The following is a 140,441-nucleotide window of genomic DNA, read 5'->3' as shown; positions in this document are numbered from 1 at the left end:
TTAGACGGCAGAATCTCCCCACCCGGCGGTTTCCGATTCTACTTCCTGTCTTGACGGGTCTGTTCCTGCGACCCCCCCGCGCCCTCCGGCGCCGCACGGGGAAAAGAACCAGAAAAGAACCAGAACCCCGAGGTGGAGCGACTGGTTCTGGAGCGTCCTGGCGCTTCTGTATGCCGGTCTCATCTGATGCTGCTTTCATCTGTCAACGCTTCACCTCCACCCTCATCATCCTCCCTTCCCTGATTCACCCAGCACTTCTTCGCCGCCGTGTCCTCGCCGCCATCACACACACACACACACACACACACACACACACACACACTCCTTTTAATGATGATAAAACAAGGTAAGCACGGGTCCCGGCTCTGCGCGAAACAATCATTAACGGGAGGATGAGGAGCTGCGTGGTGAAGTGTTTGTGACAGCGGCGGCGACGCGTGATCGAGCACACATTAGGCGGCGGCGGCGTGTTTGGGCGGGCGCCACTGAGACTTGGCTCACGTCGGCGCCGGGGTCAAATGAGATCTTCGCCGTGAGAGACGGGTTCGGAAGGCCTCGGCGGGAGCTTTTGTATTTCTTGAAGCAACTTCAATCCGATCGGAGCGTCCGATGAAACTCCGACGGACGACCGAGACGGCAGAACTGGAACACGGGTTTCATCTTTCTCTCAAAGCAAGAAAATGTCGACACGGTTGCGTGAAACGATGGAACCGTTCATTCATTTGTTCATTATGTGCACGGCTGACCCCGCGGGCAGGGGGCGGAGCCTGTGAGCGGGAGAGAGGCGGGGTTCAGCCTGGACCAATCACAGGGCCACATATAGAGACAGCCAACCGCTCGCCCTCTCTTCCGCACGAATCCCCTCGTGTTTGGACTGCGAGAGGAACCCGGAGAACCCTGAGGAACCCCGGGCAGACACGGCGAGAACATGGAGACTCTGCAGGCGTGGAGATCCAACCAGGGACCTTCTGGGCGTGAGGTGGGCGGAGTTAAACTCTGCTCAAAGTAAATACTTGAGAAACAAAGTTCCCCTCATTTATTCCAAACAGCTCCAATCTCCATATGTATGCAGAGGGTCACACAGACAGGGTATGTACACTGCTCAAAGAAATAAAGGGAACACTTAAAAAACACATTCTAGATCTAAATCAATGAAATATTCTTATGAAATACTTTGCTCTTTACACAGTTGAATGTGCTGACAACAAAATCACACCAAAATGATCCATGGAAATCAATTGTATCAACCCATGGAGGTCTGGATGAGGAATCACACTCCAAATTAAAGTGTAAAAACAAACTCCAGGCTGATCCAACTTTGATGTAATGTCCTTAAAACAAGTCACAATGAATCTGTGTTGCTTCCTGAGTGGACACTATGATTTCACACAAGTGGGATTGACTTGGACTTCAAGTGTTCCCTTTATTTTTTGGAGCAGAATATATATATATATATATATATGTATATATGACGTATAAAGCACCTTTAAAAGCATAATATTAAATTCACTTCTATTTGAATACTGCAGACGTGGCGCTCCGATGCCCCTGAAAGTCGCGCCTCAGAAAAATTCTCCGTGGAGTGAAAAGACAGACGGCGGGTCCTCGCAAAGCCCAGAATAACTAACTAAATAAATAAGTGAAATTAAAAAAAAAACAAAAAGCTGTGTGTGAAAGCCGTCCTCCCCTCCTGGCGGGGGGACCGGGTTCCGCCGCATCGATCTATTTGCTGTTTCCAGGTCCCGATTGCGTGGGAATGTGAAGTGAACCTTCTCGCCTTTCTGGTAATTACAGATTTTTTTTTCCTCTTCTTCTGGGAAACGGCGTTTCCCCGGCAGCTCGCCGGCTCTCCGCCACACGCGTGACCATACGCCTTACGTGCCGGGGATTTTAAATAAAAAAAAAAAAAAAACAACAAAAAAACAAACTAAAGCTTAAAGCGTCTCTCCGGTGATTACACTTCCATCACAAAAAATGAAAAGCGAACTCATTCAGAAATGAGCGGCGAGCGACACACAAACTCAACAAACTGTACAAGTCGCCGAAATTAAAGTTTGTCGGCGCCACATCCAGGATATAAAAGAAAAGAATGATAAAAATAGCCGATGGAGGGGGGCGGCCATTCTATTAAGTTGAATTAGCATAATAATGTCTGGCGCCTGACGCGCGCTAGCTTCATATACGTCAAGATTAAAAGCCGTGAGCGCAGCTTGGGCTCCGCCACGACAGCGCAGGAGAAAGGTGAACTCATTTTGTGTCCGTTACGCTGTTGATGGATTCATTCTGTGCACGGCTTAGGCGGTTCGCTCTGGACCAATCACAGGGCAGCGTACGGAGACACGTGACCTTTCACCCTCTCATTCACGGAGGACCTCCGGCATGGAAGCAAGAGGAACCCGCGCAGACACGGGGAGATCATGGAGACTCCACACAGAAAGGCCCCCCGTGAGAATCCGAGCTTTCTGGCTGGCCCCCCCCCCACCACTTCATTGTTCAAGAGCTAATGTGAGCGTTAGCATGGGAGCGCAGAGCCAGTTATCCACCGAGTTTGTGCATCTGCAGGGAATACCCTCAAGCGCTCCGTGGTACTCCGGAGACCGCCATTGTTCTGGGCGACCCGCCGGCAAATGGCGACCTGAGTGGGCACGCCGCTTCCGAAGAGGTTTCCCCCCGTCTCCATGGAGACGCAGGTATTTTCAACCAGACGGCAACCGGAGCTCGAGGTGTTCCCAGAAAACGTTGTGGGGTAAAAAAACCACAGCGGTGTCCAACCACAGACCAGTTTTATGCGTGACAATGTTTCCGTGGACCAGTTAGAGGCGCGGGGGCTCAATTAAAAACTTTTTTCAGTTCACAGTATTTAGGAGTCTAATGATTTCTATCAAATAATGCATAGCGGGGGCGGAGCCTGTGTGTCGTCATGCGATGAACCCGAAATTTAGCTAGAAATCTGGATATTTTCTTTGAAATGCAGTTTTCTTTTTGCCACCGGTTTGCGATGCTTTTATGGTCTCGTGGTTTGAAAAAGCTTTCCAGCGACTTTTGTTTCCGGCTTGTTTTTGTTTCCAAGGGCTAGCCTGTGCTAGCAGGTCTGTGAGCTAAGTGCGGCGCAAAGACGCGGTGCCGTCCACTCTTCTTCTCATAAACATCTCATTTCCCTTGGATGTGGTTAAAGTAGAAGATGGATTCACAAACTCATCCTCGCCAACATTACTGGCATTGCATCTGTGTGTGAGAGCCCGACGAAACACACACACACACACACACACACACTCTTTGACCTTCAGCTAATTAGCATCCCGTGTACCTCCCCACCCCAATCATGCAAACAAAGCGGGGGCGTGTTGGGGTATCTGCCACCGAGGGCTCCCAGGGGCTCGACCGTGAGGCCATTCGTCATGCCGGTGCTTCGCGGGGACAGAAAGACCAGGTTTTTGGGGGATTATTTTCACGGCATTTCCGCTCCGAGCCGGGCTTTAGCGTGATGTCAGCGGTAAATGGCCGCTCACGAGGGGAGATTATGCAAAATGAAACAAGCGCTCCGAGTCAAAAGAGGGTAAATGTAATGCCTGCGGCGGCTGGAGGATCTCTTGTCGGGATAGAAGGTCGCAAAATTCTCCCGAGGATTAGCGGGAGCGGCGTGATTGTTAATTAAACCGCGTGGCGGTTTTAGCCGCACGTGGCGTCAGCGGGTCACCGGGGTCTTCACCCGGACCGGCTGTCTGGGGCCTCACCAACAGCCGGCCCAAGAGGCGAACAATACGTCCATCGCACTCGCTTGAAACTTCAGAAAAGAATTTCTCTATCACGTCTGCAGCAGCAGCGGCAGCAGCAGCAGCGGCGGTCACATCATCACTATTTGGTAGCGTGGTCACTTCTGACTTCCGACTACTGGTGCTTCGGATCTTCAGTGACTGAACTGCACTTTCTGTGAGTGGCTTTGGCGTCCGCCAGACTGGAATGTCATGTAATGTATCATGTCAGCGGAGAAGGTCCAATGACCAGTGTTTTCTCCAGTCCCAAGTCGAGACTCCATCGGGTCACAAGCCTAAAAGTCTTGCGGTGCAGTTGCAGCCTATCCCAGCTGTCGAGCCATCGCTCCCACAACACCTCCTCCACCCGATCGGCATTTCAACGCAGACGATTCCTTCGGGGCAACGCAGACTTTCAGTCATCTCATGTCACCACAGGGTCACGATCTGCTGCTCACGGCACATATGGGAAGCACATCCCTGCTACGTATTCTAGAGATACTCTTTCTTTACATGGTGCAAACTGGAAGGTACCTCCCGGCTGTAGCCTAGCCCAGGGGTCGGCAACCCGCGGCTCTTCCATCTTTACACTGCGGCTCCGAGCGGCTTGGGAAAATAAATGATAAATGTTTAACTGAAGTATATTTCATTGGTGTTCATTCCTTTTTTTTAACTTTTAGTTCTAAGTTGGAAGATTATTGTGATCTTAAAATATGAAATAAAATTATATTTATTATTTTTCGCCGCTCAAAATAACGTCACACTGGCGGAAGCCGGTATACCCGCCAGCCGGTAAAGTCCCGATTTGCAGATGCTGTGCGCAGAAATTCGGAAGCAGAAGTCCCGTAAACCAGGTAAAATAAATATTTATGACGCTATTTTGCAAATATTTATTTCTTATTGTTTACTGACACAGTGATTTTTTTCCCGATTTATTTTTAAAATTCAGGTCAAGGCTCCGCTAAATGCTCAGAAAGCCCAAAGCTCAAAATGACTTCATTACATAAAAAAAAATTAATTTTCTCTGTAATACTTTGTGACTTTCAGAAGCAACACACTTGTTTATACAAAGTGCAAAGGTAATAAAAAGCAATATATACAGTGGTACCTTAATTTTTTTTTAGACGTCAAAAAGTAATTGCGGCTCCCAGTGTTTTCTTTTTCGAGGAAACCGGGTCCAAATGGCTCTTTGGGTGTTACGGGTTGCCGACCCCTGATCTAGGCGGACTTCGACATCAGCCCAAGGTGGGAAAGTAAAGCAGAACTCCTTCCCTGTATGCCTGACCAGACTTGGCCAAGGAAACCGATTGTGACGTCATCAAATAGGACTTGAGCCGAAGCCCCGTCCGGCCCGCGTGACTTGAGTTCACGCTGCGAAACGGGTACCGGTAACACGCTCATACCGAGGAATACTTGACGGAAGTTTCAGGTGGGGTTCCAGACCTCATGGAATGATTTCTTGGATTGAACCAAGTGTGTTTCTTCAAGGGCAGTCTGGAAGCTGCTCCAGCATGCCGGCAGCGAACCGCCTCTGCCGGGCCTCAGAACCCAGGCTGGACTCACTTCTTGCTAGCATGTTGTGCGTGCAGGAGGCGCCAGACGTTCTAGCGTTAAAACACAAACGTGAGCTTCACCTCCCGGACAGGCTGTCGAAACCACATCGCATATTAAGTTTCATCTCTGAGAGCAAAAGGGATCATTTCGGTCATCGATACGTGGCCGAGACATCGGGGTCGGTGTCGGGTGACCAAAGATCGCTCAAATGTGGCATCACCGTGGCGACAGGTACCGTCGTCTCCGTCTGTACATCTTGGAAATCCCCCGCGAGACACGGCGCCTCGAAAAGGAATACTGCCGCGACGGCGCGGCTGCCGTCGTGTTTTGCGCCGTTCCCCCGACGTTAAGTGCACGTGTGACCGCGGGTGATTTAGGACCGCAGACGGTGCACGTGCGCGTCCTTGAGGATCCCGAGAGCTGAAGGATCCTACACATCGGGGCCTTGGCAGGTTTAATGACGCCTCACACGTGGAGGTCGCTTCGCTGCTTTGTGACCCGGTCGGGACGAACCTCAGGAAGCTCCTCAGACGGGGCGCCGGCGGCGACGGGGAGTCCAGATGACTCACGGCGTCTCGGGACGCCATTCCGGGCAGAAGACTCGGAGCGAGGGAACGAAGAATGGACGGAGCCCACGGACGAGGAAGATGAAGACGAAGAGAAGGAAGAAATTCGTCCACGTTACGTTCCGTACCAAGGCGTCACGCGGTAGGTTTCGGACCAGGGTGATCTCAGATCGGCACGCCTCGAAACCGCAGGGGGATAAAAGCGACCCCCCCCCCCAGAAATGGTTTCCTGTATGTGTTTGTTCCGGTCCGTCACGGCCAGCGGCGCCAAAAGGAGAGCCCACGAGAGCCGGGATACAAATCCGTCAAATGAAGCGTCAAATGAAGAGCGGTGAGCCCGCCCTCTCGCGCCAGAAGGTGACTGAAAAACAGAATTAAGCAGAACATGTTGCAGCAAAACGTCGGGGCCTCTGCGTTTATGGTTCATAAATTATGTAGCCTAACCTGGCGAGTGTGTCGGCGCTGCGGCAGCGACGCCGCCGTCGTCCCTCGCTCTATTATTTATGTCGGTGGAAGTAAACTAAGAGGACGTTCAAACGCCTGAAGAGGCTTCAAGAGAGGCGAGTCCATAGGGTGGGGGGGCGGGAGTGTGTCGTGTCTTCAGAGGTTCTCCTGTCACTAGAAGTTTCATCACCTCCAACTGGTTGGCAGTTAATTCCCAGTCTAATGTGTGTGTGTGTGTGTGTGTGTGTGTGTGAGTGTGCAAATAAATAATTGTCCTAATGAACCCGAGGTGTGAACGTGATGATTCACGGAGGGCGAGGAGCGAGCTAACTGCGCTGAGCTCCCCTCCGGTCCTGAAGCGCCCCCCTTTGCTCCCGGCGGTCTGGTTCTCTTGGGCGTGTGAACGGGTGAACGTGAGCCTGCGTGAAGGCCTTTGAAAGCGCCGCCGAAGAGCGGACCATTACATCTGCACGAGCGATACGCAGGTTGGTTTACGTACTCGTACGCCGGCGGGCGAGGAGAACATTTGTGCTCGGGCTGAGCGGCAGCCTGTGGACGGACGAGGCGGAGCAGCGAGCAGCTGGCCCGGCGGGGGACCAGCTGGTCCAGACCGCCACGGCGGGACCGGCCGTCTTGCCGTCAGGACACGAGCGCTCCTTCTTTTTTCTGGCCCTCGACGTCTTCGAGTTTAGAAGAAAATAATGTACAAGAGAAGGTAGCTACTGAACAGGTGGCGGGAGGAGGATGGAGCAGGAGGCGGGGCTTCACCTGGACCCGGACATGGAGACATCCGGCCCTTCACCTTCTCGTTCACACAAAATTTTGCTTTCAATGCACCTGCTGACTCTTTTTGGGTTGCAAGAGGAAGGCGGAGGTTGCTGGTTCCTGCATCTGGGCCAGATCCTCTTCTCTGGACCGGGAGGAGCAGGAAGGTTGTGGGTCCATGTGTCAGAAAACCTTTCAATTAGGGGGAAACAAAAACTCCGGATGGCACGTATGGAGGACGGAGGTCGCCGGAGGCTCGACCCGAGAGGCAAGTCACATGACTAAAGGCGGCGAGGAGACGACGGAGGATGAACGAGCCTCTGGAAATCTCTACTTCTGGAAGAATAACCAGTACGACATGACAATATAACCTCTCTTCTGCTTATCCTGCACTCAGAGCCTCGTACAGAGACATGCCAACACTCGCCCTCTCATTCCCACGTCTCCGATCGAACTCCCGCATGTGTTTGGACCGTTGGAGGAACCCGGAGAACCCTGAGGAACCCCACGGGGGAGAACATGGAGACTCCACCCAGGAAGGTCCCCCGTCAGAACCGAAGCAAGGACCTTCTTGCTGACCAACGCAGCGTCGACTTTATGACTTTAGCCACGTTCGGCGGTCTGTCTCTATTCTAACAGAGCGGCCGATAGAGTGCTGAACCCACCAAAAGTGTGTGTGTGACTTCACAAACAAATTACTCTCAAATCCAAATTGTGGTTTGGAGACGGCGAGACACAATATCAATTCATCTCCGAGGCGGGTTCATACTTTAACTGCAAATCAAACCACCTTTGTGCATTCAAATTCAATAACAGCTAGATTTCCTGAGGTGCGGCTGCAGGGACTTTAAATGGCTTCGGAACGCTCCGGAAAGCGTCGGCGCTATCAGGCCGGACGCTAAACGAAGCTCCGTCTGAAAGGACCGTAAAACGGAGAACTTTGTTGGATGTTCTGCAAGCAGAGCTTCGGCCTCACGGCCGTCAGGGGGCAACGGCGGGATCGGTCGGGGATCTGAAGCAGGTTTGGTTCGCGGCAAGAAGCGGAAGCGCTGCCATTCAAGCTTCTCCGCCGGCTGGAAGGACGACGAGCCATCGCTCGCACGCTGACGGATACTTGTGAGCACGAAAGGATGAAGATCACATCTAGTGAGGCGTCTGAAGACACGCAGATGGCCGGCCGTTCTTGGAGAGGAGCCTGACCGTCCTGCACAGAGGAGGCCGTCTGTCGCCCGAGATGCCAACACCTGCCAGACGAACTGGCAAATGGCGTTCACGCGTGGAGAAGAGCAACGGGAAGAAGTGGATCCATCCATCCTCACGCTTTGTGTCAAAGTCCTGCGATGCTCAGCGTCCAGCGCAGAATCCTGCACTCGCCTCCTTTCAGCCTTCGCTTTCATGGTTGTAGTTTGACTGGAGCCAGAAGAAGCAGGTCATGACAATCGACCGTGGTAAGCCTGCGTCCAACCTTCTGCTCTGGATCTGCTCTGGATCTGCTCTCACTCCAACTAACATCATGTCCGCTTTCCCTTCCTCCATCCATCAAGCTCCTCTCTGGTCTTCCTCCAAACCCCTCCAACCTCCGCATCCTGAGAGAACGTTTCCCCGCCCGTGCGGTCGAGGCGAGCGGAAACACCTCCACCGGGCGGCGGTGAACGGAGCACACCTTTCAAAAATCCAAATTTGATTCTGTTTCAACATTTATACCCGTTTAAAGCAAACATAAATCCGGCATTCACGGACCGAGACGGGTCAGGACGCTCCTCAAAAAGCAGCTTGGACGGCTGAAGGCACGCCTGAGAGTTGGGCCTTTGGGCGGCGCCTTCTCTTCAATCACCATTCTAATGAATCGGGACAAGGAATAAATAAGTCAAAATAAGAGGGGGTAACGCGGCCCCCCCTCCCCGCTGTATTTCTGCAACCGAATAAGCAAAACGCCACGTCTAATCAGGATGCTTTCTCCTCGCAGCCCCTCCTAAGAAGGTGATACTCAGCAACTAGTGAGGGCCTCATTACTTCTGGCTGAGTGTTCCTGGTCTCCGAGTTGAATAATGAGGCTATTATGGAGATATCCTCCAAGAGAAGCCGGAGAGGGCTTCTTTTTTTTTTTTTTTTTTTTAATTTTTTTATTTATTTCCTCCCGCTCCCAGCGCCGAGGTACAAACTGCCGGGCTGCTATCTTCAACCGTAAAATAACCCACAGCGTTTATAACATCTACATTCCTGTGTGCGCCTTGGGACTTTTCCCCTCTTACTAAAACGCTTTTATTGCCATTTGTAAGGCACTAGATATATATACGTATACACACACACACACACACACACACACACACACACACTGAGCAGCGATGTAATATAGATGATGTGAGGATTGGGGGGTTGTTTGAACAGTTTTGTTTGAAAAACAAACCCGATCCGAGGGACTCCGAGGTCCAGTTTACACAACAACATTGCACTTCCAGTCTGCGATCTCAGACAGCTCCACGTGCTGATGTTTTGAAAACCCTCTCCGTGCACGCCGGGCCGCATGGAGGCGGCAGGGGTGCTGCGGTGCGCACGCCGGGCCTGAACGCGGGGCTGTGATTCGACGATGGACTAAAATACACAAGTGCATGGAGATACTTCCTGCCGACGGCGAGCGCAAACGTCAACAACAACCGACGGAGTGGAGCCCTGGACTACGAGGAGGTGGAAGTCACGCCAGTCCAAGCACTCAGGAGCACTCTGGAGTCCCTCATGGTCCAACCATCTACACTTTCACATCGTTCCACTCCGTTTCCACATCCATATTTTTCAGGTGCCGCCATCGCTGCGATCACTGTGCGGCGAACGTCCGAAATGCGTCCGAAGCGTTCGGTTTTCCCAAGAAGGTGAACGTAGCCTAAAGCGTTCGCTTGGGCGCCGCCGCCTCGGGGTCGTTTCTGCCCCGCGTGACGCGAGGCACCGCCACAGTCGCCTCTCCGCCGCCTTCACTTTCGAGATGAAGAGTCGGCAGATCAGAAGCGGTATGCCCGGCTCCGCCCCCCACCGTCTCCCCACCCGAGGATCGCGCCTCATTATCTAAGACGCCGCTTCCACTCCACTGCTTAGCTCATTACAGATGGCGGCGCAGAGAGACGGAGAGCGAGGGAACAGAGATGTGAGGTCCGACCGGATAAAAAAAAAAAGCCCACACCGCCCGGGCGCCGGTTTACCGACCGCAAATGCAAAGCTGACGCGGCGTGTTTAATGGCGTACCCTTCTGAACCATCTGCTTTCCAACCTGGCGGCGGAGGAGGGCGACCAGCCCTTTAAGAAAACGCCACGTTTCCGAAGGACGGGGGAAAATAAAGGCTCCTATCCACCGGGGAGGGGGAGCGCAAGCCTTTGCTGTCTGGGTCGCTTGAAAGGGGGAAGAAGGAAGCTCACTTTAAACGCCCGATGCAGACGCAGAGCAGTGGGGAGACTTCAGGAAAAAACACTAAATAAACAAGGCTCACAAAATGGAAACAACAAAAAAACAAGCAAGGCGAGCGAACGCACCGACAGCCATACTAACAAGATCATTTGTAAGGAGACACTGTTATTTATTTAAAAAACAAAAAAAAGGAAATACTGCGCTTCCTCTGAATCTCCCCAACCAGGACTGAGTGAGTCACCCCTTGACACCCCCTTCCCCCCCCCCGACCCCCCCGACCCCCTCTTTAGCCCAGGATGCCCTCAGGTGTGCCGGAGCCTTCTGACATGCACTCGGCGCACTCATTAAAAACAACAACAACAACAAAAAGGCCAAGACTCTGGGGCAGCCAATTAAATTTAAATATAATACTCTCTTCAAAAAAAAAAGAGAAAATATTGAACCTGATTTATTCTAGAGTTGTGTGTTTTTTAATTTGAATTCCAATTAAAACTGATTTTTAAGTGTTGGACCGTGGGAGCCTTGGCTTTGGAACAGCTTGCTGCAGATCCAGGACCAGCAGCTTCAGAGAAGCCACCGCCGGACCGACGCTCGGACCGTCAATCAATGCCCGTTTTGTGATTCTGTGCATCCGTTTAGAAAAAGCAAGACAAAGTTACGTTAGCTTGAGGACAACTCGAATATTTGGTCTAAAATGTGCAAAAAAAAAAAAAAAAAAAATCCAATAGAATGCTTTTCCACTGAGCTGACTTTCTCCAGATAATAACCCTCAATCTTTGCCTCACATCTTCACTGCTGTGTTTGTGAAGGGTTCCAGTCATTCATCCATGCATTCGATAATCCTCTGGAAGGAGGACGCCGCTAGATGAGCAATTCGGGCATTTATAGCAAACAAAGCGGCTCGGCCGGTTTATTTTGAAGAGAACTCACTCTGGTCTTCAGATGGAGGACAAACTTCCAGATTTCATTAAGGAGCACGTTATGGATGGTTTCCACCGTGGAGACAAGAAACAGGAACCCGGCGTCAACGACGCCTCCTGTCGGCTGAAGCGCGTCGGTGCTCGGCTTTAAGAAGAAGCACGACTCCGGGGACGTTTTTAGCCCGTCTCAGTTTGGCCCCTTGATTCTCCCACGCCTGCTTCCAGGTGGAGCCACGGCCTGTCCGCCGTGGAAGCAACCAACCCCAAATACAACCCCCGCCCGCGGCCCCGAGTCACGGCGGCACCGGAGAGGGCCTCGCATACCGGCGGGGTTGGAAACCTGGAGGCGGTAGCAGCGCCCCCTTGAGGAGAAACCCTTTCACGCCCCTTGGTTAGATCTTCTCCCTCACAACAAGAAGGTCTCTGGTTGGATTCCCACTCTGATGAGGCTCCAGGAGCTCCAAGACTCGCCCAGATATGTGAATGTTGCATGTCTGAAGAGTTTGTCTGATAGGCTAACCAGTATAGCTAATGAATGAATACGCACACACACTTACACAAACACACACACAAACACAATTAACTTTAATATCCTCCATTTGATACGTGGGAGGGAATAACCATAAAAAAAAACAAAAAAAAAACAGCATTATCTGGAAACTGTTTTTTTTGACACAGTGTGTGTTGAGGAGTCACGATGAAGAAATGGATGCTTTTCTTTCATCTTCTTTTGTTTTTTCTGTAAATATGTTAAATTGAAGTTCATTACCGGGGTGATTGTTGGATTCTCTCCTGGTGCGAATGGAACCGAACCTCCCCTTTTTCCAATAAACTGTTAAAGTAGTGTCGGGTGCTTGGGCCGCCCCCCCGCCCGTGGCCCGGCTCCATTAAAACCTCACCACATAGTTTAAGAAAGCCATTTTATCTCCTCTCAAGCGTCTCCACCCAAGAATCCATCTTGGCCGGTCGGCCGATTCCAATTCCGGCGCTCGCCGTTCCCCGGCGAGCGGGGTCGACCCGTCGCCTCACACCCGAGTTGGCAACACGCTCGACCTTGAAACACCACGGCCTTAATCCACCCGAGAAGGAAAATGGAGTTCTACCAATGAATGTGCGTTGGCGTATCCTTCCGCCATCTCACATGTGACCAGGACAGGCAGAGTCCAGGTCCACAGTGGAGGTCACGGTACCAACGCCTGGAAGTAACGGTACGTCACCGCCCTCCTTGGAATTCATACGCCAGCATTGCGTGGAGAATCAACTTCTGGCACTCCCACGCTCCTTCACCTCCGATCCACAGGCAATTTCCTCAAATAAAGCCAAGCGCTGAGTGAGTTTGACCTGCGGGAGAAGGTGCTGCTCGGATGCGCAGGGCCTTTTAGAAAATAAAAAAAACGATGCGACACATTAAAAGGTTCTTTTCAGGGTGGCGTTCAAAACGGCGTCGTGTACCAGCCGTCAGTCCTGCCGCTGTGACTGGATTGTTTATGCTAAAACGGGGAGATAGATCAAAAAGCCTGCCTTGACAAGCTAATACCGCTCCAAGAGCACCTTGAAACCCGACGGTACATCCAACGCGGCCGTCGCCCGTCCCGGGGCTCCTCCCGCCGAACCCCCGGATGGGGACGTCACCATAAATCTACACTCGCCACGTCTCGCAAGATCGGTGTCGCACCGACACGGTGGGAGAAAACCGGCGCCGGCGTCCTCCGGTGAACACAACCCCTCCCACGCCTCAAGAACCAAGCCTCTCCGGCACAATCGGAGCTTGGGACGATCAACGTACCGGATTTAAACCTTCATGTCCAAGGTGGCGGTGACAAAAGACGGATGACATTATGATCCGCATCCAAAAACCGACCGCGCTCGAAGACAAAACGGATGTAGCTTAGTTAGCAGGGGCTGTGTGCGCCGCGCTAGCAGTCAGATCTGGGATTATCTGTTCACGTCAAGTGTCACTGGCGCCCCGTGGAGCAGCACAAACGGTCCGATGTTCCCAGGTTTCCTGGAGAAAGCGGTGGGCTTGACTCCAAACAGAGGCTCACAGACGCCGCCGCCCTTCGGAGCAAAACACCCGCTCTGTAGTTTCAGTCAAGCGACAAATTTTTCCGTCACATAAAAGGCAGCTGGTATGAAATAAATCTGATTAGTCTGAGCGAAAGATGAAAAAGCGAGGAACCGAGGAGGCCTGTTCTTAACTCTTCCCTCGGCGTGGGCTCCACGGAAAAGCCCGCGGGGGATCGTTTTATCGCCGCGTTTCCGCAGTCGGCCCGTCTGTCAATCCGCAGTCGGCCCGTCTGTCAAAAAACCATTAACTTCGGCGGCGAGATTAAAATATGGCGGGGGGGGTGCTGCGTGTCGCGTCGGACCCGACAGCTCTGTAGAGTCCTGACAAGCCAATACCGCCTTAAAAGCTGCACAGATTTCTGAATAAAGGGGCCATTTGTGGCCCGGCTGTCTGCACGGAGCGCAGGCGACTCGCCTGGTCGGAGGGAAATCTCCCGCTTTAAGCTCAGGATCAGTAGCCTGCCTCAAATCCTGCTGGCCACCTGTGGTGTCTGCTACTCTTTTCTGCTCAGGCTACTGCCACAAACAGGGGCGACCCCACGTGATTCCCAGCCCTCTTTTATGTTCGCTACCCGGTGCCGTTTCGGCCAATGAGCTTGGCGGCGAAGGAACAGCTGATGGTGTGCGTTGTAAGGACGAGGCGACGGTCTGCGAGGCCATTGAAATGAATTCCTCTTCCTGGTTGTACCCGCACCATGTCGTCTTCTTCGGTTCCTCTTGCCGGTCACACTCGAGCGCATCGCGCAGCGCTGCCTATATGCTATGCTCACGTACCCGCGAGCTTCCACAAACAGTACAGCGGAAGGCTCCGCCCCTTTATGCATTTCACAGTGAGCTTGGAAGAGCGCTAAGCATGAGCTGGTTCTCTCGTGCAAACCGCATTAATGAACGTTGTGCAGCGTAGCTTCGCTTGCTATTCCGGTGCAAGTTCTATGTATGCTAACGAAAGCGCGCAGATGTTTTCCCGCATTATACCTTCTCTCGCCCTTTAGCTCTGACACATAAGCCGGTGTTTCCTGTTACTTCGCCAGCGCAGAAAGTTGTTTTTCTTTCCAAAGATATTTCTTGTGGGATGAGATGACTCCTCAATTTTTCTAGAGGCTAAGACGGAATTTATGGTCTGCACCCGTGATACATTATTCTGGTTTCTCGGCAGGGCCGCTCGACCGGAGAACATTTTGTGACATTCCTGCGTTCCTTCATCATGGAGTTGAAGACGGCGGCGGATACAGAGCAGCGTTGTCGGGGTTTGGACCCTTTCTTTCTCAGAAGAAATGATCACCCCCCCCCAGCTCCTCGCCCCTTATGCCTACAAATTTCCTTGGTTTGTCTCCGTCTGATGGATGGCGGCTGCTTACCTCAGGGATTCATCCAAGTTTGGGCCATCAACCAGGCTATCAAGGAATTTCACCATATTTAATTATATTCGTCTGTGGGTCCAGAATAAAAGGGGTCCGCTTTTTTCCAGGAAAGGGTTTGTTTTTCTTTGGTCTTTGTCAGCACAAAAAGGGACAAATGCATCATTTACTCTTTCCTGGTCTCACCGGCTTCATCTCATTAATCACCAATGATGGCGGTGCGGCGGCGGCGGCGGCGCCGAGCACACGCAATCTGTGCTTCTTCCCACGGCGGAATCTGGTGAAAATGGTTGCACCCGATGCATCCACAACATGATGAACGTGACAGGGGAACCAGAAGTCTAACCTGAACTAGTTAGTAGTAAAAGGACAGTGGCTAAGCGGTGGCAGTCAAAACCTTCCTTGTTTTTTTTTACAGATGCTTAAACCTCTTCTGTTAACGTGGAGAACCATCGACTTCAGACGCTGGAGCTGCTGAAAGCCTTTGTGGTGGATTGGAGGATCTCCAAATAAAACTAACCGGCTGGTAGGATTGTGAAAGACAAACTAGACTTCAGGAGAGAAGTGTGTCAGACCCTGTGGGTCAAAGAACCGGTCTGGGGCTTGGAGTTTACCTTCCATGGACTCTTCATGTAGCAGTTATCAACCAAACCTCTGCACACTGAAGGCCGGTACTCCGGGACCGAGGAACCGCTTCCCCCTCCTCGGCCGCGAGGCTAGAAGTACATTTAGTTCTGGCAGCTTATCAGTTATCTATGTAGCTGGTGAGGAGTATGAAGACGAGCGCTCGGCCGCTGAGGAACATCCTACACAGACGAGTGTCTGTCGGCAAAGATGGCGACAACTTCGCCGCGAGTTGTTAAAGTCCGAACAGCGTGTACAGATGAAGAGGAGCGGCGGGAGGAAGTCCCAGCGCCGTCCTACTCGCTGCGGCGCCTCCACGTTCACAAGAAACACCGCAAAACTACCGCGGGAACGAGCGTCTCGCTGTAATTGTTGGCAGCTCAACTTCCAGAACTTCTGCCCCTGAGCTTCTCCAGAAGCAGGAAACGTCACGACCAGAATGAATTGTTCCCGCTCTCGCCGCCTCGAGGGTAAGAAAAACCTTCTTGCAGCAGCGGCGCAGGCTTTGGAAGGGTTTGGTGGACGGCTGGACGACCCGGAATATCCATTTGAAATGATGGTTCTGATCTGAAGTCGGAAGGAAAATCAGTCTTTCGAGTCGAACCGCTCAACTTCGGATGCATATAGAGTGAGTGGTTGCCATAGTTACAGATCCCCTGTCTAAAAAAAAAAAGGAAAAGGAAAAAAAGCAGCTGTTCAGAAGAAGGATGTAACCGTACCCTTTTACGGTTCACCGGCATTAAAAGAATTCAAACTTCTCTCTCATAGATTCGGTGAGGTGGAAAGACGTGGATCAGGAGGATGGAGATTCTCCTCACCGCGGGTGGAGGAGGAAGAACGGCTGCTCCCTCATTTCCAGGAAGGACCACAGAGGGTTCAATTTGCGGCCCCCGGCGGCGAGGAGGCACCCGGCCATCGCCAGAAGGTCTCGCAATGGTTCCTTCTGGAATTTGTATAATTGGGGCGGGCGTCGGACGCATTTACAAAAAGGATTTTTAACGCTACGTTCACGCACGTCGCCGCCGCAGCACCTTCACAGCCCTCCTGGCGAGTCCTCATCCACGCCGGACGTATCCTTCAGCAGAACGGCGCCGCCTCTTTTATGGTCACGGCCCCCCACCCTTGTATCGTCCAGGAGGAGGAGCCAACACCCCTCAGGCGGGAATCGTAAATGGCGGATGTGTCGCTCAGGCGTTAAGAGGGACGCTGGCGCCATACCTGGGGGTCAAAGGTCAAGGAACGACCCGCGGCATCTCCGAGCCCCTGGAAAGGATGGGACTTCCCCGCCGTCTCTCCCTGGAAGCCCTTTGAAATGTTGTGTTTGCAAACCCCCCCCCCCCCCGCCATCTGCATCCGCTCACACACTCCGCTGCCTCGGAGCCGGCGGGCCGACGGGGGGGCGGCGACCGCCCTGGGGAGCCCAAACAGGTCCGTCTGATGAGCTGCTTCACGCCGCATTTCAGCCCATTGATGAGGCTTATCAGCGGGATAAATATCTTCTGACGGCGCTCTCAAGCCGGTCATTACGCCCTCCTGCGATAAACACACACCCGGGAGCTGGAGGGGGGGGGCGACACTTTATCCAGAAAAGTCACTTCTCTATCCAGTATCTGGTTTCTTACAAGGACGAGCGCAGCAAACTCATTCCATCTGATCAAATGAAAAGCCTTTCTTCATCTCCTCCATCTTCTAAAGTAGATCCTGACGTGATTCTGAGGGACCGTTTAACGTCTCCTGGCATTTATGGACCAGAAACCAATAGGATGAAATATGCCGGTTAGCTAGAAGCTCTGAGACTATCTTGAAACGGGGTCTTGAAAGGGCTTCTTTCCCTTCAGAGGCCACAGCCAATCATCTGCCTCCATTTGACCAACAACCAATCACCTGCCTCTTCTCTAACCCTCTTCTCTCGCACCAGCTGCCCGCCGCAAAGCCCAGAAAGAACCTCCACATCTTCATGTCTCGTGTCTACACCTCCTGAAAAGCCCTCAATGGAGTCCAGCTGGAGAAACTGGTGGTTTAATCACGTCGATTGTATTTAGAATTGTACATATGTTTGTAGTCCATCGGCTGTAGGGCGCTACTAAAACTACAAGCGGTATTAGCATAAACCTCTCAGCTGGACTTGAGATGGTGAGGCCCTCATTCGGACCTTCATGCGGTTCAACACCAACAAATCAGGTGTGTGAGGAGGGGTGACCTCATCCCACCCCTCCTCCAGCGCCGTCTGCACATTATTCCATTAAACACCAAAACAGAAGCATTTGCAAAGTGGAAATTAGTTGCTTTTTTTTTCCTGTCTGCACCGTGGAACTAAATGAGTAAATGGGCTTCATTTGTCTAGTCACACACACACACACACACACACTTACACACACACGCGGGCGCCAGCCAGGTCACTGGGAACAATTAGGGTCTCGGTGTGCTCGAGACCCCGGCAAACTCAATTATAACTTTATATTTTATCACGCATTCATATGTTAATCATCCATTAATAACCATTTGCATATATATGGATACATTCAATTATCTTGTAAGCGCCGGCCCCTGCGGGCCGCCGCCGCGAGCCGGGGACATTATTCACACCCGTTTAGCCGCGACAGCAGCCTCGTGCGCGGAGGTCAAAGGTCGGGGAATATTCAGGAGACTCATCTGCGCACCTGAAGGCCCCACGCGACACGCGACGCTTCTTATTGGTTTAGGTTTTGCAGCTTGTTGACGACGGACGGCCCGGATCGAGACACGGTCCCAACAGACCAGGCAGCTTCTAGATAACGTGTCAAACTCAAGGCCCGCGGGCCGAATGTGGCCCGCGAGAACGTCTTAAAAGGTCTGTCTTAAAATAAAGAAGTCAAACACGTCCACTGACAACAAACTCCTTTTCCCGCAATCATTGATCATGTTACCCATCGCAGTGCATCCACATCATTGTCTTTTCATGAAGTGATCCCTTAACGTACAGGAGAGTTTAGTCAGTTAATGTCATAACTAGTGTTGGATGATATTTGTCTTTATTTACTTGGATAGTTTGATCATGGGCCGATGGTGGTTTTGTTATTCATATTGTAACAGAGCTACTAGTAAACATATTCTTATTCACATCTGTGCAAATGCATCAGTAGGATTTTGGATATGAAGGAGTTATTTAACATTAAGGAGTAGCTACATTTATTTGACATGCTGAGTTCCACGCGGCCCTTTTGAGTGCAACCATGAGGCCGACACGCCCGTTCTAGACTCGCTACGTCGCGTTAGCATCGGCGTACTCACGGTCAGGTGTCGTCTCAGCACTCCCTCTCCCGCTCGGCCGCCGGAACTCCATGACCCTGCAAAGACGACACGGACGTCAGCGTTTCCTTACCGCACGAGCTTCGTGGCTCCGACTCCCGTTGCCTTAGAAACGTCCAAATCTTTGATTTACAGATGTAATACCGAGGCAAACGGTGTTTTATAAAAAAAAAAAAAAAAAAAAAAAAAGGCACATTTGTTAACCTACTGCTCCTGTGGAGCAAATTTAAAGTTGGGCTGAAAAAAAGAGGAGCTGTCTGGAGACGGAGCGATCAATCGGGAGGCCGGAGGCGCTCAGCGAGCTAATGAGCAGGAGAGATTCAATTAGAAGGAGCCTGGATCTGACAAGGCTACCTGACACCGCCCGGACACACAGCCGGGAAAAAAACACCCCGGACCGTTTCATTATCGCGACGCCAAGCGAGCCGGGAAACGACAATCCCCGACCGCTGCTTCAGAAATACGGGCGTGCTGCGCGGCGGGCTGGCTGCTGATTGGACGCCGGGATGTGATACTCCATATGTTATAGCCAAGTAAACCATTTGTTGAGATTATATTTTCCCAACGCTCAACAATACGGCGGTACGTTGGCGCAACGGTTAGCCCACTTCCCCCCCCAGCAGGAAGTGCCTTACTGTGTGGAGTCTCCAAATCCTTCCGCGGTTCTTCGGGTTCCTCTCAAGGTCCAAAGGCATGCAGGAGGACACCCCGAATTGTCCTGCGAAGGAGAGGGTGAATGGTTGAACGTCTCGGTGAAAACTCAAAGGTTGTGCGTCTGACAGCTTGGATGGGCTGCAGCCCAGCCGGCAGATAAAAGAAAACAGAAAAATGAAAGCTGAAAAACACAGTAGTAGTCAAATACATACATGACATTATATATTAATATGACTGACTATATTCATGTATTCATCGATTTCTTTATTTATTGACTCATTTGGCAGTCGAAAACATGTGACGCGCACACACACACACGCACACACACACCATAATGATGTGAGCCAGGGATTTTGTGAGACTTTTTTTTTTTTAAACTTCCCTACATCTTCGTCTCCTGTCGGTGGAGATTAAAACCTGGGAAAGAAAAGACTCTTTCTTTGAGTTAAAAAAAAGAAGAAAAGAAAGAATGGGAGTTCAGAAGGTGAGCGCGGGCTTAATTCAGCAGGTCAATGAAGGAGTGTGTGTCCCTCTGCTCCGCGGGATCTGTCACTTCCTTGTTTGGAGATGTTGCAGCTCCAATGTAGAAGCTAATAACCTCAGACGGAGATCCGTCAGATCAGTCAGTCATCCACCTTCTCACTCGCGGCTTGGATTATCATCATTATCGTTATTATTATTATTATCATGTTCCTGCAATGTGAGTGTGCAGGATCAGTCTGCGGCTCCTCGCCACCGGCAGGAGACAACATGGAGCTCCTCCTGCTATCAGGAGAAATCCTTGGGTGTGGATTTACTCTCATGAACCGCTCAGCGACCTCGGCGGAGATCCCCGGCCGTGGGTTCAGGAGTCGGTATTCCGCCACGGCCGTGGGATTTGGTTTCCTGTGTGAAACCCCGGCGGCGCCCGTCCTCACGGCTCGCAGGAAGTTTGAAGATATCTACCGCTTATCGTCCTTATCGCCTTCACCCGGGACCATCAGATACAGAGACATTCACTCGTTCATCTATGCGTGGACATTTCACGGGGGAGAACACGGAGACTCCACCTGGAAAAGCCTCCTGCGAGAACCCGGCCAGGGAGCTTGTTGCTGTGAGGTGGAAGCGCTAATCTCAGTGCCGCTGTGATGCTAACATCTATGTGTCTATAATTATGTGACCGCGAGTTAGATACTGTGGTATCCCGGTCCCTCGGACGTTTCCGGGAGGAGGTCGAAGCCCTCCGGACGCTCGAGGGACCGCCGTCTCCGTCGGCGTCAACTAATTGCCGGGCCGGCACATTCAAATCACAGCTCTGCCGGAGGTTCATGAAGAAAGCACCTTGTGCTTGACATAGCATCCAATCCCGTTAGCCGCGCCGAGCGCGATCTATAGGCGGTGTCAGGTAGATTTTCCGTCGCCATGCCGACAAGGCAGCCGTGTGTTCAGCCTCGCCTGTCGGGAGTTTACGCTCAGAGAAGGGAAGGTGCTGCTTGTAAGCTCCTCACACCTTTGACAGAAGAAGAGCAGCATGAAAGGACTCAATATACAGATGATCTGCGACATAAAGGGGGAAAACATAAACCGACACGCCGAATCGTTATCTGGATATTTGTCGGGAATGTGGAAATAGGAGACGCGCTTCGTGGGAGACTCTCTCTCTCCCCGTCGGCGAATGTCTGGACGTGGATGGCATGGCGAGGAGAGAGAACAAAGACCCCGGGGTTAAGACAAGAAACTGTTTTGTTCCGCCTTCGTCGACTTCTTGTTTTATAGAAACTTTCATCATTTAGCCGTTTGCCCGACAAAGACGGGGGCTTCAAACTAAGCCTTTTTTTGGGGGGAACCCGGACTTTATTAAATAACAAGGTTTGCGAGCGCTTCTCAAACTTCCCATCGTTCACGTCTGTCGGCCTTCGGGAAGGCGAGGCGAGGCGGGGGTTCGACCCGGACCCGTCAATCACGGACTCCCGCGCAGAGACGTCCGACCCTTGGCTCTAACAGTCACTCCTGCGGACAACTTGCGGCCCTGAGTTTACCTACGGCATTCCGAGAACCTTTTGCAGGCGGCGGGAGAACAAGAAGTCTCCGTGCGGAACAGAAGAACCCCGTCAATCACCGGATTAGAACGGCGAACCTTCCGCTTGAGGAATAAGTGCTTTCGGCACACATGCTAATATCTGTTAAATAAACCGATTCGCAGACGGGATAGATAATCCCCTCTGGGGAACTCAGGCGTTTCTCCCAGAAACGGGAATAACAACCACCAGGGCTGAAGAAGGTCGGAATTATTCAAGGCGCGTCTGCGCCGCAGCTTCAATTAAATCCACACACGGCCATTAAATACTGAAGATCTCTTTATTGTAGCGAGCAAATCGCTGAGAGGCTTTCCCGACACTTACGGAGAGCAAACAAACAAACGTATAAACCTCGGCCTCGGGTTCGTCTGTTTCAGAGCTGCCGCGTTCACCTATGATTCTTCAAGCGAGCGCTAACATGTGGAGCGCCCCCTGGAGGACGCAATCTAGCCTTTTTTTTTTTTACATTTTCCAGAGCCATTTTAATTTCCTCTCAGAGCCACAGCGTGATAAAGATTTGCTCCTCCTCAGCGGAGCGGACTCCGGTTATTAATACTAATTCAGCGAATGTTGTTCACAAATATCAAGAGCATCTGATCAGAGTTCCGTGGCTGAACCCGGGGGAGGGGAGCGGCGACGAGACGGCCTCGCCGTCCGGGACGCCTCGTTCCAGCGTATTAGCAGAGATAGCGAGAGAAAATTGACATTTCCAAGTGCAAGTGAAAGCAGCGAGTCCCCGTAGGCCTCGTCGGTCGCCACCGACCGCTTCCTTCCCGGGAACCCCGAGTGGCCGCTCATCGTCAGTCGACACGGGACTCCCTGAAGATCACACATCCCATCTTCTCGTACCGTGTCCTCCGTTTACCCGGTAACAGATCTGTAAATAGAGACGATTCCGAGCATCTTCGAAGCGTCGACGCAAAGGAGGGCGGGGCGGCTCGGCTCGGCGGTCCAGGTCAACGCAAAATCATCTGCACGAGAGCCGATCGGTCACGCTCGGCGAGCCGGGAACGAGAGGCGGCGAGCGAGGAGAAAACAACAACGGGAGGCGTCTCCTGGTCGTCCAGATGAAACCTTTGAAACCCAGCTCCTGCACCGCGCCAGAGAGCTGCTAATGCTGTTAGCTTCGCTCTCCACGTCACGCCGGCAGGTCATCCACCTGCGTCCCAGGCACAGTCGGCCCTGGTAAATGAAGGCGCTCCGCGCTCCGCTGAATATTTCTTGGCCTTTAACCTTCCACATCCTGGAGACCCCCTCATTTAAGCCTCACGCATCGCCGGGCAGCGTTCAAATACAGGAACAAAAGCCCCGACTCCCTGCGTCTCGCTTCCGACGTCCATCGCCGAGAAAACCCGACGCTTGAGTCCGGGCAAGTGGTTTCTTTGACTTATCGTCCCGGGGTCGCTAAAAGGGTTCATATAAAACCGGACCGAGGAAAAAAATAAAAACATGATTTGCGAATGCCGGAATGGTGTTCCCAGCGCGACTCTGGCCCGGCCTAATGAGGACAGAGGAGACGTGGCGGGTGTCCACGCACTAACAGCAGCGGCTGTTTCTAAGTGGCGCTGTAATCATGCCATTACGCCGCTCATTACGGACAGACTGTGGCATAATCTCCCACAGGGCAGTCGCCACTCAATTCCATTAGACACTGTTTCCTGCCTGGGAATCATCCTCGCTCGCTGCCCCTAATGATGAACCTCCAGCCAATTGAAAACCCGGCTCCTCTGACACTGGAAGCGGGCCAGAGTCACCCTCTGAGACCATCTTTCTTTCAAGCTTACAGTGGGGTTACAAGTAGATTAGGGATGCCACACAAATGAATACACTCGCCGGGACCAACGGGGGATTTGAAGTGGCGACAGCTGACGGGGGCCGACGGCGCCGTCCCCCCCGCCCCGCCCCGCCCCCCGGCATGTTAGCTTACTGTTGAATGCGGCTGGTTTCGAGCGAAACCGGGCAAAACGCCGCAAACCAACGTCGACGGAAAACCTTGCGGCAAAAGATAGAACTCAAACAAAAAGAGAGATTGGTGTTTAACCGTCTCCGATGGAAGCGGAGCTCAAACATCATTACGACGGGCGGATTCGCCCGCTCGCGTCGGACCCAAAAATTGATATTCACCGGGAGTCCGCTCGGCGGTTTGAGCCGGAAGGGAAGTGTCAAAGAAAGTCTGAATATACCAGATACTCCACAAAGATCGGGCTGACTTTGTAGCAAAGTTACGGAGAGGAATAAGGATTGAGAGCTCCCTCCAGACCACCAATGAACCAATGACTGCGCCGGGTTCATGTGTTCAACGCCGTTTTCAGATATGAAAGGGGAAAGAAGACGCGAGCTGGAAGCAGTTCACCACCTCTTCCTTTGTGTTGGGCTCATTTAGACGTTAGCTCTGCTAGCTTAGCTGTGAGCGTCGCCCCCCCCGGCGACCTTGAAATCCGAGCGGGCGATTCTTTCACGCGATGGCGGCCGAAAGGGAGCGGAGCGCCGCCGCCACAAAGCAGCCTCCTCCGACCCCCTGTCGGAGGAGTCCCTGCTGCTGGAGGACATTTGCAGATTCAAAGCAAACAGCGGGGGATGGAGTTGTGGGAGGGCTGAGTATCTCTCCACTCTGGGATTCAGATTCTTGTCGCACAGAAATATGGCCTTTTGCTGGAGATGTATTAGCGTGGCTCATTTGACACAATTATTCTTTCACGTCCATCACTTTCAACCCAGACCGGTCAGCTGGCACCCAAAGGCTCGCATGCAGAGATGCAAAGAAACCAACTGCAAGACTCCGGTCGCAACTGTATTCGGTCGCAACCGCGGTGCCTTTGCAAGAAGGACGGCGTGTCATCTTGAGACCGCCGGCCCGGCCGCCAGGAAGATGCACTCATCTATTTGCACATCAAACATCAGCCGAGCCGCATTCGGGCCAGTAATTAAGAGATATTTCTGGCACTTGGGGTTCAGCGGAGGTGGGCGAGCAGGTCTGACCCGGGCCAGACGTAAGCTGTGTCCTACAGAGTTCTGATCTCGGCTCGGCTCCGTTCGGCCGAGCCGTCTTATTATGTTTATCTTGGTCTTTTCCTTTCAGCCGCTTCTCTCAGAAACCCAAGGTTCCCCCAGGGGAAAGTTCTTGGAGGCAGCGGCGAGGAGCCACTGTCTTTTACTGGTGCAGGAACCTCCACCGTCCAGGTGGAGAAAGAGAGGGGAGAAAGACAGTCAGATGGAAAGCAAGAGTGTGACAGGGATGCAGGGTCCCCCCAGGGGTCTCCACGGCAACGTCCGAAACATCTCCGTGTGACACGATCTCCAGAACGTGTCTCCGATGGACTCGTTCCCCCCTCCAGAAGAGAACCTCCACCTGCCTCCAGTGTCTCCAAACCAGAGCGCTTGGCTGTTCTCACCTCTGTCTTCTCCACCTTTCCTTTCCTTCTGGCTGACTACCTTCTCGCCAGCCGTTCCTCTTGTTTCTCCACCTCTTCTAAACCCTGTCGGCTCTCCATCCTCAAAGTCCTCCACCTTCTTCACCTCCAATCCCTGTAGCCTCACCGTTCCACTTGGGTTCCTCTCATTCACACCAACGTAGCCAGTCTTTGTCCAGCTAACCTTCATTCACCTGGTCTGACTCTCACCTCCACCTCTGTAGATGTTCCTCCACCTGCGTCCTGCTCTCACGACACATCACATCGTCATCTGCAAACGTCCACGTGGTCCATGGAGAGTTCAGCTTCCTCCTCCTCGTCTTCTGTCAGCCTGTGCATCAGCGTAGCAGACCTTGTTCTATCTGAAACGTGACTCCACCGCGACGAGGAGACGATTGATTTCGCTTTTATTTATCTGAAGATGTCATTCTGGTAATTAGGAGACGCAGAAGCAGAATTGATTTGTTTCCCTTTCTCTGTCATTTCTTAATAGAAACGTCTGCGCTCCCTTCCGTCGCAGATCTCCTGCAGATATTTAGGTCATTCTGTGAGAGACTTCGCAGTATCCATTTACCAAACGGCTGTTTTGCTCTTCTTTTTGCTTCATTTTCGTATCCATATATTCATGTAATCACCCGAATCAATCGTGCACGCTAACATTTTTTAAGCCTCGCACCTGCCAATTTTTTCTGTCGCCCTTCATTCAATTTACCCTTTGAATCCATGCGAAATTAGCATCTGATTAAGCGAACGCGGCGGGTAATTACGTAACGGGTGCGTCGCCCTCGCGAGCGACAGCCGAGTGGCGGGAATCAAATGAAGCGGAATCACTCCTGAACGGGGCCGTTCGTGATCCAGACGGAAGACATTTTGAAAAAAGGACGGCGGTCAACACCTCGGTCTCATCGGGAGGAGGTATCCGTCTTCATCTCGTCCTGTTTATTCCACCCACGAGGGATGTCCGCCTTCCTCTCACAGCCCCAGAACAGGGATGGGGTTCTTCGAAGACTCGCAACTGATCGTAGGAGCGAATAAGAGGAAGGAAGGAGTCCGTCGGAGGGACAGCACAGGTTATGGAGATACAAGTCGGGCCGAGATGGTCCAGAGGTCCAGAGGACGACCGCGGAGGAGGTTAGAAAGAGGACAGGAAGCGAGTGGGCGTGAGAAGGTCGGATAGAAGAAGGCGATTGGCCGTGGCGACTCCAGAGGGGAGCGTCCAAAACGAAAAGAAGTCGAAGCGGCCTCGTGATTGGCAGGTGCTCGGTCCAGGTTAGGCCCCGCCCCCGCCCCCGGGACGAGCGCCGCAGATTATCAGCACATCTGAGCGCCGGAAATGAGACCGGTTTATCGGCGCAGGTTTAGCCGACCGAAAATCCGGCGGTAATAAAGCGGCGCCGATGTGCGCCCGCTCTCAGACGGCCGCGTCCCGTCTCATCTCCGGAGGTCATCTGAGGAGACCTCCCGTAAACGAATACGCGGAGAGCGAAGAGGCGGCAGGTACCGCCGGGTCTGCGGGCGACCGGAGGGAAAAAAAATAAAAAACGGGGAAGATGAAACAGATGAAAATGTAAATGCGGCCCCGGATATGAAAGAAGCTAAAAATACGGCGGTCGTAACGTACAGGAGCGAGCGCTGTCTGGACGGAGGCCTTGATGTGCGCTCTCCGACGGCCACGCTTCCACACGACGCTGCGCTTTTGACAACTTTAGGAAAACAAAATCAGAAAACCGCGGGGAAACATCCCTTTGTCTCTGAGAGGGAGAGAAACAGCTGTCAAAACTCCGCCGCTGTTTACTGGAAACTTCACGGCAACGGCGTTTTTTTTTCTTTTTTTGTTTTCTTTTCTTCCTCTCGAGCCTCTTTTCTCCAGAAGCCTGGCGCGAACCTAGTTTTTTTTCCCTTTTCTTTCGCCGTGCAACTCCTCGACTTGAGACGGCTGCCGTTCGCTGACAACCGTGAGCATTTCATCTCCGTTCTCCGGCGCTCTCCCCCGGCGGAGAGACTGTTTCACTTGGCTTCTCGCAACCCGTCTCCCGTTCTCGGCTCGGCTCTCGCCGGCGGCCCCCGCCGCTCCTCGTCTTCCTTCCGCCAGGTTGGATTCCATCAGATTTTTGATGATAGGAGCGTCGCGGCCCTTTGAGCTCCTTTGCGCTCTTCAAAAGGACGCGCAGAAGTGGCGCGCCGTCGAGAGCTCGGGATAAACGAAGCACCTCAGGACCGACTCCATCCCGCCGCCCTCCCGAGGAGGGAGCTTGAGAACCGTGCTGAGATGAAATGCGGCAACGGGAAGGAAACATTTTTTTTATATTCTTATCAGAAATGTATTTCAGTCGTGAGGGGGCTTCTTTAGTTTTGCTTGCAAATTGGTCCTTTCAAGCCCGAGGGGGAACTTCCTCTCGTAGCACTTATTCTTCAGCCACTGCCGTGTGACGGTTGGCGTTACCGGTATTAGCGGCGGATCGTTCGTCTCGGCCTCCGTCGGACCGGTCGGCGCAGACGGTCGCCCGCATCGAGCGGATCGGTGTGGTCCCGACCTTCTCCACATGCCCAGCGTTTCCAGACAGCCGTGCTGCGATTCGGCACCGCAGAAATAAAGTCTGACTCGCCTTGAAATTCAGCGCACTCATTTCTTCCTGGTCCAAATTTGAAAACATATATGTATTTTTAGCGCAGCTTTACCGTTCTCCTGCGGCTCAGGAAAGGCTTGATGTGAGGAGTGATCCGCAGCTTTGACGTATTTCCGCGTCAGTCCGCTGTGATCCGCAGCGCCGGTGCCGCGTTCGACACGTTCCCAGTGAAAATAAGCTCGCAACCCGCGTGCAAAATGTTGCGTCTTGAATGAATCTCCCGAGAGAATATAATGAAACTTTTTCCAACCAGCAGATAAAGGCGTGCGCACCCGTGCAAACGCTGCACACGAAGCGCCGCGACATCCACAACCCCAAAAAGATGTTTGGATGTGAAGTCCACGCCAATCCTTTTCCACAATAGCTTACAAAATATATGTGTGGGCATCAGAAGCTGGAGGTCACGGCGGGCACAAAGCAGGACCGGTTCCAAGCCCAATAAAAAGAAAGGACTACAGAGCGGGATGTGGCTGAAAGGCAGCTGCGGCGTCTCGCAGCAGCATCCTGCAGGAGAGCCGCAGCCCCGGCGGCTTCCTGACACGCCGCCTGCTGCGAGACGCCGCTCGCCGTCGCTCTTCTGGGCACCGCCAACCCCGGTATCATCCGCTGCCAAGGACGAGATAGGGAGGGCGGCGGCGGCGGCGAAACACGTGCTTTTTCCCCTGCGTGCTCATCAGAGACCGGCACCTGCTGGGTCCGGCCGAAAAACACCGAAGATGCTCCGTGCAACGCCAAGGTTTGGATTCAACAGCCGGCGGAAGGCAGACGGATGATGGAAGCGGCCTTCTGGACTGCACGGGGCAAAAAAACAACCGGCGGTGACGATGCGTTGCCACGCCGATATCGTATAAAGTGACATGAAATTTATAAATGTATCTTCATCTCTTGCTTGAAATACAGGTTATAAGATGTCTCTCGAATCTATTCAGTTGATACTGAAGTTAAAAAAAAAGGAAAAGAAATCAATTCGCCATCAGGCCGAGGCAAACATTGCGAAGGAAGACGCGTAATTAAAGCGATCCTGTAAAGGTGTAGACAGGCTGCCGCTTGCTATCACTGGAATTTCAAACAAATAGCGAGAATATTCACAGTATATAGCAAACTGAGCTCAAAATAAACGCTTCCAGAAAGTTTTGAAGTGAAGCGCGCTCTTCATTGAAATGGCAGGAAATATATAAAACCATGGGGTCCCAGGAGAGCGTGGGGTCGCGCCTCTATTGTTCCCGCAGGCGGGGGGAGCGTGGAGGCTCGGCGGCCCGGGCGAGCAGGTGACAGCTTTACCCGGTAGTAACGGCGGAGGAGAAAGGAGCGTCCAAACAAACCTGCTGAGACGGATGATTAATTGTTCCGGGGCGACCCGGGATTCAGACCATCTCCGCCGACGTCGGGGAAGTTTCTCCATTCGCACTCCTTAACCGCTCCGAAGACGGATGAACCGAGGGGGATATGTACACTTTTAATCTCGCCCGAAATCCATTTCAATTAAGACAGCTGATCACCATGGCAACAGCCATCCCTTTCAGGCCGCGGGGCCCTGACGCCGTTCAGCCGCGTGAGACAATTAGACAGAAAACTTGCGTTGCGCGCACATTTTCCTCAAGATGAGCGGATCGCAATTCCACACGTTCATACCTGACGTGGGCCGGAATCCAAAGCCATCAATAGGGGCTTGATCCACTCCTGCGAGGGAGCCTGGCTTTGGAAACCCACACGTCTTAAAAGGGTATCAAACATGGGTTGAAGTTATGTTTTTACGTGGCTCTGCTGTCATGGACCTCTCAAAAGCGCTAAGAGCTGCGCTCGCACCGATGGATGTGGCGCTGCCATGCAAAGTGTCAACCAGACCACCAAGGGCTACCCGGGGGTCCCCGTCCCGGCTGCAGATAGGGGGGGCCTGGGAACTGAACCGCCAACCTCAAGACTGAAGCGCCGCCCTGAGTCAAGGCCGTCCCCAATAGAAAAACGGTGCGAGAACAAAACACACCACGACCGAAGTACAAAACCGGAGAACAAGACCAAGGACACGCGTGGAGCACCAACGTCCCTCAAGCTAGTGGTAGTAACACTGGAGTCGCCAGATGGAGGAACCCAGAAATGCTTGACAAGGAACCGGGCGGAGAACCTGGATGGGACCGGAGCCCCGAAGGATGGCGCTTGACGACTTCCTCGCCGCCACGGACAAGGCAAGCCGGTAAACAACTCCATGTCGGACGGCAAAACCAGGAAACGGCGGCAGCGGCCAATCAGGTGGGACAGACAGGGAGGCGGTCAGAAAGCGTCCGGCTGCTCTTCAGGGGAAAATGATCGGGGTTACAAGGTGGTCGGCGTCTGATCGGTTGGTGCCCAGTAATGAACGCGAGAGGGTTCTGAAGGCTCCGGCTCGCCGTGACCCACCGGCTCCTTCTTCTCCTCGGAACGGTTCCTCGCCGCGTCGCCCCGCCGTTACTGTACGCCGTCCAGGTGGAAAACAAAAACGGCGGCGGCGCCTCCATTCGAAAACTCTACCTCCGGCATCTCGCCTCTTGAAAGGAACTTTAAAAACACAACCTAAATTGCTTGTTTATCCGATTTGTCGGGGGATTTGAATGAAATGTTACGAGGACGACGCCTGCAAGTGTCATGAAAGCAATCACCGCGCTTGCCAAGTAAGATAAGCCTCCGGCGCGCAATTGCAGCCGCGGTTGGTGATTTATTTTCAGTTCCGTTTGAAGAAAGGGAATCAAGTGAAATTGATGTGGCGAGGAGGAGGAGAGAAAAAGAAACATAAATAAATAAAAAAAAAAAAAGAAGGAATTGGCTCACGTCTCACTGTGGGAGGTAACAGACAACTGGCAGCATCCTTGGATCCCAGAAACGCCGCAGTCCTGGAGAGATGATGGAGATTTGAAATGGGTCGGAGAGGGGAGAGCCAATCTTCCTCTTAAGGGACTTTGCTCGATTTAGAATTCTCCACCGGCTGAAGAATTCCTCTTGATCCAGAACCTGAAAAAATAAGTAAATAAGAAAAAAAAAAAGTCAAATACACAGGGGTGGGGGGCTTCAAGCACCACTGCAGCCATTTATCCTTCATTCCTGTCAAGTAACTGGTGAGCAAATGCAGTAGACCTCAGCGGCTTTCGCTGCCAGGGGGGAAACATCCCATCGGAGATGCCCGGTTGCCGCGGGAACACCCCACATCTCGTTATTACCAAAGACTCTCCGGCGCAGGGGCACCCGGGATGAATCGGGGAAACTTGAACTCACGGCTATCGGCGTCACTCTGTGCAAAAGAAGATTGGACAAACTTTGTCCTCCGTCAGGATCCTCAAAAGTCAGGATGAAGTCAGGATGAGGACTCGGTGTCCCGCAGCTCCTCCTCGCCAACCAATGATTGTGTTCCCTCATCATTCGTTGGTTAGGACTTGCCCAGGGTGGGGACAGGTTCTTCAACATACAACCGTCCTCTTGTTTAGAAGTCAAAATGCAGCCGGCTCCTTCAGTCACACATCATATGGGGACGTCCGACCGTTCACCGTCTCATTTACATCTCCGGACAATACAGGGTCTCCGATGAACCTCCTGCATGGTTTTGGACTGTGGGAGGAACCCGGAGAACTCCAGGCCCTTTGTGGGAATCCAACCAAGGACCTTCTGTCCGTGACCAGCTTCCCACCCGTGGCCCTTCCTGTCTTCACGCAGGCAGCATTGCTTCACCGGTCAGAGACGGCCGTCTCTTTGCTAAACGAGAAGTCCAGACTGAACACCAAACTGTCTCCAGGTGATGTTCAAAGAGCTGGAGCTAAAACATGAACATTTGTGGTTTTTCCACACCGCCGCTAACAGCGTGCTATCAAAGCGTAGCTTCCACAACACGGCTACATTGTCGGCTCCCAGACCTGGCACCGTTCACACGCGGGATGACTGATCTTTCCCGTGGACGTGATCAATGTTTGCCACCATGGTGCAGTTTGAGGTTTGAGGTGACTCTGGCTGCAAAACTACTGCGGCTGCGTGCATGTCGACGGGGCCGGTGACGCGAGAACTCTCAGGACCCCATCCGATCGCTCGCCAACAGCGGCTCTTACCATCTAATTCAGCGGGAGGTGTTTTTCTCATGGCTTCTCAGCGCTAACATTTAACACCATCTGTTTTCCAGCGCACTGTATTTACATTAATATTACCATATTTATTGTGGGAGATAAGCGGGGTGGGCCGTACCAACCGTTATCGATTCGTAAAAGGACGGCGCCCCTGCATGATACGGGGGGCGCCGAGAAAAACAAATTAAGTTTAGACCTCAAATGGAAAAACAAATTATTCTCTATTATCCAGCCCACTCACGTGCAGGGCAAGAAAATAAAACAGATGTAAATTTGATTTTTTTTTTTTTCCAAACACACATTTCATGGCTTCAGATGTTGGCATGGTCCAAACAGAAAAAAAAGAAAAAATGCAATCAAACAAACAGCAGTGCAGGGGAGAGGATTGGGGCTAATAACACCGCTGGAAATTGAAGTCCGCTCCGTCTTATCGGCTCCACCTACCACACCTTCGGGGAAACCGCCGTCCCGGGCCATAATTTGAAAATCAACACATCCTAAAGTAAACAAGAACCGTGGGGTGGAGGGAGGGAGGGGGGCGGGACCGGAAAACATCTGGCACATTTCATCTGCGGCCGCCGCACAGCGGACCGGCCCGTTCCCTCGGCTGCAGACGTACGCCGGGAACCCCCGCCGCCCAAGAAACCTAATCTCCTTTCTGGAGATAAGACCCGGCGGTGCTGAGGAGTCAGCCATGCACACAGCTGTGTCCAAAGCTATTACTGGGGAGCAGGAGCTCCTACCCACCGGCCGCCGCTGATTCCCGGACCCCCAATTGATGTTGCTTTTCACTGACTGGGGCAAGATGCTGCCATCAAACCCGTTCTGTCCGCCAAGACAAAGCGAGGAGAAAAGAGAGAGAGGAAGAAAGAGAGAGAGGGCGGTTGGTGGTAAATGAGAGAAGGCAAATGGTTTTGCTGGAATGCGACGCAGCATGCGGTCTTTTATTATTTGCTGTGAAAAATAGGCGCGTTTCCGGTCCGACGGCTTCCAAAAGCAGGCGTTTAGAAGGAAACCCGAGCGAGCGGCGGCGTACTTGCCGTCACGCAAAGACCTCTTTGCTTTAATTTTACCATGCAGGCGTTTGAAAGGAGAACGCTAACGCAAGCCTTTCCGGCGGGAATTAAAGGCCTCCGAGCTGATCGCCGCCGAGGGCCAAATATAATGGCTGTCATTTCCCCGTCAGAGGCGGCTTTTGGGAAACGGGTTTGGCCTTCGTCCGTCGGGACGCGCGGCCCGTTTCCAGCCAATGACGAGGGCGGCGACGAGGAATGGCGCTCAGCCACGCCGCCGCATTGCACTCCGTCACACGATTTGCAAATAATAGACCGCAAATCGATGATTACCTCGGAGCGTCGGCTTCATCGGCTCGTCTGAATCCTCCCGCTGCTTCCTGCTCACGGCTGTCAGTCTTCACCGGGGCTCCGGTGCGCACCGAGGCCTGTAGGGGACATCATTCACATGATAATGATGGGTTTTTTGGTCGTTTTCTTTCTTTTTAATCCGATCGAAATGCTCCTCACATGGATTAATTATGGAGGAAAAATAAAATCTAACGCACAATGACAAATTTTGAATCGATTGTCCCGCATGGAGCATGTCAGCACCAGGTTAAGAGTTCAAACGAGAGAAAAAAAGCGCAACGGGAAGTGAAGGTCTGCTCGAAAAATCATCGGCCAATCTGTCAAATCTCCTGCCTCCGTGACCATCAAGCTGTAAGGACGGCCGAAAGAATCCTGCAGATCCCATGCTAAGGAAGCTTCACAGCGAGAAGGTCCCTGACTGGGATCCCACAGGAGGTTTTTCTGCATGGAGTCTCCGTGTGGGGCTCCTCAGGGTTCCTCCCACGCTGCAAACACATGCAGGAGGTTCAGCGGAGACCCTAAGTCATGAAGACGTGTGAATGGCCTGGTCATCCAGGCCACGCTGAACTCTTCTTGAAATCCTCTCGCTGTGGGAGCTGGACTTGGTTTTCTTCGTAGAAGCCTCCGGGATGAGGGGTCAAAGGGCCTCGAGGGACGAGATTCAGGTCCCGTTGGCACAAGAAGTCTCAGTATGATGTGTGAATGAGGGAGCGAAGGGTTGTATCAGGAAAGGTGGCCCCGTCACGGACCCATGGTGACCCGGCCTCTCACGCCATGACAGCTGGGAGAAGCTCCAGCGACTCGGACGGATGATGAATGAATGGAATAACCTGAAACGCCTATTTTTTTTTTCCATTTTCGCTCCCAACTTCATTTCCTCTGTTTGAAGATGAAATTGATTCAGCATCGACGACGTAGCGAGCGTGTAACATGACTCTACCGCCTCCAGAGTGGAAGACGTTTGAATAAAACAGGTAAAACAGAGCTGACGCGTCACGTCCATTAACACCCTCACAATGAAACGTTTAGGTTAATATAACCAGACGTGTTGAAAAGCAATGCAGCGGCTAAATAAAGCCCCCCGGCCTCCGTAGCTGCGCGTCTGTCAGTATCTCATTCCTCGCCGCCATCCGGCATCCTGGCCGGCATGGCATGGGCGAGTTGCGGCTGTCTTTGTGCAGGCAGGGGAGACAGAGTCCTCAAACACAGACGCAGGGGAGAAGAGAAAGTTAGACAGCCGTGACCATGAAGACGAGAGGATATAGACGGGCGGCCGCAGGGAGAGAGGGGGGGGGACACGGCGAAAAGCCCTCGAGAGGGGAGGCTACGTTTATTTAGCGGAGGCTATTTTCAGGCCTTCTGTAATTAAACAATTACAGAGTTTCTGGCGTGCATGATGAATTCTGCACCAAAGTATTTATATGCACATTTCTTGGTTATATATTACAGCCGTGTATAAAAACAGCATGTTCCAAGGACGAAGTGGAGCGTGACTGCAGCTGCCCAGAGGAGCAACTCCCCATTGTTTTATACTATAATGTGATTTTTCTTTTTTCGCCAGCTGTTTTCAGCAGTAAACTTAGCATCCGCCACACACTACCTGCTCGGAAACAAACAGCGCACATAAAAGTAATTGACCGTTTAACAGCTAAAGAGGCAAATGTTTCCCCCAGCGGCGGTTTTGGAGAAAAAGAAAGGAGAATATTGGATTCACATTTGCCAGAAAAGGAAAAAAAGGGACTCCAAATGAATGATGGAGCTGCTGATGTGTAAATAAGCAACTATTTCCTAACAAGGCGGCGCTGGGAGGTGATTTGTCAGTGTTTTTCACAATTTGCTAGCACATTCCGGTCGCCAAAAAGTAGCCTCGCGTTTGATTTATTTTATATTTTCTTATCTGAAAATATAAGGGTAAAGGCGGTGTGTGAGCGACCTTCCGGCTGCTTCCATGTGCTCCGGCTCAAGTGCCATGTATCATCTTTATCCTCTTCTATCAAATATAAACACATTTACAGTGAACTCTCCCCGTGTTCGTCAAACCACGCGTGTCACAGCAAACTAACAGCCTTGCAGAGGTTTCATATTCAGATATCATGATATTATTGTAGCGGTGACATTATAAAAATATAATATAATGACGCAGAAGCTCGTTTAGCCTCCGGCCTTGACACTGCTTCTATTTAGCATCACTGGTACAAACTGACACCTGCGACAGATATTGGAAGGCTTAAAGATCTAAAACGAAGTTTAAAGATGTGAAACAAAATACAAACCTGTGAATAGATGTATCGATGGATGCAAAAGGGACATATCTTTTCAAATATATCCCTTTTTCCTCGGTTAGCATTCATCCGGTAGCGGTGGCCGGGACAGAAGCTAGCCAAACAGCGGGCTCACTTCCGGCTAGCCGCCGAGTTAGCATTGCGAGTTAGCTTGACGCCGGAAGTCGACGGCACTGCGGAACAAACTGCTCCGACCGTTTACGGCTCAGACGATCCTTAAAGCAGTTCGACGAGTCTGCGTTTTATCCATTGCATGTCGCGTCTGGCTTCGCGGTGGCGCGGAGAGCGACCGGCGTCGGTCCGTCCGGCCGGAGCGCCGCGGCGGCAGCGCTGCCGTGGGCTTGAACTCGGCGCCTCCCCCGCTGGGATTCGGCACAGCAGCGACACCTAGCGGCGCCAGGTGGTATTACACGACCTCCGCTAGGGTCATTCCCAAAGGAGAGTGAACGCATTGAGAGGACAGATACAGAAAATATCCATAAATATATACTAGGATATGTTTAAATAAAACAATAAAAATACAGAAGGGGGTTATTTTTACTTTCCCGACCTTCTATTTCATCGTACGTCAAAATCAAAGATGCTGCTCACGCCGACCTTTCTTCTCTCTTTACGATTATAAATATACATATGTCTGCAGGATAACCAATTGATCTAATGGAAAACTTTTTTTGAGAAAGAATTTATTAAAAACAGCGCTTCTTAGACAATTGAGACATTCATTTGTCTGGGGACGTGTTTCCCTTCACAATGATATTCTTATTTTAAAAAGAGCAAGAAGAAAGAAGAAGAAATGCTGCCCACGGTGAAGCAAGATAGGTAGTGAGAAAAAAAGAAAACCGATAAATAATAAGCATAGTAATAAGCAACCAGATGTAAACAGTGCAGAGAAGAGGAACGGTCTTATCTGGATGTGCAAGTTTAGGAAGTGCAGATTGACATCTTGAAAGTTGGGTGCAGCTTTGGCTGCAGACAGCATACATACATGTATATATTTATCCATACATGTCATATAGAGACATGTAACCATTCACACGTGTCTTCATGAATCTTCTTCTGCGTGTGTTTGGAGGAAGCCCGAAAACGCAGAGGAACCCCATACTTGGAAAACCTGGAGACCCCACGCAGAGAAGGCCCTCCGTGGGAATCCGACCTTGTCGTTGTGAGGCGGGAGCGCTAACTGCTGCGCTAACACGCCTCAACCCATTTGTTTATACGTGCTTTATTTTATTTCTTCAAAACTGTCTTCGCAAACACCGACCCCAGCCGCTAATGTGGAATATTTTCCGCGTTTAGCTCAGGAGGGCTCGTGTTCCCGGAGAAACCGAGTTCACGTCAGACCTCGCCGGGTTTCCGCGCGACTTCCGTCCTCGCGTATTAACAGTTCTTCTGCAGCTGGTGTTCGTTCCTCCGCGGCGGTCGCCTGAAAGGCGATTAGATATCTGCAATTAAAATAACTATTGTAGCTCAACATGGAAAATGGGAGAGCGAGCGAGAGAGAATGAAATGACCCACAATGTTTGAACAGCTCGCAAACAAATCTTGAAGAAAACCAATTAGAGGCGTCTTCTGTCAGGCGCTGCTGTTTCAACAAATAATGTTGCTTCATGAAAAGGAAAGCACACACACACACACACACACACACACACACACACACATGCGCGCGCGTCTTCTCCTGGATCTGAGCCAGGCTGTAATTTCCGTTGTGATTAAACAAACCTCTAAGTGACTCATCGTGGCGGTGACACCACCCGGCGGATTAAACCGGCCCGGAATCCGGGTTCCGTCTCCCGGCAGGCAGATGTTCTGCGGCGAATACAGATTTCGGGGGAACACGTGTCGGATCCCTCCCGATCTATAGGAGCGTAATTACGGCGTTATCGATCGACACGGGACCGTCCGCTCAATCGGCGCCGAAGACCAAACGTACGACGGAGCCGTCGTCCGTGGCAACTGGAGGTGGAACTCATAAGAAGCTCCAGAACCGGTGGTGTTCTCCGTTCCCCGATTAGATTTGGGGCGCCGCCGGATCACCTGGATTGATTACACTTGATCCGCGAGGACATAATGGAGGCGGCGAGGTGTCGGTGCGAGGGATGCGTGGGATTGGCCTCTCCTCGTTCCTCTGCTTTGTCCTCCTGCGGGTTGGACGGTTCACCCGGGTGAACCAGGTCCTGGTCTGACTCTGCACCGTGTCGGTCCCCCGAGTCCCTCTGTGGAGCTTTTGACCCTTGACTCGGTTTACGCAAGAAGATCCCCGAAGACGTCCTTCCACTTCCCGGCCCCCCTCTCCTCCCAGGAGTCCAGCGGCCCTGACGCTAGCGAGGTGCTCGCCCCTATCAGGCTCATGGAAACACCTCATTCTGTCTTTTTTCTTTGTTTCTTAAAGCTGTACTGCCAGAGAGGGATGACCTCGGTCTGCACGCGCTCAGTAGGACTCTGCCGTCGAGCCTGTGGATGTTACGGAAGCCTGGATTTTAATCAAATCTAAACACCGACGGGACTCGACATCCTTTCTCTGCAGAAACCAAATAAAATAAAAGAAGTTTTTGCCGGTCTGGGGTCGGCGGTCGCGCCACCTTCAATATTCAATATTGCCGCGTTTCCTCCTCCGCAGGAGCGCCGCGCCCCGATTTACATACCCTCAGAAATGGCGAGCGGCGCCGGCTGACATTTTCCCTCCTTGTCGCTCTGCCTCCGAGGCAACGACGGCGGCAGGAGAAGCCCTTACACTTGGACCCTCACGAGGCCCGGAGATCTCCTGAAGGAGGCCCCTCAGGGAGAACACAGAGGTGGCCTGGTCACCGCGGCAACAGATTCATATTTGTAATCAGATTACGTTGACGGATGATCGTCTTCGGAGCGCAATCGGTGTTTCTGCCCGCGCCGTGGATCCCGTTGCCGCGGGGACCGTGACGGGGGGGCGTCGGTATCAGTGAGTTATGGCGCCGACGCCGCGGCTCCCGCTCACTGTGCGGACCTTCATCTTTCAGCGGCGGCGGCGGCGATAAGGCCTGCGGACGCAGCAGCCGGGAGACACAATCAGGAAGGTCTGCTCCTTCCAGTATCTGCTCAACATGACCTTTAGCTGATCGGGGGAGACAGATTGTGGTCTCCTCATCATCTGGTGGAGGTTCACCCGCCTCCTCGCAGCAGGACGTCTCTGCTTGGACTCCAAAGGAGGCCTTTCTGTGTGGAGTCTCCATGTTCTCACCGTATCTGCGCAGGGTTCCTCCACGTTCCTCCACGCGTCCAAACGCATGCAGGAGGTCCAACGTTGCCCTGATGTGCGAATGAGGTTGTTCTTGCCGCTGCCTGGAGGTGAACAATATATCTTTGGACGCAAAAGAAATATGAGACAGACTTTAAATCTCTGCTTTCTCCCCCGGAGCGCTTGATGTCCTCGGACCCGGGGAAGCCTGACCGGCGGTTCTGCCCGGACCGGCTCGCCGTGACGTCATCCTTTCCGTCCCTCCCGCCTCGGGCCTCATCCAGAAGTTGACCCGCCACATCCGCCCTCCATTTCCTTCTCGCCGCTTCATGCGCTTCTGCTCGCGAACCCCATTGCGCTCAGACGTTCTGTCAGAAGGGTAAAGTCCGACCCACGATCCCGCCTGATCACGAAGGAGTCGTCTCGCCTCCTCCGGGCCGGAAGCGAAAAAAAGCCGCTTTCTTCGGCTTCTCCTCTTGATATTCCCGCCGCGTCACCTGACCGTCCGCCCCGGCGTGCGTCTCGGCGAGCTGTCGACGGGCGGACAGCGGCTGCCGATAAAGAGCCGTCCCTCACGCGGTCACCTTGCGTCTTCCCCCGAGAGCCCGGCGACCGGGCGGAGATGGATGTGACGGGTCGCCAGGCGACCGCGTCCCGCTGACGGCCTCATCAATAACGAACGCCGCTTCGGTCTCGGCGCGCCCGGGGAGAGAGGGGTCAAAGGTCGCGCTCCGGCCGTCCAAGCTTTCGAAGAGGCGAAGGTGTCGAGCGGCGCCCGGAGACCCTTGGGGTAACATGTGTGGCGCATCTGAAGCGCTTCCCCTCCTCCTGGCCTCGGAGGCAGCAGGTCAGCGGGACCCGACCCGTTCATCTCATCCATCTGATCTTCTCCGACGGGTCGAAAGAGTCCAGGCCGACTGAACTCTTGTGTTTGGAGGTCGCGGCGGCGCGATACCTGGCTCCGCCCCCTCCTCCCACCACCACAGAAATGTTCTTTTTTTAAATTATTCTTCTGTAGTTCTTGTGTTATGAATACGTCCTGGTTCTTTCCAGAGATGGAGGTGCAGAATGGAGAGGACCAGGAAGGACGTGCCAGATGTTCGGGAGATCAAGTCCCCCTCAGATGGTTCGGAGGTGGACAGAGAAGATCCGGGTAGAAGGACGCTGAGGTCGGAGGGAGACCGGAGGGACGAGGACTGGAAGGCCTCTTCCCAGAAGGTCTCATCAGAAAGCTCTGCTGGATTTTCCAGAAACAAAATCCGCCTTGACTTGTGGCCTCTATCTGCCGGGGAATCCCATTGGACGAAGGCGTGGCGTTCTGCGCCGGCGCCACGGCGGCACCCCCCCACCACCACCACCACGCTTTCTATCTTATTGACAGATGGATTTCAGCGGCTCCCGCCGAGAGCGAGGGCAGGATAACGCTTATCTGCCCTCGTCCTCGCCGGCTTGTAAAACAACGGCGAGGGGGGGTGCAATCTCTGTGTTAGCTCAGCGTTCACGCTAGCCAAGCAAGACAATGAGGCGGCGTCGGGGCGTGAAGAGAAGAACCCACTCCGACACCCTCCTCGTGGAAACCTCGGGGGGTTCTTCAGGCGCGGTGGTTTGAAGGTCAACCAAACGCCAACTCCGTCTGAACCCACGGCCAATCAGCCGCCTCCGGGTGATTGGATGAACGTATTTATGTGACGCGTGAATGAATGGGTGAATGAATGAACAAACAAAGAGTATTTTTGTAAAATGCAGCTTTCAACTTGCATCCCGTCCCACCAAACTGTTTCGGGACAGTTTGCTAATAAACACCAACTCTTGTGGACATCTTCTCGTCTTGGCAACCTGACCTAGATATCTTCACTTGAAAAGTGACCTGGATGAACCTCCGCAGACAATAAAAAGCACTTTTTTCCTTTTGCTGGTATCTTTAGCAAAGTGCTAAACAGCGTTGTGGCGTTTGTGAAGGTTCTGAGAGCACGGATGTGACGATCGATCATGTTTGTGTTTATTATTTCATCATGTTGATAGCCAGCAGCTGCTCATCAGGATGTCATTTACTGCCTTTTGCAACGGGGCAGAATTCATCTTGAGCAGGACTCACTTTGAGCTGAGGTTTCTCCCGAGGCCCCTCGTAAGAATGACTTGTAGGTCCTTGTAGGTCCTTCAGGCCCGTCCGTGGAGAGCGTGGTGGTGTGGATCCTGCTCGGGTGTCGCCACAGACGTCCCTGAATGCATCCTATTTAAACACCAGATTGGCGGTGGCCGATCTGCCGCCGCCGCCGCCGCCATTTAGGGAAAAGAACCAGCGTGGCGTCACGTTCCCCCTCGCCGCCACCCATCTGCGCGGTCTTCAGATGTTGCCTCCATGGCAACCGCCGGTGGTATGTGCGGGGTTGACGGCGGCGGCGAGTTTGATCTCATGCTCCGAAAAAAAAAAAAAAAAAGCTCATTAAGCGGCAAGAATGTTCTGGAAGGGTCTTTGAGAAGATGACAGATAGGAGTAATGGAGGCTGCGGTGAGGAAGGTCAAAGTGTCCTCTGGAAACAGGAAGCTGTGGCTCCGAGGAGGAGGACGCGTATTGCTCTGGTAATCTGGGTTAATCTGGGGTTAAATGCTAATCAGCCGCCTCCACCTTCAATTTCAGAAAATGAGAAATGGCGCGCGTCGGCGTGACTCCGCCCACTGTCGCCGCTCGTCCCCGTGTGCACGGCTGACACGGGGGTTCCCCCGCCAATCGGCATCCAGGCGACCTGAACCCGGAAGCGCGGCGTGTTAGCGACGCTAAGCTACTGCAGATGTGCTAAACACAGCAAGTCAGACTTATGCAATTCCAGTATTTCCTGGTTTGTTCTTATCACGTGACCAGTCACGTTTCCCCCCTCCCGTCATGGGCTTGTGTAAGCCTCGCCGATTGGCCCGTCTCTTTCGGAGGAGCCGATTGGCCGAGCCCATCGGACGGCGATTCGGCGTCGTTAAACGATCGGCGGCGCCTGAGAGGATCAGATAAATCCCGTGTTCAATAAAGCAAAGCGCCTTTCCTCAACGCAATCACTCCTGACGGCGGCGCCGCTAATCCGGAATATTTGCCGAGCCTGAAGCCCGGAGCTCCGAGGACGAGGACGAGGACGAGGACGAGGTGGATCATTTGAAATGTGGGAGAAGAATTCATCAGTATCACCCGGCTTCTGATCCTCCAAAGGAGCTTCTTGTCCTCCAGGCATCACCCGAGGACATCAGCCTCCACCCCTTCTTCTCCTCACCTCTTCCTGGTATCTGTTTTCCCTCCCCAGCAGGAGGAGCTCCTCGGGTTCCCCATGTTCTCCTGCCTGGGTTCTACCCAGGTTACAGAGAGTTATTTTCACTAAATCTCATTGCAGGGTGCGAAGACGACCCGTCGGAGGCCGTCACTCGTCCTGGAGAACCTGGGAAGGAATCGTCCGGTAACCTTTGAAAATCTACCAAATCATGTGAACTACAAACTACTAGTTACACTAGTAATCAGTACCCCGCCCCCCCCCCCGCCGCCTTCTGGCAAAGTGCACGTGAGCGTCGGAGGAGGACGCAGAGAAAAAAAGCCCGCTGTGTGAAAGTTGCGCTAATGGTCCCATCAATTACCCGCCACTTCCCGTCCTCCCTGGCAATTATCTCCGAGGAGTAACGCCATGGCAGAGCCGAGCAGGGGAAGGAGCTTGATGAATAAAGAGCGATCTGTTATGATGTAATTACTACACATCTCCTTCCCGGAGCATTAACCCCACACACACACACACACACACACACACACATCGCCACCCCCTCTTAGGTTTCACCCCTTTTGAGGAAACATTTCATTTCATTCTTTAAATAAACGTGAACGCGGAGCGAGTCCTTCGAGGCGGCGGCAACGACGGGAAACAAGGCCCCGAACGAACGCCGCCGCCAACGAGGACGCCACCAAACCTGAGACGATGAATGAATGAATGAACGTTACTAATTCTGAAAGGAACACCGCTGTCCTCGTACAAGAACGCAGGCCTTGAAACTCTTGTCCAATAACAGCTGGATATCTATCTATGCGGTGAGGGGCAGGCAGGGGAGGCAGGAGAGGCCGTGCCTCACTTGAAAGTCTTGGAAAGAAAAAAATGTCAAATGAAAAAAAAATGAAATGTTTATATGTATTTTCACTTTCAAGGTATTTTTCTAGTTTTAGATTGTTTTTTTATTCCAAATGGCCAGAATTTCACATTGACTGTCCAAATACTGCGAAGACACACGCGGTGAGGCAGCCGACCGCTGAGCCTCAACGGCGGCGGACCGCCGGCATGCTCTGCACTTACAGCGGATCGCTGTCGCTATTAAAGCGTCTGAAGAGGTTCGCTATATGGACTACATTTCCCATTTGTCAACAACTGAATGCGCGTTCAAAGTTCCTTGTGCCGAGCGATCGGAAAACGACGTCCAGGAGTCACGAAGTGAGGCACGCAGTTCTCCTGCCTCACCGCACCTCACGGTATATGTGTATATCTTTTTAAGTAGTTCTTCATTTCAAAAGTGCTCATGGCCAATCTCAAAGTACATGAGGAGTGAAGTATATCGTGAGTACTCGATGTACACGGGTATGTCCAACACAATATATAATATAGAATAAAATTGCCAGCAGAGGATAGCTTGCGGTACCATGTAGGGCATGTGTTCTGGAAGATCACCTCGTGTCTCCAGAAGCTCTGCAGAAGCAGCCATGACCTCCACTGCCATCCTTTTCTTTCTTCACTCTGAGACAGGAAATAAGAGAAGGAGCAGAATGAAAGATGGGGAGGATGAGGAGGATGAGGAGGATGAGGAGGATGAGGAGCGTCCCTGGAATTAAAACCCCAGATGTTAATCTTCCCTCCTCTTTCAGGCTCGGCCTTTTTTTCTCTAATCGTGTGAGGACACACTGAGCCAGCGGCGCCTCCTGTCCTGGACCAGCGGAGGGTGGCGGCGACCTCCACCTCCTGGGTGACCATCTCCTCCGTCAGCACCTCCCATCCCCTCCCCGATCCTTTATTTCTTCTTCTTCTTCTTCTTCTCTCTTCCAACCCTCACATCCCCTTTTGTTGCCGGGGAAAATTGGCGGCGGCAATAATAAGGGATAGATTAACTGAAGGAGATTAAAATACTGCCCCGTCTGTCACGGCGGGGTCGTCCATCACCTTCTCCTTTCAAGTGACTCCCCGAGTCCGATTTGATTTATCTTACAGCCCCGACATCGCTCAAACTCTAATCTGCCCCCCCGCCGCCGCCCCTCCGGAGGAAGCGTGGCGGCGCCTCCCTCGGCGGCAGATGGGGATCCATGTCATTGGAGGTTATTTTTAGGCCCCGCCGAGTCCGGCCCCTCCCCCGGCTTCTAATTTTAAAGTACCCTTGCGAGAAAACGGGGATACTTGCGCCGGTGTGTTTGCGTCAGAGGGCTCTGGAGAGGTTGCGGTGAATTTCCAATGTAGCTAATCGCTACACGGCGGGGCGGGAGCTGCCGGGAGCCGCCGGGAGCGCAGCAGCGGCGGCGGCGGGGAAGCAACCATTTATTCATTTATTCATTCCCTTGTCTACATGGCTCGCAGGGGATGGGAGGTGGCTGTCCCAGCTTCTTCACCCTGGATCTGTCACGGGGACACTTCCCCAGATGTACATCATTCCCACCTCACACAGACACGAACATTCACTCGCACATGAACAGATTTCCAACCGTTCGCCTCTTCTTGTGGACACCGGACTTGAATTTCCTCACTTGTAGACGTTTGAGCGCTCGTCCAAGAGCTCTCAGATGAGGGCCGAAACGTCTTCGGGTGAAGAAATGTAAGTCCAGTCGCCATGACGAGAAGGTTTTCACAAGAATCCGCCGAGACTCAGAGGACCGAGAACCTCCGCGGACTTGTTCACGCTTTCACTCGCACGTCACACCGAGGCATACAAGTCTGGCCCCCCTCATTCACACAATGAACGGGCTTGAATGTGTCAATGTGACGGGTGAATGAAAGGGTGAACGGTTGTTTGTCTGAACATGAGGCCCCGCCATGGATCCTCTCGTCCAATCAGAGCAGGGATAGGCTCCGCCCACTTTTGCCCCTGGCCGCAGGATAAGCGCTATAAATCAGGAATGAATCACAGAAGTAAACGACGACAGGCGTTTGAGCCGGTCGCTATTAAACGAGTAGCGTTCTGTGGACGCCGTGTCTCCATCCCATGGCCCGAGGATTCACCCGTTCAGTGGCGTGGAGGCGTGGCGGCGTGGAGGTGTGGCGGTCGCGGAGCTCCTCGCCGTCACATGATCCCGTCCGACCAAACCTCTCTTTCCCGGAACCCCCCGGATTTACGGCTCCTATGAATCAGATCCCCTCGGCTCCAATGCCGGATTTATGAAGCCACAATTGATGTCCCGTTTGGACAGCGGGGTCCGGGGGGTTGGGGGGGCTTCATCATTCTGACAGGAAGTGACATCCGGGCCGTTCGGTCCGGCCACCAGCCTCGCCGCTTCCTCCCCGGGTGAGCAATTATGTGTGAATAGCCAGCTTTGTGTCATTCCTTACGGCTCTAATACCCCTTCCTCTTCACTGCACATCTGAAGGGGAGATCCTCCACCGCCGCCGCCGCCGCCGTCCAGGCTGCCGCCAGCCTCTGCCTGCAAACCCTGTTTTAATTAACCCAGTCTCCTGGTTACAAAATTGTGGAGAGCAAAAAGAAGGATAGCAAAGATACCCCTCTGGTTTCTCCTCTCTGGACATTTTCCCCGTCCTATTGATTCTCGCTGACATTCATCATGGAGGTGACACACACGCACACACACACACACACACACACACACACACACACACACATACGCACACACACACACACACCGATGGGGCTTCTTTACCCAGATCGGGTCCGGGTGTTGCCTCCGCGAAAAGTGGTTGGTTTGTTTTTCAAGGTAACGCCATATTTCCCTTCTCGCCATGGAGTCAAAGAAACTTGCAGAAAATCCTCTGTGTGTGTGTGTGTGTGTGTGTGTGTGTGTGTGTGTGTGTGTGTGTGTGTGTGTGTGTGATAGCCATAGCATCCTGCACATCTGCTGTGGGAATAAAGTGATGCGTCGACGAGAATTAGCTTTGCACAAATAAATAGAAAAAGCACAGATCAAACGCGTTCCGACATTTCCATTTCCTCATCGGAGAACTCGGGACATCAGAAGCACGGCGGACAAGTTCAGGTTTCAAGATCAACTCAAAGGGCGTTTCTTCTTCCTCACGCGAGAAGCTGTTGGATATTAGCCAGAGGAGAAAAGGAAGCTTCCAGTTTCCTGTTTTGACAGACAGTGAACCAGAGGTTCATTTCCTGAATCGAATTTCACATCAAATGTAGGTCTTTACTAGCATTTCATCCAATTTGTTACCTGGTTTAAGACGCCTGCTGGTGGGGCGTTAGCACGTTAGCACGTTAGCACGTTAGCTTGTCGTCCCAAAGCTAGAGACAAAGCAACTTTCTGCTGCGACGTAAATCTATACGCCGATGACGCCGATCTATTATCTATTTACGTCAAAGTCGACGATGATTCATCTCCGTCTTCTTCTAGTTTGTGTCACTGCTGATGTGAGTTTGTTGCTGTGCTTTCCATCATCATCTTCGTCATTTTGAATTCTGGATTTTCTGGGGGGAAAAAATAGAAAAATAAACAAGATAAGCAGGCCTCGTGTGGGGTTACGCCTTCATTCAGGGTCCAAGTGATTATGTGAAGCATAAATAAATCCGACACTCTCAACATTCCCCGTGCTGCTCGGAGAATTCGCAATCTGCTCCTCTGAAGCTCAGCCAGGCCTGGCAGTGGGGTTTTGGAGGTAGAACGCCATGACCCGGATTATAAAACAATTATAAAACATAATTATTCTCAGGGTCGTGCTTGTAAATGTCAGGTCCCTTAAGTTATTATTTCTTTTTTTTTTTGTCTCCTTACAATACTGCCGTCGCGTTTCTACCTCTCGCAATTTCTTCCAACCCGTGCGCCTCCCGGAACAGACACCCGAGAGCCGAGGCTTTCGGCCGAATTCGGTTCATGTGTTTATTTTTCTGCTCATTTATCCATTTCAGCCCCTTTCCTTCTGCTCATTAGGTCCTAATTTACTTTTACACCCCTTAGTCATTTCCTCTCCATGCGTCACTGTCTATTTTAAATCCTATTACTTTGGCATTTTACCTGCTCCTGTACGCCCCGCCGCCTCGCGGTACAGTGATTAGCTTAGCTTAGCGCTTCTGCTCACAGCAAGAAGACGCCTTTCTGTGTGGAGACTCCATGTTCCTCCCGGTTCTCCGGGTTCGTCTTGCGGTCCAAATCCGAGCAGGACGGAGGAAGGTCTCTCTTCACTGTCACTGTGCAATATTCAGAACTGTGCAATATTTCATTTCATAACAGCTACACTACAATTTTTCCTTTTATCATACTTTTGTGCACTCCTTGCCTCACTTGTTACTAAGACACTTTATAGTTTCACTGAGACACTTTATAGTTTATAGTTTATTTTCATTTCTAATTCTGCCTTTTTCTTTTTATTATTTATTACTGTTATATTTTCTGTAACTCTGGCACAGCAATTTCCTTCGGGATTAATAAAGTTGTTCTTATCTCTTATCTTATCTTATGTTCCCGCGGACCCGACATTTCCAGAGGGCGAACGGTCGGACGTCCCTGGAGGCCGCGACCCTCCGAGAGCAACACCCTCCACCGAATGAATCCTCCATGACGCCTCTCTTTTTGCTCGTTCCATCACCCCGTTTTCACTTCCAGCCTCCCCTCACATCCGTGTCCCCCTCCCCCGTCCAATCACCCTTTTGTAAGATCTTGGTCGTGATTCGCCGCCGCCTCGCACCTCCTCCGCTGCTTCTCTTTGCTATTCAACCGCAACATTGTCCTCGGCGGGAGCCATTCTCAAAGCGTAAAGTGCCTTCAGTTACTCGGCAGCGGCGGGGAAGCGTTGCGGCGGTAACGACGGGCTTTACGTCGACGCATGAATCTTTCATCGGAAACGCCCGAGGCCGAACGCGTCCGCGAGCGGTTTGATTGAAAACGACGGTGGCAGCGATGCGTTCGTCTGCGGCGCTTCACAAACGTGCACCTCCGCTCCGGGAAGCGACTGTCACGCGTGCAGTTTTTTATCTGCTCCAATCCTATTTCATGGTGCCGGGGTTTTACCTGTTTGGTATTAAGGTTTACTTTAATCTCTGAGACAGCCATCGGTGAACCTACAGAATGCCAAGCTGTTACTTTGTACTCTGACACTAATGCTACTCAGCATTCATAGAAAAGTCTGTTTTTTCTGAAAGTCCAAAAGTCGCTAATGCGCAAACCGATATTCCGAACCCGTCGCCGCGCCGCGCAAAGACAAGGGGATCAATTTAAAGCCGCGCCCTTCAACTGGTCCGCCGCCCGATGCCGACCCGAGGGCCGGGTCGGCATCCTCGGGTCCACCTTTTTCCATCCGTCACCGGGTGAATCTCTGACGTGCCGGCGGTGTTTCGGCCGTCGGGGGGATAAATCCCCCGGCTGCTGCCGAAGATACTTTGAAAAGTACACGAACGAGCCGGTCGGAAGCTAACTTCGGAGTGTCGCTTTCCGTGCCCTCGTCGGCCTCGCACCTCGATACGTGCACGTACCCCCGGGCCGGGTGAGGAGGGCGAGAAGGTCGGGAGGAAGGTCTGTCTTCGCGATGCGGATCCCAAAAACCGAGCTCAAGCACGTCATTGTTAGCGAGATGGACCGAACATAGAATCCATGAAGGGATCATCTGCTGAACTCTAGGCTACCATTAGCCTTCCCGGAACCTATAAGAACAGGACGCCGAGCCGCTTAGCGATCACGGACGGCTAATTGCAGCCTTTCTGCTGCGAGTCCACATCGGATGGGCCTTCACCTGCTCAGGAAGACGTCCTGAGAGCGTTGACTTATTTCCTGCCTCCGCGCCGCCCCAGTCAAACAGGCGCTGAGCATTAACGGCCTGATTTTCCCTGAGCGTTGAGTGCGGCGGGAACAAAGCTCAGGCCTGGGGGAGAAAATGGGGGGGGACTTTAAAAGCCACGCTTACCAAATGTTACCGAATGTAACAACACTACTCTTGGTGCACATTTCCAGAGATGAGGATGGAACTGCCGGTCCATCTTCCACCGTTGCTAAGTGCACTCTCATCTGTTGCGCCACACAAACCTCGGTCTATTTCCAGGCCTCTTTGAAGGCTACCACTCAATTGATTGAGCTACGGGGAGCGGGGGGGGTTAGCGTGGACCAGGCTCACTTTACGCTTCGTATCTTCAGGTGGTCTTCTCAGCAGGAGTCCTTGTCACTCAATGAAAGCCTAAGTGCGGGGAAGTCTTCAGTTCTTCAGTCCCAAATACCAACCCGTCCCCCAAATTGACCATATGTGATTCTGTCATGGCGTTGAGGGGAGCAAACGCTTTGCTCCTCCTCCTTTCTGGGGTTTATTTATACATCGATGGGATTGGCGACCATATTGACATTTCGGTGCGGAGCGGTGAGGGTCATGGCCGGCGAGGCACCGTCTTCTGTCGCAAGAAGAATCCCTGGAATCAGCAGCGCCCCCTAGCTTGAGGCAGGAGAACTGCGTGCCTCACTTAGTGGCTCAACCCAGTCTTTTTCTGAAACTGAAGAAACCAGCAGCGCACATTTAGTGTTGACATATTGGAAATGTAGTTCGCTGAGGCTCGACAGTCCGCTGCCTCACCGCACGTCTCTTCTCAGTATTTGAACAGTAAATGTGAAAATCCAGCCATTTGGAATAAAGAACAATCTAAAACTGTTGAAGTTCAATGAAAAATATCTTTATGGTGCAATCACTGATAAATAGAACAATTTCCTTGTTTCATTCATTTGACATTTTTTTTCTTTCCAAGCTTGGCGAGTGAGGCACGGCCTCTCCTGCCTCCCCTGCCTCCATTTTCTCCTTGTTGGATGTGGTTCGGGGTGAGGGTAAGGTGATGTTTGCTAATCGTACTTGTCGCGCAATTCCGGCGTATTGACATTCCACCGGGTGAAACCCGGTGAACTTGGTACCGACAAACAGCGTCTGATTGGCCCTCGCAGCGCAGAGGGGGTGGAAGAGGAGGTGGAGGAGGTCCAACAAAGGATGTCGAGTTGTAAAGCTACTGATCCCAGGACGCGGCGAGGAGGACGCCTCCTGCTTTGGTCGCTGCGCCGCGCTCTTATCTGCCGATGACTGTGGAATAAGCACATTAGCGCTTAATTGCTGATATGTAGCACGTACTGGTGGCTCATTACGGCTGACAATGTTCTGCCACTAACCTGCAGAGAAGAAGAAACGTGCCTGGATACGTTTCTCCGTCGCCGCCATCGATCTCGGACCTTCTCCAGCATTAGTCGTGATCTCGCTGTGCTTTTCTTGGTTTGACTCTCAGAGATGCTACCAAGTCTTTTCCACATGCTGACAGTGTTGCAGAGGTTAGCCCCGCCCCCTCACAGCCTGAAGGTCCCAGGTTGGATTCCCATAGGAGGACTTCCTGTGTGGAGTCTCCATGTTCTGCGTGGGGTTCTTTAGGGTTCTCCGGGTTCCTCTCACGGTCCAAACGCGTGCAGGAGGTTGAGTGGAGACCCCGCATTGTCCAGACGTGTGAATGCCTGGATGGATCCAGGGTGACCCCGGGCTCTCCGGCCCTCGGGGGAAGTCTAAGGGGCAACGAGGACGTGTGAAGGTCCATCCAGGTGCAGAGATGAAGGAGAACATCTCAGCCTGCCTCTGAACGCATCGCGCCGCCGTTCCCTGTGATTAATTGTCCGAAGGGCTGCGCGCTCGAGGTGCGGCGGCTTGATTGCCGGCGCCCGACGACACGAACCGAAGTCTCGCGGTCACGTCACATTAACTCCATGTTGTTCTTGGCCCGGGAGTAATGGGAGGCCCCGTTCCAGATCCGCCGTCCCATCCGTCTCGCGGCGCGGCGGTGACAAACGCCACCGACAACAGCGATTCCTTCCTTCGGAGGCGGAAAACTAATATTGCTACAAAACTGTTTTTCTGCTTCAACAGCAGGAAGAAAAAATATGCATGTGGAAATCGAAATGAGGCGGGAAGAAGAAGAAGAAGAAGAAGAAGAAGAAGAAGAAGAGCAGACGGCAGGATGATGTACGGCGTGGCCGTGGAGAAGAGCCTTCGTTCTTGAGGGTGTTTTTCCTATTTTGCTAACAGCCGTTGGAGACCAGATCCAGATGGTCCCCTTTTCTTCTAAAAACAGAGGGGGGGGGGGGCACATCGCCGTGGTGATGGAAACACCTGCAGGTCATCCCGTAGGGGTTGCCATGGGAACCGGGATGCGTGAGAGGACGTGTCGAGCCCCGACGCTCAGGTTTGAACGCTCGACAATCGATGTGTCGGCGCCGCTCCGGGAAAGAAACCGGGGCGCCGGGAGGAAGGAGGGGCGAAGGAACGTTTCCTGATCCCAGGACGCCGGACCACCTGGCACCGGCCCTGCGTCTCCATGGCAACCCTGATTGGCGCTCGGCTTCAGGTGAGACAGAACGGACATCTTCCTTCAGGAAAAGGAAACCTATTTTCTTCACGCCAAACACGCGGCGAGTTCAAAACACTTCATCCAAAGCAGCCGACAAAGAGCCGTCGTAATCAGGAGGATTAAACCGCCGGACCTTTCGGCCGAGCCTTTGTTCACGTTGTCACGGCAACGGACCGAGTGGAAACGCTGCGACGCCGCCGAGCCCTCGGATGACAACCGGGTCGTTACAAGGTAACGCCGTCCGTGGCCTCTGACCTCTGACCTCTGACTTCCCCTCACTTAATGACAAAGTTCCCTGACGGGGATCGATAAAGCTATCTCATCTTCATCTTCATCTTCATCTTCATCTTCATCTTCATCTTCATCTTCATCTTCATCTCAGCGGCCTGAGTGTTTCTTAACTTGCCGTTTGTCGATTGGAGATCATTCACTTTGACGGAAACGCAATATAAACATGGAAATAGATAAATAGATCAATAAATTAAAATGAAGGTGACTTCGAACTCCTTCCCGCCCATCCTGAGTGCAGGAAAGGTGGTGTAGAGAATGGATGGATGAATGAATGAATGAATGAATGAATGAATGGAACACAAGTTGTCCTTGTCTGCTGATGTGTTTTTCATTGAATATTGTGAGATTTTGAAGTGTGAGCCGCAGAGAAATGGCCAGAACTCCTTCCCGAGTGCCTCCTCACACCAGGGAGCAGCTGGGTGGATGGCTTCCTGCCGCGTCATGGTTTTACTCCAAACAATGACTCAGCGGCTTTGAAACCACTCGCTCTCTGAAAGGCGCTTTCTGCACGCCGAGAGCGCCGTCCTCGTTCCCCGAGAGGCCGCTTTTCCAAAAAGCGGTCGGGGTTTTTGTGGGCGTGAACTCTCCCCGGAGGCTCCTTCGCCACCTGTCGACCGCCGCTGTTTTTCCTCGTCCGCGAGCGTCACGTGAAACCTCCCTTCATCGTACGGACGCATTAATAATCCAAGTGTTTGAGCTCACAGCAGGTGAGGACGCCACCTTCACGTCCTGAAAGCCTCCATTAATGGAGGCGTTGCATCCAGGCAGTGGCCGCCGTGGATTACGGAACGCCGCGTTCTTCTCCACTGGCGCTAAGCTAAGATTGCTAAGATAGAATTACTTTCATATCTAACATGAACTGCCGAAGGATGGATTTCCGTCTCGACCGTCGAGGACGGGAAGGCCAACGGGTCGAGACTGGAGTGGCGGGGGTTTAAAGTTCAAACTCATGCTAACCCAGCAGGCTTTTCAATGCATGCCAAGCCAGTGATCTTTTAAATTCATGCTAAACATGAGTTTTTGATGCGTGCTAACTCAGAGCAAAGGCTAACGGCTACCAACATATTCTAGCAGTTCATGAGAGCAACAAGTTAAAAGCTTGTCTTTATTTTCCTCTTTGCGGAAACTATCCCTGAGAGCGAGTAGTAGAATCGACCTTATTGTCGTCCACCAAATGCAAATTCGTGACCCTTTAGCATTAGCCATCCCTCGATTATTCTCCTACCGTGGCGGGTCACGGGGTGGCAGCCCAGCCTTCCCATACACTCTATTATTTATTTCACTTTGCACAGGATTAGTGCGACGGCGCTTTAGTGGAATCAGCTAGCTAGACCTCGAAGATGGACCTGCTCCCCCACTTTACAGACACAGAAACCTTTCTGTCTTAGTCCAGTGCCTTATGCTAATGCTAATGCTAATGCTAACAACGACTAACAACCACACACTCACAACTACAGGCTGACTGATGGCAGTTTAGAAAAATGAACAAAGTGGTCGGCCGCTTTCTCCTGGGGGTTTCCCCGCCGCCCAGGATCACCTGTCACCTCTCGTCCAATGAGATTCCAGCATCGACCCTTTTCACCTGCGTTGGCGTCCGTTCTGCCACCTTATCTTAACATCCTATGAGCTTCCTGTGATACTGACATTCAGCCTTTTCCACGCTATCTCCTCGTGCTCCGGATCAGGTCTTCTTTGGGAGATCGCCATCTTTTCGTGGCGTTGCCATGACGACGTCCGCACATCCAGCGTCGCGACAGTCACGTCCGGCCGCAAGACTCGTGGAAAACTCCATCGTAACTCCATCATAATTACGGGAACCTTCATTATCTTCACACGGAGACCCTCCAAAAAATTATTTTCCCGGCGTTGGAAGAATTCGAGAAAAAATTTCTCGGGTGATTAATTTCGGATAATTACAGCCCTCGCTGTTTCCCCGCTCTAGGTAAACTCGTCAGACGGCGGGAAATTAAACAAAAAGCCGTAAATAGGCTCTCTCTCTGAGAAATTAATCAACGGGCTTCAGTCTTTCTCTCCGGAGACGTGGGTCACTTCTGATGTCGCAACCCTCACATCTTTCGGGGGGAAATTGTTAAATTGTGCCTCTTGGATTCTCCTTGTTGCCTGGAAACAGTTGCATTATGGTGGCGGGGTTTTTTTTTTTCCTTGAAAAATGCAGCAATCTTCCGACGACAGTTTGTGGAAATGGGTCCCCGGGTGTTAGCATGTGGGCGCCAATTCCACAACATCTATTCAAGACTTATCAAGTATTTCCAGAGCTCGCGGCGTTTGGCGCCCGCGCCGCACGCCAAGAAGGTTGCCGGTTGAATTCCCGCAGAGGGCCTTTCTGTGAGGAGTCTCCGTGTTCTCTCCGGGTTCTGGAGGGTCCCCCCCAGGTTCGGGGTTCCTCCCGGAGCCCAAACACATGCAGGAGGTTCCCCGAGATCCTACGTTGTCCGGACGTGTGAATGCGTGGATGTCTCTAGATCAGTGGTTCTTAACCTGGGTTCGATGGAACCCCAGGGGTTCGGCGGGTCGGTCTCAGGGGTTCGGCGGAGGTCAAGACACACATTGGTGATGACATCACCGGCCGCAGGTGATCACGCTACATAGCTCGGCCTATCCGTGCCGCGGGGATTTTGGCGCGCTCAGTTGTAGTAACTTGTGACTGTCGTGATGGTACGTCATGTGATTTCTTTCTTAATATTTGAATCCCTTCATACTAATTATGTCGGGCAAAAAAAGAAAGCGGTCGGAAGAACACGTACAATACGGATTCACGTGTATGACGGAACGTGATTGGAATCGATGTCCTGACTGCATGATTTGGAAAGACAAGATAGGCAATTCTAGTCCAGCACCGGCAAAACGAAGGGAAGGCTTCCTTCAGCTGCATGGAGATGGGAACTACAAGAACGTAGCGCTTGCTGGATTCAAGGTGAAGGGAGCCAGATTCCATGAAAAGGCTCCTCTGCCTGTTCTTTGTACCCATCGACGAACCGATCCTCCATCCAATAAAGAAGGGTTCGGTGAATGCGCATGTAAAACAGGTGGGGTTCAGAACCTCCGACAAGGTTAAGAACCACTGCTGTAAATGCAGCCCTGTGATTGGTCCAGAGGGAACCTCGAAGACTTGTGGGTTGTGAATGAGTGAATGAACAAGGTCTTTCCAACATAATGACTGTTTTGGTTTCTCCCCTGAAGGTGCCGCTCAGCTTGAGTTCTCTCAGTTTGTCCTCACGCTTCATCTCCTCGAGGGCAAACAGCAACAGAATCCAGTCCGTTCATTGGTTGGTCCGTTTGCCGCTCATGCTGCTCCGCTGGGTGAGAGGCGGGGCTTAACGGGAGGCGTCACCTGTCGATCAATGTTGGCTTCCATCTTGTTTTTCCCCGTAGGTCCTCGACCAATCGGCTCCTCGCCCCTCCCCCCTGCCGTCAGCAGTTTGAGGACTCCCGCTCCTCCTCCTCCTGCCAGCCGGTGAAGAAGGTACTGTTTCTTTGACACTGATATTTAGCGTTTAGCATGAGAAGCTTCAGAGGTTTGACAGAAGTCAGACGGTTCTCGAGCCGTCTCGTGGACTCCAGTACCTTCCGGTTCTTTTACCTTCCTTTACCTAGTTGGCATGAGTATCTCCTGGTTGTCTGGGATGTTTTATGAGCGCAAGGATTAATAGCCTGCATCTTATGCCTGGTTCCAGCAGGTTCCTCCACGAGGACCAAAAGACGGAGACTCAGACCGCCAACCCCTGATGGGCATCACGCTTTAGGTGCGAACCTGAGACACCTGAAGGCATCACCGGTAAGGTAAACAAATATGGACCACAAACATGGCCGTCACTGCTGCTGCACAGCTATCCGCTCTGTCCTCCATCATTGTAGTCCACTTTAGCTTCTCCCTCCTTCACCGTCCGCCATCTTTGTTATCATTTTCCCTCTACTTCCTGTCGTCACCCTCAACTAGCCACACCAACTGTTCCCAAACAGCCACAACTTGTATCCAAGACATGCCACAACAAACAGCAAACTGTCCCAAAGTAGCCACGGCAACTGTTCCTAACTATCCATGCTAACTGTTCCCAACTAGCCACGCCCGCTGGCCCCAACTAGCCACGAACCCTGTGTAAAATCAGGCTACCATCTTGCGTTGTGGCCCCGGCTTCAGAACCCCCTGGTCCTTCCAATATGGCTGCTGCTACAAACCCCAACCAGGTGTCTTTATAACAGATGATAACTGTCCGTCAGCGCGCCAGCTAGCGTAGCATTGCTCTGCCCGCACCCATCCGCTGCCTGTCAATCACGACGGCGGCGAGACAGGAGGAGAGACCACGTAACTGGCAGAGACGGGATTATAATCCCCGCTGATGTCCGTGCCCCCGCCGCCGCCGCCGCCGCCGCCGCCGCCTGGCAGCCAGAGTGAGATATTGTTCCTCTCGGCCCACTCCTGCAGGAGCTGCGCTGGATGTGATGACTTCCTGCTCGTCACACTCGCGACGATTAGCGCTTAATAGAAAAGCGTCGGGGTTATTTTACTCCGGCGTGGCAGCAAAACGGAAAGCGATTTTCCTTTTTTTTTTCTGTCGTCAGGGGCGGGGGGGTCGGGGAGGGGTCACGACGGATAAGCCGTTTTCGATGATGCTTGAAAGTGGGTGCCGTTTTTGTTACGAGGCATTAAGCGAACGGCCAAGCTGCGCCGCGAGACGGCTAATTAGGGCGCCGCAGTAATTACTCGGTTTAATCCCGTCTGGCGGACACTTCCTGGTTCTCCTACCTCCTGTATTTGGGCTCATTCTGGACGACAAAGACGTCCCGGGATCGACTCCACGACGCCACTGCTGTCGTCCGATTTGTTGGCGGCTTCCTGTTTGGCAGGAAGTGCTGCATACACAATTTGTTTTTCCAAATGAAAGCACCAATCACGGGTCGAAGTCACGCTTTTGTCCCCGAAAGCACCAATCAGAACGCGGGACGTAGGAACGCTCCTCCGCTGGCCCCGCGGTGTCAAACCACATTCATATATGCAGCAGATGTTCGATGTAAGTTTGGATTTTTAAGTTTTGGTTCTTCTGCACCAGGTGCTGCTTCAGCCGTCTGGAGACGGCGTGGTGATCACACCGCCGCCGAGCGAAACCGACCTGGTGAAGGAGGCCGGGATGAGCGGTCCCGCACCGGCCGGGTGAACCGGCGGAGGGGGAACCGACCAACATGGCAGGTAGGAAAACATCTCCTACAGCGGGCATCGCCTGCCCAGAGGTCCAGATGAGACGGCGAATGGTCGGACGCCGCTGCCATTGACAGGCGTCCTGGTTAAACCCCGCCTCCCTCCTCCGTTGAGTCAGCTGCCATTGGCTCCGGCCTTGTTAGCCGCACCGACGCGTGAACGTTAGCTTGAATGTTGAATGGAAGCTCACTGGTTTATTTACCTCCTGGAAAACTCCCAGGAAGTCCGGCGTTCTCGGCCTGCGGTCCTTTAAAACCACAACGTGCGACATGAGGTGTTGTTAAACGGAGGCTAAAGGAGCGGAGATGATCCTCCCGGACGTTTCCGGTCGGATCCGGTCCAGGTCAGCTCCCCGCTAAATTATCGACGCGCCTTCCGCGGAGGTGTGGAGATGCGTGCGGGCGACCTCCGGTCCGGCTTCCGCCTGGACGCACCCGTCCGGACGGAGCCCGAAGGGCCAGTCAAGCGGACGCGGCGCCGGTGAACCGCGAGTCATCGGGCATCGAGCGGGTTTCCATGCCGACCGGGCCGACTCGCTTTGAAGCCACATTTTCCCCGCCGGACGGACGCCTCCGTGCGCGACGTGCCCGTCCACGCAGACCGCCGAGTGCTAGCTTCCAACGCTACGACGGCCGCCGTGCATCACGGACTCTTTCAACCGTCGGCCTTCGTGATCACGGAGTCAACGTGTGTTTCTTCGCCGCTTTCAGACGAAACCGTCACTCCTGGTGACGGATTAGCATTAGCATTAGCCTGCACATCGCTTTTATTTCCACATGACGTCTGAACGAGAGGGTGAATGTTTGCATGTGCCTCTATCCGGGATGAGCCCCGCCTCTCGTCCAATCACAGCTGAGATGGTGACGGCTTTTATTCATTTTGATTTTTCCGGTCGGATCCATCAGTATTTGTTTCGTCCGTGTAAATCCTACTTTGTGAGTCCACGCTGCGGACTAGCAACGGCTGTGTCATGCTAATAGAAGCATTGCAGTCAGCAAAACAACCTTTAGAAAGGTGTGGTGTGTGTGTGTTTGCGTGTGTGTGTGTGTGTGTGTGTGTGTGTGTGTGTTTGCAGTCTTTCCACACACCACTAACAGGGCTGAAAGCCGGGGTGTGGAAAAGCTACGCCTCCTCCGGGACAAGATCCGGCTCCGGAGTCGTGATCCGGACGAATCCTTTTTATTTGTTCTGCGATCGATCAGCCGTTCCTCCAGGCTGCTCTTATTGACGACTCGGGAAACGATCGGCCCGTTGTAGCTCCGCCCCTTTCGCCGTTTATTATTTCAGGTGAGGTTGGATAATATCACGAAAATAACACAGTTGCAATGGCGCATTTCCATTCCTATTAAAAGTGTAATAACACAGGTTAAAAAGACAACTTTTAAATAAAAATACTGAAATAGCTTTGCATTCACAAGCTGCACTGAACGTATTAAAATATACATATACTTTTTTAAAAAGTGACCCCATTAAAAAGAAAAAAAAAACACAGAATCTGATATGATCTTAATTAATATATCGGTGGAAAATAAAACACAAATAATAAATCTATTTATTGTGTGTGTGTGTGTGTGTGTGTATACATATATACGTGTACACGCACCATATGCCAACTCTTTGAGTCACGTGGAAGGAGGTCTGGTAAACACCAGCGGGCGTCCATTAGCAAACTGCATTTCAAGCGTTGCCATAAATCCGTCGAGCGTTGGGCTTTGCGAGCTCCTCGCCGTGTTTACGGCCCCGCCAGCGGGACCGGATGCGATGAAGACGCTCCCGTTAAACCGGTAGGAAGTGTGCGGTTGAACACACCGTTTTTTTTTTTAGATTTTCAAAGATGAGAAAGTTGTTTTTTACCCATATTTACATTCTATACGTTCTATCAGAGGATGTAATTACAACATTGTTACAAGTTTATTACCCATGTTTGCATCCCGGTCCCATATTGTGGATTATAATCTGTTAGAACGTGCTAGAACTGCCAGCGTCACAAGGTCAACCCAAGGTCGTCGTGTTTGTGCCAGCGCTTGGAGGGAAAAAAAAAAAAAAACATTCGAGATGACGCATTTTAAAAACTTTTCACGTTTACGTAAGACGGCGGGGCCGGGTTTATCCATTTAGCAGAAAAACACACACACACACACACATTTCTGTCTGGCGACTGGGCCGGAAATAACACACCGGGGACGGTAAATGTCACTCCCATCCTCCTCACTGCCACCGCCATCCATCAAGTCACCGTGGAAACCACCCGCTGGAGGAGGAGGCTGAACGGCTGCACGTCTCCGTCACTAAAAAGTAAAGCCGTGATTGACGGGTGTCGGTCCGGGATCAAACCCCGCCTCCGTCCCTGCGTCAGCTGTGATTGGTCCGAGCCTCTGGCGTGAACCAACGGTCCAGCTGTCACTTCTTCGTAAGAACGTCGGATATTAAAATGATCAACGTAACCGAAAATCGTAACGTCGAGCGGTTTCTCCCTCGCGACACGTGGACGGTGTGACAACCATGTCGTAACAGAAGCATCGCTTTCCTCGCACGCGCTCAGTAGACATCTGGCGAGGTTTTTTTCCACCGACCAGCGGCCAATGGGGAAGCAGCTGGCAGCGGGCGGGATAAATGTTCGACCCGGTTTGTCACATCTGTGAGTGGGATTACGTAAACCGACGAAATCCTTACAGGAAGGGGGAATTGCATCTGGCGTCTTGAGTGCATGTGTGTGTGTGTGTGTGTGTGTGTGTGTGTGTGTGTGTGTGTGTGTGTGGGATAATCCGGCTGCAGCTTGATATTCTCTCAGATTACGCACCAACTTTACAGGCACGAAGAGGAGAAGTGAAGGTCACCAGGCTCCCACTGGGGATGTTTTGGTGCTCTTTGGGAAGGGAACCTTTCATCCATTCATCCTGTTATCCATTCATTGGTCACCAGCTTCAGCACTTCACCCTGCGCTCAGGCAGTGGCTGACTCTGGGTGACACGTGGGGATCGATCCAAGGATCACGTATGGGGGCGCGCAACCGTTCACCCTCTCGCTCATACAGGCATACAAGTCTCGCCTCTCATTCCCAGGTCACATGGGGACATCCAACCATTCACTCTCATCCACACTCCCAGACAATGTAGGGTTCCCCGTGGACCTCCCGCACGGTTTTGGTTTGTGGGAGGAACCCCGAGAACCCGGAGCTTTCTTCGCCATTACGCAGTCATTCAGTCTCCCAGATAACTTCTGCTCTATCTTGATGTGGTTTCGTGTCTAACGATTCACCGTGCCGCTAACAAGGATCCAAGACCTTCTCACCTTGCTGGCTTTTCTCTCTTGAGAAATTGTCTCCTAGTGAGTGAAAGTGTTGTTGAGCAAGACACCGAACCCCTGAGCGCTCGCCTGGCGCTGGCGGACGGCAGCCGAGTGCTCGCGGTTTATCCATGATGGGTTCATTTCTGAGAACCAATTTCCCCGCTGGGATTAATGAAGGATAAATTATTATAAAAGCTCCGCGTTGCGTGTGGTGTTTGCACAGCAGGCGCCGCTGACGCACAACTGCTAATCTCAACCAGCGACCAACCAAAACCTTGTTTGCTTAGCGGTGGTGTTTTGCCGGTTAGCTTCTTTGTGAGGCCGTGGTCTGTTTGGGAAGCGCCGTGCTTTGTCTCCGCCTGTGACGGGCCGGGCTCACCTGCGCCGCTTCCTATCGCCATGGTTACGCTTTTTAGCTAAAACTGGTGACTTTGCCTCAGCGAACCCTTCTGCTCTCTGGGGTCCAACTTGCTGGGAAAGTCACGCTTCCTGGATCTTTTTAGGCGCCGTAGAAATCTAGTTTTCTGATTCGATGTGACGCGGCGCCCTCGACCTGACGCGTGACACCGAGCACGCTTCTGTCATGTCCGCCGTCTGGAGACGAAGCACGACATCGTCTCGTCGTCCCGGCGACATAATGGACGGGTCTGAAAGAATCCATCGCCACGCGTCATCTGCACGGGCGACACGTAGCGTCTTGTGCGGCGCAAAGGCACAGCTTCCGCTCCCCGCCGCCGCCGCCGCCGCCGGCCTCCTCGGAGTGACAGCTTCGGCGAGGGCTAACAGTCTGGATGTCGGACTCGTTTTCCCCGCGAGACGAGAAATAACCCCAAAAAGTAGCACCTGTCAGAGCAGTCAATCAGCCTGAGAGGAGTGTGAAGGTGGAAGGTGAGAGAAAATCCCCGCCACTATCAGCTTAGCTCATGTCAGCGGCGGTCGACCCGCCGACGGCTTACGCCGCCCCCCGCTACGCCGTGCACATCCCGAGGAGACGCTCCGCCGGCGCACGTGCACGTGCACCGAGACCCCTTTAATGACGCGTTAAACTCCAGGCGGCGGTTCGGGGGCTCGGCCTGCCAGGGGATGGATTTAACTTCTTTGCAGATGATGCGACGCTTTTCCAGGGTTCTGCAGCGATGGGTGGATCCGTGGGGATCAGGCCGGCGTCTGCTGGAGGCTTCTTAGATGTTCCAGTAGGAACCAAACTCAGATGACAAAACCAAGTTGGGACGAACCCGTGGTAATCCTCGTGGAAGCGAGGCAGGTGAGATCTTCGGGGCGAAGAATCCCAACATGAAGATGGAGGCGTGAAGGTTGAGGAGGACGGAGAAGATCAGGACGGGAGATGGTTTGATCCGGGTAGAAGGACGCTGAGCTTTGTTTATGGATGGAGGGACGAGGACAGGAAGCAAGCTGGGGTGAGTGGAGGGGCTGAGACGCAGGCAGGTGATTGGCTGAGGCTCAGAGGGAAGCAGGTGATTGGCTGAGGCTCCGTGTCAGCCGATATAGGATCAAGTGCATGACTTTAGATCTGAAATATGTGTGTGTGTGTGTGTGTGTGTGTACAGAAGGAGTGTGTTTCAAACATTCAGCTGTGTATAATTCATCCAACCACTTTGAAAGAGCTGAGAAAGACAAATAATGAATAAATAAAGGCCTAAATGGCTTCTGCCAGCAGACACACTCTTTCAAAATAAGATCCATCACGGCTTCTGAGTCCTGCTCGGAGTGTATCCTCACCCGAGGCGTCTGACGCGACGTCCTGCAGAGAAGCTCCTCCTCCTGGATCCGTCTCGGAGGAGGAGGTTGGTGATAGTTTTTTTCCCCTTTCCTCTCCGTGGACGTCTGGCCGCATTAGACGCCGCCGCCATTCCCACCCTGTTCGCACGTCCCGCCGTCCGACCGCGGCGTCTTTGTCCGGTCGGATTAGCGTCGGCGTCCCCTCGCGTGGCGCCGTCCCTCGCCGGCAGAGGCACGGTCGGCACTTCATCCACAACCGCGAAGCGTCGGCATAGCTTTTGTAACACGAGCCGTTATTAACTGGTTATTAACGCTTATTCACGCGTTATAACATTGTAATAACATCGACATTTTCCTCCCGTGTCGCTCATGTGTCCGGGTTTATCTCCAGCTGTCGGCCTCCGGGGCAACATCTGGATCCAGCGCCCGGATTGGGGTCGTTTTAATCTTCGATTTGAACGTTTTTTTTTTTCCACAAAATCCCCTATAATCCTAAATCCCGCTCCGCCAGCGCCGACCCTCCGCTGTCGGGGGGGGCGCAGGGGGGCGGAGCCTGATTTGACCTCGGGTTTTTTATCCCGGGAGGCGGCGCCGCTGTTTAAGTGAGGTTTTATGACGACGGGTTGGATTAAAAATAAACAAGAGAAGGTCAGAAGGTCCACGTTGAGGATTAAGACTGGAGCGGCGCCGGAGCGCCGGCCAACATGGCGCCGGACGCCGCGTCGCTCCAAAGCCGACCCGAATTAAAAAGAGCCATTAGTGCGGCGGCCCCAGCTGTGTGTGTGTGTGTGTGTGTGTGTGTGTGTGTGTGTGTGTGTGGGGTGATCACACCGAGGCCTCGTGATGTCTATCTTTGGACGGCGCCCTGAGCCGCTCTGCAAAAAGCCCCGACCAGCACCGGCGCTGAGTCACGGCAACGCACAAAACCTACCGCCACCTCCGCCCAGGCCTCCGGCGTGGACACACACACACACACACACACACACACACCTGTGTCGCTCTGTCAGACGGGGTGAGTGTGTGACCTCAGCCTGCACCCGCACAGTGTGTGTGTGTGCCGTCCTATTGTCACGACACCCAAGCAACGCTCCAACGCTGCTGTAGCGCCATGTGGAGACCCTGCACACACACACACACTCACATACATATGTTTGGTGTGCGTGTGTGTGTGTGTATATACGTGTGCATACATTTGTATCAGTAATATTTGTGTATGTAAATATGTATATGTGTGTTTATACGTACGTATATGCATGAATGTTTATGTTTATTTTAGTGTGTTTCTATGTGTGTATATGAATATGTGTGTTTAAAAATGTATGTATGTTAATATATGTATGTGTACGTGTGTGTGTATATGTGTATATATGTACCTGTATATATGAATGTATGATTATATACATATATTAGTTTTTATATATTCGGAATTCGTGTATTGATAGCTGATTGCCCCCCCCCCCCCAGCTAGCTATGTGAGCTAATCACACAGATTCGGGCTCAAAGCCGCCGTCATTTTCCGAAAATCTGGCTTTACAAGACCCTCGTGTACTGATTTCCCCCAGGTTTCTCCGCCATCGATCGGAATTGATTATCTCCCGTCGTCGCCGCCGCGCCTCGTCGGCCGTGGCATTTGGGCGGGAGCGGGAAATGTCACCCGCCATGCAGAACGTACGGGAATAATTGGCGGAGTGACGCGTGTCGGGGTTTCTTTTTTTAAGCGACACCAGCTTAATGGCGCTCCGCAGCCGGTCGGCGTCCGCGGGCACGTGCATGTGCGCGGAGGCTCCGCCTCTGCTCATCCCGCACACCATCGCCGTTTCTCAAACGCACGGCGTGGATGCATTAATGGTGCCCGGCGAGCGCCGGGTTATGTAACGCTGCTGCAATGGCGGCCGAAGGAGGGGTCAGAGTTCAGGGGGCGGACCTCTGAGCGGACGCATGTGGGCGTCCTGCCTCGCCGGCACGCCGCTGCCGCCGGCGCCGGCGCCGCCGCTGTGCCACCGCCCACGCCCCAGATGGCGGCTGCTGGAGTGCGAGAGGGATCTCTTGGCTCGGACAGGCACGAGACAGAAGGCGGCCTCAGAGACGGCCTTCCGGACTTCCCGGCCGACGTAAACACCATCATCTGGCAGCTCCCGCCCAGCGATGGATTGTTGAAGGGGGAGGAGGTCAAAGGTCAAGTGAGGGTGCAACGGGTATGCTAAAAGGTTAGCGACCGAATTGTTGACCACTGGGAAACCAATGGTCGGAGTTCCCCAGTGATCGGATGCTGCGTAGTTTCAGATGTTTCCAGTCCATCACTTAGCATAGCTTGGCTAGCTTGGAGAGCTCGGTTAGCTCTGCGTTTCCCTTTTGTACCGGTAGCCTCCGACCTTTCCAGCGGCCATGTTTCCATTCCGAACTCTTCAATCCCACTCGTTTAGGGCTCTGCTCCGCTAGCGATAGCCTCAGCGGGTGAGCGCGAGCGGCACCCTGAGTCATGACGGCTCTCTGCTAGCCTTCCGCTAGCTCTACATGTTGCCACCACAAGTGACACCACATTGAGCAGCTCAGCCGCTACATGAAATGCTAATGCTAATCAAAACCGCACCGTGAGACGTAACGCTGAAGGACCAGGATGTAGACGAGGAAAGTGTCCCGTTGTTGACGCCTGGACCATTAGCGGCACGGCGACAAACATAGTCGCACCTGTGTTCTCAGACAATCTGTGTGTGTGTGTGTGTGTGTGTGTGTGTGTGTGTGTGTGTTTCCTTGAGGTAGACGCTCCCAGATGCTCCTCTTTGTGTTGTTCAAAGCTGTAGAACAAACCATCTCATGCGAGCAGCTCTCAGGAGACCCGGCGTTGCCATGGCGCGCCGTCTCTCGGGGCCGGAGCTCGGGATCTTCACCGCGAGCCTCCCGCCGGGTCCCGTGGGGGCGAAGCTCGGAGGAGCGTCCACCTTCTGGGAGATGTTCTCCTCCCCCGGCCGATACTCATGCAGAACAAGACGTGGAGATGAAAGATACTTCTGAGAACCCCCAATTAAAATGTGTACGTCTTTGAAAAAACACACTCGCCTTTCATCCCCCCGTTCATTAAACGTGCCACGCGTGCTCCCTTTCAACTTTCGGACCAATTATATTGTTTTATTCCTCGCCCTCCATCCCCCCCCCTCCTCCTCCCAGGCTGGGTGGAGGTGATCGGAGGTTCTGGTCTGGTTATTGATCTCCTCCTCCTCCTCCTCCTCCTGCCGCTGCTGCTGCCTTGGTGTTTCTTTCCAGTTCCATGAGCGACGGATGACGGCGGTTGATCTCCTCCGGCTTCTCCGGCCCGATAAAGCCCAGACTCATTCCGTCCTGCAGATTTACACCCTCCTCCTCCTCCTCCTCCTCCTCCTCCTGCTCATTTTTCAGCCCGGCTTTCATCAGCTTTATCTCATTTCGGGGAAGTAGGGGTGGAGGGAAGGGGGGCGCCGCCGTCCCGGTCTTCTGGAAGGATCCAATAATGGTTGATATCTTGCGCTCGGCCGGTCGTTCGCCCGCGGAGTCTGAGCCTGAAAATCTCGTCCTCCCCTCAAAGCCAAACACTCCGGGATCCCTGCGACGCCGATAAGGAGGGAGACGCTCAGACGGATCCGTTTCCTTGGCGAGGAGAAGCCGGACGGGAAGAGTCCTCCAGGAAGAATCCTCCAAGAAGAGTCCTCCAGGAAGAGTCCTCCAAGAAGAGTCCTCCAAGAAGAGTCCTCTAATAAGAGTCCTCCAGGAAGCACCGGGACACTTCCAGGTCCACCTGCTCTGGAGGTCGGAGAGCAGGAAGCCACCGGAGGCTGAAGGCGGGGGGGAGAAACAGAAAATGGCTAACAAGTGAATCAGTGTGAGGCCAAGCACACACACACACACACACACACACACACACACACACACACACACACACTTCATCTTCAAACAAGAAGGGATGGGAGCACCTTCAACATCAGCCCTTTTTTAAGCTGCAGGAACATATTAGTTCCATCGATCAGTTCCTCCTTTGATCCATCAATCCGTCCATTTATTCCTTGGATCAATCCACTGATCCATCTGTTGATCCATTGATCCATCAATCAATCCATTGATCCATCAATCAATCCATTGATCCATCCATTGATCCATTGATCAACAAAGGGTCTGTGGAAGACAGAATCTCAACAGTTGAAGCTCCAGCCAAGAGAACATCTGGTTCTCCTCAGGACAGCGACAAGGTCTGGGGCGGCAGGAGAACCCAAAGAGAGGTGGATGGAGGCACCGTGATGTTCAGGGCCGCCCGTCATTGTCGTCGTCCCCCGGAGCTCCGTGTCTGAGGAAGGTTTGCATTCAAGCTAAAGAGGGGAAACTAATTGTACGTCTGAAAATGCAAATCCTGCCCAGGGGGCGGTTTGTCCAGGCGGCGCCAGGGAAGGGATTTAAACATGTCTGCGCTGGAGGGGGAAGGAGAACGCCAGTCCTCCCGTCAACTCTCCGCTCGCTGAAGATCCAGAGTCCGGAGCCAATCACGGCTCACCCTAGGCGGGAGGCGGGGCTTAACCTGACCAGGTCGCCTGTCAATCACAGGGTCACGTGTAGAGTGGAACCCGGGCTGGAGAACATGGAGAGAAGGAAGACCTCCTGCAGAATCAGACCTCCTTGCCATGGAGCTCAGGAGGTCTTGAGGTCTCCCCAAAATGCTAAGCTAACGTCGGACGGCCGTCCAGCCCCACCTTCACCCGTCACCCTGCTGGTCCTCCTCCCCTCCTTCTGGCCTCCAAACGTCTGGCCGTTCATGGATTCCTCATCCTCATGTAATTAGCAGAGCTGCGTTCTCTTCAAAGTCGTTAGCATCGTTAGCAGCGGGGAAAATGGCTACGGCGGCGTGAGGAGGGGGTAAAAAAGCGGCGATTAGCGTGTCTGTTCTTTGTGAAGGCGACACTTTTCTTTTGATTCCTACAAAAAGGGAGTCGCTGAACCGGCGCTCACCTGCAGGATCCGCCAGAAATTGATTCTCGGATTCCCTTTGAAGCCCGCCGTCGTTGCCGGTGTGGGGATTTTTCCGTGCCCGTATCGCAAAGGCATCGTCCCGACTCGGGCGCGCGCCACGCCGTCAAGTCGGTCTGAACGGCGAGGACGGGGTGATACGATGATACGTGCAGATGGCGTGCTAGTAGATAAAATCACAATGATGCGGGTGCGGCGGCGGAACGAGCACGCGATAAACAGACGCCGCGTTTCAGCGCGAATCAGATCAGCCGAGTCGCCCCGGGGGGGCTACAGCCAGAGATAGCGGTGACGCGATGCTGCGCGGCGAGTCAGCGCTTTAGCATATGGAGATCCACGCCTGACCGGCTGGCGGCGGCGCCTTCCACGCGGCTCGATCAGACCAGAGCGTAAAAATAGTCGGGGTCGGAGATGTTTGACAGAAACATATTAGCGCAGTGGGTACTCCGAGCAGATGCGGATCCACAATCTGATTGGACGCGGCGAAGCGAAGGGAAGTAGCATCGAGCATTAGCGGAAGAACTAAGCTAGCGCGGTTCGCTCATATTGGAGAGCCTCCATGCTTACCGCGGTGCAAACTTCTCCATCAAGACCTTCTGGTCCTTCTATGAAACGTTCAAGTCACACTCCAGGTCCATCAGGGTCGCTCCATAAAGCCACATGTGCCGCCGCCGCCGTTTGAAGCCTCCAGCTCTTCTGCTAGCCAACAAACGTAGCCTCCTACCTGAGCATACCGAGCTCCACCTCCAGCCCCGGGCCATGGAGTGAGGGGATAGAAACGCCATCGCCGCCTTTGAGTCAACTGTAAATGGATTAATGAATGGGACCGTGAGACGCGCACACACACACACACACACACACACACACACACACACACACACACACACACACACACTGGCCAGAGCTGCCAGTGAAATTAAAATGTCCTCTTTATGCATCAGCGAAGGCTTTGAACGCTTAATACGTCTCCTCCAAGCCTTCCTTTCCCTCCCTCTCTGCGCCGATTCGAGGCATTGACTAAAGTTGTCTGGCCGAGAAGCTTCCTCTCGCCGTCCGGGTCGACCGGCGCCGTGAATCACCGCCGCCCGCCTCCCAGGCAAGTCGCATCGCGCCGTAATGAATGCGGTCAGCATTTCGCCGGTAGCCACGAGATGAGATCATGAGGTGATCGCAAATACCATGCTTTCCCTTCTGTGCCCTATTACCTTCCCCGGCGGCGAGACCCTCCGCCCCATTTGTCTGCGGCGGAGGTTATTTCCGTGGCGGCCGTGCGGAGGATGAGGCGGCGGTCGTGTGTGAAGGCGCCGTTGACACCCGTCGCAATTCAGGCACTTCTGAGAGACGGCCATAAACAACGCACCGGGGCAAAAGATGCTTATAGAGGCAGTAAGTGGAGTTGGAGTGAAGCGGCGGCGGCGGTTGGGGTGGGGGTGGGGGGGCGGCGGCGTGGGGGCGGGGTTAGTTGGGGGGTGGCGGTCCATTCCGGAGAGTCCCGAGCTTTATGTTGATTCATTACTCTATTAGGCCGTGTGACAGAGATAAGGACCAGCATGTTTCAAAGTGATAGCTGACCTCTGCGTTTTACCCATCTCAGCGCCAGCTCGCCCACAGCGGCCTCTGTTTGTCAAACACACACACACACACACACACGCACGCACACGCATGCACGTATATGTGCACACGCCAGCGCAAACACGGGGTAAATCTAGCGCCCACGCCCACGCGTCCATGTGCACACACAAACCAAAGAAAACAACATATTGACAGAGCGGCCGCGCAAAGCCACCGACACGCTATCAGTGTGGGAAATGCTTCGCCGGCAGGCGTGTGCGTGTGTGTGTGTGTGTGTGTGTGTGTGTGTGTGTGGAGACTGCAAACAAAGAGAAACAGCCCACCTGTATTGCACAGTAGGTTATCACCTCTTGACTGCGCCAGGATGAGCGTTAAAGTAAAACAGGTGTAAACGCCACCTCCAGAGTGGCAGGTTGCTGCAAACCCTTCCACGCAGCCGTTTCAGGACCTCCACGCCAGGACCTCCCCCACAAACACAACATTTGAAATGTTACTTTTTCTTGCCATGGCGTTGCAGCTAAACTTCAGCTAAAATCGCCATTTTTCCACAAAAATGGTCGCCTCTGGGAATCAGATGTCCCTCCGCCCGTCCGTCCGTCCGATGTTTCTCCAGACGCTCAGCGATTCACGGTGCTCTTTATAAAGCTTTTGACAAACCGGACATCTTGATCATCCTGAGGTTCAGAGGAAGTCCTGGCACCGACGCAGAAGTTTGGGTTCGGAGGAATCACCCTTTTCTAGTATTTCCAGCATGATGAGGTTTAGCATCGTCTAGCTAGCTGCAGGTGATGATCCAGATTCGGGCCTGAAGGACTTCTTGGATTTAGTCTGGGCTCTTCATCCCGGGCCAGGGTTTCCTCCCAAGAGAGCCGAGGAGCCGCTGTTCATTTACCTGAGTAAAGAAAGGTGATATGGAGAACAGAGCTGCGCTGGAGCAGCGACTCCAGGCAATGAACACATCATAAGGAAACATCTCCCCGGCCCACCACATCCCCGGGTCTGCAGGGAGGCTGGGTTTTTATCCGCCGAGTGGCATTTTGTATCGCGACCATTTAAGCGGGATCGTTAATGGAGCGGCGTCCCGGCAGAAAACCCATTGATCTGCCTCTTATCTGTCTGAGAAACTCGCCTGGATCTTGGCACGTTTTCTGATCCGCAAGAGTCCCGCAGGACACGGCCGGCCCGCCGGGGGCCCCGCAAAGACTCCCGATCCGGCACGGAGGAAAGCGATACGCGTTATCTTCGGCCCCGCATCGACTCCGGCTGCATTTAAGATGCAAATCTCCGGGATGAAAATGAAATCAAATGCCGTTTCTGTCGGTTTGCCGCAGAGAAACTCAGAGCCGTCGCTCTCAGACGCGTCCGCAGACGTCAAGTCACCTGGACGACGTGGGTGAACCTCCTGCTCATGTTTGGACAGGAACCCCGAGGAACCCCGAGGAACCCGAGGAACCCCGAGGAACCCGAGGAACCCCGTGCAGACACGTGCGCCGAGGCGCTAACCATCGCACCGTAGCTATGCTAGTAGTCTGCCGTGTCCGGAGTCTCAGAGGGACGGGAGGTCAAGATTACAACTGTGACGCCTCAAAATAAAACACCCGACCTGGACCGCACTCCCTCGCCGGGGCGAAAGCTGCCCTCGGGATTTTCACCGCCGAACCGAAGCCGCCGGGGAGCCGGACTGTGGTGACTCCGGACCGGACGGAGCCTGGATTTACTGACGGCGGAAAAACCTCGGCCATCGTTTTTTGGACGACGAGCATCCCTGCGGGAGCCGGCCAATCGAGAGACGAGTTGGAAGAGCAAAAGCGGCGCCGGGCTATTAGCGTTGGCGGGTGACGACGCTCCCGCGGCAGGACGTCTCGCTGCTGTTAACATCCTGGCGGTCTCTGACTCTCGGCGCCGTAGATGCGGTCAGCAAAGTGAAGGGCTTCGCTCGCCCGTCCGGCAGGCGGCCGAACGCCTCGCAGACCCCCGACGGCTCGACTGACACACCGAAGCTCTTTCCACGCAAACCTGAAATTATCTCTTTGTCCGAGAGCAGACGTCAGGGTGAATCCGTTCTGACGGCCTCCGACCGGAGGGACGGCCCGGCGGGGGGACGGAGCCTCTAGAGGAACATTCAGACAGCGGAGAAACCAAAGTCCACAGACCTTCAGTTCTGAGAACCATCTCAGCTCCCCCTCCAAGGCTGGGTCTTTTTACGCTTCCAGAGGAACTCGGATCGGTGGAACTCATAAGCCACGCTCACGATCAGATACTTCTTGAGGATTTAAATTTTTTTTTCTAACGTGGCCGTGGTCTCTGAATGGACGGGAGCAGCGAGAAAAAGTGCTGCCAAGAGGTCCAGGCTCTTCTGTCCTGCTGAGGGGTTTCCAGGGCTCACAGAGGAGCCCCATTAGAACCCCATCAGCTCGAGGCTAATGGGGTTCTTCACTCTCCAACCACCTAACAGTCTGTGGTTTTTATTCCATGAACGCTGTGGCAGCTTCCACCTCCACGCTGTCCATGTTGTCTTCCTCTTCTTCTTCTGTGGTTTGTTTAAGAGTGTAGACCTCAAGGGACCCCGACCCCTGGAGATGCAAAACTGAAAAGGTTCCCCTGGAGGAGGCGACTTCCTGGAACCACATTTGAGACAAACAGTTCTCAGAAGTGTTCTGTCTTAAAGTGGCCTGTGAGTCAGCGCTCTGGAACGTGACAGAAGGGTTTGGACACGTATGCTCCCAACTGGGACGGGAAAATATGTCTCAGACGTTCGTCGGGTCCAGGAACGACGGGCGCGTTCACCAAATTCCCAGCGTCTGTCGTCCCGTTTGCCGTTAATCCCTCAGCTAAGCTGCGCAGCCGGGCGGCCCGACGGGGGCTCCCCGCCGGCAGCCGGTCCTGGTTCACGGAGAGACGCCGCTTCCGATGTCGGTTTGTGCACAAAACCCAGCAAACAGGAACAAATTTGCTCTTGGATCTGGAGCGGCCCCGGGCCCCGGGCCCCGGGCCCCGGGCCCCGACGCATCCGTCATAAAACACAGGCCGACCGAAAAAAGAACCGTGTCGACTCCATGAGCTACCGCGCTATCATCCGTCTCCGTGGCAGGAGTGTGTTCAATCTCCTTCTCATGTGCTCACACACACACACACACACACACACACACACACTCGCAGGGCAGAGCAGAGGCAGCGGCGGAGGGTGAAAGATGGATTTGGAGGCAGACGATATTTCACCTGTATTGCGAGTGCGAGGACAGAAATCAGCCCCTGCTCCATCTTTAGCCAACGCTTGTGAAAGAGCTGGTCATCCTGGGTTCTTTCAAATCCAACAGGGTTTGAACCTCCGGCCGCCCGGAAGCGCCCCGTGGAGGTTCTCGGTCATCCGGGTCGCGGTGAATTCCTGTGGAAATCATCTCGTCTTGGCAACCGGACTTGAGTTTCTTCCCTTGAAGAGGATTCGACCCTCGTCTGAGAGAACGGGAGGAGCCTCTGGGACGAAGGGCTCCAACGTCCTCAAGGGAGGAAACTCAAGGCAAGATGATTTCCTCAAGAATCGTACGACACGCTCGCTAACATCGTGCGAAACCCTCCTGGGGTCGACCTTCTCGTTCAACCCGGCATTTCCGTCCTGGTGTATCTGAGCGTGCCGAGGCCGGGTCCTCGCGTCCACGGCTGCACGTGCATGAACGGAGGTGGACCGCATGGATCTCAGCGAAGCGACCGCCTTGTTTTTAGCACGCTTTAGCAAAGAGAGCTGTGAAACGGCACCTCAACAAATGTCCAGAGGCTGAAACGGCAGCTCCTCCAGCGGCCGGAGGCGACATCTCTGCAGGAGAGTGCCAGACGATCCCCGACCCAGGGTTTACTCCGGCGCCGGCCAAAGGAGGATTTCATCGAGCTGCGCGCTTCCTCTGCACGCACCTGGTGATTCCAGCCGCCCTGGAGTGCAGCTCCATCTCTGCAGATGTTTTCCTGCCACCTCCTCCTCCGTCTCAGAGACTCTTTCTAACGGTGTGAGCTGGAGGAGGGTTCGGACCCGGGCCGAGGCCGCCGGCTGCTGGCGGGCGCCAGCGTACGCAAACGAGTCCCGACGAGCTCCGCCTCTTCTGTGTTGAACCTCCATCCATCCACGGCCAGGTTGCCGCAGAAGAAGGTGTTTGCTCTGAAAAAATTAGCATGGCGTCCAGGAGATGGCTTCCCGTCGCGCTCCTTCTTAGCTCCCCCATGTGCACCCACATGGAGATCCAACCGGATCTGCTTTCTGCCCAGCAGACACTCCTTCTCTCATCTCCTCTCCGTCCACGAGAAGGAGCAGGGCTTTCTGTGCAGAGTCTCCATGTTCTCCACGCTCTCCGGGTTCCTCACACAGTCCAAAAACCTGCAGTAGGTTCACCTGAGACCCGACGTGACGATGATGATTTTGGATATGAATTTGTGGATGTGGATGTGGATGTGGAGGTGGAGGTGGAGGTGGAGGTGAAGGTGGAGGTGGAGGTGGAGGTGGAGGTGGAGGTGGAGGTGGAGGTGAAGGTGGAGGTCCACCCCAGCCTCCCCTCTGACCTCCTCCACAGGATGTCCCAAAGAGCCGGGTTTTATGGGCCTCGCGGTCCTTCAAGAAGCCTCCAGATAAACAAGGCCCTCCTCCTGGCAGAGATAAAGACCACGTGCAGATGTTTTAAACCCAAAGGAGCAGAAGATCCCTTGGAACAGCTTCTACTAAATTATCTTTGCCTTTTCTGTTTTTTTTCCTGCCCAAAGGTGCAAATATGGCGACGAGGCGCCGGCCGGGAGCATAGAAATGAGAAATTATTCAAATGTGACAGGGATTTGGGGGGCGAGCGGAGGGGGGGTCACTAAAAACAAGGGAAGTGGTCTTTATTGATGTTCCCATGGCGACGGTTAAAACACGCCGGCGCCGGAGGCGGTTTGAAACTCCCGCCGCCAGACGAGAGCATGTCGGTCACGCACGTGCACGTCTGCACGCACGGTCCGCCATGTTGTGTGACGTTTGTTCCACAAGCCTGTGTTTCCTGTAACATCGCGACCCAAAGGTTGCCTTTTCAAACTCCTTCGCCCTTCAGAGACTTGGAAATTTATTTTTGGAATATTTCATGCGTTCATGCGGAGGAAGTCACCTCACGGACGCTCAGAGGCCGACGGTTGCCGAGCGACGCGTCCGCTGGAGGGCGCCGCAGAGTTCACAAGTCAACGAGGATGGCGGCGGCGGCGGCGCTCTGTGCTGCCATTGATCACATGGTTTCCCTGGTTACGCCACATATTCCGTTTCTTCGCCCTCTTGCGTGACCCGCGACGGCGCCGCCCCACGGCTTCCGCGGCACCGCTCCGTTTGTCCGAAACAATCCTGCGGGAAGTGGACGGACAGGAGGCTCCGCCCCTCAATTCCTCGCCACCTCCGCCCCGAAGCACGCCGTTCTCCTTGGTCTCCGGCCGCCGGGGGCCGATGAGGAGGCCGAGGGCGGCGAGATCTTCGGGAGGCCGGCGGAGACGCATCCTCCTGCATCCACCGTCTGGATGTGACAGCACACTGCCTTCGCAAGGTGGCCGTGACGTGGACGACCCACCAATCAGGATGCTCCGTGTGTGTGTGTGTGTGTGTGTGTGTGTGTGTTCTAGCCGTGTGATGGAGAATCCGCCGGTCGCCCTGCTCTTGCAGAGTTAACACCCCCTCCCTCCACCAGCTTCCTCTGCTGAGGGAAGAGAGGAAGGAGAAGGAGAGCAACGATGCGTTCGAGTCAACGCAGGAAAAGTGGGAGGAATGAGCTTCCCTTCTCAGGCAGTGAGAGATGGGAGACGCTGGAAGACGCTGGAAGACGCTTGAAGACGGTGGGAGACGTCGCTTCCCCCGTCTCTCGCCGCCACTTGAACCCGGAGCGTCTGAGCCATTTCATACGTCTTTGCCGCTGCAAACAAAAACATCATTGTTAAAATAAAACAAATGGAACCGCTGCTTTCTGTGCTTGCGACGGTAATTTGAGATGTGCAGGTGATTTAATAAGAAAATAGCATAAAAGATTTCACAAATAATTAAATGAGATTTTATGAAAAGGAATTTTTCAAGGCAGTAATGATAATAAATGAATGAATGATATGATGATCTTCATTCATAATGAATGAAGATGATGATGATGATGATTACTAATATCAATATTAATCATTATTGATAATATCATTATACCTGGAAGTACGTCATCATCATCACCATTATTATTATTATTATTATTATTATCATCATTATTATTTATAATAGTAATAATACCCTTGTTGATGCTAATATTTGGAGGAAATAGAGATAATAATAATCATAAAACCACAATAATAATAACCATAATAACCATTATTGCTGATATATTATTATTACCATTGATAATGATTATAATGATAAATGTTACTATTAACAGCAAAAATAACAATAATAATTGGGATAATAGGGATAATTATGATGATGAGGAAGGTCATCGGGAGGACAACAACAACATTAATAATAATGATAATAATAATAATAACAATAACAATAATAATAATAATGATGATGATGATGATGATAATAATAATGTTGATGATGATGATGATGATGATGATGATGATGATAATAATAATAATGTTGATGATGATGATGACAGTGACGATGACGATGATGATGATGATGATGATGATGATGATAATAATAATAATAATAATGTTGATGATGATGACGATGACGATGATGACGATGATGATGATGATGATAATAATAATAATAATAATGTTGATGATGATGATGAAGATGATGAATAGCTGAAACACAAGTGACTCCAGAGAAAGACGTGGCTAAAAAGGAAGGTTCTCCTTTCCACCTCCTGTCTCAGTGGAAGCTTCCAGGTATAAAGTATTCATGCACATTATGGGAGGACGCCGAGGTCCAGCTGCACGTGGGTTCAAAACAGCAGATAATAAACTTTAATAAATAATAAATGTGCCTTTATTTTTTTTAAATCTCTGCCCGGGAGCGAAACCACAGCGAGTTCGCGGGTCAGAACCGCAAACGTGCACACGTACCAGGACGTTCCTCGGCGGGAACGCTCCTCGTCCTCTGTAATCGGCCCTCAATAAACCACCAGCTCCGCGGCTTCCGGGAAGGTTGATCCCAGAGTCCTCTGACCTTCTCACTACTTCTGTGGATACTTTCTGGAATGGACCGGGACGCTCGGCCCGCTCGGCCCCGGCCACGTGCACGCTCGCAGGTGAGATGGAGCCGTGGATTAACGACGGCGGGCGAACTTCCGTTCTCCCACCGATCCCTGGAAATGAACGGATACGGGGAGGATAAATCAGCCGCCGGGCCTCTGGTCTCGGGCCGCTGACGACTGGAAATATGCGAGATATTGCAAATCCGGGCCGTGCAACTGTTTTTGTTTTTGCACAAATAAAATCCTGCATCAGTACTCGGATCGATCGATGAATCGATCGTGAGCGACCGGCTCTGGTCCACAGAGATCACAATGAAACAATTCAGTAAAAACTGTTTATTATCATTATTATTATTATTTTTGCTGTTACCGTGACTATCGTTGTTGATGTCTTTTAGTATTATAATCATGATATTTATGATTGTATTCCCAGATTATCATTGTTGTTGTTGTCATCTATAACATCATCATTAGTATTTTACTATTTATTAGTATTTTATTTTGTCATTTGTATTTTATCTTATTATTAATGCCATTATTATTCCCTTCATTGTTGTTTTTGTTACTTGTATCAGTAGTTGTAGTAGAAATATTGATTTTCACGGAGCTTCCGGACTGACTTTGCGGATTTAATTTCCTATAACCTTAGCAATTCAATAAATAAAGAGAGTAAAAACTAAAAGGTTGAAAGAATTATCAATAGGCCAATATCAAATGTGATGAGAACCATAATCGTGGAGAAGATGGGAAACCTTCTCCAATGGTGATCCGTGGAACTACAAATATGGCGCTGGTTATTCGAAGCCCTTGATTCCAGAGGATATTGTTGGCATTTTTTAAATCAGATTGATTATTCTTTTTTTTCCAATAATCCTTTGATTGTTACTTTAAAAAAAAAAGAAAAAGCAGACGGTGGTGAACCGGATGTGAACGACGGAAGTGGAACTTGTACGCGGGAAGAATGACCGGAAGTCCAATGACCCACTCACTCACACACACACGCACACGCACACACACGCGGGCGCGCACACGAACACACACACTTTCTCCCAACCGTGACGCCGGTACTTCCGGTCCGGGGCTGCACGCCGTGCACTCGGGTGAGTCGATATTCTAAAGAGGAATTATTTTATAATGATTTATAATTATATATAATCATAATGAGAGGGCGAATGAAGTATTCTTATATTTCCTCGTAGTAGTGGTAGTAGTAGTAGTGGTAGTAGTAGTGGTGGTAGGAGTACTACTTGTAGTAGTAGTCATGGTAACGCAGGTGAAGTTTTCCACCAACGTGTTTTCGGTATGAATTGATTGTGTTGCGTTCAAGTTCAGATGGGATTATTAACCCCCCCCACACACACACACATATATAGACACACACTCATACACGCACACACACACACACACACACACACACACAAAGACACACTCTCACACGCACAAACTCACACACACACACATACACACCTATACACGCACACACACACACACACACACATATACACACACACACACATATACACACAAACACGAACACACTAAGACACACACACACACAATGACACACTCTCTCTCACACACACACACATATTCACGCAGACACACACAGATACACAAAGACACACACACACACATATACGAAGTCACACACACGCAGACACACACACACACACACACACACACACACGCACGCAAACACACATACGCACGCAGACACACACACAGACACGCACACAAAGACACACTCTCACACGCACACACACACACTCACACACGCACTCAAAGACACACACACAAGCACACACAATTCACACACACGCACTCAAAGACATACACACACACATAAACACACGCGCACACACACACACACACACACACAGACACACACAGAGGAAGCCACGCCCCCCCACACTCGCTGACGCCCCCTGAACGCATCACGGCGGTCACGTGACCGCGGGCGCTAACTCGCCGGTGACGCGCCGGGCTCCGTCAGAGCGGCGGGCGTCCGTCCGGCGGCAGGTTGCGTTCAGCGGCGCCGGGATCCGGTCCGCCACGGCGAGGGAGCGTCGGCAGCGGGACAGCGGGACAGCGGGAGGGGAGGAACCGAGCGACGGGGAGCGGAGGACTCTTCGTCCGGACGCCGGAGGAGCGGAGCCGCGTCCCCCGCTCCGCCCGCCGCCGCGTCCCGGGCGCTCCGGGGAGGACAGAGCGGGAATTTCCGATGTTCCTTCGCCGCCCGTGAGAGCGGCCCGCCGGGGGCCGTGAAGGCAACACCTGCCGCTGCGCGCAGAGACTGAAGAAGAGGAGGACAACTTGGATGAAAGCTTGAGCGGAGGAGGAGGAGGAGCGGAGGGATGACTCGCGGAGGGGAGAAGAAGGAGGAGAAGGTTCGCTGAGACCCGGCGAGGATGTGGATGTGGATGAGGAGGAGGAGGAGGTGCCCCCGCGCTTAGACGCTCCGGCCCGGGTTCACCGCCTCCCTCCCCGGCCGAGCGGCAGCAGCAGGACGCGGGGATGGCGGGTGAAGCCGCCGGGGCTCCGGTACTCCGTCAACCGACCGCAGCCCCGTCAGCAGCAGCAGCAGCAGCAGCAGCAACATGAGGAGGAGGAGGTACGCAGCGCTGCGTGTCACACACACACACACACACACACACACACACACACACACACACGCTCATTATTCATTTACCCTTCCCCGCCTTCTTCCTCCACCACCCATCCATTACACTCAGACATCCACCCTCTCCTTTTTTTTCTTTTTTTTGAGAAGTATCGACCCAGCACCCCCACCTCCGACCCCCATCTGGCTCCTTCAGCATCCCATAATATGCCCCAAGACAGGTGTACCTCCTGCACATTAATACCCCCGCCTTCTACCAGCATCACCACTTCTCAGGTGTAGATCTGCACAACCAGGGTGCTCACTCCAATGTGGTAATTAAGCCAGGACAAGTGTGTGTGTGTGTGTGTGTGTGTGTGTGTGTGTGTGTGTGTGTGTGTGTGTGTGTGAGAGGCTCTGCATCAATTAAGAAGTATGTTTCTGTGCTCCGTCACGTGTGGTCCAGGGTGGGGGGGCTTCTTGGCCGCTCTCCGTCACCAAACTTTGCACGGTGTCTTGTTTTGAAAATGCTGCCTCTGCTGTCCGGCGCTGCCGTGGGTCACGACGCCTCCGAGCCGCGTCCAGAGGAGGCAGATGTTGCATTTGGCGTCGTGTTCCGGGGGGACGGCGGCGAGTTGGGTCGCGGCGAAGGCCGCGGGTCTTAAAGGGACGGTCCACCCTCTGGAGATCTTCCTCCCTCCCACGGGGAGCTTCTCTTCTGCTGCCGAGATGGAAAGACCTTCATGGGTTCAGACGGACGTCACGTCACCTTCTGGTCTGTGAAGACGGAGAACCTGAGCTGGAACGGCGGCCGCGGAGCTCGTGTTGTCAACGGCGTCAGAAGACAAAGATGGCGGAGGGCGAAAGAGGCCAAAGTGGACTGCAGGGATGGAGGACACAGCAGATTGCTACGCGGTGACGATGCGTTCGGGTGTCTTCTGCCGGTTGGACCTGGTGATGAGGGGTTTAACCTGCGGAGGTTCAGCGAGAACGCCATGTCTGTTTGACATCTGTTACCATGGAGACAGCTGTGTTGTGTGACCACAGCTTTATTTGAAACAAAAACAAAATGAGCAGCAGTGTGTGTGTGTGTGTGTGTGTGTGTGTGTGTGCGCACACACGTGTGTGTGTGTGTGCTTATCTACAACACTGTTCCAACCGGCATGACTCAGCTGGGTTCTTCAGTAGTTCCTCTGTGGTCCTTCTACTCCTGCAGTACCTTCTCTGATGGAGATAAAAGTCTGCCGGTCCCTGATTGGCCGTGCTATGATGACTCCGCCCACATTGCGGCGGCCCTGTAAAGCGAGCGGCTCCAGGCTGCATGGAGGAGAGACGTCCGTGTCACGGCGCCACTGTGGATGTTCAGTTTGTCTTTGCTTTTTGAAAATGACCCAGTTTTGTGCCTTTTTGCCTTCATTTATTCATTCATTCATTCATTCATTCATTCATTCTTTCTCCACGCCGCCGATCCTGCACTCTGGGTTGTGGAGGGGCGGAGCCTATCCTGGCCATGATTGGGCGAGAGGCGGGTCTGTAGAAAACAGACAACCAAGTCATTATTAGCAACAATGCTAAGCTAGCTACGGTAGCTCCCGCTGGTTTGGCCTCCAGGTGTTCCGCTAAGTTCTGATCACCAGCCGTTCCATAAGAACGCGGCGAATCCCATCGCAGAGGAACCCCCCGATGGGGTTCCGATAGAAGTGACGGTGTCGTCGTCATGGCGACGCTAGCAAACCTCGAGAACCGTGGTTGTAGCCCTGCGGCGCCGCCGGCCGACGAGCCGACCATCAGATGTACTTCTCGCCGCCCGCCATGCACTCCCGCCGCCGCTCTGATATTTTCCAGCTTGTCATTCGGAGTTCCCGCGAGAACCTCCGGCTCCCGTGTGACTCGGCGGCGCCATCCCATCTGCAGCGTTCGGTCGCAGCCGCTCTTCCTCCGTCCGCCGCGACGAGCCTCCGTGGCCCCGAGGTTAAACAGGTCCGGGGTGTTTCTGCACGGAAGCCACGTTTGCGTCCGAGGCGCCGCCACGAAGGTCGCCGTCGTCTTCATCTCATCTATTTATTTATCGCTCTGTCTTTCCGCTGCGCTCCGAACCACCCGGGAAACTTCTCCGAAAACACTGCGGGGGAGGGGCGGCGGCGGCGGAAAGAAAAGACATCTTCTTTTTTTATTCACACGGCACTTTGGTTGTTGTACGAGGAGGGGGAAGATTTTCCGGGGATCCTGGCCGAGGTCTCCGAGTGCACTTGGCCCCCCCCTTCCCCCCCGGCTCTCGGGAAACATTGTAATTTGTTCAAGATGCTGAAAAGCTCACTCTGCTGACGGAGCGACGGGGGCGACCAGCTGGTCAAATACCTCCAGGTTTGAAGGAGTGGCCGCCGCCCGCCGCCCGCCGCCCCCCTCCATCTTACTATTTTTACTAACGGGGAGCCAAGAGGAGCTCGGCGCTGCTTCTCTGTGGAGCCGTCGCATCAGAACAGAGCAGAGGACAGAAGGAGGGAAGTGTGAAACTGCAAACACGCCTTCCAGTTCGGGGGGGGGGGGGGGGGGAGCGAGGACAGCGGGCCAGCTTGAAGGCCTTGAACAACGGCCGCCCTGCGAGGCAAAGCCTTGATTGCTGGCTTGCAGAGAGGCGTTCGAAGGCGGCGTAGAAAACAGACGAACATCGCGACAACCCCCTCCGTCGCTCTTTTTTTATTTTTTGCACGTCTGACTGATCTTTGACTCCATCCTGCACGCGGTGTTTCTTCCTTTTCGATCTGTTAGCATGTAGCATCACATGCTAAGTTCATTATCATGTATCTACAGGCCAAATGTCACCCCTTCATCTCCGTGGAGACATAATATGCTTTCGTGTGAACCCGGGTGTCGTATGAAGGTTATAGAGGACCGACGCCACGTCGTTATTTACAGCATCGACTGGCGGTGCCGTTTTTCAGGCCCGGCGTGTTTTACGACGGACGTTTTCCCGCCGGCACGGCGCTCGGGAGGCGCGGTCGGGCCGGGGAAGGGTTCAAATAAACCCCTTTAATTGGCTGGTTGAAATCAGCCTCTGAATCGTGATGTAAAGGAACCCCCTCACCGCCGGGACGCCTTCAATGGCCGCCGCGCTCCTCATTGCCGATTGGTCGAACCCCCCCGACCCCCCCCTTCAGACCTCCAAGGCCGGCCGTGGAAGCGGAGGCGAGAAAAACTCCAGAAGAGATCTCGCCGACGTGACAGGCGGTGGCGGCACGCCCGGCGTACGCAACGGCGCTCTCACAGGCCTCCGTTCTGATAATTGACCACCGCAGAATCGCTGGGGCTTTAATTAGTGCTGGTGTAACTAATTGGCCTGCGTGGAAGTGACATTGACGGGAGGAGAGAGTGAATTAATGCGGGGCGGCGGATTAAATGGATCCGCTAAGAAGTAAAAAGAAAAATGGATCTGATCTCCCCGAGAAACGGGCGGATGTGTCGAGGAAGAAGCGCATCGGCGTGGGAGGGCGGACCTGCATCACATCTCTGGATAGATTTAACGTGTGTGTGTGTGTGTGTGTGTGTGTGTGTGTGTGTGTGTGTGTGTGTGTGTGTGTGTGTGTGTGTGTGTCTCCTTGCCGTTCATCTAGCTGACACCAGTCAGCACAAGTCTCTCCAGCCCCGGACGCCGTTCAACGCCATGTTTGTTAACCTTTAGAACAAAGCCAGCGCCGGCCCCTCTCACTCCACTGTAATTGCTTACGCCACGTATACACACACACACACACACACACACACACACACACACACACACACACACACACCGGTGTGGAAAGGTTAGTGTTCTCCGTGCAGCTCGTCATAATGAATGAGCAAATACAAAGGGAAGCGGTTGGAGGGGGGGCAAATTGGAAATTTTGCCACACACAAAGCCGGCGTGGAGAACCTTGGAGAACCTCTGAGACCCCCCCCACACACACACACACACACACACTCACACACACACTCACACTCACACACTCCGCGTGGAAAGCACTGTTTGGACACCGAGCATTGAGATTCCCTGCTTACATGACATATATGTAGCATGTTGGGTGTGTGTGTGTGTGTGTGTGTGTGTGTGTGTGTGTGTGTGAGTGATTGTGTGTGTGTGTGGGGGGGGGGGGGGGGGGTGAGACTAGAGGAGCTAATGTTAGCATTAGCCATTCTGGGTAGCATATCGTTCATCTGTAGAACAGCGGGACTTCCTTGCTATGCTAAATGTTTACATCCATGTCTATTTCCCGAGTCATCCATTTCCTGGAACAAATGATATAATAATAATGATAACAATAATAATAATAGGGATAATAATAGTAATGAAATCTTGTTTTCCCGTTCACCGTAGCTCCAGTGGTAGATGTTTGTCTCTTTTATCAGTCGTTCACGCCGGCGCGGCGGCGGCCGGCATCACGCCGAGCGTACCTGCGTTCCGCCTCGGGCGGCGAGCGGAGGAACGACACGCCGGGGGATCTAATGATGGAGCGCCGGGGGAGCGGTTCGCTGTCGCCACGGTGATCGCTCCCCCCTCCCCCCTGCAAAGACCGTCGTCAAAATGCGGCTGGCATGACGGTAGATCCTCGGTGGCAGAACGGCGAGTATCATCCCGAGCCAAGTGAGACGGCGCCGCCCCCAGATATTAAACACTTTTATCCCGCTGAGGCGTTCATGGACACGCACGGCTTCCGTCCGATGAAGCGGTGACCTTCATCGCCGCGCGAACCGCCGCGGCAGACGAGCGGACCGAAGGCCCGAAGGCGGTGATTTCATACCCGGACACGCAGACTGTCATTCCTGCGATCCAAAATGGCGGCGCCCCATGAAGCGGAGAGCGGGATGTTGTTGACGACCAGGTGGCCGATGCCGGCCTGTCCGGCGCCGGCGCAGGAAATGCGCTCACGGTCCTCGTTGTCTTAAGTAATTGGGAAATGCGGCGGTTTGGTCGTCATTGGCGGCGGCGGCGAGACATCGTTCCGCTCAATGAACAGGCACGGCCTCTGCAAGGAGGGGCTGCTCCTCGCCGAGCTCAAAGACACCGACCTTCTGAAGCTCTGGAGACAATCGTCTCAGAATTAGTTTCCTCCAAACATATTCCAGCCCTCCATCCGGCGCCGGAGCCGGCGTCCCGTCGGAGACGCTCCGGTAACGTCACCCGTTCCTTTTCTTTTTTTTAACCGAAACGTTCAGTCGTGGAAGAGCCTCTAATTGGGGCTTCTCCATCTGGAGCCGGCCTGAGGACGTCAACACCGAGCGGGGAAGCGGTGATTAATAAATAAGTTTGATTCTCCGCCGCCAGCGGAAATAAAAACAAATAAATAAATGAAGCAGAAGGCAAAGGCACATCTGCAGCTTCACACCATTAACCCGTGGCTCGGCGCCAGCGCAGAGGAAGCTCCCCTGGACCCGCGCCAACACTGTGTTTTCTTTGCAGATCAGACGGAGCAGACGTGGAGGAGGCCACCCGTGTGACACCCTGAGAGGATCCGGGCCGGGAGCGCCGCCTTCTCTTTGTCCGAAGAAGCCATTGGTGGAGCCGTCCACGCCGCCGCCGCCTCCTGCCGGCTCAGATACCTCTCTGACTGGGCAACCACATGTGTGAGGCCACTTTGCGTGACAGCAGCAGCAGCAGCAGCAGCGGCAGCAGTAGCGGCAGCAGTAGCGGCAGCAGCGGCGGCGGCCGGCGACGCCGCCGTCCGTTCCCGAGGAGCAGCAGCAGCAGCGGCGGTTGCGGCCGGGCGGCGCCATGCAGTGGAGACGGCGCCACGGCTGCCCCATCAAGATGACCTGGACGGTCAAGCGCTCGCTGTTCCGGACGCACGTGGCCGGGCTCCTGTCGCTGGCCCTGCTCTTCACCCTCTTCCTGTTCTTCGGCCACCAGGACTGGCTGCCGGGACGCGGCGCGCCGCGGGAAAACCCTCTGGCCTACGCCATCAGGGGCCTCCGGAGCCCGAGAGGGGAGGCCAACCAGAGCGGCTCCCTGAGGAGCCTGTGGAGGGAGGCGGGCTACGTGGCGCCCAAGTCTCTGGTGAACCTCAGCTCTCAGCAGGTGGAAGGAGGAGCGGCGGAAGGAGGCGGAGGGGTCAGGACGGGCGTCATGGGACTGGGAGACTCCATGAGCGCCAACAACAGTCTGGAGAAGGAGATGGGCGTGGGCGGCAGGCTCAGCGCCCAGCCTTACCGCTACATCCTCAACGAGCCTCACAAGTGCAGGGACGGCGCCCCCTTCCTGGTCCTCCTCATCGCCGCCGAGCCGGGCCAGGTCGACGCCCGCGACGCCATCCGGCGGACGTGGGGTAACGAGAGCGTGGCCGGCGCCCTGGGCTTCGTGCGCCTCTTCCTGCTCGGCACGGGGAGGAGCTCGGACGCCTTCCTCCAGAGCAGCATCGAGGAGGAGAGCCGCTCCCACCGAGACATCATCCAGCAGGACTACCGGGACACCTACTACAACCTGACCATCAAAACCCTGATGGGCATGAACTGGGTGGCCACGCACTGCCCGCACGCCGCCTACGTGATGAAGACGGACAGCGACATGTTCGTCAACACCGAGTATCTCGTCCAGAAGCTGCTGAAGCCCGAGCTGCCGCCCAGGAGGAGGTTCTTCACCGGCTACCTGATGAGGGGCTACGCGCCCAACCGCAACAAGGACAGCAAGTGGTACATGCCGCCCGAGCTGTACCCCAGCGAGCGCTACCCCATCTTCTGCTCGGGCACGGGCTACGTCTTCTCGGGGGACATGGCCGAGCTGATCTACCAGGCCTCCCTCGGCATCCGCCGGCTGCACCTGGAGGACGTCTACGTGGGGATCTGCCTGGCCAAGCTGCGCGTGGACCCGGCGCCGCCGCCCAACGAGTTCCTCTTCAACCACTGGCGGGTGTCCTACTCCAGCTGCAAGTACAGCCACCTCATCACGTCGCACCAGTTCCACCCCAACGAACTGGTCAAGTACTGGAACCACCTGCAGAGCAACAAGCACAACGCCTGCGTCAACGTGACCAAGGAGAAGAACGGCAGGTACCGGCACCGGAGGTTCCACGGCGAGCGGCCGCCCTGACGCCGCGGCACCGGGACTACTCTCGCCGGAAAAGCACATTGTTTTTTGGTATCGTGTACAGTTAATGATCCAGCTATTTTTTTAAGTTGAGAGAAAAAATGTCAAGTATAGTCGACCCCTCCTCCCCCCTTGAGGTGTTTCTTAGAAAAACAAAAAAAGGAAACGGCGGCGGCGGCGGCGTGACATGGACGACGCCGGAGCGGCCAAATGGTGACGGGGACAAATCAGGTGCCGGAAGAAGCGTCGGGAACCGAGGCCTCGGCCGGTGGGAGTCGTCCTTGCGAGGGATCGTACCATATATCACACACAAGATTTAAGATATATATATATGAATATATACATATATATATATATATATATATATGTGTTTACACAGACAAAGGGAAATGTACATGTATTCTGTTGAAAGTTATACTACCTAATGAAAGTATCCTCGGCGACCGGCTCCCCGACCCGTTTCTCAGTGTTTACTTTCCAGATCCCCGACGCCCAGGAGACGTCCGCCTGCCATCTTGTATTTTATTGAAATAAAAACAAACACACATGGCGGCGCCGGCGGCGACTCGGATTGTATTTTTCAAAGAGCTTTAACCGGTGGGACTCTGCGCCCGGCCCGGCGCGCCGCCCATCAATTAAATGTCCTGAATCCAAGCAGTGGTGTGATCTCTCCGCCCGGTGACGCTTTCGCCTCCCCGATAGTCCCATCCGACGTACGGAGAACCTTCCGGCGCCAGAGGAAGCCCCCGCCTCTCGGCTTTCCGTCGACACGGCTTCTGGTCAAACGGGCCGTCCCTCCATCCCTCGTCCAAACGTCCTGGAGACAAAGGACCGAGATTCACCTTCTTTCGACATTCGTAAAGGCGTGGCTTAGACCTCCGAACGTTCGGACCGCAGAGGAACCCCGAGGAACCCCGAGGAACCCTGAGGAACCCCGCGTAGAGAGCATGAGCGGGACGTGGACCCCCCGCACAGAAAGGCCTCCGGTGGGAACCCGACCCGGAACCTTCTGGTCAACGCGTTCCTCTGGACGCCGCGTGCTGCCACTCCAACGTTCCTGCTAGTCACGTTCCAGCTTCCTGTCTCGGGGATCCAAATTCTCCAGGTCTTCAGTGGAGACCCTCCTCAGGTCCTGCACCCCCTCATCTTCATCCTGTCATTGGTCCTGGGAGCAGAAGCTGGGTTTGCGGTCGGGGTCCACCTCCACAGGAGAAGATCTCCCTCCTCTTCCTCGCTCGCTCCTCGGACGTCATCCCGAGCAAAAACAAAATGTCGGTTTGGAGCTTTCACAGGGTTTGGGTTCCGCTGCAGGTTGAACCCCACGCTGGAGTGTGTGTGTGTGTGCGTGCATGCATGTATGTGTGTGTGTGTGTGTTTGACCAGGCGCTCGTCGGGGTGAACGGAGGCGATAAATAAAAATAGCTGCCGGCAGCGGCGGTGAGAGGGCCGGGCCGGCCGGCAGGTCAGCGTCACCATGGCAACCAGATCAAATCACGTTAAAAGGGTGGCTGCGAGCGGCGGCGGGAGAAGGTGCTCGGACTCGGACGGACAGCGGGCGGAGGGGAGGACCGGGACCAGGGACAGAACCCGGAGGTGAAGGCCGACGACATGCCGAGGGTTGTTTGTCCAGATGATGCCGGAAGCTTCTCCTGCTTGGGGAAGCTTCCTCCACCCTCAGGACGCAGAAGCCACCTTCTCCATCTGATCCTCCTCCTCCTCCTCGCTCACCGACTGCCTTCACATCTTCTCTCACGCCGTCCATACATCTTCTCTTTGGTCCAATCCCGGCGTCCGTCGACCGATTCATTCCCTCTCCCATCCGACCGTCTCTTCTAGCACGTCTCGTCCCTCTGACGGACTCACACCTGGTCCTCTCCGTCCTGGTCGCTCCCAAAGAGAACCTCAGCGTCTCCATCTCCACCACCTCCGGCTCTGCATCCCGTCTCCAGAATCCGAACGATCGGAATATTTTATCGATCCCTCAGGGAGGAGATTGCTTGACCGGTCTTCTCTTCGGTGCAGCCGTCTCCAAACCACACAGCATCTCTGGACTCACCACCTGCTGGGACACCATCTTTTCTCCTGCTTCTTCACTTCTTCTCCAGCCTCCCGTGGCTCTGGACTGTCGCCCCCTGAAGTCCTGCCGGTCCTGCCGGTCCTGTCGGCCTCTGTGAGCCGGAGGCTGAAGCTTCCGTCCGCATCCCGTGTGAACGCAGACCGACAGGCCGAGAATCCAATCCAGTCGAGTCACGCTAGAACTTTCGATCATCTGAGGAACGACGGGAGCCGAGGAGTCGATAAAAATGAGGGAAGCCGGATGATATCGCCATGGAGACCGAGCGCGGGGATCTCCGAGGGCGATCGAAAAATATCAATTCATATATGTTAAGCCAATTTCCGCGACGCTCGCCCGATCGTTGGCCGGGTCGTCCGGAAAACGGCCTCCGAACCCGGTCGCCGGGGAAACACACGGTCGGATACACACTCCCGTGCACGTAGGGAAGAAAAAAAAAAATCATATAATAGCGTGATGACTTGAAATAGCCTGTATCAGATGAAGGTAATCTAATTAAACTAATGGAGAGCAGGTTCCTTCCCCGCAGACCGGCTGCCCACCGCCAGCACGCTCTAATCAACTATATGTTTGAGTGATTATGTGTAGGCAACTGTAAAATGGGTTGCGCTAATTCAATAGTGTACTTTCAGTGGCTAATCGCTAAGCCGGAGTGTATTAAGGTGTGTGTGTGGGGGGGGGTAAAGGTGATCCGGGAGAGGAAATATCGTGATGCTCATCTCAGATAAGGAGGGAATTATATCACAGCGGCGCCAGAGGGGGAGGGGGGGGGGGGATTTGTTGTTTTGCGCCCGTCTGCGAAACAGCTTTGGCCCTTCATGTCAACATCCGCCGGACGGGGGAAGCTCAAGGCGGCGTGATGTTTAAACGCTTTCCTGCGCCTCCGACATTTCGGAAGAAACGGCGCTTCTTATTTGGCGGGGACTCGAGGGGGCGGGGGGGCGCCGACGCAACCATCTGCACGGATACGTTAAACATGGACTGGTGGAGAAGAGGTCGGCGGGCAGATCGGGAGGGAGCGGAACTCGCTGTCCTGGTTTCTCAGAGCACATTTTCTCTCAATTTGACATTCTGAGAGTATCCGCCTTCTGCCGGGAACCGCAGGCCGCCCCGGGGGAGCGTCCAGGAACCCGTCCTGATCTGCTCCCGGGCGGAGGAGGAGCACCTCCGGAGACCAGGATGGACTCCAGACATTCTTACGGGTATTGAAGAAGAACTCCGGCAGCATCCAAGCCCCTCCGTACACAAACCCAAAAACCATTTAGATTTCTATCCACCTTTCGGTCCTGGATGAGCACCAAACCGTTTCACGGGTTTTGTCTCGGCGTCCGAGCGAGGCCTGGGAGAGCCTTCAGGTGGAGGAGAACCCACCTGCTGCGCCCAACACCTGGTTTCCGTCCACCGAGGGATGGATTTTACGGTACGCTTGTTATTTGCGGGCCACCGCTCAATTCCAGCTCCGTGGAAACGCTTCTGAAGAGGCGGGAGCTTCAGCTGAAGACCAGAGGGGACCCGGCTTTCAAAAAGTAAAACAACCCGACAGGAGGGGATCCCAGTGGGGAAGACCAGGGACACCCCAGAGGGACTACATCTCCGGACCGGACCAGGAACACCTGGACACTAGAAGAGCTGGACCGCTTGGAGGGGAACCCAAGAGAACCCAACCCGGATCGGATGGATGGACGATGGAGGGACGAGTCCGACCTGATTCAAAAGAAAAAGACAGGCGACGTCAACAACCATGTAGCTTAGCATTGATGCTAGTCATCTTCCACTGGAAGAGCAGATGCAGCGCAGCGATGTTGAATCTCCAGAACAAACCATGGATGTCAGATGCATCGGTGCTTGAGTCGTCCAAATAAAAGCTTTCCTTCTCTTTTTGAATCCGTCTCTGCTCCGGGCGGCCGAGAAGAGTCCTTTTCTGCGCCGATGACTCCGCTTCCTGTCCGAGCGTGTCGGCTTCCTCTATCCGAGCCACGTTCACGCCTGGCGAGCATATCCTTCCTCACCTCTGTCCGGCCGCCTGCTCCACTTCTCATCTCCTCCTGCTTCTCCTGGATCCTAAGTGAGTGATAGCATGCTAGCATCCTGCTAGCAGTCAGTCCATCCGTCACCCGCCATTTTGGTCGCCCGGTCATTCGCACGCCGTTCACCCTTCCACGGCCTCAGGAGCTAATTTAGTTGTTTTTTTTTTTTGCTGGAACCGATCGATGGAGGCCAGGTGGGGCTTTTTGAGGACGACCCGGAGTCAGTGTGGCGTCACCGTGATTAGATCTTCTCCTGCTGAGTGATTGACCTCATCGTCTTCCCTGTGTGTGTGTGTGTGTGTGTGTGTGTCACATCTGTAGTCACATAATGCAGATAATTATGATTTATACAAGAATCAGTCCCTTGTCCTCGGGGCCAGAAGCTCCCTGGTTGGATTCTGACCGGCTTCCTTCTGCGGTGAGTTCACATCTTCTTCTCTCAATGCTCTGCAGTCGTCTGGGTCCAAAAACTGTACGTTGGTGAACGGGAGCCTAATTTGTCCGTTTGGATGAAAGAGCGAATGTTCGTATGATCGACAGCGACGCCGTGATTGACAGGTTAAGCCCCGCCCCCGGCTGGGACGGCCTCCTGCGACCGCAGGCGGGTTCACCATGAAGGAACGGATGAATCGGGGAACTGGAGAGCGGCAGAATCACCTGGTGTCTCTGCGGGTTTGCAGCCAAATCCCAGGACGCAGCCCAGGCATGGATGCAGACGGTGAAAAAGGGGGAGTGGCGCCGCTCGCCGTTTCCTGGAATATCCATGAAAACACCCTCCAGGAGGAGACGCGTCTCCAAACCTGTCGTTAATGAGGGGTCGAACCCACGTCCAATATTTCCTGCTCCGGCGTGGCCTCTCCTGCCGCTAATGTGCTGCTAATTAGCAGCAACAGCATTCATTAACACCTAATTAGCAGGAGACGGTGATCGGAGCGCTTGAATGGCGTGAATGAGAGGGTGAGCGTTGGTGTGTCTTTGGTTGAGGCCCCGCGGAGGGCCCGCGGGGGACCCCGGCTCTCGCCCAATCACAGCTGGGATAGGCCGCGCCCCCCCCCAGCCATGGACCAATCAGCGTTGGCCCTGGAGACTTTCACTCCAGCCCGGTTCATTTAGCATTAGCGTGGCTGGCTAACGTGAACAAACAGACATAGAGCGCCCTTTGAACGGGGGGTGTTTAACTCCAGGATGGGGGGGGGGGTGATGGGGTGATGGGGTGATGGGGCAGGAGGGTGGGGGGTGGGGGGGTGGGGGGGGCTCCGAGACAGATGGCAGCTTCCAGCGCCGCATTCAAGGACTCGCCAGCCACCGGCCGCCGGCTATTTATAAATGTAATTTGACAGCGACACTCCGCACGGCGGGGACGACTACGGGACAACCAACCTGACAGAGACCCCGCACACACACACACCTCTGTGTGCACGCATGTGTGTGTGTGTGTGTGTGTGTGTGAGAGAGAGAGAGAGAGAGAGAGAGAGAGCGAGAGAGGAAATACAGCCCTTGTTATGTAATGGATCACCTGAGAACATGAGTTTCCACTGACTTTATGATACGCAGTATAACCTTTGCAGCGTGTGTGTGCGTGTGTGTGTGTGTGTGTGTGTGAGAGACTTTATGATACACAATGTGAAGTGGTGGCTGGTGCTGTTAGAGCAGGGCATCCCTACAATCAGAAGAATTAGGGGTTCAACCCCCAGCTCTCCCTGCCCGAGTGCCCTTGAGCAAAGACACTGGACACCAGACGCTAGCTCCATAGATAGATAGATAGATAGATAGATAGATAGATAGATAGATAGATAGATAGATAGATAGATAGATAGATAGAGCGCAGACAGAACCGCCTCCTTCCCTCCGCCGTGGGAGAGCGAGACCGCCGGCGAGCAGAGGGAACATCCACCCGCCGGCAGCGGCGCCCGCCGTGATTGACAGGTGACCTGCTGTTGCCGTCGCTGCCGCTCGATGTTTCACAGCACAGATGGTGACGCTTTAAAAAAAGAAACATGGCTGTCGTGATGCTACGGCACACACACACACACACACACACACACGCACTCTGAGGTCAAGATCGATGGGAACAGTCAACTGTGGGGGAAAAAAATAACGTCTTGGAAGCAGATCAGAGCGGCGGCGCGTCCAGGTGTCAGTCATCGCCGCCTTCACCGACTGCCTGAGCGATCGGCGCCCGTCGACTGTTTTAAAAGTCCAACTCCCTCCGAGAGGCGGGGTCGTGGCCAGGCTAACCCCTGTTAGCACGTTAGCCCACCGCTCGGTCCCTCCTGATTGGACGATTCAGAACCAGGACCTGCCGGCGGGCTTCGCTCAACGTGGATGACCAAGAAGTGGCGATTGCACGTCCGTCGTCCCGCCCCCTCCTCCTCATCTGCAAGGGGGCTGAGAGCCAATCATAGGCCGGGGACACACTCGAAGAGGGGTACCCCAAAAAGTACCCCCCCCAAAAAAAAGAAAAGGTAGCGTTTGTTCCCCGCTGTCCCAACGGTCCTCGAACGTCTCACTGAGCTACACACGAAAAGTAAGTTGCTTAGAGAAGTCATTGGCCTAGATTTAACACACACACACACACACACACACACACACACACACAGATGTATCTACAGTATATATATATATGCACTGTATATATGTGAGTGTGTGTGTGTGTGTGTGTGTGTGTGTGTGTGATGCAAATTCACAGGCAGCCAGTTTGAATCCCCTGGGGATGTAATTTGGAAATAGATAATAAATCTTTTAAAAAAATAAGAAATAAGAATAACCCCCCCCCCCCCCCCCCCCCCGGCCTGCTGAGGAGATGAAGGCCGGCCTTTTTCTCTTTAATGATTTCTCAACTCATCCAGCTTGTTTTTTTATTTTTTATCGCACTCCGGAAAGGTTCATGCGGTTTCATCAGCAAAGCTCCTCCTTGATGAAGCTGCTCTGCGTGGAACGATGGAAATCTCATCTATCCACTCATCCGTTCATCCGTTCATCCGTTCATTCGCTATCCTGCAATGGGGGATGCAAAGGGGGCGGAGCCTATCCCCGCCGCCATCGGCCAGGAATCGGGGTTCACCCCGCCGGCCCGCGAACGGACACGTGCAACCATTCGCTCCTTCATCCGTCCGTAGAAGCGCTCGAAGAAGACGCGAGTCTTGTGAAGGCGTCGCCTCCCCCGCGGCGAAAAATCTTGTTTACGTGCGACTTGTTCCCGCTCCGCCCCCTCCAGCCCCCACGCGCCATTACCTTGATTCCAGCTTTTTATTCTAATGAAACTGCGGATGCTGGAAGTCAGTGCACAGCATCAATCACTTCAATTAGGCAAGAGGGAGCTTGGTGTTCATCCTTTATGTCTGCAAGTGTGTGTGTGTGTGTGTGTGTGTGTGTGATGGCAGTGGGGGTTGGCGTTGAGATTTTTTACAAAAAAGTAAACTCCTTCACATCTCCCCGTCCTATTTCTGCGTCTGTGTCGCCGTTCCATCCCCTCCTCCCGCCGCCACCGATGCTAACATTTGAGCCGCTAAACGCATCCGTCTCCTCGCCGTCGCCGGAAATTCTCCCCGCAATTTTTCTGGCGCCTCGGGCCCGGGGACGGCCCCCGCCAGCCGGAGCGTCCCTGCAGACGCCATTGTGAGATTGTCAAAGCCGTCCGCCGTCCTGGAACAGGCCTGTCACAATCGCTTCTCTCAGGTATAAATATGCGCCGCCGCCGCCGCCGCCGCTCCCGGCCTCCCATCCGGACGCCGCACACAAGGTCTGGTGAAGGTCTTACGGGTACTGTAGAGTTTGTGGATAAACTGTAACAGGAGGGAGGATTAGGACTCTGTGTGTGTGTGTGTGTGTGTGTGTGTGTGTGTGTGTGCACATGCGCTGTGTTAAAAGAGATGTGGCCAAGTTGATGTCAGCATTAGCGCTTAATCTGACAGCGATTGGCAGCTCGGCTCGCCGGCTCGCCAAATAACCGGCGCCTTTGAAACAAACAAGGTTTGCAGGTGACGTGTGTCTCCTAGCACTTCCTGTACCTCCTTTACTTCCTGTACGTCGTGTTCCTGCAGTGTTTACAAGTCCAAAGTCCAATGGCAAAGAAAACCACGGATGTTTCATCCCGTTCACGACGCATCCGCCGTTCCCGTCCGGCGCTCGGACGCTAAAGATAAGCGGCGCTCGGATGCAGACGTTTGTGACGAAGCTCTTCCGGAGAATCGGACCGGCCTGGACCGTCGAACCCCCAGGAGGTTCATCGGGGACCCCGAACCTTCTGGACACGTGGACGAGATGCTGAGCGGTTGCATGTCTATATGTGGGTGGGACCCGGTGGTCAGATGAGCAGGTGTTTTGGGGCTCAGCTGTCCTTTGGGGGCGCGGGGGGGGGGGGCTGTTCTAAGGATAGAGCTCCGGCGGGGGGTTTCATGTTCTCACACCCATTTTTAGCCGGTTGTGGGAACTGTCGGACAAACGGAGCCTCGACAACAACAACATAAATTGGTTATCCGTTACTGGATAAATATATATTAATTCTATATAGCGGCGGGCTTGGAGGCCTTTTTTTTGGGCAAACATTCTGTTTCAGAAAATATTAAACAGAAAAAAAGGTTTAGCACTGAGGTGCTACTGCATTGCCCCTTGCGAATGCTAACGCTAACAAACAGTGAGGTTCTCCCTGATTCTGCCGGTGGAGTCTCAGGTGTCCAGAGACTCCGGCGAAACAGGAAGCGCCTCGCAACTCCGCTGCCACGATGACGGCGTAATCCAATGAAAAAAAGAAAAAAATCTTATTAAAGATTGCGGCGGCGATTAGCATGTTAGCAGTAAGGAGGCGGCTTGACCTCCGTCCTCGTCACACGGGAACAACCAAGAGATGACGCTAGAAAACCGAGGGCGGACGATCACCTGTTTTTACCTGTTGTTGGAACCCGGCGAGGAACGACGCCGAACAGAGTGACGGCTCGGTGCGCGGCCGTCTCCAGCCCACGAATCCACCATCCCTCTGCAAAGGAATGAGTGAGAAAGACCTCCGTCCACCATCTTCTGGAGCCGAAGGTCAGGGTGAAGGTCGACCATGTTTGTGTGTTCTGTCCCTTCAAGGAGAGGGAAGGGAGCGAACCGTGGGCTTCCGACCGACCAGCGGCAGAATCGATTGTTTCCGCAGAAAGTGAACCCCGGGCGCCGGGTCCCCTCATCTGCCCCGGGCCATTTACACGACTGGCTTGTGGGCGGAGCCTGTGAGGACGCCGCCAACACGGTACGAACGGCCAGGAGGAACTTCTGTCCGGGAGCAACTCCGGGCCCAACCGTCGCTCCTTCTCTCCTTTGTTCATTTATTCATTTGTTTGTTCCTTCGTTTATCTATTCGTTCTTTCGTTTGTTCATTCATGTGTTTTTCCTCCGTTTGTTCTTTCCTTCTTTTGTTTGTTCCTTATTTATGTGTTTGATCTTCCCTTCATTCATTCACTCGTTTATCTTTTCATTTGTTCATGCGTTCATTCGTTTGTTTGTTTTTATCATTTGTTCTATTGCTTGTCTTTCATCCATTCTTTCATCTGTTATTTGTTCACTAGCTCGTTTGTTTGTTACTTCTCTGAATCCTTCATTTGTCTATTTCCTGAATTCACTCCTTCATTTCTCCAACACCAGCGACACCATTTCTTCTCTTTCTTTCTCTTCCCTCATCCTGCCATCATTTCAACAATGTTTCAATGAAGAGTGAACCCACACACACACACACACACACACACACACAGTTTGTGTGGGAAAACAACCTTGACAGTGCCCCCCCCATCTTACCCCCCCATCCCGTCTCCCCCCCGCTCGCCCAGCGGCAGGTGAGCGCTCCTCAAGTCGACAGCTGTCAAAGCCACTCGGAAGGCGCCGGCGTCTGCGGGGGGGCTGCTGAGACGCAGGTACAGTCAGCTCACGGGACACACACACACACACACACACACACACACACACACACACGCTAGCACATCCATCTGCAGAGGGGTTTCATCACCATGGTAACCAGTGAGTGATCCCTGGAGTTATGCGGCGGGGGGTATTAATGGCAGTGAATAGACGGTGTGTTTGTGTGAATAAAACCAGCTGATGTAGAAGAGACAGTGTGTGTGTGTGTGTGTGTGTGTGGGGGGGGTGCAACACCGCTAAGGTCAGCCGCCTCTTCCAGAAGGTTCTGGAGAGCCGTGGTCGACGAGGGGGCGGGGCCAGAGACCGAGGGGGCGGGGCCGTGTCTTTGCGACGTCGGCCACTTGGAAGAGACGTGTGGATCCCGGCTGTCAATCAAGGGTCCACGTGTTCCTCAGATGGTCCTCAGATGGTCCTCAGATGGTCCTCAGATGTTCCTCAGCGTCTCCGCGCCGCACGTGAAACGACGCCGCCGGCGCCACAGAGCGCAGGAAGGAGCTGATGAAGAGGAAGCGTGTGTTCTTCATCCAAGATAGATCTTCCTTCAGGTCTAACGGGTGCGTGGTGAGACCTCTCCTGACAGCGGCCGCACCAGATAAAGAGTTGGCGCTGCGAGGTCGAGGAAACTCCCCCGTGGATGGAGAGGCGCAGGGTTTCTTGAGGAAGATAAGGTGGAGGTGTGAGGCGGAGAGGCTGCAGGCGATGTTTTCTTATCTCCAGGGTCCAGGACGCCAGCAGATAACCTCCCCTCGCTCGCGCCCTCGGGACCAGTCCTGCGTTTCTATCAAAACAATCCAGATAAGCTGAAGATCCGGAGCCTCCTCTGACGGAGACGTGCGAGGTGACCCGCGTTCATTCGTTCATTCTCTGATCCGCTGGCGGGGGCGGAGCCTATCCCAGCCGGGCCGGACCTTCTCGTTCCCAGGCCTGGACCGCTCTTCTTTCTTCTCCTCTTCCTGTGGGCTTTTCCCTTCCAGGACCTTCTGGGATCTTCTCCATCTGACCCGGTTTTCTGGACCTCCGGCTCTGCCTCCTGTCTTCTGGTCGTTGTCAGTGTTTGTAGATCATCTCACCACTGTCTCCTCCACCTTTCCTTTCCTTCTGGTCTTCTGATGCTCTTCCATATCCTAGTAGATACTAACCCAACCATTCCTCTGGTAATCATGTGTCCATGTGTCTTTATGGATTCTATTTGGGATGAAAACACAGTAAAGCACTAGCAGAAGTATTCAGGTCCCTTGAAGAACACCTCGCAGCTTCCAGCATCCCTGACACTTGGAATCTGCTGTGGTGTTCCTGTCTCTTCTGTGGCATCGTTTTATATCTTTGATGTATTTTTTAAATAATCATCATGGGCCGTAAGAAAGCAAGTTTACAATCACCACGATTTTACATTATTCATATCTTTTTCAGGGTATTTCTAGATAAATATCCTTGTTTTGGGAGTTTTGCTGGGGTTGGAATGAATTTGTTTTCTGTAAATTTAAATGTGGAAAATATATTTAAGTTAGCAAAAAAATCCTAGTGCGATAGGGTCAACAGTCCAGAGCGTAGGAAGGAGAGAGTGGAGAGGAGGTAGAGGAATTAGTTCAAGCAGGTCGGAATGGGTGGAGGAAAGTGTCAGGGGTACGAAGAGATGGAAGAACATCAGCCAGAAGGAAAGGAAAGCTGGAGGAGACACTGGTGAGAAGATCTACGAACACTGCCAACGACCAGAAGACAGGAGGCAGAGATGAAGATGCTGAGGTTCTCTTTGGGAGCGACCAGGATGGAGAGGATCAGGAATGAGTCCATCATGGTAGATGTTCTGGAGAGAAGGTCAGAGAAGGTTGGGTCCTGGACAGAGGAGGGAGAGGGAAGATATTGGAGGTCTGGAGGAAGACCACAGAGAAGATGGATGGATGTTGTGAGAGAGGATCTGAAGGTAGTTGGTGTGAGAGAGGAGGATCCAGAGAACAGGGTCAGATGGAGAAGGTGGAAGGTTCCCTGGAGGGAAGAAGCCAAAGGAAAAGAAGAAGATATGAAAAAAATCAACAAATGAACCCATTTTTGGAACCTATTCAGTTTGTGTCTTAAGGGACCTCCGGACCTCCGTGCTGGACCTCCGTGCTGGACCTCCGTGCTGGACCTCCGTGCTGGACCTCCGTGCTGGACCTCAGTAGCCGTGGATGTGGCGGTCGGTCACGCTCCCTGCCGCTGAGACGACGCAACTCCGCCCTCTTCAGGGGGGAAGCACAACTGCAAAGATACAAACGAAGGGGACCAATAATGAGTTAAACGTGAGCGTGTCTCAGTTTCAGAGCGCTAGCGGCGTCACGGTTAGCTCGCCGCCGCCGTGCGGCAGCAAGTCGCTCGGCCTGGAGTTCAAACCGCCACGTCTCAGGCGCTTCCACCGAGCTGCGGGAGTCCTCTGCTCAGGCAGCTGTGAAATCTCTCCTGACACACCCAGACTCCCAAACAACCGGTGTCCGCCTCCCCTATCACACACACACACACACACACACACACACGCAGTCAAAAGAATTGCAACCTGTCCTTTATAGACTTCCAAACACCAACTGTCTAATTCGTGCCCTCCTCTCTCCTCCTCCCATCTCCACCCGAGATGACCGAGAGGTGATCATTGCTGACAGCAGGCTGAAGAACACTTACGCCACACACACACACACACACACACACACACACACACACACACACACACACACACACACCGCCGTAGCCCTCTTTAAAAGCCAAACGAGGCACCGAGGAGAAGACAGGAGGTAGAGGTGAAGATGTGGCGGTTCCTCTGTGGGAGTGAGGAGGACGGAGAGGACCAGGAGGCCATCAGAGGGACGGAACATGCTAGATGTTCTGGAGGTCGAGTCACACTGAGATGGTTTGGACGTGGACAGAGGAGGGATGGAGAAGATCTGGGTAGAAGGATGCTGAGGTTGGAGGAGGTCTGGAGGAAGACCAGAGAGGTTTATGGATGGAGGGAAGGGGACAGGAAGTGAGTAAGAGAGGGTGAGAGGGAGGCAGGTGATTGGCTGTGGCGACCCCTGAAGGGAGCTAACCCACCAATCAGAGGTCACGGATTGTTTGGGTTGGGTTTTTGTGCGTCGCAATAAATCACAATCACCTGATAGAAGATTCAAAGGCATCACTTCCCCACCTCCACCTCCACCTCCACCTCCACCTCCACCTCCACCTCCACCTCCACCTCCACCTCCACCCCCACCTCCATCCCGAAGAAAAACAAAGCGTATGCATGATTGCGCCCCGACAGCCAATCGGCTCCCTGAGTCATGAGTGTAATCAACATCGGCGGCTGGATCTGCTGAGTCCCGCTGGTGAGCTGATGATTGTCCACTGTGTGTGTTTGTGTGTGTGTGTGTGTGTGTGTGTGTGTGTGTGTGTGTGTGTGTTTGGGGGGGTTAACAGTTGACTGGATGAGATTCATGACAGCCTCCTGCAGAACCTTGTGGACTGATTACATGTCCCAGGAAATGCATGTGGCAAATGGATATTAAATCAACACGGCTCATTGCTATGCCGGCGGGCGTTGAGTGCCGACCAAATGCATCTGCAGCTCACCTTTGGACGGCGCTGGAGGCGGAGGAGGGGGCTGAGTTAGGATGAGTTAGGCAGCCCCGCTTTCCACGCCCGTGATTAATAGTGATGGTCCCGTAAATTGTTCTGTCTGAGAAATATATATAGCCGCCGCGGCATCTGTTGTTTTTCAGCGAGAGTCTCCACGCACCTCCGAGGGGGAGGCAGTCAACAGGACGCGCTCTCTGAGGCCCAGCTAAGATTCATTCCTTCCTTCGTTGGCTTGTTATCTATAATGCTTCTCCTGTGTTCAGGGTCGCAGGGGGCTGGAGCCTGTCCAGCTGTCATCGGACCGGAGGCGGGTTCACTGTTCACCAATGTCAGGGCCTCCTATAGAGACCATTCACACCATAAACCATTCACACACCGGGGTTTGGACTGCGGGAGGAACCCGGAGAACCATGAGGAACCCCATCGCAGACACAGGGAGAACATGGAGACTCCACACAGAAAGCACTACCCACCTGAGAATCCTACCGAGAACCTTCTCGCTGTGAAGGGCGGGGTGAAACGCTGCACCTTGAACTAAGAGCTCAACAATTAAAATCCTGCAAAAGTGAATGTAACACAAAGCTGCCAATAAGACGCTGTCGCTGTGATAACGCCAAGGCATTACCTGTGCAGGTGTGAAGGGTTGGAAGATAGATTCTGATGAAAGTAAATAAAAAACAGGTGCTGACAGCGTAGAAATACTCCCATATTTATCTTGTCTTTTTCACTCAACCCTCCATTCAACAGCATTTATTCTTCCTATGATTTTAGAAGTCACTCCTCGGTGTGATACCATTTGTCGCCGCTAGGTGTCGCTGTCGCGCCGGCTCCTGCGGCCGCTGCTCCGGCCGCCAGCCCTCCGGACGAACCAATATGGCGCCGAAGCCGAAGGAACCGTTCGCTAGCCGCCGCTCCGCCGGCAGGTGAGGAGATGTGCGCCGGATTACACCGATCCGGGCGCTCTGGTGTCCGCGTCAAACGGCCATTTCGCATTTGAAATGGCCGGTAAGAAACTGGCCGTTTTTTTTTTTTTTTTTGTGGTCTTGTCCATGTCCGGTGTCAAGCTAGCCAGCTAGCTAGCTAGCTCGCGTCGAGGTCAATGCTAACTCCGGAGCTAGCTGAAAATGAGTCAGCTGTTTTGGCTCGTTTCTGTCATGTTGACCGTTAAACAGCGGCTTTTCTCCGTGGAAGTAGACTTAAATGTTCGTAGAGGAAGAAAATGGAAATAGGTCTCATAGATATTTGATTTGGTTGGTAACTTCATGTCGCATCAGTAATGCCAGCTAACCGTGACGCATAGCATCTGGATGTCAGGAGTTAAACAGCTCAGCTTCAGTACCAGGATGCCCTGTGTGTGTGTGTGCGTGTGTGTGTGTGTGTGTGTGTGTGTGTGTGTGTGTGTGTGTGTGTGTGTGTGAGTCACATACTAAACACATGTGTAACACATGTGTTTAGTGTGATAGATGTTGCAGAAGGTAAAAGCTTTTCCCCACAGGCTGTCAAACCCCTGAACTCCTCACACACAGCAGAAAAACCACTTTACTCCCTCTCCTTCATTTATATTACTTTGTAATTCGTTTCTTCGTTAGTACTCTTTGTGTACTTGAATTACCGGTGCTCAATAATGTACTTACCATTTGTACTATTCTTATATTACGTCTCTGTAAGCTGAAGGAAGTGTACAAAGTAAGAATTTCATTGCGTGGTCTGAATCAGCATTTCTTATCACGAGTATGACAATAATAACATTGAATCTTGAAAGCTCTGTCGTCAGAAGAAAAGTGTTTCCTTATTCTGGCGCATACGAATAAATAAATAAACCCTCTTTCCCCTCCAGGCTCCTGGGACTCTGCAGGGAGAGTGTCTGCAGGCCCGGCTCCCCCTCAGGTTGGTAACACAAGAACACCAACAGTTTGACTCCATAATAAACACTACAATACAAGGATAAATGCCAGTAAAACCTTTGTGTGTGTGTGTGTGTGTGTGTGTGTGTGTGTGTGTGTGTGCGCGCGTGTGTGTGTGTGTGTGCGTGCCAAGAACACAACATCTTGAGGAGAGATTCAACCTGTGAAGCAATGACCTTTACTCATAAAAAAATAAGAATGTGCAAACTTAACGCCAGTCGTCTCAAAAACAAAAACGCGCCGTGCCTTTGCTTTGAATACCACGTTTCCTCCCATAGCTCCGGCTGCAAGGTGACTTTGGCGGCGTGGCGGTGAACCCAAATCGATGTCTCAGCGTCAGCATGGAGAAAAGACGCCTCTCCAGCTCCGGTGAGACACGAGCAGGTCGCAGAATACCGTCCCTCTTTTCCCCAGCTGCAAGAAAAAAAGGCATTTCAGTGGCTCACTGCTCCAAACTCGGGATTAGCTTGTGCTAACGGGAACATTCTGCGATATTCGTTGCTTCCACGAATGCATCATCCTTAAAAGGACAGGACACGTGACACAGGACACCAGCTGCTCTGAACTCTGTATTGTTATAAACAAAAACAGATTTTCCTAGATTTGTAATTTCCTTGTACGAATATACGCAGGCCAAAAACATGGCTCCATGCTGGGGGGCGGGCTGGTGGTACTGTAACGCTTGTGTTCCTGTTTGTAATCTCTTCTGTTCAGGTGACTGTAAAAGGGAAAATGCCCAGCTGTTTTAGCTGCTTGTGTGAGTGTGTGTGTGTGTGTGTCTGTGTGTATCCTGGAATAAGGAACTGCAGGGTTTACGATGCCTAATGCACTTTACACTGTGTCCATTAAAAATGCACTACGCTGACATAGATCGTGAATAAATGTCAGATGCATGTTCTCCCTCATGCCTGCGTGGGTTCTCTCCAGGTTCTCCATCCTCCTGCCGCAGGCCAAAAATAGCCAGCAGGTTCACCGAAGACGGTAAACATTCGTGGGTGTGAATGAGAGGGTGAATGGTTGGATGTCTCCATAGGTGGCCCTGTGATTGACAGGTGAGCGGTTCAGATTATGAAAGTGGCTTATCACTCGGCGTCAGCTGGGATTGGCTCCCCGTTATCAGCTCCGTGCGACATTCCTGACAATCCCGTTCATATTGAACCAAAATAACAGCAAAATGAATCAAGTTAAAACAGCGCAGCGGGCTCCTGCAGAGCCGACATGGCGTCCGGACGCCGTCTGACGGCTCCCAAACACATAAATATCCAGTTCCAATGTGAAAAACGGCACTGACACGCACTTTATTTACCCCCGTGATAAGTGCTATGGATTTCAGTGTTAACTCATCGACAAAGTGACTGAAAATGAATTATCGCAAGCGCTGCCAAATGCCTGTTAAGCATAAACTCCACAGCACTCGATCAAGTGATGGCCGAGAGCTACGCTCTGATCAATGGAGGCTACGAGTGAGATATTTCTTAAGTATCGGAGTCTCGGCCCAAAGCGGTCGTCTATGTCGGAGAAATACGCGAGCCTGTCGTTCGATACGTGTTTGGACAATGTAGTCATATTTTCACCCAGGCAAATGAAACAAGTCGTGTTTGAGGGTTTTAAAACCCCAGCCGTTACTCAGAATAAAAATGTTTCATCGAATGATTTTTAATTTAAGCGTGGGGTACCTCCGGGTTCTCCAGGCTCCTCCGACAGTCCTAAAACATGCAGGAGGTTCTTGGGAGACGTGTGAATGAAAGGGTGAATGGCTGTATGTCTGTGTGAGGATTAGGGAGAATATGTAGATCATGTAGAGATACAAAATTCACTCTGTCAGCCACGTGTCACATAGACACACAACCATTCAATCACACCTCTGGAACCTCCCGCCTGTGTTTGGACTGTGGATGGAGCCTGGAGGAACCCCTCGCAGATGTTGGGGAGAAGAGGCAGACTCCACACAGAAAGGCCCCCTGTGGGAATCCAGCCAGCGACCTTCTGGCAAAGACCAGCTGTGCGTGCACAAGTTCTCCGAGCAGATGTTCTGCAAGACAGGGAGGGAACCGGGTTCAGCGCCCAGAAGGCGAGAACAGTTCTCGCAGCTTCATTTAGCAGAAGGTGTCTCACCTCCGGTCCACTCTCCTCTATCTGGTCTAACAGCTGACGCCGGTGAATGTATTTTTGGCGTCAGTGTGATGGACAGGTTTCCACTTCGGCAGCAGGTTCTCGTCCCCGTGTTCCTCAGAAACCCCCCAGGACGCCGTGCGGGGACACAAACGGGGGGCATGAAAAAAACTGCTAATATCCCGGACGGGCCTGGATCACAAATAGATGCAGAAACCAGAGAGACGCTGTGTCAGCAGGTCCCCCCTTCCTCCTGACCCTCCTCCACTTGCTTCTCCTGTTCCTGATCCTCCTGCTCCATCTTCTCCCACCTTCCTCCTGCTCCACGTGCCGCCTCTGGTTTGTCACAGCGACGCAGGGCAAGCCTGGAGTCAATGTGTCAGCGTGATGTAGATCACGTTAATGGCCGCCCAAAGACACCCTGCCACCGGGAACGACCCCGAGTCTTATTCCCTGAAGAATGTCGGAGTTCTAAGTCGGAATTAGAGGCCGAGCCCCGATTGGTCGGCTCCGAGCCGCAGCGCGGGTTGGGGGGGCTGGTGACACCACAGGACCGGACACCCCAGTTTTTTTGAATGCGGGGTGTTTTCATGGAATGAAGTTTGGTGGGTTTTCATCATCGGGACGTTCTTCCTCTGAGAAACCGGAGTGGTTGATTTCAAACCTCGTGATGTTCAGTCAGTCATCCATGCATTTTCTCTACTGCTTACAAGAGCGAGGGTTAATATCTGCTCACTGCAGCAAGGAGACCGTGTCCACTTGGAGAATATCGGGGGGGCTCGACTTGTGCCGCCATCACTCAGAATACGGTCAAGCACTTAGCAAAGCCATAACCACCAGCTATCTGAACCCAAACACACTCGCTGCCGGTATCTGCAACAGGATGTGGACTTTGCTCATTTCAAACCCCCCCTTCTCAAAGCACTTAACCGATGTTCTGGCGTCCTGGCGGCCTCTCACCGTGAGCTGCCGCTGCACTCACCCCGGCCCCCCCGCCCGCGGTGCCAAGGGTTCATGATTCCTGCTTGAAATAATCCCGTATTGATCTGCCGTGTCGCTGTCGTCCTGGGGGAAAACCTCCCTGACGCCTCGAAGCTCCGCCCGGCGCGAAGCAATCAGGGGTGGTTTTGGTGTCCGCTCACACGGGCGCCTCCTCAGGCTCTTGACTTCCGGAGTCTGCGCCTGGACGAGGCCCGGGCCGAGGCAAAAAGAAACCATAAATCTGCTCGACGGCGTGAATCCACTCCTGACATGATGCATCTCCACCCTGGGCTTCAAAAAAAGAAAATGTTATTTGAGGAACAGCGCTCCCGTGCTGCCTCATCACAAACCTTAAGATTTGTGATTGATTCCCCGACTCCCGTGTCTGGCACCGCGCGCTAAATGGGAAATATTAATTCTGAACGAATGCATTTCCCTCCTGCCTTTTGAAGAGGGAGGAGCGCTGGAGCCCCTCCGAGGGGGCGAAGGGGGGGGGGGAGGACGGGTGATTCGTTCCAGCTTTGATTCCCCTCCAGACACCGTGTGTGTGTGTGTGTGTGTGTGTGTTTTCTCATCTCCTGTCTCGGCTCGGTCTCACCAGCCAGGTTTCCGGCCTTCAATTTCAGTTTTTGGGAAACTGAATGCCCGCTAATGGAAAAAGAGATTTCTTGTGCACTTTCCTGCTCACAGCAGGAGGGTTGGGGGGACCAGGGGGTCCGGGGGATGGGGGGGGGGGGGGGGCAGAGGGTCCGGACCCCTGCCCAGACCCCTTCCCATGAGGGACCCTGTACAAATCAACGCTGGGGTTTGAACTGTGTTAATTAGCATCGGTTAGCTTTCAGAGCTTTGGATTCCAGTGTGTCACCTGGTTATCATCTTGTGTCCAAAGATGGCAGCAGAAACCAGGAACACACACACACACACACACACACACACACACAGTCTGCTCAACTCTTGATTCAAACTTAATGAGGTTGCAGACCCCCCCCCCCCCAAAAAAAAGCTTGTTTTTGCGCGGCGCTAGCTAGCCTTGTATCATTCCAATTACCGAGGGCTGCTAATGAGTCCAACGCTCCGCTGGGCAAATCACTTTTAAATGTCAGAGGCGAACCTCCTGATGCCGGGGCTGAAATGAGAGTGCATGAGAGAGTGGCAGAAGATACATTTGGACAGAACAGGTCCAAGAAGTGTCCAGCTCCGGTTTGGTTCCAGGAAGTAGCCTCCTCCAGGGGAGCTTTTAGCTTAGCATTCCCACAGGCAGAGGAACCACGGTATGGTGATGTGCACCTTCAGCTCCACGCTCAAAAGCGTTGAAGGAAAAGAAGAGGAAGAGGACGTGGACGCCACGGAGGTGGAAGCTGGAATAATAACCACGGACTATGGTCCAGCAGGACATTAGATTCTGGACCTCTCGGTCGCTCTTTTTCTCACTGCTTCTGCCCATTTTGTCCAAAGAGAACATCTGACCGGTCACTGTGATGGGTTTTAAATGGTGCTCTGCAAGAAGATGCCAGACAATCAGCTAAAACATCCCTGAAGTTTTTAGCAGCAGTATTTTCTTCTGTCTCCTGTGGACGCCAGCATCAGCGGCGGAGGTGTTCCTCCTCTGCAGCCCAGCTGACCCGACACTTCAGGCTTCATCATATAAGACCATCCATAAACCTCTCCGGTCTTCATCTAAACCTCAGCGTCCTTCCACCCAGATCTTCTCCCTCCCTCCGTCCATCTCCAGATCATCTCCCATGTTCTGTCCTCAGGTGAACCCCAAAGGACAGGAAGCAGCGCCGCCTGGCACAGCCGAGGGTTGACGGTTGGATTCCCGGCGCCATCTGATAAAGTCTCATCCGCTTGTCTCCTTGCTTGCGGGACTGTGCGTGAAGGCGTGAGCGTGATCCATCGGCGAGGGCGTTGCGTCACGTGGACCCCGCGGGGCCACGCCCCTCGTGACGTCGCCGGCGTCACGTTCAAAGGGACCGCGGCCACTTCCGGTGTTCACGTAAGTGAGGCCCGGCGCCGTTTTCCCGGTTGTTCGCCATGCTTTCTCGGACCGGAAGTCTCGTCCGGGCGGCTCGGAGCGGCTCCCGCAGGTCAATCCCGCCGGGCTCCGCTGAACGCGCCGCGGCTTCCGCGGGTTCGCCGTGCGGCGTCTAGATTTGGCGAAGACGAGACGTCATCGAATCCCCCCCCCCCCCCCCTCCCCGCCGACGACGTCACGCCGTGCAAAAGTGAACCCACGTTCACGCCGGAAGAGTCCGTCTCACGTCACGCCGCGTTCCCCGCAGGAAGCCCACACCGGTTCGTGATTCCCGCCGACGTCCGACCGGGGAGTCCGCCGCGTCTCTGCGGCTCTTCGAGCGCGGTCGCGGCGGCCGCGAAAGTAAAACGCCGCCAGACGCAGATAAACACCGGCACGGGCTGGGACCGGAAGCCGAACGGTAACCAAGACGCCGGTGTTCCTCCGGAACCGCCATCCGGTCCCGGCGGGTTCTCCTCCGTCCCTGCGGCGGGCGATTTCCTAACTCGGGTGTATTTTCAATGGAGTCTGGCGCGCCTCCCTCCAGACCGACCTCCTCGTCGGAGACACGTTACCGGCTAATCCCGGATTAACCGGCTATTTAACCGGGCCGCGGTCGGACCTGCGGCGAACGGGTTTCCGGTGACCTCCAGGAGCCGCGGCCATGGACGTTTGTGTCCTAGTGCGCGGAGCGGCGGTGGTGCTGGTGCTGGTGCTGGCGCTGGCCCTCGGCCTCCACCTGGCCTTCCCCTGCACCTTCTTCATGTCTCTCAGGTCACCGAGCTCCACCCTGCCTGCCGGCGTGGTCCTCAGCACCAGGAGCCAGCAGGTCTCACCTCTGCCCCTGTCCCTCTGTCTCCTGCAGGATGGGGAATCTAACGTCCAGCACGGCCGGAGGTCTGAGCAGCTCCGCCTGCGCCAGCTACGTCCACGTGAGTACGCGCCCGGTCGTCCTGACGCCCGCGAACATGGTTCTCGCATGTCTTTGGTGACCTTGTGAGCGGCCCGAGGTGACCCCGGGTGGAGGAGAAGCTGTAGGTCATGAGCGAACGGAAGCGTCTCGCGTGAAAAGCCGTCAGGCTCACGTTTGGTTATTTTCCGAGCTGAGCCAGTGAAAAGCCTGATTATCAATACGCCAAAGGGTGAGAGCCGTGGTGTCGTGTTTGTGTCCTCCGAGGCGCTTCGGAGGTCATCGTGTTTTCCGGAAGCAGACGGTTGACGCGTCCTCCTGCCTGTCCTTCACAGGAGGTGGTGTCCCAGAATTGCGTGGTGATATTTTCCAAGACCACCTGCCCGTACTGCAAGATGGCTAAAAACGTCTTCAAGGAAATCGGCGCCACGTACAAAGTGATCGAGCTGGACGAGCACGGCGACGGGAGGAGGCTGCAGGAGGCCTTGGCCCAGATGACCGGGGCCAGAACCGTAAGAACGCCTTTCCTTTCGGGCAAAGCGGAGCCCGTCTCCATGGTGTTCATCTCTGGGCACCTTCACGCCAACAGCTGCCTCCGTTTGGTCACGCTCATGACAGCAACAACAACGGTGATGTAACCGTGAATTCCCACGGAATTGAACGGCGACCATCTTTAAGCTGATGGTTCGTTCCGCTTAAACCGGGCAAGACCATGTTTCACGTTCATAATGAGGGTCCGAGGGCCAGGCTGGAGGTCTGGAGGGGGACCAGGGAGGAGGTGTATGGATGCAGTTGGTGGAGGCAGGTGATTGGCTGCCGGGTTAGATGGAGGCAGGTGATTGGCTGCCGGGTTTGATGGAGGCAGGTGACTGGCCCTTGAAGGGAGCATAGCCCAAACAACAAGATTATTAATGATAAAACGTGATCAGATATAAATCGGTGCAATCAATGACAGTTTTTTATTTTATTTATATACATTTCTCCTTTTCAATAACAAGGATTTCCATATTTCCAACATGGTAGTAGTTGTTTTGTGCTGTTTGGACATTGAGCGCTTGTCAATGTGAGGACCATCTCATCAGGGTGTGTGTGTTTGCGTGTGTGTGCGTGCCTGGAGTATCAGCAGTATTCGTGGACATCAATGAACTCCATCATTTGACAAGAAGCTTCAGGCTGGCCAATCGATCGATGTTTACCGATGACTGGAGATGCTCAAACCAAACAGAGTGCAGCAGTCAAGAAATGGAAATTAGAAAGAGTCGAATCGCAGTTGTGTTATATTTACTAATACAAGCAGACAGAGTTGCTTATATACTAGTTACGGGATAAGGAAAGTGTATTAATGCTAGTCAAGAATCACAAGGTAAAAGCAGAGGAGTTCCTGATGAGACCAGTCAGCAGATGAAAGCAGTTTTAAAGAGTTTAAGATGCTCGTGGGGCAACTCGGTGCTGTGGCTGTGTGACAAGATGTGGCTGCAGTCAGCAACTTCCTGGGCGTTCAACTCTTGCCTCTGGACATGATTAAACCCCCACCCTGTCCTGACGCTGCAAATCGGTAACTGTGTGTGCGTGCGTGCGTGTGTGTGTGTGTGTGTGTGTGTCTCCAGGTTCCAAGAGTCTTCATCAACGGGAACTGCATTGGCGGTGGCTCTGACACCAAGCAGCTCCATCAGGAGGGCAAACTATTACCCCTGATCCAACAGTGCGCCCCCTGCTGTGCCCCGGAGGGGTCGGGGGAGTCGGCGCCTGGCGACCGGTCCGAATCCACCCAATGACCGTCCACTCTCCTGGTTCTGCTCGACTCCCGACTCCGTCGGACGTCTGCTCCAGCTCACACCTCACACAGCGCCTTGGCACAGCGATATTTATTTATCAGATGGACTGTTGATGTTGACTTACATCCATGTAAATCCAGGGATGTACAGTATTATTATTATCGTCATTGTTATTATTAATAAAGCTGTCATTTTAAAGAAAGCTTGTGAATGGTTGCACCGCTGAAATGCACGATTTGTTTCCATTCATCCTGCATCCAGTTTATCTCATGGTTGAACTCACGTTGTTTTTTTAATAATAAACACATTTAATAGCAAAATATGTAACGTTTCATCCTGATTTTGCACGGAAATGTTTTGTTTTTCTACTCACTCTTTGTATGTTTGCTTCCTCTTAATCCCAGTGTGCCTTAGAAAACTTTATCCGCTGCATGTTTGCGTGGCTGCTCTGTAGCGGCGGCCCGGTTTTATCGAGATAGAGTTGTTTTTTGCAAGTAAGATGATGGAAAGTGCGTCCCTGCAGCTGCAGAGGCCCCGTGGAATAAACACCGTGGACCGTCTACTCACTGCCTGTTTCACGTCTTCACTTCATTTAGTAACCGGGCTACCTCAGCGAGGCGGGTACAGACCCCTCACCGCGTTTGAATTCTAACAATTCAGCTCCATTCTGAAAAACAGTTCGTCTTATTTCTAGGTTAAATTACATGCGTTTATGTATTTTAAAAGTAGAAAACAACTGGATGATAGTTGGCTTGTATTTCAATGACTGCGAGTCGGTCGTCGGTGTGCGCCGCTGGATAAAACAAGCGCAGCCACTCTCTCGAACGGCGCGGCGCTTCACTCCGGCGCAGAGACATTAGCTTGACTCTGGGCAGCGCTGCTAAAAAAAGAGCTAGGATTAGCATCCCGCGTACGTGTGGTGTGTTTCCACGGAAAGGGGGACTCTATTTTAACATGGCTGGAAGCGCAGGAGAGTGGTGTTTGATGGAGAGCGATCCCGGGGTTTTCACGGAGCTGATAAAGGGTTTCGGTGAGTCCGCGTTAGCAGCTCATTCAATCCCATCTAGCACTAGCGGTTAGCTAGCGCGCTCGCTGGCTAGCGCTAGCATGGAGGCGGCGCCGGAGCCTAATGCTACTACTGAATTAGCCGCTGGTAAAAATGGAATAACAACAAATTAACCGTTAACTCACAACACAACGGGGTACCGGTAACACCCCGGCCCGAGGGCTCAGCTAAAAGAGCAAAGCTCCATCCGAGAGCGTTTCTCGGTTGATAACGCAGACAAGCTAAAGCGGCTAGCATTACTCAGCGTTCAAAAGCAGCGGCGGGTGAAAAGCAGCCGCCCCGGCAAAGAGCCGCCCGCTGCCGCCTCGACACCGCGCTCAGCCCGCAGATTTTTAAAAGAAAACTAGTACAATATTATGCCTTTAACTGCCTTATCCTATGCCTGTCTCTACCAGGCTGCAAAGGTGCCCAGGTGGAGGAGATCTGGAGCATGGAGCCCGAGAACTTTGACAATTTGAAGTATGTTTACTATCTCATTCACTCTCTAACACACACACACACACACACACACACACACACACACACACACACACACACGCACCTGTCCTCTAAGCGATCCTTTGCTGTTCCCAGGCCCGTCCACGGCCTCATCTTCCTCTTCAAATGGCAGCCCGGAGAGGAACCTGCAGGGTCCATCGTCCAGGACTCCAGGCTGGACCACATCTTCTTCGCCAAACAGGTGGGTGGATCCTTCTGGTCCTGGAGAACTTACCTTCTGCAAAACATCAAATGGCAGATGATTCACAGCAGGCATTACTTGCACATGTCTTCTACAATCTCTAGGTATTTGCAGGGTACCGTGACACACCCCTGTAGTAATAATATACATCCTGTAAATGCACATGTAATTGTTTATCTCTTTGTGTTACTTCACTAAACGACATTACACTTTGTATGCTGTGTGACGTCCCAGCGTACAGTCATTGTTTACCTTCACGTCAGTACAAGGTGGAACTGAAACCGGAGCCAAACTCCTTGTACGCAAACCGAAATAAAAGAGGCGCGATGCTGTTGTGAAGGTGGAAACCCCATATGGCAATGAGATGAAATCCACGTTAGCAGGTTTTTCATATTATTTTCTTGCTGAAAGTACGAACACGACTCGTCCAATCACAAATGGCAACATCATCCATTAATCTCGATGAATGTCGATGCCAAAATATGTTGCGCTCCATAATCAGCTGCTCAATAAGATCATTAATCCCTTCATTGGACTTTTCCCTACAACCCATGAGTGTAATATGTTTGAGCTCTGTGACGGACAGAGGATCTATTTCATATATTTGAAAGGAAATACACATTTCTAAATGGAGACCCAGAGGATCGCGGATACAATCTCCCCGTGGAGCTAGGGTGAGGAGCCCAGAGCAGAGCTGCTGCTCCTCCAGCATCCAGAAGAGCTGGACGAGGAGGCATCTGGTCAGGGGGTCTCCTGGACGGCGAGATGTTCCAGGCACGTCCCTCTGGAGGTGGGAGGAGGCCTCGGGGAAGGCCAAGGAACCGCTGCAGGGACTGTGTCCTCCAGAAGAGTTGGATGAAGTGTTCGGGAAGGCGGGGGGGTCTGGGCTTCTGCTGAGGCTGCTGCCCCTGGGACCTCGCTCTGGATGAGAAGCAGAAGATGGATTGACGGCCTTGCAACCTCTGCCGGTGCATTCAAGGACAGCTCGCCAAAAGTAGTAGCACACAGTACAGAATCTAAAAATAGTGGGAGCGAGTCAAAGCCGGAGCGCGTTCGCTTCTGGGCGGCTTATTTTAACCCGGGCCGGAAACGGACGCCTGTCTGGTGTGGATCAGATGTTCCTCCTCAAACCCGGGACGGAGAGAAGACGATGTATCTTATAGACTGAGCCAGGCACTCCAAAGAGTGATACTCGCATGCTGACAGAACTGACGCCCTTGTGATACCAGTCCCTCTGATGTGTGTGTTTGTTTCCAGGTCATTAACAACGCCTGCGCCACCCAGGCCATCGTCAGCGTTCTGCTCAACTGCTCCCACCCCGACATGCTGCTCGGAGACACGCTGACGGAGTTCAGAGAGTTCTCCCAGAGCTTCGACGCCGCTGTACGTTAATTGCTATTTTCTTTTTTTCCACTCCGTTGCCAATAGAAACAGCGACAGCTTTGTGTCGCTCTTGTTGTTTCAGCCGTTAGCTCACGTTATGCGTGCCGGCGAGGACGCAAACAGTGGTCTGAACCTCCGAGGTGTCGCCGCTGACAAACAGTGGAAACCTGTGAAGTGTTTAAACGCGTCGCCAAAGTAACACAAGATTGTCCGCCGCCTTTTGTTTATTCATTTACATCCAAGGCGCCGTGCACGGGCGAGGAAAACCTGCCACTCCGTTTGCCCCGATTGTCCCCTTTGCCGTCTTCAATCAATCGTTCCCGCATCTCCGTGTTTCAACAGTAGCATGTTACTTCTTGTCAGGGAGTTGATGGACAAGAGTTGCACGGAAGCAGCCAATCAGGCGCCCCGGTTTGACGGCGCTCTCAGATCGAGGGGCGTCACGCCGGATTTCACCTCGACCCCATCAGTACCACACGTGCCATGGTTTCCCCTTACATCGTTTGAGTATTGGTGCTGTTATTAAAATCCTTGTCTGGTTAGCCAATCAGAGCGGCAGAAGACAGAATCATTTGAATATATCAGGAGAGTTGTTAGTGGTGAAAGTATAGTGTGTGTGTGTGTGTGTGTGCGTGTGTGTGAGAAAATGAACCTCCTGTTTCTCTGCCCCCCCCAGATGAAAGGTCTGGCCCTCAGCAACTCGGAGGTGATTCGTCAAGTGCACAACAGTTTTGCGAGGTAAGCCTGGTTTTTAGCTGCTCTCCTCCTGCACACGGAACCTACTTTCAGTGTTGTGTGGTGTGTAAACGGTCATCACCTCGGTGTCACACTCCGGCCTGTTGGAAGTGTCGTTGTATTTGGCCGCAAAGCCATACCAAGTGACCATTAGAGGTGGCCCGTTGGAATTCTAGCCTACAGCGGATGTACCACTAATCCTACAAGTCCCAGAATGTTCTGCTGGACCCATAAACGCCCTCTCCTCCGACTGTTGTCGTAGCAACCATATGCTAATCCTAGCACCGTGCTAGCCCTATGAAAACCAGCAAAAAGAAAGGCAGAAGATCAGAGTAGATCACTGTGTCGCAAACTGAGCTATAATTAACCTTTTTTTGTTTGTGCACTTTTTCTTGCTGCTCCAAAACTTGGGCTTGAATGGTTTCACATTCATTGAAGGATATTATTATTGGTTAATTGGTTTATTATTATTTCATTTTAACATTTGTTATTCTCCTGTGGAAAAAGGTTACTGTTGAAATTTAATGCAGAAGGCTGTTAATAATAAGAGGCATACGTTTTTTATTCGTTTTTATTTAAGAAATGAATGGTGACAGTTTTTTTTAATGATAATTATGAATTTGCATGTGTACAATATTAAATAAAATAATGTATAGTGTTCAGCTTTGCTTGTCCCTTATTCATTTTTAAGCAAAACTTGGGTCCAAATGAAAGGGTTATTTTTAAATCTAGAGGATAAATATCAATGTTGGTCCATGACTGTTTGACTTTTGGCCCACTGTGTATTTGAGTTTGACACCCCTGATTTAAAGAAAGGTGGGGACGCAGTGATATTCTGAGACATGCTTGTTTTTGCTGAAACTATTTTTCTATTTGCTTTTTTTTTTTTTTTTTTTCACAGACAGCAAATGTTTGAGTTTGACGCCAAATCGTCCGCGAAGGACGAAGACGCCTTTCACTTTGTGAGCTACGTGCCGGTGGGCGGCCGTCTGTACGAGCTGGACGGCCTCCGGGAGGGGCCCATCGACCTGGGTGAGCAGGAAACCCCGCTCTTTTCCTTTACGTCTGAAGACCGTCGTCTTAACGCCGTCCTCGCGTGTGTTTTGTTACCAGGCGCGTGCAACCAGGACGACTGGATCAGCGCCGTTCGCCCGGTGATCGAGAAAAGAATACAGAAGTGAATATGCCGACGCGGAAGGATTTCCTCCGCAGAAATTAATATTTAGCAACAGTGATTTTTTTATCCGCGTGCCGCTGAGCCGCTCTCCGCCGCTTCCTCTCCACAGGTACAGCGAAGGGGAGATCCGCTTTAACCTGATGGCCATCGTGTCCGACAGGAAGATGATCTACGAGAGGAAGATCTCCATGCTGCAGGGCCAGCTGGCCGAGGTGAGGCGGCCGTAGAGCCTTCCGCTCTCAGCTCCGGAAAGCGAGCGACATCGAAACGCATCGATTAGCGAGCGGGTTCGCGGAGCCGGTGTTCAATAGCCGCGATTAACAGGCGGATCAGCAGATTACACACAAATCTCCGCGGCGAAGGCCTCCTGCTCCCCTGCTCTCCTTGTGGGCCGCCGCAGGGTCGGCGCTCCACCACCAGGTGGCAGCAGAAACACAGTTTGACCCACGTGGTTCGTGGACGCTGCGATGCTTCTGGACTTCTGCCCGTGCAGACGCTCCAGAACTAAGACCCGCCGGTGAAAGTAACGGTCTCGTGTCCCCTCCCCCTCAAGGACGAGCCCATGGACACGGACCAGAGCAGCACCCTCCTCAGCTCCATCCAGTCAGAGATCGCTAAGTACCAGCTCCTGATCGAGGAGGAGAATCAGAAGCTCAAGAGATACAGGGTGTGTGTGTGTGTATATGTCTGTGTGAGTGTGAGGTCTTCCTTCATCCTGTCATCATGAGGTCATTCTACCCCCCCTTTCTCCTGCAGATCGAGAACATCAGAAGAAAGCACAACTACCTTCCTTTCATCATGGAGCTGTTGAAGACGCTGGCCGAGTACCAGCAGCTAATACCTCTGGTGGAGAAGGTGAGGTTCACTATCTCCTTCTCCTTCCTCTGTGAGGTGTGACTTTCCTCCACTCGGTGTGTGGAAACTTTAAAATTAAAGTTTGTCAGCGTGAAGAAGACGAATGTGATGAAAACTTCCCTGAGCAACCAAAGGTGGCCACTGCAGTGGCGGCTGGTGCCCAGCGGGGGCAGCCTTAACGTCTCATCAGGTGTTCAGAGTCCCGCCATTGATTGGAGAACCTGATCTCGTGATACCAGGACCAGAGAAGAGTGTCGGTTTGCTCACGCTGCAAATTTCTAATATCTATTTTCCTGTCTGTCAGGCGAAGGAGAAGCAGAGCGCCAAGAAGGCCCAGGAGGCCAAGTGATCGGCGACGCGAGCCCGCCAAGGAAAGCCTCGCAATTACACGACACAGCCGGGAGCCTCCAGTCGGACGTTTTCATCAGTGAGACACACGCAGACACTGCAAATCATCCGTCATAATCACGTCTCGGACCTCCGGCACCCCTGGGGTTTCTGTCCGCCGCCCGGACCGAGAAAACCCGCACCGCGTCGCAGGGGCTGCAGCAGAGAGACTGGCCCACAACTAAACAAACTAAACATACCCTCTCTGTCTGTGCGCGTGCGCCTGTGTGTGTGTGTGTGTGTGTGTGTGTGTGTGTGTGTGTGTGTGTGTGTGTGTGTGTGTGTGTGTGTGTGTGTGTGTGTGTGTGTGTGTGTGTGCGCGCGCGCATGCGTGCGTGTGCTAGTCCATCAGACGTAATGCATGAAGGAACGATGTGCCGAAGATATAATGTCTTATTTTCATAATAAAATGTCTGGATGTTGGTGAGTCTGCGTCTCCACGACACTGCCTTCTTTACCCCCCTAAAAGAATGGCGGTGGTGTTCCTCTGCTGCCACCCTCTGGCCGAGAGGCACCACTCCAGCCCGTCCAGGCCTTCCGAAGAGGCTTTGCGACTGTTTGTCCAATACGAAGCGATCAACTCGGATCAATCCGGTCATTTTTCTGCCTTTCTGTGTGTCGCCGCTGCGCTGAGAACCCGTTCTTGTGCCTCCATTTCCAGAGGGGAGCGTTCCCTCGCTCTCAACGGGAGTGCAGTTTCCGGGTCTTTGCTGTCACCTTGTGGATGCATGAAGCATTGCTGAAGTCCCAAAATGTTTCAACTGACCTGGAAGGTCAACCGTCTGTTGTTATACACTGTGTGCGTGTGTGTGTGTGTGTGTGTGTGTGTGTGCGCGCTGAGTTGATAGAAGGTCAACGGGCGATTCCTGGTGTGTTTGCAGTCGCCGTGTTTGAGCAGAGGCTTGTTTCTGCTCAGGTCACGTCAGTTTCGCCGTTCCTGGCCATCTCCTGAAGATTTATTAACAAAGTCCCATCATTTTGACATCTAGTGTTTGCGACGTCATTCAAAACAAATTTTAGTGTGTGAACTAGTTGGCGAGCTGAGGAGACGAATACGTCGTCACAAGTCGCTGTATGAGGAAGACAGCTTTGTCTACGCCCGCCCGTTGTACGCCATATACGATCGTGCCACAATCTCTTTCTGTCATTTGTGTTGTTTTTTTGGAAATCTTGCCCGTATGTGAGTTCTGACCGGCAAAGACAGCGTGGCCTCACGCCGAAGGAGAATTCCCATGCACGTCGAGGACCTCCCGTGCTCCTCATGCATCCTTCACTCGGCCGTGGTTGTCAAGCAACACATCCTCTGGAGGTCGCTTCCGAGTTCAGTTTCTGTTCCTCTCGGTGGTGGTGCTTGATCGTATCGCACACACTTCTGGTGGGGTTGCTCCGTCTGGCGAGAGGCATTTAGCATGTAGCATAAATGAGCACAATGGATGTGACCCCGTCGCTGCTGTGGATCCTGTCGTTTTAATGTCCAGCCTCACCACTAGATGTCACTGGACAACTTGGGCCCTCACATGGATAAAGATCTAATGTTCCTCACCTACTTCTTTAAACATTGACTCAAGGAGAAGCGAACAGGATGGGCATTGATCAGTCAGGGAAGGAGGGGCCCCTGGCCACCCGCCCTGCCCCGGCATGAAGAACAAACTCCTGCCCGTTCTGGACCTTCTGGCCCACTGGGCTCGTAGACGAGCCGTCATGTCAACACTGTTCAGGCATTTGTCCCTCTCATCTCAAATATCAAAGGAAAACGAAAGTCAAATTCGCATATTCCGCATTTCAAACACGCTGACATCCGCCTCGCCTTCGCCGACCCCACGAGAATGCAGCGTTGTTTCCGTTTTTAGCTGTTTGCACACACACACCCACACGCGCACACACACACACACCTTGACGCACTTGTACCCGTCGGCCCGATGCCAGGATCCTTCTGCGGCCAGAAATGAAAACCTGCAGGTTTTACTACAAGCCCGAGTAGAGACACGCACACACGGCAGCCAATCAGAAGCACTGGCGGTGACGATGTCCTACATTGTATGACTATCTCAGAATTATTCATTTGCTCTTTTATGATGCACTCATGGCTGAGTGACAAGGTATGGCTTTTAAAAATAGCATGAATGCTGTCGTGCGATGGAATGTGTCACAACGTAAGGCCTTCTTGTGAAGCCTTCTTTGTTCACCTTGCTATTTTGTGCAGCAGATCCAGCTGCCGTGAGAGCCGGCAGAGTTTCAGGAGCAGCAGGGCTCCGGCGCTTGCCTCCACCACCGGCCCAGAGCCGGAACCATCTTCGGTACCAGAACGTTCAAGGTCGTGAAGGAACACCGATTGGGCGGTTTGCTCCCCGGGTGGGCCAGAACTAGCTGTCATTGGGCCAGAAACCGGGCCCGACCGGGACTGGTCACCCGTCAATCACAAGGCATCCAATATCAAATCATTCACCTTCTCATTCCTTCTGAGGTACAAGTCCTCATCCTGGGCGGACCCAACAGGAGGGCATCTAGACTCCACACTGAGAGTCCCGTCCAGAACCAAACCGGTAGCCTTCTGTGCGCCAGCTGACCGGCTCAGGAATGCTCTTGCCGGCGCTGAACATCCGCTCCGTTGTTATAGAGAATAACAACAAATATGTGACGGTGTGTCGTGTGAGCAGCAGGTGTGTTTGCTATTTCTGGTTACCATCGAGGCACGGCTTTATCAGATGAATCACTCAACGCGGGCTACTTTGAGGCTCGGTTCATATTTGATTTAGCATTCCACGTGTTACGTCAAAGACTAGCAGAATGCGCTGCCACGTCAACGGTGGGCTCCACTTGAACCTGTGGTTGCTCGAGGGACTCTTTACTGTTAAATCTGATTCGTCTTAATGTTCCCTCACAGGGAGCAGAAGTGACTGAGCGGATTCATCATCCGAGCTAAACTGAAGCCACAAGTGAAGGGCAGAGCCTTTGTGCTCAGGAAATAATGTCCATGAAGGCTCCGTCACACAGGTCGGATAGACATCTGACACAGATTTGACCAGGATGTCTCATCTTAGTTGTTCTCTCACAGCTGGACTTGATGCCTCGTCCCAGAGGCTCCTTCAGAACCGAACTGAAGTTCAAGACAAGTCATGGAGTTCAGTTGTCACAGGAACATTTGACCAGGAAGTCCCAGGAAGTGCTTTCCCCGCAGGCGGAGAAGGTCAGCGTTCATGTCGGTTGACCCAGTTCTCGAAGAATGACTTGTCTGATGACCAGCTGGACTTGTCTGCTCTCAGAACGAAGATCTCAAAGTTCTGAGCGCGTACCGAAGGTCTCTGGTGTTCTGTTGGCCGCGTGTTGGGCTCGCTTTCCAGCCCAAACCTCGTCGCCCACATCGGCAGCTCTCCGGTTCCAGGATTTTGTTGAAACCGTGGAAGTGAGCTGAGGGGTCGGGAGCTCCTCGGGATCAACCCTTCTTTCAGTCCTGGAACCCTGGAGTGAAATGTGCTGGGTGGGACCTCTTCTGGAGAGATGGATTCTCTTTTTTGCTCCCCGACTCTTTCATTCATGAGAAACCTCTCACCATGGAAGTGGATGTAGCAGCAGGTGCCGTTTGGCGAGGTGACGCTGGCGGCGGCTGTCACCAAACTAGAGACCCCACCATTGTTTTCTTTCCAAACTTTTTATTAAACATCTCGTACAAACAGAGGGATGCGCCGCTTCAAAATAAATAAGTCATCGGAAAACCGGTCACACCTTGAAGGCGTCGCCCCTGTTCCCTGTTTTCATGCGCAGGTGTCAAACAGGCAAACATTAGCGTCCTCGTACGTGGACGGCGGCTCACCGGGGCCGAGAGAGGCCCTCAAAGCAACCCGGGACCGGCGACTTCTAGTAACAAGTAAAAACAAGAACAGATCTTGAGGTCTTCAGGAACGATGACGACTGACGCTCAGGACAGACGTACCTGAGGGTACATCAGCTGCCAGATGCTTCCACCGTGGAGGAAGTAAGAAACTGTCCAATCATCTGGTGGAGGCCGGCAGGTGGTTGCTCAGGTGGTTGCTCAGGTGGTTGCTCCGGCCGCCGCGAAGAACAGATCCGGTACCTTCTGCGCGGCCCTGACTTGTCTGCTCACATTCCACGCGTCGCTTTTCATGAGCGGTTCACCCAGGAGGAGCTCTTGGGAAGAACATCCAGTAGCTGCCGGTTCACCGCCCTTTAGCTTCACGTGCGGCACTTCTGTCAGGAGACGCCGAGTTCGCAGCGATGAAGGTCCGGCTTCCATCCTGCCGGCGCTTCCTGGGAAGGTGGACGGTCTGGTGTTGGCGCCCTCACGCCCTCACGGCCTCACGGCCAGCTTGTGCTTCTCCTTCCTCCTGGCCGCCACGCACAGATCTCTGTACAGGTCGGAGTGGATGAAGCGCGGGTAGGAGTTGGTCTCCATCAGCCCGTAGACCTTCTTCTGGGCGGCCAAGAAGCTGCCGATGTCGGGCGCCTCCAGGCCGCGGCTGATGGCGTCCTTGGTGTAGAAGTCCAGGTTGATCTACAGGGGGGGACACCTGGAGGATGAAGACCACCCTTCTCTTCTCGTCTAGTTCTAACCCTCCAAAGACGCCTCCCTCACCTCTTTGGGCGCCTCGCTCCTCACAAACTCCTGGTAGATGCTGCGCGCCTTGGACGCCGCCTCCTGCGGCGAGCTCAGCGCCCTCAGGTCCTCGCACGCCGTCCAGAACTCGATGTTCTCCTCGCAGAACTCCGACTTGAGGAAGACGTGGAAGGCGGCCTTGCCGTCTGCGGGGAGGAAGGGCGGGGGGTTAAAGGTGGAGGCGGAGCTAAGGTGGCGGCGGCGTGGCGGCGAGGTCACACTCACATTTGTGACCCAGCAGAAGGTCCAGCGACTGCGACCACTGCTTCACCTCCTCTGAGGACGGCCTGGAGGAGGGGAGGAGTCTTCATCATCATCATCATCATCATCATCATCATCATCATCATCTTGGACTCGCGTTTAAAAATGTCAAGCGTGCACGGAGCCTCGGGGTGAACGAGGTCAAAGGTGAACCCCCACCTGTGGGACCTGGTCTTCAGCAGGTGCGACACCAGCGAGGAGGATCCGGGTCGCAGCCGGAACCCGATCCTGGTCCCCCAGTTGGTCCTCCTGCTCCAGACGGCCCAGAGTTAATTCAGGATCCGGTGACCCCCCGCCCCCCCCCCACCTGAACTCTCGCGGGATCTCACCTGGCTCGCGTGGGCTCCGTGGGTGTCGTCGTGCCCGTGCTTGACTGCTGCTCCCTCATGCTGCTGCTCGCGCACGGCTGCGCGGCCGCCTGCTTTATAGCTGCGGAGGGGCGTGACGTGACGTGACGTGTCGTGACGTGGCGACACCACCCACCGCGTACGCACACACACGCACGACACACGCCCTTGGCGATCGGATGTGTAAACAGCTGTCGCCGTCTTCCGCCTCATTGTGTGCGTGTGTGTATGTGTGTGTGTGTTCGTGTTCGTGTTCTCGCTGCTGGTTTCGTTTTGAAACGCCGATTTATCGATTTATTGATATCGATATGGCGTTATGCAACGTGGACGCTCGATTGCTTCACCGTGGAGGTGCGGAGGTTCCCACGCCGTGACACCGGCTTCACGTCACGCCACGTCCCTGGACGGACACGATTCATGCAGGAAACTTTTCCGGCGTGGAGTTTCAAAGTAAAAGCAACATCCGCACACCTTAGTTTGGCAGAGAAAATAGATTTAAATACTTCTAACGTGGTGCTGCTGAATATACACCAAACATTTATACATATATATAGTTGTCAGGTGGATGCCTTCTAAATATATACCAATAATATTTATCTATATATAGCTGTCAAGTGAATTCCTGCTAAATATGAACATATTTATGTGTGTATATATACATATATACATATATACACATATATATATATATTAGGGTTACGTCCATTAATTGGCCTGTGTTTTTTGTAAGGTAATGATTGTGCGAGGGGATTTTTAAAATTGCCGCCAGTCACATACTTTAGTTTGGAAAGTCATTCCTCCTACTTTATGTATTTACGCTGCGCAGAAATTTTTATTTTATTTTTTTAATATTTACGTGTGTGTCTATATATCTTTAGGGTGCATCCATGAATTGGAGAGTTTTTTGAGTCGTGACCGACTCCACCAGGCTTTTTCAAAATAAAAATCCACTTTCTTCGGTTCCTTCAGTTGAAATATATATATATATATATATATATATATATATATATATGTATATATATATATATATATATGTATATTTTACTCAGGACCTCTTGACCAAAGATATAAGTATATATATATATATATATACTTATATATATATGTGTGTGTGTGTGTGTGTGTATAGGTCACTGAGGATGATAAAAGGATCCTTATGGTCAATAAAAGATGTTGTCAGTATCCCGTCCATATATTGTGTCTGTATGTTTCCGTCCTGGAGTTCCTGGTCCGTCTCCTCCTCGGACCCGTGTCTGCTGGACTCCACCAGCTTTGGAAAACCCGGCCTCTCGACGCCGATCTGTCATTATCAAATGACATCACTGGCCGCTGATGATGTCACGGCCGTGGTTTTGAGGCGCTGACTTGCATGGAAACCTAATAATCCCTTTATTTCCCAAATGTGGATCATCTTTAGTAGCCCCCCCCCCCCATTCACATGGAAACCTTCAGCTGAACCAGAGGCGCTACTCTCGAGACCATTCACACACACACACAGATCTCTGGCTGTTGTACTCTTAACTCAAGTGTGTGTGTGTGTGTGTTTGTGTGTGTGTGTTAGGTGTGTATCTTGTTCATGTACACAAGCGGGATGTTTCTCAGCTGGTGGTGACGCCTGAGAAAAGCAGCTGATCCGACTCCCATGGATAATCTTTTCTCCTGTTTCTTTAAAAGAGCCTTGAATGCAGGATATATATATATATATATATATATATATATATATATATATATATATATTTATTTTTTTTTTTTTTTAAATTTTTTTCATTTTACTGTACGTTATTAATCCCTTGTGTGAAATTCCTCCGCCATTTGAATCCACCCTGGACGAACCCTGAGCCGTCGGCAGCCGTGTGGCGGCGCCAGGAAGCGGTTCGGGTTCAGCGTCTTACTCAACGACACGAGGAGGACAATAACGCACAATAACGTAGTCCTAGCAGTAATAACGCAGCCGTATCATAGAAACATGTGTGATGCATTTCTTAGTTTTGCAACTTTTTATTCATTCTTTTGTCTTCATAAGCATTAATGAGAAATCTTGATGAATGAGGACACAGAAGTGTTGCGATGAAAAGCCGCATCTTTATCTGGATGAGTCACGGCGTTCGTCACTTCCAGGAATATCGTGTTATGAAAGCTGCACGCTCGGGTTCAGCGACCCGTGGCGAGCGAGCGGGCCGCACTTATGGGAAGTTGTTAGATGATGAAGATGATGAAGATGAAGCACGCCGTCAGCTCGGGATCCAAGAGGAGCGCCGATCGTCCCGATCCAGGGCGATGTTCCCGTCAGCGAGAAGCCTTCGTCCCGGTAACGGCAGTAAAAGTGATCCCTGTGAGCTGCGGGCGCAACGTCTGCGTCACCTTTCCTTTTAGCAACGTGTGTGTGTGTGTGTGTGTGTGTGTGTGTGTGTGTGATATTGTAATAACCCAGTGCCCTCATCTCTGCAGAGCCAAAATACAGCGTTCACCTCGTCTGTTTATTATGATGTGCTGGCTGTGCGTATATGTGCGTCTGTGTGTGTGTGTGTATGTGTGTGTGTGTGTGTGTGTGTGTGTGTTTGCAGCCGTTGTGTTTAGAAGTGGACGGCGAGCCGAGCCAAGTTTCCGCTGTTTTGCGTACGAGGTGATTCCCGCTGGTGGCTGTTTTTCTCCGCCTGTGTCGCCTCAAACGCTGGCCGTCCGAGGATCCGCTCTGGGGTTTTCCATCTTCTCTGCCTTCTCCTGGAGGAAGTCATGGAAAACTCAGGGGAAGCAGGACGTCCCTGCCAGGCCTGCAACGCTGATAACCACCTCTGCTGGTGTGTGTGTGTGTGTGTGTGCGCGGGAAACACAACATGTACTACTACTAATAATAATAATAATAATAATAATAATAATGAGAATGATAATTCTAACCCCCACGGAAACCACTTTATCAGCTAGATGCTGCCAGGCAGCAAACTAGTAAAATAAGTAGGGCTGTGTGTGTGTGTGTGTGTGTGTGTGTGTGTGTGTGTGTGTGTGTGTGTGTTTGAAGGAATATGGTGGAACAGAAACATCTGCAGCTGCTTGTGTCGCCCAGTTAGCTCCAGATAAAGGTGAGGCGAAGCAGCTGCTTCCTGCTCGGTCCCAACGCTCTGGAGCTCCTCTGAGTGTGTGATGTTCTCCCACCCCGAGCAGAACACACACGTCCATGGCAGAAACACTCATGAAACAAATATCAAGGCAGACAATCGCAACCAATAATAAGGGAGGAAACGCGACTGATAGATAATCAATAGTGATGCAGTTGAACCTGCTAACCTTTGCTTGGTCACTGAGTCACCTGCACCTCTGTCTCTTCAAGGTAAAGGGGCTGGAATTTTCCCCTACTCACACACACACACACACACACGCACACACACACACACACACACACATCCTGGCACTGTGTTTTTCCCACATGCGACCCCCCCTCAGTGTGTACATGTAAACTCAACCCCGACTGACCTGAATGTGACACCTTTGTATGTGTGTGTGTGTGTGTGTGTGTGTGTGTGTGTGTGTGTGTGTGTTTGTTTGTGTGTGTGACGGCACACGGGGGGGTCAGGTCAGGTGACCTCTGACCTGGGCAAAGGTGAATGGCATGTGAATGACAGTGAATATTGTGTATGTGTGTGTCAGATAATGAATGAATGAATGAATGAATATTGTTTCTTGTCTTTGCATTGTGAAGATATGAATGGAGAAGCTAAGATGTGTGTGATGTGTGTGATGTGTGTGATGTGAGGAGGATGAGGAGGATGAGGAGGATGAGGAGGATGAGGAGGCGTCCCGTCTCTGCTGGGGTCCTCGGGGTCGGTGCGCTCCCGCCGGGCCGAGGACGCTCTGGAATCCCCGTCTCGTCTTATTTCAGCGGAAGATTTCTCAGACGTTCAGTCACTTTTCCCGAAACCCGGCGCCCCCCCGCTTGGATCGGGCTCCGGACAGGAAGTCCAGAGTGTCTCCAGGGAAGTACCTTCTAATAGACGGCTGGACTTTACGGCAGAAGGTCCTCGCTCTCGGGTCTCGACCACCCGCTCACACGTCTTGTAGATCCAGAAACCCCTTAAGATATGAGTCACTAGATCTGCTCTTTTTTTAGATACGAAGCGCGATTCGAGCTAATTTTATCCTTGAAATATGAAAAATATCTCATGGTACGAATATGGGAGTGAGGAAATCAAGATTTGAAATCGAGCTCCACCAAGCTTTGGCATCTTCTGGACGGTCTGACCTTGAAGAAGGTCTCGGACGCTCGGTCCAGGAGTCGCTCCGGGACGTCCCTCTCGCTTCTGTACCGTCATTTTAACATTTGTTTTAACAATCATCATGCAGCAAGCGGTCCAGATGCTTTTTATGGAAATGAAGCAGGAAATAACAGCGAAGCCCGAAGGTGTCGTCCATGTGAGCCATGTCCAGGATGTGGAGCGTCCCAAAGCAGAAGGAAGCCATGAAGCCATGAAGCCATGAAGCCTCGCGAGGGCGTCACCGGACACGACCACCTGGAAAAATGGCTTCCGACGAGGGCGAAGGAGAAGGAGGTCGCCGGTGAGAACAGAACACACACAATCAGAAGTGAGAATTCACAAATTTCTTGGTTTTCCGGAGCTGGTCACCCGGTGTGACCGATGCCTTCGGCGCCGGCTCGGCATCAGGAAGTAAACGGCTACTTCTTCATTCCGCCTCCGACACAAAGGAACGGTGACGGAATCCACCGCTTGTGTGTTCGTCCTCGGGTCGCGCCGCCTGGTCGTCAAGGAACGAACAGGAATAACGGCGTCGGCCACGCCCCCCCCCCCCGCCCGCCGCCGCCAGCATAGTTTCCACTGTGACTCAGGCGTGAAGCCATCAACAGGAAGTCGGGATCAGAACCACGCGGCCTCCGCGGTTAGCCGATGTTTTCGTGTCGACGCAGGTCCTCGAGCGGCTCCGGCGTGAGCGACTTAGCCCCGCCTCCTCCGCCGTCATCCACTTACTTCTGTAAGCGCAGATGAGCTCAAAAGAACGGGCGCCATCTTGTTCGGACACACCGCTCCTGCTGCTGTTTGCCGCCGCCACCAGGGGGCGCAAAAGCATCCATTTCTACTCAAGGCGTTCCACTTGGAAAAGCTCCTGATTGGACAAGACTGAGGACCTGAGGCAGTTCCTTTCTGCTTATATGTACCTTTAGACGACTCATCCGTCTCTTAATGGCGCTCCCACGTTACCATGGCAACGCTGGCTCATCCTGCAAGCGTTGCCGAAGGCTCCTCGCGCGAGACGCTGTCGCTCCAGAGGCTCCCGATGTTGGGGTCAGCAGGTGCCCACGAATCCGGCGTGGAGACCTTTCTGGGGGGCGGAGTCACTCGGAAACACGAGCGGCGTCGCGTGTCTCCGATTGGCTGAGATAAACCAATCCAAAGGGTGAACTACAAATCCCATCTCCCGCCGCTCAACGGACGCCATCTTGAAGTCCCATTTTGTCCACTTTGAGGAAACTCATTTCGCACCACAAAAGACGGCCTTGGCGCTGCATCTGTGTTTACGTGTTCGTGCAGAACCGTCTCGCGACCATTTCCACCCTGTTGTCTTTGCCCCCCCTCCCCTCCTCCCCCCGCCGCCGCCGCCGCCGCCGCCATCAGAGGTTTCAGTCAGGAAAGGAACACACGTGTCGGCCAGGAGGCGTCACTCTGCCGCCGCTTCAGTTATTTAATGTCTTTTGCTGGTTGATCAGATGGACTTCAACACCGAACCCACCCCTGAAATACCCTCCACCCCTGAAATACCCCCCCACCCCTGAAATACCCCCCACCCACCCCGGCACGAGTAGTGACAGTGAACAATAAATAAAACAGCTTTCCGCTCATAACTCAACCCCATTCATCCTCCCGGGATTAAAGTGACACAACGTGCTTCAGAAAGAGGGTTTACATGGAGTCCATCGCTGAAAATAATGACAACAATAATTATAATAATAATAATAATAATAATTACATCGTGTTCTGAAAAAAATTGCACTCAAAGCCGGGGGTCCCGTTGGGACGCCGCCGCTCAGTCAGCATGAAGGAATGAGAGAGGGGGCAAAACCAGCGGCCATAAATGGGACTTTCCTATAGAGCAGATCCCACACACACACACACACACACACACACACACACACACACACACGCACACACACAGGAAAAGTGCTGGTTTATCAGAGGAAACACAACTTGTACGTAAAACTTTGTAGATGAGGAACAAGTGAGGACTAACTCTAGGAGCGTATATGATATAAAATAAAGAAGTATAAATAAGAAATGAAAAAAAACTCTTATTCTGAAAATCTAGAGACGTCGTGGGTGAGCGAGTGTTTCCTCCTCGTCGAGGATTCACTCTGCTCCCCGTGTTTGCCGCGCGCACACACACACACACTCATACATACACACACACACACACACTTGCTGTGCGTCTGTGAAGAAGGGAAGCGTTCGCCGCTTCTTTCCGTTGGGCGCCGCCGCACGGCGTTGCCATGGTGACACATCGGGGCATCTCCGGGGCGTCCCCGGCCCCCCCGCCCCCCCCAGGCCTTCCAGTCGTGTCCGTCCTCCCGCCGCCCCCTCAGCCCTTGGTGGCCTCGGCGGCCAGGTTCTCCAGGAGAGTCCTGTAAATGTCCGAGCGGAGGAAGCGGGGGTACGAGTCTCGCTCCATCAGCCCGTAGACGATCCTCTGGGCGTCGTCGAAGCAGTGCGCCGTCGGGGACTTCACGTTCCTCTTGATCTGCTCCCGGGTTTGGTAGTCGATGTTGATCTGGGGAGGAAGCAGGCGGAGGGTCGGCGGCGCCCGGGGAGCTTCCCTCTCCGAGGGGGGCGGACGTGTACCTTCCTGAAACGGGCCGGTCGACGCTCACCGCTTACCTCTTTAGGAGATTCCGCCTTGACGAACTGCTCGTAAATCTTCTTGGCCCTGGAGGACATTCGGAAGGAGGACTTGATCTTCTTGTAGTCCTCGCAGGTGAGCCAGAACTCGATGTTCTCGTCGCTGTACTCCGACTTCAGGAAGTTGCGGAACGTGGCCAGTCCGTCTGTGTCCGGAGGACAAGGCGTTAGGCAAACATCTCCCCGCGCCGGGGCGGCCATTTTTCATTTATTTATTTTTCGTTTCCTCCCAAGACCTACATTTAGACTCCAGGAGCCGCTCCAGCGACTGTGACCATTGTTGGGTATCTTCTAAACTTAGCCTGCTGGAAGAGACGCCGCATTACTCCATCAAATTTGGGTAAAATAAAAGCGTTGGGAGGAGGAGGAGGAGGAGGGCGGAGGGACTACCGTGCGGCAGATGTGCTTATCGGACTCTTGGAAAAATGTCAGACGGAGGGGATACGTTGGCGTGCGCGGCGGCGGCGGCGGCGGCGTGCCAAGGCAAACACGGCGTGCGCGCGTGCGGCCGGTCCGAATCCCCTCGGAGCGCCATAGATGGACATGATAGCGGCGGGCTAAGGCTCCTTACCTCTCGGAGCCGGAGGAGTGGGAGAACATGCACTGGAGCCGGCACATGAAGTTCTTTCCACTGCCAGGAGATAAGAACAACATCAGCACCTCCACGCCCCATTTACTGTTATATAATTAGCGTGGGTGTCGGGGGGCCGCCGGGGGTGGTGGTGGTGGTGGTGGTGGGGGGGGGATTCCGGTCGCGTCGCTCATTAGCGAGCGAGGAGCCCGTTAGCGGCGGAGTGTTTCAGAGGAGGCGTCCGATTGGTCCACTCACATGTTCTTGTTCCTCTTCCTGTCGTCGCGGTCCATGATGAAGGCTTCCGCCGGCGGGCCGGGCATCGCTCCGCTCGCTACGTCCTGGCCCGGCGGCCCCCGGCTTCCCCGCTGCCGCTCATGCCGCGGCTGAGAGACGCTCCGGAGGGCCCCCCCGAGCCACGCCGCTTTTTATACCCGCGGACGGGGGGGTCTGGAGGGGGGGTGGGGTATATCAGCGGCTCGGACTGAAGAGGAAGCACCCCTTCCTCCTCCTTCCTCCTCCTCCTGCTGAGCTCCCTCCTTCTCCTCCCACCGCTCTGTGAGAAGCAGCACCCCCTCCTCGCCGACCTCCCCCCGATCCCAGGAGGTGGCCCCTTTCTACCCCTTCCTGCCCCTTCTTGCCCCTCAGCGCTCCTCCACGCCTTTCTGGTATTTTTAGCCCCGGCGGCGCAGATGCAAATGACAGTTGGACGGCGGCGGGAGGAGCCGCCGAGGCGTTACCTTGGCGGAGGTGCGAGGAGTCGGAGGAGTCGGAGGAGGCGTCTCGACTCCTCCGACTCCTCCTCCTCTCCGACCGCCGATGTCGCCCGATAGAAATGGACTCAGTGGGGATTGAAAGAGGAAGCCGGGCAGTTGTGACATCGATGAGGCCACGGGAAGTGATGCCGCCGCCGCCGCCGCCGCCACCCGGGACTTCTGGTTATTTCCCCACGGCCGGCTCGGGTCGGATCTCGGCGCTTCCGATATCGATTAGCATCCAGTCTGGATGCCGGTTCCGTGCGTTGCCTTCAGGGCCCGTCGGGAATCCCGATCCCCTTTTGGTCTGAAAGACTTGGAGCCTCCTTCGACCCGGCGGTCCAGAGCCGCTGACCCCCGATGTAAAGGTCACGTCTCCCGGCCGATTCCGGGCCCCGCCCCCTTTTTGGGGTTGCCGCGGAAGCCAAAGAGCAGGTTGACTTCTTGGGAACCCCAGAAGGTTCGAGGGTTCTTCAAGTGGGACTCGCTTCCGTCCGGACGTTCTCCAGCAGGATGAGAAGACGGGCTTCGACGCTGACAAACACTTCGTCTTCTTGGTGGTGTAAAGCCGCCGCTCTGCAGCAGGTCTGAAACACACATCATGAGCCTCTCGCCAGCGCCGACCCTGAGGAGGCCTTCACCTCCCATCCATCCAGCAGACATCTGATACCACTCAGTCAGCCATGGAGACGCCATCCTCTCACCTTCTCATGCATACGTCTCACACACACACACACACACACACAGCCACAGGACGTGCAGGATGTGCCGTCTACACACTATACTACACACTATACATACTATACAAACTAAACATACTATACATACTATACATACTATACATACTATACATACTATACATACTATACATACTATACAAACTATACAAACTATACATACTATACATACTATACAAACTATACAAACTATACATACTATACATACTATACATACACTGTGTGTAGAGTGTATATACACAGTATGTATATATACACACAGTGTGTGTATATATACATGTAAATAGGGTGTATATAGGGTCCCAATGATCTCTGCTCAATCTACATCCCATAATTTCCCTGTCATTTTTTGGAAAACACATCTGAGAGTACACACACACACACACACACACACACACACACACACACACACACGGAGACGGTCACGGAGGCCATAGCGAGCCCGTAGGCTCCGCCCCCGGCGCTGCGGAGGGAAGTGAGAGCAGACGGCTGACCAGGAGCTGAGGTGGGAGGAGGAAACACCAGGCCTGACATTATGGGATGGAGATGTGGTCTCCATGGTCTGGACTGAAAGTACTGACTCAGGTTTGGGTGCCATCGTTGCCAGTCCCTGGTGTGTGTGTGTGTGTGTGTGTGTGTGTGTGTGTGTGTGTGTGTGTGTGTGTGTGTGTGTGTGTGTGTGTGTGTGTGTGTGTGTTTGTTAGCTGCTGGGCTTGTCTGCCTGGGTTCTCCAGGTTCTCCATGGTCAGTCAGCAGCTTCATGAAGGAGAAGGACCGTCAGAAGAACTGAGGTGACGCCCGTTGTGACAGACTGTACACCACGTTACAACACACACACACACACACACACACACCCTCAGCATCCGGTGTCAGAGTTCCCCAGTGTGAGCGTCTTGAAGAACACCACGCCACCAGCAGGGCTCACTTCCTCCTTTCCGCTGCCATGGCAACCACAGCCAGGACAGGAGACAAACAGCGTCAGATCGTGTGTGAGGGATGTCGTGACTCTGTGTGTGTGTGTGTGTGTGTGTGTGTGTGTGTGTGTGTGTGTGTGTAGTTGACTGATGGCCTCCTTCATGATCTTCTTCATGCCTTTGATGGAGCTCAGATGCTCGTGTTGGTCCAGGGAGAAGCTGCTTTCCATGGAGACTCAGCGTCTGAAGCTCCACCCAGCAGGAGGTCGCTGGAGGGACGGCTGCAGGAGGTCCACAGGCGTGGAGCCTCCATGTTCTCCCCATGGGGTTCCTCCAGCTTCTCCGGGTTCCTCCTACAGCTCGTCGGAGACCCTGAGAGGCCGAATGGTTGCGTGTCTCTGTATGAGGCCCTGTGATTGGTCCAGGCTAGCCCCGCCTCCCGTCCAATGACACCAGGCTCCGCCTCCCGGCCCCTGCGACCCCGAGAGCAGGACAAGCCGCGGAGACGACGAACCGATGAACGGTCGGTCGACCTCGCCGTCGCCGGCCGCCAGTGAGGCCGCTTAGAGTTGCAGCGCTGAATCTTTGGGTTTGGCAAGAAAAGAGGCTCCTTCTTCTTCTGAGGTCACAGAGAACACGGACAAATGAAGAGGCCATTACACACACACACACACACACACATACAGTCATAACATCGTTATCTGCATCCAGGTAACGGACTCCATCCCAGGGAACGAGCAGAAACATCTCACGGACCTACAGACTCGTCATCAGGTGTCTGGTGCTCCTGTTAGCATACACAGCATTAGCAATCACGTCAAAATGATAGCTAGATAGATAAACAGTGTGTGTGTGTGTGTGTGTGTGTGTGTGTTCTGCCTCGTACGTATTTGCTTGTGTTTCATTCCATTGGCTGGTCGCCATGGCAGCAGAGGTCATTCACATAAGTGACCTCCCAGCAGCTCATCTGCAGTGTACGTCCCTACCCATATATGAAAGAAGTACCACACACACACACACACACACACACACACACACACACACACACACACACACAGACTCGGACTGCTGACCTGCAAACGTCTTTTTTTCCGTTTAATGACCTCATCATGTTTCAAACACCCTGGAGTTTTTTTTCCTGCTGAGGTGCAGCTTCCGGGGTGGTGGTGAGGGCTGCTGGTGTGTGTGTGTGTGTGTGTGTGTGTGTGTGTGTGTGTGGGACGGTGGGGGTGCAGTGTGTTTTCTCCTCCTGATGAGAATATCTCCTTAACAAGGCAGCCCGTCGGGGCCGATCTGTTCCGCGTCAGGTCGCCTGCCGCCGCCGCCGCCGTCCTACGAGCCCCCGGGTTATTCTTAGCCGCGCCGCTCTCCTTTTTAAGGCACAATCCGCAGGAATCCGTCCATCCGGAGAGCCGAGCGGGATCAAGGGTCACCCCGGGGTTACTCTTTTCCAGCTCGGTAAAGCCCCCCCACACTTAACCCCCCCGCCGGCGGTGGACTCATCCCAGCACCTAATTAGAGGATATAGCAGACATGTGACCAAAAACAGAATCCCCTTGCTGGCAGGGAGGTGGTGTGTGTGTGTGTGTGTGTGCGTGTGTGTGTGCGTGTGTGTTAACTCTTCCCGTGTTGACTGACGCCTGCCGCTACGCCTGCAGCCCATCAATCCTTACGTCCAATAATAATAATAATAATAATAATAATAATAATTATTATTATTATTATTGGTATTATTGGTACTATTGGTATTATTATTATTATTATTATTATTATTATTATTATTATTATTATTTGACATAGCTGCTGTTTGGAGGCGGCTTGATTATGTTCATCCCACGGGTGATTGGATTGGATAATAATGATAATAATAATAATAATAACAATAATAATAATAAAAATGATGATAATAGTAATAATAATAATAGTGATAATTTAATTACAATAATAATAATGGTGATAACAACAACAATAATAATAATAATTGTTATTATTATTACAATTATTATTATTATATTATTTTCATTATTATTAATGACAGAAGTACTCAGATAATACTTTCTTTGATAGGAAATACTGTAGTTTCAAGCCAATCAAGCGCAGCTGAACATAAACTGCCCCTGAAAAGTATCTACTTAATGAATGTGTGCAAATATCGTCCGCTGTTGTGAGTCAGCCGCAGGTGCGCTGTGGCATAAACAATGATGCGGCTGATTTGTGGATTTTTTTTTTGGCAAATGAGCTTCACGCCGCCAAAACATTTATCCTGGTCACATCGGGCCGATGTAACGAGCGTGAAATTCTGAGGCCGTCGGAATCCGACACGGAAGACGACGACTTCGACGGTTTTATCGCGCAGGAAAAAGACCTGGATAGACTTTTCCTGGTCTTCCTTATTATTCGTCTTCTTCGTCAGTCGTGTTTCAGCCGCCGTTTGGAAAAAAAAAGCATTTCCTGTATTTGTGAATGTTACCGCTGTGGATAAAATAAAAATAAAATGTTTGTGTGTAAATATCTCATGTTACAACGTGCACACCTGCGGTTTATAGACAAGCCTTCACATGTACATTTAGATCTGGTTACCGCTGTTTATATTCAGCTGCGCTCAATAGTCCGGAAATTACAGGACACATGTTTTCTGTTAAATTTATATCCGAAATGGTTTATTCAAATAACAAAGACGACAGAGTATTTAGAATATCAGGCTTTATTAAAAATATTCATCTGTAAAGCAAGTAAAGCCCTGGGTTTGAAGTGTTTCCCTCTCAAACATTGGCAGCATGCAGTAGTAACAGATGGGAGTACTCCAGGAAAGTACCTCCAGGTAGTACCGTTGGAGGCAGTAAAAGTACACAGGTTTAAACACCAGACCTTCTCCTACGTTCAAGGAACTTTCTACACTTGCGGTTAAAGTACAGTTTGCCGACCGGAAGCGTCGGCAAGTACGTCCTCCTGCGTGGCTCCACCGACCTCCTGCCACTCCTCCTCCACCTCCTCCACCTCCTCAGCGACCTTCTGACAACGTCCTGCTCCCTCCCACGCTCCACCCGCCGCCCACCTCTTTGCTTTCTTCTTCCTCAAGGACTTTCAAGGACTTTCAAGAACTTTCCGGAAGTCTTCCTGCAGTTTTTAAAATGTTTCAAAACAATTTCTTTCCATTTCGGCACCAAACGTATTCGTTTTCCCGCCGCAAAGTTCGGTCTTGCGGCTATGCTAACATGTAGCGCTTGCGCGGGTTTGTTTTTTGGAAATGGCGGGTTCGATTCAGGGACCAAATTCTCCGGCCAATCGCCGACCCCGACGGTCCGTTGACGACTTTGTATCGCTTCGGCTCTTTTGTAGCCTCACCGGAGAAAGCGAGAGGCGGCGAGAGGCGACAGCGGCCACGCTAACGTTTAGCGCTCCCGCAGGTTCTTGTATGGGTTTCAGTGACCGCGTTCACAAGCCAATCGGTTGCGGGCCGTTCGATGACATCACGTCTTAGAATCGTCTCGCCGGGAAAATCACCAGAACGGAAGAAGTGCTGGGTACCAGGTACAAGAGAAGGACCAGGTACTCGGCTTTGACAGAGTACAGGGTGCCAGGCACCAAAGAAGTACTGGACTTAAAAAAAAGTGTATTTTTGTGTCTCCAAATGAATGAAAGTGACTTCCTTGCCATCTCATACCTTCGAGGGCGTTTCCCCGTCGTTCGGCGAAATGTCTTTCCACCCTTTTTCCGCTCCGCCGCCGCAAACTCAGACGAACCCGTCGAGCAAAAACAGAAACGCACCGCAAGTTCGAGCAAGCGCCGGATTCTGGGCTCCGCCTTCCTGTTTCCTTCACCTCGGCTGCTTTCCAGAGCTCTTTCCTCTCCCGCACACATGCACTGTCACATTCGGTTCCTCCCACAGCTTCACCTCTGAAGCAGGTTCCACCTGAACTGTCGTATCCTGCTCACCAACGTCTCCGGACGCAACTTTAAGAGAGAATTGTCTCGTTGACAAGTTTGCGAGAAAAGGAAGCTCCCCTTCCATTCGTCTATCACTAAACTCAGCAGAGAAAAGCAAAAAGGACGGCGTTTACAAGCGAGGGTGCAGTTCTTAAGGGTCTAGATGTACCAGAGGGTCTTGGATTTGAGTTTCAGGCTCAGGTAGGCGTTGGACAGAAGGAATCTGGGGTGCGAATCTCTTTCCATCAGCAGGTACACCTGTTTCTGGGCCTCGTCGAAGAGCCCGTTGTCCGGGTTTTCCAGAGACCTCCTGATCCTCTCCCGGACCTGGTGGTCCACGTTGACCTGGGGGTCGAAACCACACACAAGATCGTGAATCCCCGAAGTCAAAGCGTGTGTTCTCCGCCCGGCCGTGAGTCAGCATGACGTGGACCGAGGGCGCCGTCGTTCCAGCCGAGATCATAAAGCGTCTCTCTGGTCGGGCGCGGCGCTCGGCGACGATACCGCCAGCGTTTACAGAACGCGGCCACTAGAGGGCGGCGGTGAGACCAGAGCCGGAGGTCACACCTGAACCCGGTGGACGTCGGGCCGGGGAAACACGCCGCCGATTTTTCTTCCGAACGGTCTTTGCGTCTCCGCCCGACAACGCCCTCGATCATTTGCGCCGGCGCCGCAGGTTTTCTAGAAAACGTGTGGAAACGGTGATGGCGGCGCCCGGCCGTCCTCTGGTGATGAACGTCAGCGCCACCGCTATGAATCACCTGGAAGGCGAGCGGCCGCCTGCATCCTGCGCGGGCCGAGACACGTTAGCGCGTAGCATCGCAAAACTCCGTATTTACCGCCGGTGGATCTCGAGTGCTGTACTTTTTGTTACGTTTGAGGATTAGCATAGCATAGCATAGCACAGCTGACCTCTCGGCAGGCCGATGGCTGGATGTACTCCTGGAAGATCTCTTGGGCTTTCTGGCGCAGGTGGTCCGGAGACGCCGTGGCCCTGAAGTCCTCGCAGGCCAGCCAGAACTCCAGGTTCTCCTGGCTAAACTCGGACCGCAGGAAGCAGTGGAAGGTCCCGCAGTATTCTGCAAATATAATATAAGCTAAATACCACGGACGCTTGGAAATGCTGCCTCAAGTTCTCTCATCCAACCCTGGTAGTTTCCATTCTTACTTTTATCCCGCAGCATCTTGTCCAGCGGGGGCTGGAGCTTGTGCTCGTCCTGCCAGCTGCAAGAAAGAGCCATTGTCACAGTCTATTTCCTGGCCGTCGGGGAGCGAGCGCCTCCGCTTCCCCTCCGCCTACCTGGGCTTCGCCGGATGCGCCTCATCGGTTGACCTGTGAACCTTGAAGCAGCGCAGGTCCGCCTTCCTCCTCCTGCGGTTGGGAACGACTTCAACCCTGCCGAAGAATCATTTCATTCGTTCATTCATTCATTCATTCTCTGTACCGCTTTGGCTTCGCTCGGGATCGTGGGCGGGCCTGGAGGCTATCCTAGCTGGGATTGGGCGAGAGGCGGGGTTCTCCTGGATCCATCGCAGGGACCCTCATAGAGACGTGCAACCATTCACCCTCTCACTCCTGAGTTTGGCCTACAGTTTACCTACTTCCTGTTTTGAGATGAACAGGAGAACGTGGCGAGAGCACTGAGCACCTTTACTGAGAGAACCCAGATACAATCCACCAGACACCTCCTCGCTAACCACGCCACCGTCTGAGGGCATCTAGATATTTGGAGAACCCGGAAGAACCCCACCCAGACCCAGGGAGAACATGGAGTCTTCGCAGAAAAGCCCCCCGTGGGACTCCGACAAGGGATCTTGTAGCTTAAAGCAGAAGCGCTAGCGGCTGCCAAGAATAGTAAAAGCGAAGCTCGATGAGATAATTCCGTCTTCTTTTAGAAAGTAGAAGGTTCCTGGGATCCGACTGAAATCCACAAATATTCCCGAGCGAGTCTCATACCTTCTGGGCCGCTTCGCGCTCCTCATCAGATCCCTGATCTCAAAGAACCCCATTGTGGAAAACAACAGCTTTGGCATTCTGACATCCCCGGTGTCGTCCCGCCGGGAGCGACGCTAGCATGTTATGGAGGCGCCCCACGCCCCTGTGCCGCCTTTAGCCTGGCGGCGGGAAGGAGGCGTGTGTTGACGCGGCGGCGCGGCGGGCGTGTTAGCGCAGGTTTGGGGAACGGCGCCGGCTAACGGCGGACTCACTCGGCGCTGCGGCTGAGTCACGGCTGTAAAATTCCCCCGGGATTAGCCTCGTCTGCCGACTCTGCGCGTGGAAACAACCGCCGTCTCAACGGTTTCATCTCCCACGACACTCAACGCCCCAGACGGACTCGATGATTGAGCGAATGACGACCGCCAGTCGTCACCCTGCCGGCGTAACGATCGCTTTAAGAACGACGGTTGTTTTTTGTTTAATTAAAGTAAACAGCAAGTTCCAAGGGAACCGTTCCTTGGTTTGGGGACAGACTTCTTCCTGGGCAGATCTGTGTATGAACAGAACTTCTGAAAAAGAAATGCACTAATACATGAACTAAGCATTAGCTAGCATCAAGCTAACTGCTAACAGGTAACCGCTCGCTGAGATACGTCCGTCACGCTGCAGCGTTCCACTGACCTCCTCACCGGTTTTATTTGGAATTCCGAGAGTTGCGATGGATGCGATGGAGAAGCTCGTAAAGTGCAAATGAAGCATTCTTTTTTCCGGATCAGGATCTTCTCGGGACGCCACGGCGAGCTCACCGGTTGGCTCCCGAAGAACAAAGAGCTGAAGTTTTTGAATGCAAAACAGTGTCATCGGCATGGAGAGGAAGTTTTCTGGCCTGGAATGACTTTAAAACGGCATCCTGGCAGGTCTGGAACGAATAACTCCGTTTTCCGTTGTTTCTTACGGGAACATTTGTTTTGGTTCCCAAACATTGCGATGAAAATATGAGAAACGTGAAAAAGATGACCTTGAAACTCAGAAATGAAAACACGAAAACAGGAAAGCGGGAATTTAAAAAGAGGCCGTCGATTTCCTGACACTTTTTTGTCGTCCCACGTCCTCTGGTCACATCTGCGTGGCCACAGGGAGCTTCAGTCGCAGCAGGTCGAGGTGTTACGAGCCCACGGCGTGAAGATATCTGCGTTAGCTTTGGTCACGCATGTGAATCCATTGTTGTGTTGACAACCTGGTCATGACGGATCGGCCGACGATTCCTGAAAGCAACCGAATCGCGCGTCGATCTGCCCGGACTCGTTCCTGCACGCGCTCACGCCGTCCGACACGCTCAATTTGACCCAATAGAATAAATGGAACCCTTTTTTTTTGGTATAACACAAGTATTAGCACCATGTAATAACATGGCTAAAAACAAAATAGCAAAGAGTACAGTTGAAGTGTGAGAGACACAGTGGAGATTCACCACGTTCTCCACTGTTCCAAGGGTCAGGAGTTGTTGTGCTAATTAAACATGTGCTAATTGAAATGTAAACAGCCGATCGATCCGAGGTCGGCCACGTTTGTAACATCCATCGGCCGTTCCGCGTAGAAGGAGGTTTTCTGTCGAGGGGTTCGACGTTTGAAACATCTGGACCTCCTGCCTGGGGGTGGCGGTGGCCCCGCAGGGACTGTTAGCAGCAGGTGTGGTGGGACCCACGATGCTCCTGCAGATGTTGACTCCATCAGGTGACACCGTTGCCTTTTGGAGCCGCCGCTCTGCCGCCAGCATCTCGTACATCCCAGGCGGTTCCGAGAAACAAACATTTGTATTTGAGTTTGCCGTTATTAAGGATATGGCGCCCTGATGTTTGTCCCCAGCTAAAGCACCCACGGGCCTCGACCTGTCGGGTGGAACCTATTTCTCAACAGCGCCCCCTACTGGGCGGACGATGAACTACAGCTGTAAGTGCACAACATCACGGCTAACAACACCTGTGTGGAGCGGCAGCTTGTAGCTCAGCTGCAGATAAATATGGACGACCTGGGTGTGTAAAGCTGCAGCATCCCAGATACCTGGTGTGTGTGTGCATTGTGTGCCGCTCGGACCAACATGTCTGTATTCTACTTTGTATTTTACACCCAGAGGCGAGCAGATGCGAGCCAGCTTTAGCTAGAAGAGCCACTTGGTCCTCGGACGTGCCGCTTCTTCTCCGGCTGCTGACACAGGATCCACTGGAGGAAACGTTTCATCGGGTCCGCGGCGGCGCCGGCTGACAGGAAGTGTGCCGTGCAAGATAGGGATGCTAATGCAACGCGACCGCAGGCTAACTGCACATGTTGCACTTTCACTTTTCATTTTTTAAACTTCTTTTATTTTGCTCAGGCTGCCGCCTCCACCTCATTTATCTGGTGTCAGCTTTTTAATACATTTTATTTTCTATTTTTCATTCAGTTTCCTAAGTCAGAGAAGTGACTTCCATCCGTGCAGGACGGAGGAGAAGGAGAAGGTGGAGTCGCTGTGGAGACCTCAGGAGGGAGGAGCCCAAGGAGAAGGAGAAGCTGCCATCAATGTGTGTGTGTGTGTGTGTGTGTGTGTGTGTGTGTGTTTCATAATCAGGGTGTGAATCTGTGCACAAGTCAAACTGGTTACACACACACGTCCATGTAACGCCATTGACTTTTGCAATGTGTGTGTGTGAGTGTGTGTGTTTGTAATCTCATGTTTGCATTACACACGTGTGAAGCTTGTTGCGAAACGTGCTCTTATGAGGACAACGTGTTGCATCGGGCGCAGCTCTCCAATCTTCCTGGAGGACGTTCCTGGAGGACCTTCTTCAAGGAGAACGTCCTCCTCAGCCGCCTCCGGTGTCACCAAAGATTTGAGCTGATTTCCTTCTTAACGCTCCGAACCCGAAGCCGAGCGTTCCGTTTCCTGGACGTTTTGCTCCTCCGGGCTGAGATGAACGAGATGTTCTCTGACAGAAAGAAGGCGATCTGCCGAGGAACGGATCTCCTGCTGGAGGCCCCACGGCGAACCCGGACGTCACAAACACAGAGCGTCTCTGCGAGCGCCGGGCGGGTGGAGGCTTGTGGAGCTCCGCTCTCTGCCAGATGTTTCTCTGGAGGGAGAGCAGAGGGCGTCCAGACGTGTCGAAGGTCCGCGGGGCTCGGCAAACACGGGTTCAGCTCCAGAAGGTCCCTCAGGGTTCCTCCAACAGTCCAGACGCATGAGGGAGGTTCACCGGAGACCCTGCGGGGTCCAGAGATATGGAGGAGAGGATGAATGTTTGGAGGTCTTCATGCGACACCAATGAGCCAGATGATCACAGAAGATCAAATCAGGTGTCGATCATTGCTGGACCTCAGCTGTGACCAGGAGGAGGAGGAGCCTTTCTGGAGGAGCCTTCGTGGAAGTGAAAGAGCAGTTGGTGACGGGGAGAGTCGGAGTGACAGGTTCCTATTATGTTCACGAGAAACTCCGCCTCGGCCAGACCTCCTCCAGCAGGCCGAGGCTCCTCACCGACCCCCGTCTCTGTTTGCAGAACCTTTCTAGAAGGTGGAACCTGCCAAAGTCAAGCGGGAGAACCTGGACCAGGAGCTTCTGCCGGCTCCACCTCATTACTTCACATCTGCACTCTCTGGAAATACAAATAGATCTCCATAAACATCCCCCCCAGGTCCTGCGTCCTCCTGAAGTCCTCCTGAAGTCCTCCTGAAGTCTTCCTGAGGTCCTCGTAGGTCCTCCTGAAGTCCTCCTGACCTCCACCCACCGCAGAGGTCCCTCTGCTTCCACCCGAGGTTTGTCGCCATCTAGCGGACAAACTGTGTTACTGCCGACCTGGACCCGATGGAGAGAATATAATAATAATAATAATAATAATAATGATTGTTACAATAACAACAAAATATCACAATAATGATGAAAGTAATAAAGATAATGTACAAATGATTCAATATAAAAGAAATATTACAACTGATTCCCATGCAGATTATAATGAATGAACGTATGATTATCCAGGTTCCCCCCCAGCAGGAAGGTGTCTGGTTGGACCTCCTGTGTGTTTGTGTGTCTCTATCTGCACCCCTGTGACCCCCGACCTCCCCGTGACCCCTGTGACCCCTGTGACCCCCCCCATGACCCCTGTGACCCCCGTGAACCCCCGTCACCCCGAGGCCAGTATCAGGAGAACATCTTGTCTGCTTCTGGTTCCACACAGAGAACCTCTGCCACTCCACCAGGGGAGACCATTATTTCCCTTCTCTGGTGCAGCTTCTGTGTCACAGCATCTCAGCTCCTCCAGCTCCTCCAGCTCCTCCAGCTCCTCCAGCTCCTCCAGCTCCTCCAGCTCCTCCAGCTCCTCCAGCTCCTCCAGCTCCTCCCTGGAGATCAGCTGGAGATGCTTCCCAAGGTCAGGTTGGTTTGGAGGTGAAGCCGACGTCCACCTGCTGCTTCCACCCGGACCTGCTGGGAACAAAACAACCTGAGAACTTTGGAGCCGAGCAGGCATCTCACACACACAAACACACACACACATGCTCACACACACACACGCACGCTCACACACATACAGGAGTGTGTGTGTTCAGTCTTTGATGGCCCTGTATCTTCAGTGTCGGGTGTAAAAGTGTTGAAATCCCGTTTATCTGCTGCCCCGCAGATCTCGTCCCTCCGTCCATCTGATCTTCTCCTGTCCAACCAGCTCGCTTCTTCTAATGGACGTTTCCTCTCCCTCTTTACTCACCGGCCTTCCCTGCAGCTCCTCTTCCTTCTTCTTCTTCCTTCTTCTTCTCCTCCTCCTCCTCTCACCCCATCCGTCTCCTGAGGCTATTAAGCCCACACTGACTTCCACCACCCACAGAAATGCAATCAGATAAAGCCAGACCTCCAGTCGGGCCGGCAAAACTTCTCTCTCCACACACACACACACACACACACACACACACACACACACACTGAACTCGGACAGTTTGTTTGGACTGGCAGAGGGAAGTTGATAAAGAAGCAAACAACTCTGGGTTTATTGTTCTCTAACATTTACTGTGTGTGTGTGTGTGTGTGCGTGTGTGTGCGTGTGTGTGTGTTTGTGTGTGTGTGTGTTGC

At 53.0% G+C, this 140,441-nt stretch overlaps 6 protein-coding genes and 2 long non-coding RNA genes across 12 annotated transcripts; 5 read left to right on the top strand and 3 right to left on the bottom strand.

The window, feature by feature from the left end:
- Nucleotides 1-54,913: 54,913 nt before the first annotated feature.
- LOC147236989 (uncharacterized) lies at nucleotides 54,914-64,350 on the top strand. Its single transcript, XR_015107820.1, has 3 exons — nucleotides 54,914-55,016; nucleotides 56,290-56,426; nucleotides 64,259-64,350. It is a non-coding gene; the product is annotated as an uncharacterized LOC147236989 (long non-coding RNA).
- A 12,834-nt stretch (nucleotides 64,351-77,184) lies between these two features.
- Nucleotides 77,185-85,497, top strand: b3galt2 (UDP-Gal:betaGlcNAc beta 1,3-galactosyltransferase, polypeptide 2). Its single transcript, XM_086172555.1, has 2 exons — nucleotides 77,185-77,804; nucleotides 83,224-85,497. The coding sequence occupies exon 2, from the start codon at nucleotides 83,536-83,538 to the stop codon at nucleotides 84,844-84,846; it is 1,311 nt and encodes a 436-aa protein (XP_086028681.1). The 5' UTR covers nucleotides 77,185-77,804; nucleotides 83,224-83,535; the 3' UTR covers nucleotides 84,847-85,497.
- A 13,716-nt stretch (nucleotides 85,498-99,213) lies between these two features.
- LOC147236987 (uncharacterized) lies at nucleotides 99,214-100,918 on the top strand. Its single transcript, XR_015107761.1, has 3 exons — nucleotides 99,214-99,338; nucleotides 100,253-100,302; nucleotides 100,598-100,918. It is a non-coding gene; the product is annotated as an uncharacterized LOC147236987 (long non-coding RNA).
- A 4,456-nt stretch (nucleotides 100,919-105,374) lies between these two features.
- On the top strand, nucleotides 105,375-108,431 carry glrx2 (glutaredoxin 2). Of its 4 annotated transcripts, none has more exons than XM_086172348.1 (4): nucleotides 105,375-105,408; nucleotides 106,292-106,358; nucleotides 106,672-106,848; nucleotides 107,944-108,431. In XM_086172348.1, exons 2-4 carry the CDS (start codon nucleotides 106,293-106,295, stop codon nucleotides 108,109-108,111), a joined length of 411 nt encoding a protein of 136 aa, XP_086028474.1. In that variant the 5' UTR covers nucleotides 105,375-105,408; nucleotide 106,292; the 3' UTR covers nucleotides 108,112-108,431. The 4 variants fall into 4 exon arrangements, with proteins under 4 accessions (XP_086028474.1, XP_086028390.1, XP_086028304.1 ...); XM_086172264.1 differs by having other exon boundaries at nucleotides 105,408-105,499; XM_086172178.1 differs by lacking the exon at nucleotides 105,375-105,408 and adding an exon at nucleotides 105,717-106,200.
- Nucleotides 108,432-108,927: 496 nt separating this feature from the next.
- On the top strand, nucleotides 108,928-114,820 carry uchl5 (ubiquitin carboxyl-terminal hydrolase L5). The gene is made up of 11 exons (XM_086171927.1): nucleotides 108,928-109,141; nucleotides 109,573-109,636; nucleotides 109,751-109,856; nucleotides 111,114-111,239; nucleotides 111,916-111,977; nucleotides 112,876-113,006; nucleotides 113,088-113,151; nucleotides 113,261-113,363; nucleotides 113,705-113,818; nucleotides 113,908-114,006; nucleotides 114,311-114,820. Exons 1-11 carry the CDS (start codon nucleotides 109,066-109,068, stop codon nucleotides 114,353-114,355), a joined length of 990 nt encoding a protein of 329 aa, XP_086028053.1. The 5' UTR covers nucleotides 108,928-109,065; the 3' UTR covers nucleotides 114,356-114,820.
- Nucleotides 114,821-118,026: 3,206 nt separating this feature from the next.
- LOC147236984 (regulator of G protein signaling 2-like) lies at nucleotides 118,027-119,735 on the bottom strand. The gene is made up of 5 exons (XM_086172052.1): nucleotides 119,596-119,735; nucleotides 119,426-119,515; nucleotides 119,231-119,292; nucleotides 118,985-119,151; nucleotides 118,027-118,903 (listed from the first exon to the last, which is right to left on the bottom strand). The coding sequence occupies exons 1-5, from the start codon at nucleotides 119,652-119,654 to the stop codon at nucleotides 118,700-118,702; spliced, it is 582 nt and encodes a 193-aa protein (XP_086028178.1). The 5' UTR covers nucleotides 119,655-119,735; the 3' UTR covers nucleotides 118,027-118,699.
- A 5,674-nt stretch (nucleotides 119,736-125,409) lies between these two features.
- LOC147236983 (regulator of G protein signaling 21-like) lies at nucleotides 125,410-127,593 on the bottom strand. 2 transcript variants are annotated; one of them, XM_086171854.1, is made up of 5 exons: nucleotides 127,339-127,593; nucleotides 127,081-127,140; nucleotides 126,750-126,811; nucleotides 126,489-126,655; nucleotides 125,410-126,381 (listed from the first exon to the last, which is right to left on the bottom strand). In XM_086171854.1, the coding sequence occupies exons 1-5, from the start codon at nucleotides 127,401-127,403 to the stop codon at nucleotides 126,193-126,195; spliced, it is 543 nt and encodes a 180-aa protein (XP_086027980.1). In that variant the 5' UTR covers nucleotides 127,404-127,593; the 3' UTR covers nucleotides 125,410-126,192. The 2 variants fall into 2 exon arrangements, with proteins under 2 accessions (XP_086027980.1, XP_086027971.1); XM_086171845.1 differs by having other exon boundaries at nucleotides 126,750-126,814; nucleotides 127,339-127,589.
- A 4,581-nt stretch (nucleotides 127,594-132,174) lies between these two features.
- Nucleotides 132,175-135,529, bottom strand: LOC147236982 (regulator of G protein signaling 21-like). Its single transcript, XM_086171829.1, has 5 exons — nucleotides 135,371-135,529; nucleotides 134,714-134,809; nucleotides 134,582-134,637; nucleotides 134,326-134,492; nucleotides 132,175-133,758 (listed from the first exon to the last, which is right to left on the bottom strand). The coding sequence occupies exons 1-5, from the start codon at nucleotides 135,445-135,447 to the stop codon at nucleotides 133,573-133,575; spliced, it is 582 nt and encodes a 193-aa protein (XP_086027955.1). The 5' UTR covers nucleotides 135,448-135,529; the 3' UTR covers nucleotides 132,175-133,572.
- Between the last annotated feature and the right edge of the window lie 4,912 nt (nucleotides 135,530-140,441).

Source organism: Fistularia commersonii, chromosome 1 (assembly GCF_037954325.1).
Source record: "Fistularia commersonii isolate RoL2024-O1a breed Wild chromosome 1, RoL_Fcom_v1.0, whole genome shotgun sequence".
Taxonomy (NCBI): domain Eukaryota; kingdom Metazoa; phylum Chordata; class Actinopteri; order Syngnathiformes; family Fistulariidae; genus Fistularia; species Fistularia commersonii.
The sequence above is the reverse complement of the archived record's forward strand: the minus strand, read 5'-3'. Positions and strand labels throughout refer to the sequence as shown.

Bases quoted from the DNA above. Each gene is read 5' to 3' on its own strand.
- b3galt2 (XM_086172555.1), top strand. From the start codon at position 83,536: ATGCAGTGGAGACGGCGCCACGGCTGCCCCATCAAGATGACCTGGACG.
- glrx2 (XM_086172178.1), top strand. From the start codon at position 106,091: ATGGACGTTTGTGTCCTAGTGCGCGGAGCGGCGGTGGTGCTGGTGCTG. The intron at 106,201-106,291 runs GTCACCGAGCTC...TGTCTCCTGCAG, and splicing joins ACCTTCTTCATGTCTCTCAG to GATGGGGAATCTAACGTCCA. The intron at 106,359-106,671 runs GTGAGTACGCGC...TGTCCTTCACAG, and splicing joins CCTGCGCCAGCTACGTCCAC to GAGGTGGTGTCCCAGAATTG.
- uchl5 (XM_086171927.1), top strand. From the start codon at position 109,066: ATGGCTGGAAGCGCAGGAGAGTGGTGTTTGATGGAGAGCGATCCCGGG. The intron at 111,240-111,915 runs GTACGTTAATTG...TGCCCCCCCCAG, and splicing joins CCCAGAGCTTCGACGCCGCT to ATGAAAGGTCTGGCCCTCAG. The intron at 111,978-112,875 runs GTAAGCCTGGTT...TTTTTTTCACAG, and splicing joins GTGCACAACAGTTTTGCGAG to ACAGCAAATGTTTGAGTTTG.
- LOC147236984 (XM_086172052.1), bottom strand. From the start codon at position 119,654: ATGAGGGAGCAGCAGTCAAGCACGGGCACGACGACACCCACGGAGCCC. The intron at 119,516-119,595 runs GTGAGATCCCGC...CGTCTGGAGCAG, and splicing joins ACGGAGCCCACGCGAGCCAG to GAGGACCAACTGGGGGACCA. The intron at 119,293-119,425 runs GTGGGGGTTCAC...CCCCTCCTCCAG, and splicing joins CTGAAGACCAGGTCCCACAG to GCCGTCCTCAGAGGAGGTGA.
- LOC147236983 (XM_086171845.1), bottom strand. From the start codon at position 127,403: ATGCCCGGCCCGCCGGCGGAAGCCTTCATCATGGACCGCGACGACAGG. The intron at 126,656-126,749 runs GTAGGTCTTGGG...CTCCGGACACAG, and splicing joins GCGGCTCCTGGAGTCTAAAT to ACGGACTGGCCACGTTCCGC. The intron at 126,382-126,488 runs GTAAGCGGTGAG...CTTCCTCCCCAG, and splicing joins AGGCGGAATCTCCTAAAGAG to ATCAACATCGACTACCAAAC.
- LOC147236982 (XM_086171829.1), bottom strand. From the start codon at position 135,447: ATGCCAAAGCTGTTGTTTTCCACAATGGGGTTCTTTGAGATCAGGGAT. The intron at 134,810-135,370 runs GTATGAGACTCG...ATTCTTCGGCAG, and splicing joins AGCGCGAAGCGGCCCAGAAG to GGTTGAAGTCGTTCCCAACC. The intron at 134,638-134,713 runs GTAGGCGGAGGG...TCTTTCTTGCAG, and splicing joins GCGCATCCGGCGAAGCCCAG to CTGGCAGGACGAGCACAAGC.